Source organism: Cyclopterus lumpus, chromosome 25 (assembly GCF_009769545.1).
Source record: "Cyclopterus lumpus isolate fCycLum1 chromosome 25, fCycLum1.pri, whole genome shotgun sequence".
Taxonomy (NCBI): domain Eukaryota; kingdom Metazoa; phylum Chordata; class Actinopteri; order Perciformes; family Cyclopteridae; genus Cyclopterus; species Cyclopterus lumpus.
The window spans coordinates 4544124-4688302 of NC_046990.1; the positions used below are offsets into that span (position 1 = coordinate 4544124).

Below are 144179 nucleotides of genomic sequence, written 5' to 3' on the forward strand. Positions count from 1 at the left end.
AACATTTATTTTCCATTTAAACTGCTTTTTTCCATCAAAACTTAATATCTCAATATATTTCACCCCACTTGAGTGTGTCTTGGACACGTTTTTGACAATTATTGTTTCTTTTTGAAGATTTTAAGGTGCCATTTGTAGTCTTATCAACAAAGTTGTGGTCACGTTTAGTGATTCTCTTCAGGCCTGCCAGTGAAATAATGGATGCATTTATTTCCTTATAAGATTTAAAAAATATATTTTGTAACAGCATGCAATGCATTCTTATTACTATTTTATTATTTTTACCCTTTGGCAGTCTGAATCTAAAAAGACAATATCTCTAGTTGTTAACTTTCCATCTTCAGTGCAACCATGTTAAGAGTACTCTTTTAATGTGAAATATGTTTTGGGACATTCACAGTCTAGGTTTCCACTCTTTAGACCAGATTAGGATGCTGTGGCACTGGTGGTTAACCCATAGCCAGGGGACTATATCTACTGACTGTTACTTGCCATGTGATACATTTGTTTTAGTACATAAATATGTTGTAGTAGTTTCTTATTTTTCTGTTTTCTTCTCTTTTCTTTGAACCTTCGAGAGCACTTTATCTCCAAGTGTCTTGGGTTTAAAGCTCAAATAATAAACTGAACTTGACTTAAACATCCGACAGACAGGCAGGCAGACTGGTGCTGGAGGGATTGAATGTCACTGGCTCCAGGGCTGCCTTCCTGTCTCTTTTTCTATCGTGATATCTCCAAGACGCCTGTCAAACTTTAGAGGAAAGCAGCACAAAGGAAAGAAAGAGAGGGGGGAAAAAAATCTTGTGAGCGATACTTCTGGCTGCCTTTGTGCCCCCTTTCTGAGTGAAACACAAAGAGAGTCGCTAATCCAGAGCTCAAAGAGAGCTGGCCTTCCTGTGTAATTACAGACGCAATACAACACTCTGTCTTCTGGGCTATTACTGCCACCACATGAGACGCAGGCAAAGGGGAGTCAGAAGTGGGGTGGGCAGGCACAGTGAAACAGACTGAGATGGTATCAAATTCGGTTAAATTGCTGTCAATGGAATGCCTTGGCAGCGAGCACCCAAACACCCAAACACACACTATATGCGGTTAGACTGTAGAATGTCCTTTCTGTCAGTAGCCTAGCCTCTCTGCTGAAGAGGGAGCCAGTGCATTGCTGGCTGCTGATGTCACAGTTTGAGTACCTCTCTGATTTTGTGTTATTGTGTGCCGCCAGCTGCAGCTGAGTAACCAAAATCTCCACATCGCTTTTCTCCCCAGAGACAGCACACCCTTTCACCCTGAAAATCTGCGCCGTCCTCGGCTACAGATTTGAACCGCATGCTGCATGGCTGAGGACAGGAGCCTTTCCCCCGGCTGTGTGCAACATTCAGCAGGACTTTATCCATGCCTACTAATTATTTATACATTTCTGTCATATTCATTGAATGTGTTTATGTAACTCTGTAACGCTGTTCATCTGTACACATGACATCTATTGCTTCTGTCCATCCAGGGAGAGGGATTCTCCTCTGTTGCTGCCCTGAAAGTTTCTTCACTTTTTTCCAGTGAAAGGTTTTTTTCTATTTTTTTCGGGAGTTTTTCCTGATTCAATGTGAGGTCAAAGGACAGGGATGTTGTATGTGTACAGATTGTAAAGCCCTCTGAGGCAAAATTTGTGATTTTGGGCTATACAAAATAAACTGAATTGAATTGAGTTGAATCTCCTTCTCGGTCCACACTGTGGTGGTTATATGTGCAAGACAGACACTGAATCAATGTTTCACCAGACTCAGGAATCTGATTTGATTCAATATTCAAGCCAAAGACAACCGGTTAGGCTCAATGATTAGTTCCAGTCTCAATTTGAATGTTTTTGAACACAGCTGAATTTGAATTCACCAGGAATTCGTTTTTGCATAGGTGGGAGTGTATCTTTCCCCAGTGTTAGACATGCTACAAACAACCCTATATTTTTGTGGAACAGCTATGCTACAAGCTGCTCAGAAAAAGCAGATTTGGACACTGAGGATATAAAAATGAAACGTCACAGGAACCAATTATTTATCCTCCCTCCTGCTGCATGGATATTTTACCAACACACCTTTTCAAATATATTTCAAATAATATATTTTTCAAATGACCACTGATCTTTTACAAATTGTAAACACATCTCAGGTGTCTTCCCACATGCCCTAAAAACTGCAAGTTATTACACCACTCCTAAAGAAGGTTAGTTTAGACCCCGAAATAATGAAAAATTATAGGCCAATATAAACCTCCCATTTAAAAAAAAAATTGGAAAAAGTGGTCTTTCAACAGCTGAACACTTCTTGGCTGAAAATAACTGTTTTGATGTCTTCCAGTCCAGGCACTGCTATTGTTAAGGTTTTTCAACGACATCCACTTAAACACAGACAGTGGCAGAACTTCAGTCTTAGTATTACTAGATCTCAGTGCTGCATTCGACACGGTCTACCATGACATACTAAAAGACAGACTAAAAGTCTGGGTAGGACTCTCTGGCGCAGCACTTAACTGGTTTGAATCCTACTTGAAGGACGACAATACTTTGTGTCTGTAGCTAATTACACATCAGAGCTGACTAGGATGACATGTGGTGTTCCCCAAGGTTCAATATTGGGGCCTCTTCTGTTCAACATCTACATGCTTCCACTGGCTTGGATTATGAAAAACAACAAAGTGTGTTATCATAATTATGCAGACGATTCGAAGGGGTTTGGTGCCGAGACCCTATGGGGGTTGTAGTTCCCCTTCTGGGTTCATTCTTGGTCGGTTCGTTCTTTTATGTGTGCAGCTCGAAACACTGGACCCAAACGCCGTCAACGTGGGAAAAGCAACTTTATTGCTCAACAGGATTCAAAAACAGGATACAAAACAGTCTCACACACAAGATCTTCCACGATCTAGACAAGACGAACCGACAAAGGGGAATGACATGAACAGGACTTAAATACAGAGCGCTGGTGCAGGTGATTGGACACAGGAGGAAACAATCAGGGACAGGGCAGACAATCACAAGGACAGGAAGTACAGAGAAACAGAGGACACAAGAGACAAGGACTTCAAAATAAAACAGGAAACACGACAACACTACAGATCCTGACAATAATTCCATACAAGGGTTGGCTAAATGCATTGAAGAAATCAACAACTGGATGTGCCAGAATTTTCTTCAATTAAATAAAGAAGTAATTGTTTTTGGTCCCAAGGACGAATGATCGAAAGTCAGCGCTCAGCTTCACTGATGTTAAAAACCACAAACCAAGCCAGAAATCTCGGTGTTATGAATTCAGACCTTAACCTGAATGGCCATATCAAAAAAATTACAAAATCAGCCTATTACCTGAAGAATATATCAAGGATTAGAGGATTTATGTGTCAACAGGATTTGGAGAAACTTGTCCATGCATATTTATCTTCAGTAGACTTGACTAGTGTAATGGTATGTTCACAGGCCTCTGTACAAAGTCAGTCAGAAAGCTGCAGCTGATTCAGAACACTGCAGCTCGAGTCCTCAATAAAACCAGGAAAGTGGATCACATCACTCCAGTTCTGAGGTCTTTGCACTGGCTTCCTGTCCAAGAAAGAATTCTACTTTCTACTTTTCTGTTCCAAGAGTCAGAACTAAACATAGAGAAGCAGCGTTCAGTTCTTCTGCTCCACATATCTGGAACAAGGTCCCTCAAAGCTGCAGGACTGCCAAGACCCTCAGCTCCTTTAAATCCAGATTGAAGAATTTTCTGTTTAATTTAACCAGATTCAAGAAGGATATCAATACATTTCTGCATCTCACTACTGCTTATTTCTTTAACTGCACTGCAACTTTTTCTATTCTATTGTTTTTAAGGTTTTATGTTTTTATATCTTTTCTTTTGCTTCAAGACGGCTATACTCTAGCTAGAGTACGGGTCAGCGAGATTATGAATCTCAGAAACACAGAAATTAGAGAATTCATAACTTGGGTATGAATCTAAAATGCCAAACTGAAAGAAGCGATATCTCTCAAATGAACGTCAATGATACATCTTATTACTGGTAATATTTGCATATATATTGCAACGTCTTCCGGCAGTAACACTGCAAAATGTTCTAGTTGTATGTTCATTAATAGAAGCAAAAATCACCGAACCATACACCCAAGTTATTCAAACATCTGCTTATGTTGACTGAATAGTAAAAGACTGAGGTCTAACCCAGATCAGAAGTTGTGTGTGTGTGTGTGTGTGTGTGTGTGTGTGTGTGTGTGCATGTGCGTGAGTGCGTGTGGGATTATGCAGTTCTGCTCTGCTCAACATGATCACCAATGACCCAGATGATGACACAGTGCAATAGTTTCCATCTGATATAAAATTGGTGGAGGTCCAGGTTACGACTTGGAGCCAGTGCCAGGCTCTCCTCAGAGCCTTTATTTATCACTGGTCCACCATGCAGACCTAATCCCTCTTACAGAGCCTCATTCCAGCGCTAACACAAACCTCCCACACTCCGCTAATGCTGCTCTCACTCCATTTCTCTTCACTCCACCCAGCCCTCTTTTTTACTGTCAGCATCTTGGATTAATGAGAACAATTGAGCTTCCCTTTGTGTATGTTATATATAATATATATATATATATATATATATATATATATATATATATATATATATATATATATGAAACATGCGGTTAGGCTCAGTAAAAGTGTTATTGTCACTGGTAACTAAAGACTAAAGTCATTTGGGTAATTAACTCCAATCACCAGTAAGAAAGTCAGACATGCTGCACGCCCACCAACCACCTGGACCTCCACACCCTAACTTTCCACCTACTTCCTGCAGTGGCACTAAAGGTTGGCGTTTGTGGTGGCATGGGACGTGGTTATGCTCAGCTGCAGGGGGAGAGCGGGGGAGTGGCTCAGGGAACAGGTGCCGGGAAGAGGCTTAATTAGCCTCAGCTGCATTAGATCAGGGGTAATGTGTCTTTACCCTATATCAGGTGTGTTGCAGATGGAGCAGGGGACCGGCAGAGCACGATCACAATAAAGAATATTGCCAAATGTTACACGACGTGTGCTCATTCCTTGGTGCTGGGGGGGGAAACCCGGGGATTGTGACATGAACGTGTTACAGCGTTGAACCTACATCTTGAGGTTCAAACTCATACTAGCTGTACTTCAGTCTCAAGACAGGAACATGCAAGTCCTTTCTGATGAGGAAACAGCAGGTCATATGTACGTCCTTTTGTTCATGCTGATTGTTCAATAGTGGTTTAACGGACCAATATTGATTTGTGAACTGTGCATATCCCTCCTCGCCGTTTGGCACGCATGCTAACTGCGGACCAATTATACAGTTTATCGTGAAATAAATACTCAATCAGGACTTCAACAATAATGCTTTCTAGTTGCCGAGCTCTGATAATTTATATTGTAAACAACCAATCCATATTTAGATTGACAGGAGAAGAGTTAGCAGTGCTGCTAACGGCCGCTAATGAAGATTCCGTTCAGTTACATTATGATGCTTTCAGGCTCTGTTCAGTGAAAGTGAGTATTGGGCGAAGGTAAATTATGTTATCATAATGTGTAATCTCGTAAAATATAGATGAATCCAATAGTTTGACAGAGAGGTGTTCGCAACAACATAAATAGATATTAGGATGAATTATGCGTTCAATTATGAGTTGTAATGTTTACAATCGCTCTAAGCGGCTTAAAACTATTGACAAGTGTTGTGTTAATTCATAAAAATGTAATGTTTTATTTCCTTATTTGAATTGAGTTTTTAATGAATAAACAAATATTCATGAATTGAAAACATCGCCATAAAATACTAAAACAAAGTAAAACATTTTGTTTTGTTGATGGTTTACTGACTTCAGGGCAGTTGAAATGATTTGGGATGGTGACTAAAATAGTCTTATAGACCATCTGCTATAATCAAAAACAAAAGGGATCTGTATCCGTCAATATGGATCATCAATGATCATCAATTTCAAAATAATAATAATAATGTACCCTTTGTTGGGGCCTTTATTGGGGACATTCTTCTCTGCATTTGACCCATCCTTAGTTATTAAGGAGCAGTGGGCTGCAGTCAAGCACCCAGGGAGCAACTGTGACTCAAAAAGTTCAAACCAAAGTCGAAGCATTTGAAACAATTTAATAGCAGCTCACGTGCTTGTTTAAGATGTCATGACTCGTCGGTGAGCTGATATTAACAGGAAATAACCTTCTGCATGTGCTTCAACTTTGTCAATGTGCTCCTGAAGGATCAGGCTGCAATGAACACAAAGGACACTTCAACATGAACTATGGGGAGAGCGGGGATCAAACCGGGTACCTTGTGGTTACAAGACGACCACTACACTGAGCTACAGCCACCCAATTAGTATCAGCAGCAAAAAAAAACTGATATGGGTATATTTGCTCCCTTTTTTTTTCTTTTATGCTGATCCGAACCGAAAATTTTTTGATCCGTTGCACCACTATTGTTGACAATGTGTATAGGCCATACCAACATTATAAATGACAGTTTGCATTAGCACATGTTGTATCAAGAGCTGCGGAATCCTTTTTGTTTTGTCGATAACAAGAGTATCATCCTTTTATCAAATATCATATTTTGAGCTAAATTACATAACAAAAATTATGGAAACGTGAGCGTCTTCTTAGCAGGTGTAAGAGGGGTTCAAGTTCCCAGAGGACAGGAGGACATTGCAGCAGATTAAATATCAGAAATAACACACATAACACTGAATTCCCTTGAAACTTAAATAATTTATTTACCACCACAACAACAATGTTAGCAAAGTGGGTCACAATAACATCATTCATCATCAAACAACAAATACACATACAAACTAACAGCTCTATTGTGACAAAGTTGATGCTTAGCTCTCTTTTAGCTGCTACTCAACAAGTCCACTGGCACTAAGCGGCCGAAGGGGCTGGGGTCAGGTGACCAACATCGAGACTATTGGATAACAGGGGGATTTCTGACTAACAAGAAACAAGGTACATTAAAATAGTACAAAAAAAACAGTGCAGTTGCTTTGTATTTAAGAATAATGAATGACAGACATTTTCATTCAAGTGAGATAACAATATTATTTTGGTAGAAAGATGGCACACTGATGGACACTACAAAACGCTTACTAGAGTGGTGGCTGCTGATGGTTGGATACATTTTGTAATAATGTTGGGTTTATGAGTCGTATCCTACTAATACGTCCTATAATCTCCAACACATCTCCAGCGCCATCATCACTTAGCAGAAGTCTGAATCCAGACCAATCTGTGGCTGTGCTGAGTATGACGACTTTGTGTTCAGCCAGTAAACATACAGACAATGGAACATGAAGGACAGCCTCTGTTTATGGACTTAACATCAATTACTCTAGACTAAACAGCAACAATCTGTGCGTTATTAAGATTAAATGGATAATTCTGGTTTATTACAATTTGGGTCGATAATTTGCAATTATCTTTTGGTTCCCACCTGGCGTAGAGTTTGCATGTTCTCCCTCAGCCAGCCATGTGTTTTCACCCACAGACAAAATACATGCAGGTCAGGTTAAGTTATAATATGAGCATGAACAGTTGTCTATGTGTCTATTACTCAAAAGTTTGAATGTGGGGAACATTTTAATATTTCTTTTGTAATGATCTGTTCAAATTCAAAATTCACAGTAACTAAGCGCGACGGGTTGTACTGAGTAATTTGTGCGTGAGCAGAGTGGAGCGGTGGGGTCAAACAAATACAGGACTTACAGGACACAGATGGTCCCATGTCAAACTGACTAATCTGGCTGTTAAAGAACACTGTACAACACACCACTGTGGGATCAGGGGGCTTGCTTGTTAGTTCTAATTCAATAAGACTTGAATTGTTGTCTTTGTTTCGGGATGAACAGACAGGTTGGAAACAAACCAACACTTTATCAAAGCTATTCAAAACACTTTTTTTGGAGGTCAAACTTAAAGTGCGCACACCTAATCACTAATCATTAATATTCCCTCATTGCACAGGAAAACTGTGTACACTACAGTAAGTACAGCAGGTCAAAGCTGAACTGTGTAAACATCATACAATGTAATACTACATCAAAAAAGAAACTGATGATGTCACTTCTTATAGCCACTGGTTCACAAACCTCTGTAAGGCAATGTCATCTCTAGAATGATTCTTTAAATCTTTCCCAGTTACAAAACCAAACATAAATGAGGATCTACCACTCGAAACCTTGCTAGTATAACACTTTATTATTTTAGCAAAGCTAACCAATGATGTATCTGTCAAAGTACAACTACAGCTCCTGAAAAAGACATTTAACTAGCATGGCATAACTGAGTAACAACCACCTGGGTGTGTTTATCAGGGACGGAGTTAGTAATTTGGAGGCCTAAGGCAAACAATGTCCTGCTTTACTTCTCACCGTTCTCTAACTGGGAATGTTGGTATTGGCAGTGATAGAAGAATGCTGGGACAAGTAAACCTTCTGACAATTAAAGGTAAAACAATTAATACTGCACAGGAAAGCCCTGCATTCAAATGTTTACTTCAGGTGTGTGACAGAGAGGTATTATCAGCACAATGGACTCAAATTTACTTCATTTCAGTTCAAGGTTGCTGTCAACTCTACTGTGTCTGGTACATGTAGTACCACAATGTTTTCTTCTGAAGTAGAAGTACACAGTCAGTTGTACACAGCTGAGTTGCATATGTTTTAAGTGCTTTGGGGGTTATTTCAGGTACAATGAGTGAGTAATAGGAACATAATTAAATATTATCTACAGTATGTCATGGCAGTTGTGTTGCTAAGGACCAAAAGAAGCTCAGTGTGAAGTTGTTTGTTTAAGCGGTTCTCAAAAACAACACAAACATTAGGCCAATTCTGAACCGCATGTTTGTTTTTTTACATCCACTGCACCAGTTAATTGTCTTGAATAATTAAATCATTGGCTTGACTAGACATTGTGATTCAAAATGATCTTCTTTTTTTTAAACACTGCAAATAAATAAAGAAAATAAAGAAACTCAGGTTACTGCTTTGTAATATTGAATGGAGATGATGGCCAACTACAAAAATATGGCAATTGTTGTAATAAACTGAAATGATCCTTTAAGGAGCTCCCATGTGATGTTTTTCTGTTGTGGTGGCTTATGTATTCATCATTGTATCTTTTCAAACATTTGTAATAAAAAATGTAACTAAACTAAAAAGGTACCCAACAAAGACAAACACAGAAATGAGGACATGGTTTCCCTGTGGTGAGGTTGGAGGTGCAGTAAAGTAGGTGTCAGGGTTGGGGCTGTGTTATTTTCAGGACTTATTTCATATATAGACAATTATCACTTATACTTCCAGTGTTTGCCTTACTCTTGTGACTCGTGTGATAATCATGTGAGGTGATTCGTGTTGACAGGGCCTTCAAAATGCAAAAAAGGGTTTGTACCTGTACAAAAAACATGTCTGTCACTGTACGCCTATAGTACGTTTGTATATATTTTGTATTTGTGTCCATATATATGTATGTATGTATGTATGTCGCATATATGTGTCCCGTGCAGTGGAATCACAATAATAAAATTGGCATGACTTTGATACCACTGCTAAGGATTATAAATCCATGTTTTCATTCAATGTGTTCTGCTTGTCAAAGTAATCTCTAGGCAGTGCAGATGTGTGCACTGGAATAACAAACAATAACCACGGGGGTGTTTTCAAAGCACTGGCACTGAAATCTTATAGATTATAACATTCAATTTAATAAGTTACTAAGCAAATACACGTTTATGACAAAAACTGGTTCTTAATGACCGTAAACATATTTTTGACTATGCTGTTATGGATAAGTCCGCAATAGCTAGTACTGTCAGGATTTATCAATTGGGATCTCCTTTTAGAGTACATTTCAATACAGTCAGATTGTTTAAACCATGACCTTCCCTGGATTCATTCACATAGTTGCTGCTTGGTATCAACTAGTTTCTCATGAACAAGACCCCATTCCCATTTAACCTGGTTTATCAACTTTTGCCTGGAGCCGAACATGGAACAATTTCACTGAGAGACAGCAGTGATGAACACCTCAAAACTTCTACTGCATGATTTCATGGTTTTCAGCTGCATATAATTACGTGTGTGGACGTTTTGCTGTCTTTGGTTTGGTTTGCATGGCCACATAAGAACAATGTAATGTTCATTAACACTGGGCAGGCACTCCAGGAGAGAAGGTTTAATGGTTATAAAGGCTGCATGTTGACATTGGATAACTCCCGGTGCTTGGAAAGCCAGACATTACACACCAACCACACCATGCACACAAATGAGGCAGTGAGAACCTGTGTCAACCAACCAAATACTGCAATGCAACACCGTACTTATGGTACTCAGCATTGGTATCAAAGTCAAGTTCCTGGTATGACCACACTGTCCCTGTATGTTGTGTATGCATTGAATTGCTCTGCACACACACTGCTGTGAGTATACCAGTACATGTACAACAAAGTACAAGTTTGACTGTATGTATGCACAAATCCACTATGAGTGTGTGTTGTGTGTGTGTGTGAGAAGGAGGAAGAGAGGGAGAGTGTGTTTGTGCTGGCTTGTAAGGGAGTCTAGCTACACTTGCAGGACTTGACCTTCATGTTGGAGAGCTGCTCTATTTTGGGGGTCTTGCCGATGTAGTAGAGGATGGTGAGGGGCTCCAAGTCCTGGGAGACACAGCATGGCGATGCCGATGCTTCAGGGTTGATGGTGTTGTACAGGCCTAACACCTAAAACACAAGCATTATAGCTATTCCATGAAGAAATTAGGACTTTAAAAAAATATAACTCTGTCCCTCATATAGTACCTTGGAATGCTGGGTGTCTGCACTCCACAGATAGGGACAGGCTCCGGCACAGAAGTTAGCCTCGTAGCCCTTTGGCTCGTGGATCCACCTCCAGCCCAGGTCCTTCTTAAAATCTATGTAGAGTGACCGTAAGCAGCAGTTGTCCTGAACGTTTCTACAAAAAGATGCAGGGAAGAGGTGAATCGTAGTGTAGTAGGAACTAGAGTTTCAGCTCCTGTCTGACTTTGGTGGATACAGTTAATTATAGATTGAGGGTCGCTCCAGGATGAGACACCTGAAGAGTCCACCAAAGCAGAAAAGGCTGAAGCTCGTAGCGAGACAGGTCATCTTATTATTAAATTACCAGTATTCATTTATTTTCCATTGTTGTTGTCCAGCACTGTGTTCACTTGGAGCCTATATGTGTTGGCTATTTGTTCTGTCAAGACAATTTACTTCAATTCAATGCAAATACCAATGTCAATTACATTTGAACTGTTGCCAATGAAGTAAAAGCTCATAATTACTGTCGCTGGACTCTTTTGTCTGATTATCTAAAATAAAACATCTACTGACAGCGAAGAATACTTTGGATTCCTGACACCTGAAGCAGGACTTCGGATCAACATGGAAAACTTAAAGAGGAGAGAATCTCTTCTGATGTGCAAGTGTAATTCCAGATCAGTACCTGGAGCAGTAGGCGGCATCCAGCGCTCTCTTGGATCGATGGCCTGTGTGCTGGGACTGAGACTGGGACCTCCAGCCGGTATGAAGGCAGCAGCATGAGGAGAAGGTGTGGAGCCCGAGTGCTGTGCCGCCGCTTCTTAAACACCTTCAGGTCAACGCCATGGATGAAGCTGTCATCAATACCTGGAAACACATTAAAAGCTGTATTTACTGTATGCCAGTACTAAGTCAAATATGTGAAACTATGCTTGCAACCCCCTCCCCCACACCACACCACACATTATGGCAGGCTCTTCGCCCCACCAGCATGTTTGGAAGGGGACATGAAGGCCGATCCCAAAAATGTTGATACTTAAAATCCTAAAACCAAGAAATGATTTAGCATTCCTACATTTGCGGTTCCTTCTTCTTGAAGTCAATGTGTTTTTGGTTCGATGTTTGAAATAAGGTTTTTGGTTAACACAATCTGAAGAGATGTTAAGGTTTTGTTCTACAATATAAAATACAATATATATATATATATATATAAATATAAATATACAGTAAAAACTATTATATGTGGAGGGCCAGTTCCCATGCCAAAGAACGTGGCATCTTCTTAAGAGATACAGCCGTTTATGAGCTTTCCTCACCAGGATGGAGATGTGTGATGACCATGTCAGGTTGTTGTGATGTTGATTCCCAGAGACTTAAAACTGCTAACTTGTTCCACTTCAGCTCCATTAATGTAGACAGGGGTGTGTGTCTTCGCCTCCTTTTTTCTGAAATCAACTATCGGCTCCTTGGTTTTACTGACGTTGAGCAGTAGGTTGTTTTCTGAGCACCACTGCAAGATTGTTGATTTTCTTTTTATATGAAGTCTCATTGTTGTTTATAATCTGTCTGTTGACGGTCCACAAGCTCTTATAAGGATGCCAAGAGATTCACACATGACTGTGTCAGATACGATAGGGTTTCTGATGTTCATGCATCTTATACAGTCATGTATCTTGAGCAATACAGGTGAAATTAAATATGGCATGCTGGCTGTTAAGTGTCTTGAAGTGGAATGAATGTGAAGCATGGAGCTTTGAGGTGGCCTGCGGCGATGAGAGACGATGATGAGAAAAGGGCTTTTCTGAGACTGGAGGTGTGCATGGAAGGCTTGGTTGGATTTATCTGGAACAATCTATCTTTAACAATCTCGCTACATCCACAGAAACTCTGTAACATTGATATCAGATTCAGATTCAACTTTATTGTCAGGTACTGAGGCAAAGAAATGTTGGTTAGCATCTGACCAGCAGTGCAAAGAGCAGTATATATATATATATATATATATATATATATATATATATATATATATATATATATATATATATATATATAAATAAAAAAGTGCAATGCAGATATATGTATATGTCTTTTCTAACCTGCTGCCCGCTGCGCTGCAAGTCTCTAAAAAGTGTTAGGTAAGTATTGCATTGAATATTGGTTGGGATTGTCGAATTATGGCTCGTTTCGTAATATCTCTGTCTGAATACATCTAATATATTATTGGTATCTGTAGTAGCGTTAGCTGGATGCACCATATTTCCCTCATTTTTTCCCTAACATTGACTTGTGGAGTTTGAAGTAATTATATGTTTGGTTGTTGAACCCGCTATGAGTTATTGGCATGTATTGAATTCTCTAAAAGTAATGTCACCGTTAGTTAGTTAGTTAATTTGTTAGTCTGCTAGTTGGACGAAGCTAACTAGCAGACGTTAGCTTAGGGCTTTAGGCCAACATTAGCCTTGAATGCGCAGCGAAAAGCTAAGCTGCTCTGTTCCTGCCTGTGAAATGCAGTTAAAATGTCAATAGCTGATTAACTAACAGGGTTTATTTGTACTTTATGTTTAGTAGTTAGATTATTATTAATAACAATGTTTTGCTATTTTTATCCATTGCTACCGGGCTTAACCTCAACTAACACAATGTTACGGAGTATTGCTGACTCTTGCTTCGGACTCAGATGCATGTTTGACTGACAGCTGCCGGCAGCTGAGCTGTGTGGTGTTGTATGACAGTAAATAACGTGTGTGGTAACTTAGCTTGTAAGTTAAGGACAAAAAAGCTGTCTGGGCAGTTTTTCCGGCTAACGCTGTGTTCAGGGTTTTGACTTTTTCGCGCTACTTTACTACCGTGATTTGTGATTTGTGGTTATTGTAGACACTCCAGAGAGGGGCGGGGTTAATGGTTCATTTATGGCATGAAATATCCACCATGGAATAAATTACCACTATTTCTGTTGTGGAAGTCCCACAAACGTCAACATATCAAACACCCTAGTGTCTGGGTTCATAAATCCATAGCCCACACAGCCTCGAGCTGCGTCTGGATGAAGCTGCTAGATTAAGCACTATTATATGGTCAAAATAATGTATGCATTGATTTTAAAGACAATTCTTTTAAGACATGCATTGCCAATACAATGTATATTTTCTGTATAGCAGAATTACTTGACAATTTGCAATGTCATCCTCAGATTTTTACGGCTGTGACACACAAACTGACCCCCGTCGAATTTTAGGTAAGAAATGTTAATTGGAACATTTTAGGAGGGAAACGTTTCACAGCAACTCAGACTCATTTGAGAGGGAATTGTATACCTGTTTAAACTTTCTAAAACTAGTAACTTTAATGATATGGTTCTATAATGACCAGATTTGTTTTAATCCATTAAAACACTATCTTAGTGTATGGAACAACTAGCTTTTAGACTGCATGTTTGCTGTATGTTGCACTGAGGAATAATGAGATTTGTATCTGCTTGTGTGATTACAGATGCTGTCAAAGAATCAGGTCACACGTGCTGGCCACAGACGACGAGATCCTGAAAACATGCCATTAGATGGTTCAACCTGGCAGCAGACCGGGTAGCTCCAGGAGGCGTGCTGTAAATACCCCCCCCAATGAACAAACCTAATGTGTATGAAATATAATCTGTACACATCTAAAAATAATTGTCCTTTATAAACTGTTTTTGATATCATTTATAGTTGCATTTCTTTTTTCCATTGATGCTTTTTAAATATGTTTGTCAGCTCTGAGATTTTTCTGTAGTTATTTTGAGTAATGGATGATCTGGGCCAAATGAGCCGCTTTATGAACGGGTCCAAATTGAATATGGGCGGATACGGGCCGTATCTGGTCTGGATCTTTGACCTTTAGCCGTTCCGGATACGAGCCGGAACGGTGTGTATCTAGACTCAGATCCGGACCCGTTTTGCAGATCCGTTTCTGGAGCTTATGATATCTCCCGGGCGGATCCGGAACGGAGTCAGTTTGCTATCTGGGGTGGATCTTCTTCAGTCTCCTCAGGAAGAAGAGACGCTGGTGTGCCTTCTTGACCAGGGTTGAGGTGTTGAGGGTCCAAGAGAGGTCCTCGGAGATGTGGACACCCAGAAACCTAAAGCTGGAGACACGCTCGACCTCCGTTCCGTTGATGTGGAAGGGGGCGTGTGTGCAGCGTTTGGTCTTTCTGAAGTCCACAATAATCTCCTTGGTCTTTCCGGTGTGTTGAAGGCCAGGTTTGTTGTTGGCGCACCACAGTGCCAGTTGCCAGACCTCCTCCCTGTAGGCCGACTCATCGTTGTTATGGATGAGGCCCACCACCGTTGTGTCGTCTGCGAACTTGATGAAGGTGTTGGAACCATGTACAGGTGCGCAGTCGTGGGTGAACAGGGAGTAGAGGAGAGGACTCAGCACACAGCCCTGTGGAACGCCAGTGGCTCAGGGTAAGGGTAGAGGAGGTGTGAATCGGCGAATTGAAGGGGGTCCAGAGTGGGTGGTAAGTAGGTTTTGAGATGAGCCAAGACCAGCCTCTCGAAGCACTTCATTATGATGGGTGTAAGTGCAACAGGCCGAAAGTCATTAAGGCTTGCTGCAGTGGAGTGTTTTGGCACTGGCACGATTGAGGTGGTTTTAAAGCACGTTGACACAACTGCTTGGGCCAGTGACAGGTTGAAGATGTCAGTCAGGACCCCCAGTCAGCTGCCCAGCACAGGCCTTGAGCACACGTCCACTGATGCCATCAGGGCCCACAGCCTTACGTGTGTTGATCCTGCTCAGCGCAATCCACACATCCGTGTGGGAGAGGGGCTGGTGGTCTGCAGGGGGCACAGTTATGATGGCAGCTTCCTGGTTATTCCTGTCGAAGCGAGCATAGAAGTTTGTTCAGCTCATCAGGAATGGATGTGTCACCGGTTCGGTTGGTGGTGTTGGAGGGTTTGTAGTCCGTAATGGGCCTGGATGCATTGCCACATGCGTCGAGGGTCGGAGTTGTTGTAGAAGTACTCCTCAATCCTTAGCTTGTGGCTGCACATGGCCCCTCTTGATGCCCCTCTTCAGGTTGGCTCTGGATGAGCTGTAGGCTTGCAGATCACCTGATCTGAAGGCCGGTGTCGCAGGCCTTCAGTAGGAGGCAGACCTCACTGCTCATCCATGGCTTCCGATTCAGGAACGTTTTGATGTGTCTGACAGAGGTGACGCTATCAATTTTGGTACTGATTTAGTCAAGAAACGGAGGAGGCAAAAGAGTCGATGTCCGTGTGGTAGTCTAAGGAATAATTCTACATTGGAAAACTCAATATTGTCTCTGTGGTCTCTCCTTATGTTCTCATTACATCATCACAACAAACAAAAAACCTCATGAACGCAAGCCCATCTGCGCCCCCTCACAAGGTCATTTCAACCAATCAGATTGTGACACCGCATAAAACTTGCTCTGTTCCACAGCCAATCATATAACAATAAAAGTCTCTTCATACATGACTTTATCATGGACAATATGCTTGATCTTCTCTGCGTGATTATTTTCTACTGAACAAACCATACCTGATGGCCATCCATACATGGACAAACCTTGCTTTGAGGGCTCTGGGGGTGGAACTGTAGTTATACAATGTAAGGACATCAAAACCATTCAAATCTCAATCCTAACTCCATCATCTTTTGAATATCTGGCCTTTATATTCTCTGGACCCAAATGTATGGTCACTGACATCCACCGCTACCCTCTCTTAACTATCTGAACTACTCACCGAGCTCAACACAATTTTACCATTGTCCTTCTTCTCTGTGATTTCAACATTCACATAGGCAATCTCACCTCCAATTCAGCATATAATTTATGGACCGTCTCAATTGTTTTAACCTCAACCAGTATGTTAAATTCTCCACCCACAATCATAGACATACCATGGACCTTGTCTGCTCAACTGGCAACCTATCTATCCATAATCCTGGACTTTCATATTCCCACCACGGTATCTAAACAACAGCATACAATCACCTTCCAAAATCCCAAGTATATTTCTCCTAAACTCACCCCAACCTGAACAATCCCTCCAAGTGCAGCTTTATTTATTATCAAACAGACACTCCCCCTCCAGTGGTGTTCTTGACCTTGATGCTAGTGACCGTGGCTCATTTGTTTGTATTAGAAATGCAAAACAGAGGAAAACCAATTCACACCCACTTGGTCAGAAAAAACCTTAAAAATATGTAATGACCATTTATTACCTTTGCATACGCACAAAACGGGGCCTGAAAGAGTCGTACGCCACTTTGAGGTTGTCTGAGGCAAATTTGTGATTTTGGGCTATACAAAATAAACTGAATTGAATTGAAACTTGACCGGAGAAAGTGCGCACCCATATGGAAACTCTGACCCATGCATACAGACATTTTGGAGATGCAAAAAGTGAGTTGGTGAACTGAAGCCAGACTGTGGAAATGTAATGTTAGAGGCATCATTACAGGTATATTGATTGTTGACAATATTACAATAAAGAATATCACCAGCATTATCTTGAACATGCCGTAACAATTTTCTTAATCAAATAACCTGCAAACCGTGCCTCCAGCTCCTCACTCTTGTTGGGAATAATGTAGTTATTTGATGGTACAAACGTGCAGCACGGGCAATGCAGGCTGATCTTGAATCCACTGTTTCTGTCTGTGGAGAAACAAAGGTCACAACGAGGGGATGCAAACATGTAGCATTTGCAATACATTATGAGAAATGTGCTGCAGTGATGGGAGGACACTCACCTCTGTGGTTTAGCCATTCATTCACTGCCTCTGTCACGTCAAAAGATAGCCACTCTCCCTCCGTTTGTGTTCGTACCACCTTGCTGTCTATATATCGCTGTGTTGGAGATGTCAAGTCCTTGTGTCCTAAAATCTATGTACAAAACAGATGCATGAAAGGTCAAAATTGTAGTAGTAGAGTAGAAATTATATTTTAGACATTTTTATATATATATATATATATATATATATATATATATATATATATATATATATATATATATATATATAATTGATTAGTTTGAGCAGTTGAGCATGCTGCTGAACCATTACTGGCCATAATTTGCAATTATTACTGTGAATTTAAGTTATTACTAATCCATATAATTTGTATATCATTTTTCTATTGTTATTTTTGTCAATATCATCTATCCATCCATCCATTTTCAATACCGCTTATCCTCATTAGGGTCGCGGGGGCGCTGGAGCCAATGTATATAATTAGTTTCCCACTCCCACTGGTATTAGCGTGCTGTGGTTAGGGTTTGATTAGGGTTAGGCAACTTAACTACTTAAATCTGTTTAGGTTTGTTGTCATGGTTAAAAGACACATATTGGGACTGATGGTAGGACAAGGTGTTCAGCGTAAGTAACCATGGCGATCTATCCCGGTAAGAAGTGAACCTCTGTCGTAGGTTGTCTGAAAACCCAGAGTTAACCCTGAAGTTACCTTGGTAACCCTAATCAAATCCTACTTTGTAGTACAGGCCTCCGGTTTGGATACAGGCAGCAGTAGATGCACATATCCAATTAAATGGAGATGTCACAGTCCGAATGCAAGCAGATAATGATGGAAGGCTCTCTTTTGATCAACTTAATGCTAGTGCAATGTTTCACATCCAAATATCGACTGCTGAGTGAAGTCTGGATAATAGTATATTGTTTAGCAAGTGCATCCACAGCAGTTATAACATAATACATCAACATAGAAGACACACACGCAGCCATAGCTTTGGAGGACAGTTGGTTGAGGTCAATCAGCCTGCTCTTTTCTCTGATTGATTGGCCAGGTCTGGGAGAGGAGCAGTGAGAGTGTAACCAGATGCTGGACAGACCTCTGTTATTCTGTCCTTCAGAACCATGTGTTTATGTTGGCTCATCTCTGCTTAATGTGTAAAACACAATCCCTGCTGCTTTTATTGAGATCTCCTGTTAAGACTGGTGTGGGAAACCTGACAGGACAGACACTGAAGCTCAGACACACAGTATATAGTGAAAATAATCAGATTTCTGGATGATTGTACTGTTTGACCCCTTTAGATGACTCACTTTGTAACCCACATTGTCTTTTAAAGACCTTTGTGCTTCTTCACCACTGTATGTTTTCGATTCTCACTTTTATTTGCATGCGTTTTCTTTTTACACATATTTGTATGAGCATATTAAAAGACATTTAAAAAAATATATATATATATATATATATATATCAACAACATACTGTTAAACCAGTTGAGTGAGAGTTCCAGAGGGAGGAGCAGCAATAAGGAAGGCCCTCACCCCCCCAGGCCCGGTGCTTGGACAGAGTAGGGGGGGTAAGGCGGTTGGCGTCAACAGATCTGAGGTTGCGGGTGGGAGTGGGGGGAATCTTGAACTGGATGATTTGCTGTATGGGAACCAGTGGAGGTTTTGAAAGAGTCATGATGTTACCAAGGGGGGAGCATGTAGAGGATGAAGAGGAGAGTACAGAGTACCAAACCTTGGGGGACACCTTGAAAGACTGGTGGAGTTTAATTATTTGCTCGAAGTGGACAGTTGGTTGTTGATGGTCTCAATTTTGATTTGTAGAATGACAGGAAGGAGTTACATTTCTCAACTGTTAAGGAGTGGTAACCTATTGTCCATAGGTTGAAGGGAGGTTTTTTTTTATGTGGAGAAAAGGACCTTAGGATCACTCTGGTTGAGGGATTTAATGTAAAGAGCGGTATAGAGCAGCAAACCCTGGTACAAGAGAAGGGCTTGGGAACGGCTGGCTGATGGATTGTAGATTTTACTGTAGCCTGGCAAATGGGACGCTGGCGAAAACTTAACGCCGCTCCATCTATGACTGTTTTTATTTAAGGTTTTTCTACCTTTTTACAATTTAACATTGATTTTAATTATTTTTAATTTTATTTAACAGTGTAGCCATTCTTCTGACTTAATTATTCTGCAAATCTTGGATTATTTTTTATTTTGTGATTGCCGTTCTCCTGCTCCTGCTCTCCACCGCTGCGATCTGGTCAACTGGCGTTGGCTGGCTAGCCAACAGTCTCTTGTTGGCTAGCCGACGGTCTCTTGCTGGCCGGCGGCTACCAACGAGCCAGCCGACTCCCTGCTCCATGCTGTTGCTCTGAGGCTGGTCGCCTCTCAGCGGTCCTGATGCTCCGGTGATCCGGTCCGTGGTTGGCGATTGCATCCTCCCCGGCGGCATGGTTCTGCAGTATTCCACCCAGCGTCGGAAATACACGAGGGCAAAGGGCAAAATTGCCCCTAAGAAATATCATTTTGCCCATGATATCACTAGGAGAGGGGCAAAAAATGCCCCCATAATTTCCTCTAATAATTATGATAATTTAATGAACTTGTCAAAAGCACATTGTTTTTCTACCTTTTTACAATTTAACATTAATTATTTTGAATTTTATTTAACAGTGTAGCCATTCTTCTGACTTAATTATTCTGCAAATCTTGGATTATTTTTTATTTTGTGATTGCCGTTGGCTCCTGCTCTCCACCGCTGCGATCTGGTCAACTGGCGTTGGCTGGCTAGCCAACAGTCTCTTGTTGGCTAGCCGACGGTCTCTTGCTGGCCGGCAGCTACCAATGAGCCAGCCGACTCCCTGCTGGATGCTCTCCACCGCTGCCGCCTGGACAATCCTGGACAACTGCCGTTGGCTGGCTAGCCGACAGTCTCTTGCTGGCTGGCCACCGGTCTCTTACCGGCCGAAGGCTGCCAACGAGCCAGCCGACTCCCTGCTCCATGCTGTTGCTCTGAGGCTGGTCGCCTCTCAGCGGTCCTGATGCTCCGGTGATCCGGTCCGTGGTTGGCGATTGCATCCTCCCCGGCTGGCATGGTTCTGCAGTATTCCACCCAGCGTCGGAAATACACAAGGGCAAAGGGCAAAACTGCCCCTAAGAAATATAATTTTGCCCCTGATATCACTAGGAGGGGCAAAAAATGCCCCCATAATTTCCTCTAATAATTATGATAATTTAATGAACTTGTCAAAAACACATCGTAGCCCTGACCCGGTCCAGTTGCCATATCATGTTTTGGATTTTCGCCTCGATGTTGCGTGTGAGTGATGAACCGAATGGAGCGCTTCTTGATCTCCTGTGAGTGTGAGGAGAAATGTTCATCGTCAACCCAGCACAGGTTGAATTCTTCTGCGGACTTCATCAAGAAGAGCGACAACGTCAAAAAATACGTAGCCATCGCCTACGGTGAGTGATAACTAGTAGTAATTATTTTGAACTTATTTAGTTTGCTTTAGCTCTGATGGTGCGTTAGCTCCAAAGGCTCGCTTGCTAGCTAGCGAACGTTAGCTAGAGTGTAGCCACATCCTCATAAGTTACGGCCATCTTGTGGTTCACAACAATCCTCTATTTGGGGATAAATACAATTAGTTGAGACTGCAGTTGACTGGGGTTTCAAGGGTTACATGTTTAGATTAAGTCCCTTATCATATGTAACATACTATTGTTGTTTTTGTGTGTTCAATCTCAACACAGTGGAAGACCTCATGATGATCTCACTGGAGGGACCAGAAGAAGAAGATACAGCATGTGTAGAATCTGCTGTGAGAAGAAAGCCAGGCGGCCTCACATAAAACCCTCTGAGCAAGGCAGCAGGTCATACCAGCAACTTTTCCAATGGCTGACAGTGACACAGATGACGATGATGAACTGGTGCTCTTTTACAAATAAGCCACTCATATGTACATATTTATTATTTGTCTACACTGTACATATAATTTAATATTTGTTTTCATTTTCTGAAAAATTGGTTGTGAATTGAATTGAATTAATCTATGTATAGCCCTTTTATTACGTTTATAAAAAATTGTTATGTATGTTATAATATATAAAAAAATAATAATTTGTTAATAGTTGTTTAAAAATTGTTATAACAATAAATAACCACAAAGAACTAAGAATAACATTTAATATGATTGTCTGATTTCTGTGTTAAAAACAATCTAAGAAAACACTTTAAATCTGTAGACTACTGCCTAATAGTCTTCTTATTGTCATTTGATGACAGTTGCTCATATACTGTAAGCCTAAATAAGGATATTTATTATTTTGAACAAAGCTTAAATGTTATTTCAGAAGTTTCAAAAAGTGCCCCCAATTTTTTTATAAATGCCCCTGGATTTCAAAATTGCCCCCACTGACTGAAATTTATTTTAAAATTTCCTACCCTGATTCCACGTCGCAGCTCCTCGGGCTCAACAACTTCTCTGCTACTCCGTTCATCTCAGCCATCAAGGCACTCTAACTCCTTCGTCGACCCCATCCACAGAGCCTCCCGCAGAAAGTTTGTTTACTCCTGGCCTGATCGCTCCACGCTTTCCATCCCCTCCCTCTGGTCGGCCGAGCGCATCGCTGCAGCTCGTCATCACAACAACAGTCTCCAAGAGCGAGATGGTGGCACAAAATTAGGAACTGTTACAGTTACCCCACCACCCTCTACTCTTCTTGCTGACTACACTCCCCAAACCCGGACTGATACACCTTTTATTACCTCCATTAGTTCCTACCACATACCCACTGCAACACGCTCAGTGGCATATCCCGCTGCTGCTAACCATAATAATTTGATTAGAGTTCCCCTGCAACATCCCTCACTACCTCCAATTAATATGAATCTGGCAAAAGTTTGTCTTTTAAATATCAGATCACTAAATAATAAGTCTTTTTTATGCCACAATTTTATTACTGATAACAAACTGGACTTTTTTTGTCATCACAGAAACTTGGTTATCTGAGGGAGATTGTAGTCCTCTTATAGAGGCAACCCCCCCTGATTTTACCCACCTTCATCAACCCCGGCTGTCAGGCAGGGGAGGGGGGGTTGCTATTATTCACAGAAAAGGTTTCAAATGCTCTCCCATTTCACATGGTAACTATACATTACTAGAAATTTCAGTCAGGTTTTAGAGCACTTCATAGCACAGAAACTGCCCTCCTCAAGGTAACTAATGACCTCCTTTTAGCAGCAGACAGGGGGGAGAGCGCCGGTTTAATTCTTTTAGACCTTAGTGCAGCTTTTGATACTGTAGATCACGCCATTTTAATCGATCGCCTCAAAACCTGGGTTGGCATCAAGGACACTGCACTTGGCTGGTTTTATTCTTACCTTTTAGAAAGATCATACTCGGTCACCATAGGGTAATCACTCGTCTTCTACGACTCACATTACCTGTGGTGTACCACAAGGTTCAATTTTAGGTCCACTTTTATTTTCTATCTACATGCTTCCACTCAGCCAAATCCTCCAACGACACAACATATCTTTTCATTGCTATGCAGACGACACACAGATATACCTTCCGCTGAGACCTGGTGACCCAGAGAGCCTGGCTGCTGTCTTAGATTGCCTCTCTGACGTTAACTGCTGGATGGCTCAACATTTTCTTCAGCTCAATAACTCAAAATCAGAAGTCATATTATTCAGTTCCCCAAACAATAACACCAGTCTCATCAAGAGTCAACTTGGTCCCCTGGCTGCTTATTTAAAACCTGTTGCCAGAAATGTGGGTGTAATGTTTGACTCTCAATTAAATTTTGAATCACAGATCAAAAAAATTGTCCAGTCCTGCTTCTTTCAATTAAGAATAATCTCAAAAATCAAACCCATATTGTCACGCTCAGATCTGGAAAAAGTCATTCATGCACTCATTTTCTCTCGACTACTGCAACTCCCTCCTTTCCGGCATAAATCAAAAATCCATTTCCCGCCTCCAACTAGTCCAGAATGCCGCAGCTCGGCTTCTGACTGGTTCTAACAGACGGCATCACATTGCTCCAGTCCTGGACTCTCTCCACTGGCTCCCTGTTTTAGAATTGATTTTAAGATTTTGCTGATCACTTTTAAAGGGCACCTGGTACTGGCCCCAAGCTATATCATTGAAATGTTAGCCCCATATGAGCCAGCTCGCAGCCTTAGATCCTCCGGTGGGGTCCTTCTGGCCGTTCCAAAGTCAAGTCTTAAATCAAAGGGTGACCGGGCTTTTGCCATCAGAGCCCCTCGACTTTGGACCGACCTACCTGAGGGGATAAGGCTAGCAGAATCAGTAGCTTCTTTTAAATCACTTCTTAAAACCCTTTTTTATAGAACTGCTTTTAAGTGATGTCATCCTTTTATGCAGTTTACCCTTGTTTCCCCTATTTTAGTTTGTCTGTTCTGCTTTATTTTGCATTTGTAATTTTCTATTCCTCTATTGTGTTCATTGCCTATATGGCATTGTCTCCTTTGCCTCGTGTATTTTCTGAAATGTTTACTTGTATTGATGTTATGTTTTTACCTTGCTTCTATGTAGAGCACTTTGTAAACTCTGTTTTTAAAAGGTGCTATATAAATAAACGTATTATTATTAAATGTATTATTGTAGGGGACCGAGGGCTGTCGGACCCACTGGGCGGTAGGTGAGATTGTGGGGAAGGCTGGGAATCTGTTGCCAGAGAAGGGAAACCATGGAGAGCAAGGATATTGTATTTATTTTCCAGCTGGACATTCACGTTTTGATGGGTAGGAGAGTGATGCCTCCCAATCCAGCTGCTGCAAGCACCAACCAGGGACCATGGCCTGTGATAGGATGGAGTGGAGATGATTGGGCTTTAACCTTTGCCCCAAGCCGTAGCCAGGAATCCCTATTGGACTGTGAATGGAAGAGTGGCATCAGCAGCAGGAAAGGGAGCGGTGGCATCATGCACTCAGGCACTGGTGTGAAGATGACTATGTCTATTAGCTTCTCAGCATCCTGGATCTGGTAAAGTGTGGATATTCTTCCTTCCAGCTTTGTGATTTGATCTGGGTTTAGCTAAATTGACAGTTGTTACACAGAAAGGACTTTAAAAAGCACAACTTACCAGCACAGGCCCAACAAGTGGACACCCTTTAGGCTTCAGTTTTCAGTTTGCCAATTGTAGACACCGGTAGACCCCGTAGCATTAGTTAGCTCCCATAAGTTAAGCTTAAAATATCGTCAGGCTGTCCGGTATGTTAGATGTTAGGGAACGTTCAACTTATTGACATTAGCAATTAGCCTCACTTCGTAAAGGTCTTCTATTTAAAAGCCTGCACAAAACAAAAAAAAAAATCAGACTTGTTCTTTTACAGAAGACAGCATGATATTCTACTTAAAGTGAACCAAAACCGATCTGGCCAGGTCACATCCATCTTTTACTTCAAAATACAGTAATCGAGACTCTTGCCAACTACTTGCAGTTCTGCAAATCCCAAAGCTTACTACCAACATATTCCACTCTTCATCTCAGGCTCCAGAGTAGCTACTAGATTCTGGCTCCATCGGCACTTCTATCACGTTCTCTCCTTGTCTGGCATTTCTCCCGCCCTTTACTCTGGACACTCCTTTAGGATTGGAGCTGCTACCTCTACCCTGTTTTGTTGCTGTCTCTGAGCCAGGCTGTGACAGCTCAGGCTGAACACAGCACATTCTGCACAACCCAAATGCTCAAACACTTCTGTCTTATTTGTCAGTCGAGCTGCAATCAGCCCAGTAAGCGTCAGAACTACGTTATTTGACCCCTGACCCCTTTTTTCCTTGTTTTCCAGTTCTTAAGTGAAATTCATCAATGCATGAACAGGAATTGCGTCCTAGCAGAGTAGTGTGGATCATAAAGAAAAATATATAAATTATCTCCTAAGCCCTGAAACCATGACTGCAGCTGCCTGAAAACTCTACCAAGACTGGAACATTGATTTCAGATGGTGCATTGTTTCATATTCATCATCCGATTGGTCAGATACAGTATGGTCTTCAGCAAACACTCTGAAGACTTCTGGCACAGACTTCCTTTACCAGCCTGGTCCGCAGACTGGTATATTATGTGGAGCAGTTCAGCTCGAGGAGTGACAGAAGTCATCATGAGATGCCCCAGCTTAACTGCGTGAAGGCTGTGATACGTGCTGCAATATTTACCAGGCCCTATCCTCCCTCCAGTACCCTCTTACTGATCTCTGCTAGTGGTGCCCTGACCAGAAGAAATCCACAACTGCCCTCTGAATTCCTTGAACCAGGCCTCTTGGTGGATGTAAGTCTGTGCCAAAGGATCGAGGCAACCAATAGCAAAGCGGAGGCAGCAGCTATTTCCATTAGGACAGTTTGGCAAACACTTGCTCCATGACACCCTTCCAGTTCTTACACTGAAACTCCAAAAACCCAAGATCTTTATGTCCTGGCTACCTTTGGCTTTTCCTTGTCTGCCCATTGCTCAACCTGCAAAGCACCACTCTTTACCAAGTTAATTCTTGCTGATTTCTTTTTCATAAAATCCAGACTACTACCCAGGACCATTCATCTGGTCTCTGACAAACACATTAATGTCATCAGTATCAGCTGAAACCAGAGATAGGACAATGCCCCTCTGAACATGTACTGGATCACTCAGCCCACCACCCACTTTTACCAAACAAAAAAACTTCCTTATACAACAAACCCAAAGCCGACACAAAGCCTTCTTCAAAAAGTAGGAAAAAAAACAAAACATGGTCAACCCTATCAAACGCATTCTCCTGAACTCATGATAGAATTCCAACATCAATGTTGTACAGCTTACAACTTATCAAACAAGTCTGTGGATAATTCATTCCAGAAAGTTTTGTTGGCTAGTACTTTTGAAAGAAGTGTATTGTCTGTACATTACAAGGCCACTGATTTGGAAGCATAGGACAAGTTGGTCACCGTCTCTCGCAGCCAGAAAAAAAGCCTCAAGGGTCAGATAGGTCGGGCTCAAAACAAAGACCTACAAAACACACACACACACACACGGACAGAGAGAGAGAGAGAGAGAGAGAGAGACACACACACACACACACACACACACACACACACACACAAGAAGAGACAGTAGCTACTAACTGGAGAAGCCAACCATAACCACAAAGAGGCAATGCTCTAGTCAAATACACAATAACAGTTTGCTGAGTACCCATTATACAACGACAATAGAAATAAAAAACAGTATCCTCTTTCATACGGACAATATCAGCACATTAGAGTGCTATTCAGGGAAATTAGACAAGCCTCAACAGCTTTGAGGAAGGCTGAGGCTGAGAAAGAACCATCCAGTATCAGCAGAAGCACCTTAGAGGGAGACACAACATCAGATCAGGAAGAGGAGGATCACACAGTGGTCCCAGAAGTTATAGAGCCAGACCTGAAGCCAACAACCAGTCCATCAGGCCCTGTCCTTCCAACAACCCGCAAGCTCCTCCAACAAGTAAGAAAGAGCCTGTCCCTCCTGGAGCTGGACTTCACTGAGTTCAAAGAACTTACTTTGGCCATACTATCTAAGTCTGATCCATCAGCTGAGCTCCAACCACTCAAGCAGGACAGCCATTAGGCCATCGCAGAGCTGAGAATAAAGGAGGATGCAACCAACAGGTAACTGAGCTCCAGCAGAGAGCTAGAAGAAATAAGGGAGCGACTCCAGGAGGAGAGCTATAATGTATCTCCACAAAGTTTCCACACAGGCAGCTGTCCCAATACCTACCCTCTCCCCTGATGCCAAAGACCAACTCACTCCGACAATGGCACCTCTGCCCATCCACAGCCCTTACCTTCCTCTCTTTTCTAACCCTGACACCCACAGACTTAAGCCCTATTCATTTATTGAATATACAGAAAATGACAATTACATTTTGGACACATCTAAATACAGACCCAAAAGACACACTCATTTAAAGCAGTAAAAGCCCAAGAACTGAACCCTGACAACAATCCCCTCCCGTCTGCTGATGTGTAAGGTAACCCACCAGGCTCCGATTGGCAGTGGATTCAGAACAACACAACAGAATAAAAGAAATGATGAATCAAACAAAAGATCTATATTTAGAACATTGAGAAATAAAACAAAAATCCAACGTATACTAAACTGTTATTTGACCTAAAACAGAGAATATAAATTGGCTAAATGTCTGCACTGTGTCTGAGATAGAAAACAGAGCCTGATCCTGACCAAACACAGGCTCAGTGACCACCAACTGGTGGTAGAGACAAAGATGCACTTCCTCCTCCTTCACTGTCCTTCTAGGTGAAGAACCAGCACCTATTCTGGCAGCTAAATATGTATCTGCCTGCCATAGCCTGAGGGACGCACTGTCACTAATAGATTCACAACATGAAGTAACTGTAATAAACTCTATACAATTGTAGTGTGCTGTATTGTATGGCATCTGTATAACCTGCCTATGAGACTTGTTTATTTAATATGTAATATGTGTATTCTGAAAATCTTATATTAAATCTGATATTTCTCAATTTTTTATCATTTTGGAACTTTAACTATTAATGTTCGAATCGTACAACAAAGAACAAGTGCCATTTGTTGTTTGAGCTGTGTAAGCAGGTCCGTAATAGCCAGATAATAACAATGGCGGACAGCAGTGGATTCTGCAGTACCTCCGGTAAACATATAATGCATCACTCTTCACAACCAGACACATTCTGAGGTGGATGAGTATCTGTAATGCATATGTGGATGATCTGATTGCGTAGGCTAGTGGGCTCCAACCACCGGGTCGCGGACCTATTTTAATGTCTAACAATACGAAGAGGAACCCCAGCAAATGACGTAAACATGGCCCGCGATGTTAATTTATATTATATTATTGTTCAGTGGTCCAGCACTGCATTTTTGTAACTTGCTGTGTGTGACCCCTGCAATAAGAGTCCCAAATAGTTTACTGATTAAAGTACTATCAAATTATGCAGAAGCCCAATTTGTTTTGAGAAACAGGAGGTCTTAAAAATCTACATTTGATAACATATCCATTGCAGCCACAAATTGTTCAGGATATAAAACATTTTTGTTTAAATATAATGCATTTAATACTTTACTTCTTTCTTTACAGAGCTTGTATACAAGCAATAAAGTAGGCCATGTATATGAGATATGTGTCTACAGTTAATTATGAACCCTCCTCGGGATTGTGAACGTTTAATCATGGCGTTTTGCCGGTTACACTTTTGTCTTCTTGCTTCCTCATAGTACATTTTGTTTGTACACCCTCTTGTGATTCCGAGAATAATGCAACCAACAGCGAGTTGAGCAATGTTTACTCTGAGCTGGTCGCCATCTGTGAAAGCTGGCGCTACTGTACAAAGCGCCGGGCTTCATTCTGCTTTGAACAGGGAATCATGTGGTGGCTTGGCTGTGGTAGGATAATGGAGCCCCAGCAGACCTTGGATCTACTAGAAAATGTGTACAAGCTTCAATGTTCATAAAACACAGTATATTTCTCATACTCTCATTGCTGCAGCACCTGGATTTACCCTGTCTGAAATGCTCCATTTAAGCGGCTGTTTCTTTCAAAGTTCTTCCGAAAAGCCCTGGCTCTGATAGGTCAGTGTTTTCTGATATTCAGCCAGGAAAACACTGTTAACAAGTTCAGCTCTACTACTACTGAGAATATTGCTTCTAAACCCACTGGATAACTTTAGACAAAGATTTTGCTTTTTGTTGGTTTGTATATTTGCTCATTTTGAAACAATCCGTTTGTAGACGTCATCCCTCCAATCTCACATCTGAACATTCGGAACCATCAACATTTTCAGTTGATACATTTTTTCCTTGTCACAAAAAGATAATTTGTATGTTGCTCCTTCTAAAATACTGAAAGTATGGGCTATGACCTCAATAAGTTAAAGAATGTCTTATTGTTGCTTAACAGTCTGCCACAATATGTCCCTGATAAAAAAGTAGAAAAAACAATGGGCAAATGCTATCTATTTAGTTCTGACATTTAAGAAAAACCTCATTCCCAGCCTGAATAAATCCCAAAAGTATCTCTTGAATCATTGTTAGTGATCCCTGGGAGCTCCTTATATCAGACCAGTGGAACGTGTGTGTACCTGGTAGAGTTCGATGCGCTGCTCAGACACTCGGGCCCCATGGTTTTGAAGACGGAAGATCCGAAGTTCAGCCTTCACCAGGTTGGAGGCGTTCTTTTCCATGGAAGACACATCAAATGTCAGCCGCCTGAAGTATGGGTTGAAATGTGTTGGAGAAATGACATCTACAAAAAAGGAGAGAATGGCTGATTTAGGATATTTGTGTGGATTTATCTATTGGTACCAACCATGTTTGCTTGTCGTGAAGGAGACCAAATAACGCTCAAAATGTAGGCGAGGGAATGACTGGTATACGGCCATATTCACATGGTGTCTTGACCTCAAGATATTTGAATTAAAATGGGTTCAATGAGTACGCACACATTTCCTCTTTACAGGCAGGCCCACTTTATGCTAATTCCATGCAGTTTGTGATAAAAAAAACATGCAGTTTTTATGTTTATGTGTACATTTTTCCTATTCTAAAAATGGATTCCCAGTATACAGAAATGTGACTCTTGTAGTTTAAACGAGTCCAATAATATTCAAGCTCTAACTCACACAGGCTCTGCCCTCTACTGCTCTTTACGGGTAATAAAGTGTCCTCCACTCAACGAGCATGCATTCACCAACTAGAAATTGCTAAAAACTCTGCATGATACAGCTACATGTTTCTTTGTGCTCCTTGATGAACACTGTGGTGTGCAGGGTGTCTACAGCTTGTCTTGTGACCTTTTGATCTGGGCTAGGCCATGGCTCTACCCAGTTCAGTTGCGTAATAACTGGGTTGGCTGTGGCATCCTGCAAATAACTAATTAGCAGGTCAGGATCAGTGGGGTCGGGTCAATGTTATCGCAGCAGGCCGTGCATTTGTCGGACTCCACACACTAAAGTCCAGTAAAGGGTGGGGCCTGTGTCAGTTGGAATACAGTTTACAGTATTGTAACCATGGACGATAAGACCAGACAGAGCAATCTACCAACAATGTACCAATGTTATGGTCCCCGGACAGTGGATGTGTACATATTGTAAAACCCTCTGAGGCAAATTTGTGATTTTGGGCTATACAAAATTAATTGAAGGGGGCCCTGTTGCCACTATGCTGCTTGCTGAAGAGATGGCCGATAGCGATGTGTGCTGTCTTATATACTGTGGGGTCCACACGTATTCAGGTAGGCATGTCCTGAATGAACGGCATATGCAAATTCTCAGTGGGTGATTACGTGCGCATGACTAGAGTAGTAAAGGGCTGCGCTTGTGGATATAAAACTATCGTAACCTTAGTTGTTGACGATTTCATTGTAGGACATGTTTTTAAAAACCTAATGTATAGAATGACCTGAAGAATGATCACAGCAAATGACAGCAAAATGCACTTTTGTAGTTTTTTTTTCTGGTCATGGTTAATGGACTGTACTTGTATAGCGCTTTTCTAGTCTTTCCGACCACTCAAAGTGCTTTAACACTACATTACATCATTCACCCATTCACATCCATTCATACACTGATGGTAGTCTAAGGTGCCACCTGTCCATCAGGAGTAACTAACATTCATACCCACATTTATACATCTTAGGCACAGTTACAGAAGCAATTTGGGGTGAAGTGTCTTGCCCGAGGACATATCGACATGTGCTAGCGTAGCCGTGGATCAAACCGCCGATCCTCTGATTGAAGAACGACCCTGCTCATCACTGAGCCAGTCGGCCCCATTGTATCCCAAACTTTATTAGCATAAAGTGGGCCTTCCTGTAAAGAGGAAATGTGTGCATACTCATAGAACTCATTTTCATTTAAATATCTTGAGGTCAAGGCACCCATGTGAATATGGTCGTACCAGTCATTCCCTCGTCATTTTGGCTTCTGCACACAAGTGTAATAATGGTTGGGGAAATCCTGGGCTAAAATGTTGGAGAAGTTATGTAAACAAACCCATATGTAAACACAACAGGCAATATAGTGGTCAGCAAAAATAAATGAGAATCCATATTTCCTACAAAAAGTCTAAAACTGAAACCTTTACCCCTAAATAGAATTCATACTTAGCTGAAAGGTTCTTTGTATAACTGCCAACCCAGTGGTTAAAGGGACAATACTTTACCCACTAAGCTAATGTCGATGATAAAGGCCATTTCGATAAGTTATTAATGTAAAAATGATCAAAGTAATGTTTATACAATGTGCGATAACTCAATGACTTAAAATGATCAAAGTCCTGTCTATATAACGTGCGATAAGTCCATCAGGGTAAAAATGATCAAAGTTCTGTCTATATAACATGCAATTTACAAGTATATTATTTATTTCCATAGATTAAAGACTCACTGTTATTAAACATTTAAATATCATCACTACAATTATAAATATAAGCGCCGTATACACTGTAGAAACTGTTATCTTCATGATAGAGCGCAACATGCTACATTAATCATGTATTGCATCACCTTTTGCACTCTGCACCATTGCACAATGTCAGATTTGACAATGATCCTCCTGAGCCACATTACACAATTGTTTTCATAGAAAAAGAACTCCTGAGAGTGTTCCTTTAAAGATCAGTTTGGTATTCCTACAGGCATCAGACTTTTAAAAGCCAGGTCAGTTGAACCCTGACACCCACATCTACACACACTCCTACAGTACGACAGCAGCCATTCACGGTAGCAGCAACACAATCCCCCTTAAATACTGTACTTCTGAAACCATGTGTGAAAGTGTTTGACATACGCTTCCATAGGGCCAGGGTCACACGCGCAGCATTGACAGGCACACGTGTTGCCATGTCTGACAGATGCTGCTGAACACACACAAATGTACAGCACAATACTGAAAACATGTGTGCGGTGGAGTGTTTGACAGCGTCCCACAGCACGATGAATTAGGAGGCCCGGAGGTCATACATTGATGGCTGTAACGTAAGGCAGAAGCCCAGGATTAGCAAGACACTGTGGTTTGTTTAGGGAGAGTATACAACCACAGCAACCAGCTAGACACATGGACTGGGACCAGATGACAATGGCCAACACAGAGAAAGAGAAGAGTCTTTTTGCACATTCTTTAAATATGGTTGTCTATCCATCCATCCATCCATCCATCATCACCCGCTTATCCGGGGTCGGGTCGCCGTGGCAGCAGGTTCAGCAGGCCGACCCAGGCCTCCCTCTCACCCGCAACACTTTCCAGCTCATTCTGGGGGATCCCGAGGCGTTCCAAGGCCAGCCGGGAGATATAATCCCTCCAGCGTGTCCTCGGTCTTCCCCGGGGCCTCCTACCAGTTGGACGTGCCTGGAAAACCTCTAATGGGAGGCGTCCAGGAGGCATCCTGACTAGATGCCCGAACCACCTAAGCTGACTCCTTTCGACACGAAGGAGCAGCGACTCGACTCCAAGCTCCCCCCTGATGTCCGAGCTCCTTACCCTATCTCTAAACCCTACCTGGTTTTGTCTATTGCTTTGATAATACTGTCTATGATTAACAACCGTAATGGCGATATAAATAAGTATTAAGAGACAGAGACAGTAGCCAATGGACAGAGTAAATGAGAGACATTGCTTTCAGACTGGCACAGTCACACGTTTAAAACTGCAGGTAGCATTTTCCCCATAGAATAATGAGAGATGTAAAGCCTTCCATCTTCAAAACATTCACAGAGAAAAAAAGTTGACTAGCTTAGAATATTCCTAGGTACATGAAGTTGTCTCATATTAAGGCTGTAACTCATACTGCTATCTGAACCTCTTTATTTAACAAAAATATATATACTCAGAACATGTAAGTTGTTAGAAGTCATGCATTTTCTGTATTCCCTATAGTGCAAAAAATAACTGAGGACGTTTAATAAAAATATAAGGCACAAATGCATACTGCATTATTTTTCTTGTTTGTCTGAGAGAAGGCACTCTGTTGTTCAACCAAACTACTTATACCACTGTTTTTTGTTGTATAAATATAGCTATATATGTCAAGCTGCCATGGATGAGCAGAAAGTAATCAACACAATGTCTGTTGATTATGATGATTATGAGATACGATCTGACGTTTTTAATGTGGAAACCAGTCAACCAGTTAGAGTTCCAGTCTGCTGCTTGTTGGACCAGTGGAAACCAGTCAACCAGTTAGAGCTTGAGTCTGCTTCAGTGGATTAATGACCATTTCTCCTTGATGGATGTTAGAAAGAGTAAGTTATGATGCTTCCAGCAGTGTATGCTGTATGTGTGTCAGCTAGGTAACAGGTTGACTTCGGGGGGCATGGACATGCAGCTCTCCTACATGTAATACATTCATGCTGCCAAATAAAGGCCTAAAGTGAGCAGACTTGAATCACCCTGGCAACTGGGAAGGCCATAGCATATGATTCATTTCTTTTGTCACCGTGTGTCATTTATGTCCGGGCGAGGAATTATTTTTCTTTGCTTGGTGAGAAAAAATGACATCCTCAGAGGATTTGAAGTATCTATGCAAGTGACTACACAGAAACACACTGCAGCAGAAGAATGAAGCCTCACTGTCTGCTTCAACTTCTGACTGTTTGTCCAGCCAGCTCTCAAGATTATCACAGCCACCTGTGAAATACCTCGTCTGCTGTCGTCTTTCAACATGTCTGTCTCTGGAGTCTCTGTCCCTCCATATATATCCTAATGGGGTTTGCATTTATCATCAGGCACTACGGTTTCCACCAAGAGATTTGTCCAACATTGCCCAACAACTCCTGCAGCATCTGTGTCTACGTCGTATCTGGTTTGTTAGGGCGTGTCACCACCACATTCATGAATCTCCTGGTGTTCTGTTCAGAGTAACAACAATGTACAAACCTGGCAACTCCACTATGAGGACAGTTTCATTTGTTGAGATGCTCAACCACCTTTGTCCCACCCAAGAGTTATTAGAGTTGGAGGAATCCCAAATCTTCCAAAGACCAAGAAGTATTTCTCTAGCCAATTTCCATGAGCTAACTCTGTTCAGACTCATGGGAGACTGGAGCCTATCACAACACACATTTAGCCAAAGGGCCCACCCTGAACAGGTCCCGTTCTATCCCAGAAGAAGGTGGATGGTGGACTTTACATGCAAGGTAGTGTTGGGCGGTTTGACCAAAAATCACTTTCGGCAGTTTGACCAAAAATCAGGTTCTTCTAGAGCATCTCCGGTTTCTCTTTCTTCATCCTCCATCTCTGTTTTTCTTTTCTTGAATGTGTGTAGTGACGGAGCCTCTCCCAGCTGCTATTAGACTGTAATTCTGCCAGCTCTATAATAGGTTTACATTTACAAATGTTTTGTTGTAAATGTAAACTTGTGATAAAATGTTGTCTTTAAAAGATCCAAGTGAGAAGGGTGTGCAGTTAATACGGTCCCCTCTCAACGGTCCCCCTCTTCAGCCGGCCATTTTGCAGTATGTTAGTATATGAAAATGTATATTGTCAGGCAAACATAACCTGCATACCATAGGAAACAGTGTACTGTCCAATACTAAAGCAAAGCTTCTGTAAGTTTTGAACAATAATAATTTGAATGCCAACGTTATGTATGAAGCTTCAAACATTTAGATACAGGACAACCTGTATTATGTTTGTCCTGTGTTATGTTTCTCCCTGACTGCCAACATTACCGCAATAACACGCTCCTGTAGGTACATGCTGTACAATATCAGGAGAATACGACCCCTTCTCACTCAGAGGGCGGCACAGTTTCTGGTCCAGGCTCTGATCATCTCGCGTCTAGACTATTGCAACTCCCTCCTGGCAGGTCTACCTGCTAATGCCATTGGACCTCTGCAGCTCATCCAGAATGCAGCTGCTTGACTGGTCTTTAACCTCCCGAAATTTTACCCACACTACTCCGCTCCTTCGCGTCCTTCACTGGTTACCGGTGGCCGCCCGCATCCGCTTCAAAACATTGGTACTTGCGCACCGTGCTGCAAACAGATCGGGTCCAGTCTACATCCAGGACATGGTCAAACCGTACACACCAGCTCGTTTACATCGCTCGGCTTCTGCCAATCGTCTCGTAGCTCCGTCACTGCGAGCTAAACACTCAAAGTCACGACTGTTTGCTGTCCTGGCTCCTCAATGGTGGAATGAGCTCCCCATTGACATCAGGACAGCAGAAAATCTCTACACCTTCCGTCACAAACTAAAAACATATTTTTCGACTATACCTTGAATAGGGAAGGTAGCGCCGTAGTAGCACTTTAGCAGCACTTAAATGGCTCTTACTAATAGCACATTGTAGTTTAACTTTATTGAAGAAATTGTACTTTCTCGATTCTTGAAGTTCTGAGTTTGTACTCATGGTTGAATGCACTTATTCTAAGTCGCTTTGGATAAAAGCGTAAGCTAAATGACATGTAATGTAATGTTTGCTGGACCAGAAATTTGAAGAGGTTTACTCATTTCCTACAAACCATCTTTTCACAGCAAAAGGACAAATCTTGATGAGATGAAAAGTTCAGAGCCTCCTGCTTTGTGGTATATGGTCCTGTACTAGGATATTTGTCACTTTCTGCTTTCCATACAGAACAATGGTGAAATTCCCACCCAGTAAAGGCATGTTTTTCACTCAGCCGGGCCACACGGCCTACATTCAATTTCAATTCAGTTTATTTTGTATAGCCCAATATCACAAATTTGCCTCAGAGGGCTTTACAATCTGTACACATACGACATCCCTGTCCCAGGACCTCACATTGGATCAGGAAAAACTCCCTAAAAATAACCTTTGACAGGGAAAAAAGGGAAGAAACCTTCAGGAGAGCAACAGAGGAGGATCCCTCTCCCCGGATGGACAGGAGCAATAGATGTCATGTGTACAGAATGAACAGCATTTACAAAGTTGCATAAACACATTACATGAATATGACAATGTGTACATCTACCTGACAGCACTGCTCGCAGTGTGGTGTGGCCGTTCCATGTAATCCGTTACTCCCCAGGCCTACTAGTTCATCAACACTTTCACAAGCAATTTGAAATGTCGCTAAAAGTGAAATGAAAACATCAGTGATGCAATCCACCTTAAACTACTGTTAACACGACCGGTTGTATGAATGCTATTTCCACAAGCAGATCAACAAGAACCAAAGCACATGGAGAAGCATCACAAACTATATGCGCAGCTCTATGATAGGCTTGTGAACCAAATGAACTCTAAAGCAATTCTTTAATCAAACAAGCACACATCAACATGTTGTTGGCTGTAGCTCATTAGCCAACGTTGAACAGTATGCAGTGTGAGTAGCTGAGGCAGATGAGCCAAGACCAACAATGCTCTGTCCTGTTTCGGAGAAAGTCACACTTCCAGCTCTGGAGGACCAGCTGAAGGCGAACTGTTTACACAAACTGCTCGGAGCCTCATGAATGAGTCCACTGTGCTTGAACGCAACACTGGCTGCATTGAGCAGAGACCACGCTGACACACAATCGACATCCACAAGCCCTGATGGACATTCACTAATAGAGCTCAGTACTCAGGCTGGACTGATACCTACTTTTTGAAGGCTGAACCCAATATTTTCTACTCAATAGAAAAATGCTCACTCTGCACTGAAAGACAGATTGAATGTAATTAGTTAGCAGCTCCTTTAGGTAGAATGAGACAGATACTCTGTGTAGTATGACACGTACACAATATAAATATATTAACTAGGTCTACTGACTGATGAGGGAGGAACCTCCACCACATTGGAGCTGCCCGACACTGATCTAAAAGCAAGGCCTTGACAGCCTCAGTAAGCTTCAGGCAAAAAGTGTCGCCGTTCAACGCGTTGTCCACCCATGACTAACGGCTCAAGGTGATAAGCCTGCCATCATAGCCTCCACCCAAAGCATCACAGTGCCTCTCCAAGAACTCTGTCGTTGTGATCTTCATGTAATTAATTGCACACATGGGGATAACAAAGCACACTTTCAGGCAGTCGGCCGGAAAGGCATTCATGGAGTTGCCCTAGATTGTTCACACAAAAAGCAACCGAAGTAGCCGAGAGTACGCTTGTGAGAAGTTCAAACCCTGCTCACTTTCACACCTCCACACACCCGACCACTCACTGTGTTAGGTGGGTGTAATTGTCAGAGATCGTCTGCTTTAGAAAGGTAAAGAAATTGGAATTGCAATTCTACATTTTCCTTTTTTTCCAAGGGTGGGTTCAGATGGATATCAGTCTTGTGGTGTGTATTAAGTATGGAACAGACTGTGGAAACAGTTTGTGGTTTCAGGGGGAGTTCTTGGTGTATTTTATTATTTTTTTCTTTGGACAGAGCCAGGCTAGTTGTCTCCACCTGCTTCCAGTCTTCATGCTAAGCTAGGCTAACCTTGTGGCTCTGTACTAAACACATAGACATGAGATTGATACCCATCTTTTCATCCCGATGTTGTAAAGAACATGTTGAAGTATAATTTGTAGATGCTTTACTGTTCATCGACATATTAACAGTCATATGATACGATAGGTATAGCTAGGATCGCTGAATGAGAACAGCCTACATATCTACAAATAATGCTCAGTAAACACATTTAAATCCTCACAGACAGTGCAGTAAGTAGGCTGCCAGTTGAAATACAGTTATTATTCTAGTAAAAGGAGATCTGCAGGAAAATTCCAGAGGTTGGTTGACAGTGTGGGCCATAAGCAACTGACTGCTTGACTGCCTGCAGGCAGCAGTATACAGCAGAGTCAGCCCACATTACCACTGATTTCTCCAAAGTTGACATGAAAAGGATCCACCACAACTGGCGCCGCTGTGGTCTGGCTGTGAGTGTGTTTGTGTGTGCGCATTGCTCCAGCACATTGACGGGACTAAGACAGAAGTGAAGCGAGTGATGTCATATCACCACACAAGTGTGTATATACACACAGTGGCATGGATGCTGCTCTTTCATGCAGTTCCTCCCAGAGACAAAAGTTGATGTCACATGAGAGCTGTCACACACAGCCAACACAGGGCCCCTGATTCCTGCAATCAGTCACTTCATTACTCTTTACTCCCATTAACTTAAATACCAACAGCAAAGCTCGAAAACATGTGCTATGTTAACAGTTAAAGAAGTACACAGTCTATGAGTGATTGTCCTCTGTTGGTTATCGACTGATTCAAAAGAAAGGAAGCAATGGTTAACAAATTGTTGTTGTTTTCCATTATGTCTACAGTCCTACTGTTAATATTCTTGTGTCTCCTCGTTTGAGGAGATAGAGTGTTGATTAGTGTCCTACATTTGTATTTACAGCCACCTAGTTTGTTTGGGACCTGTCATAGTAACATGTGTTGCTATGAATACCATTCAATGCGATCGCCATTGCCAGTTACTTACTGTCAACACTGTGGGTAACTGTGAAACACAAGGAGCATATGAGAATCCTGTAAACAAAGTCACAAAGCTGTGCTAAGCTTGGACCGCACATTCACATGGTTTGGCAAATGAGCTAGATTTAGCAAATAAAATTGTAAATGAAATAAAAAATAGGGAACATTGGTATATGGTTGGGATAGCTGTGTGAAGTTCTATTGGACAGAATCCTCCAGTGGGGTTTCATGTTCTAATGTGTCTAATGCAGGACTCTTTCACAGGACATTGACAGTACAATAGACAGAAATCCCTCAAGTGCAGTTTAAATAGTGCGCCGGAAGCAAACGGGGGCCCATCTGTCAGTGACCAATCTATTTCAAATAATAAAACCTAAAAGATCTTCCTGGCTGCAGCTCGCAGTAGGGAAAGCACAGTGAGGACATTTTCCTACTGAATAAGAAACTGGTGCCAATTACTTGAAGTATAAATCACTAAAATGAGACTAGCTGGTCCACCTGAAAGGTCACTTTCAGTGAGCTTGAGTCGGAGTTGTTGCAAGCTTCAGGGTTCCAAGATTACATTTGGGCTGATGCGTTCCGCTTTTTTTACTCTCCACCCGGACAGTTTACCAGCATGCAACCAAAGCCTGCTCCGACATGATCAGTTAATACAACTCAGACTACAAATCCTCTGACATTGTATTATCGTCACTTGATAAGTGAGAACTGAGTCCTGCTACTCTGTGCGGCTGCTCTGCTGCTGCTATTGTATGAAGCAGACACATTCTGTTTATACTAACAAACATTTTAGGGTGGTGGGTAATGAATGTAATCGGTGTAAGTCCGAACACCGTGTAACACTGACTACCGTGAAAAGACTTCCTCGGAATTTATAGGAAACCTGTGTGAGGATCCATCAAACACAGGCTTCCTTCCTGGGGGGAGAGGGCTGAGAGTGCTGTACTTGGCAGCTCTCCTCCTCCTCCTCCTCCCCTGGCTCTATGACTGGTGGCGTTGTCAGCAGAAACCACTGGCTTCACGGTTCTCTTCCGCTCTGCAATGACAGAGTTAGTACCACTCTGAGTGCCGGACCTCTGCCTAATCTGTCATGACGACATCTTTTCCATATGAAATGCAATGTAAAAACAGCATTAGGCTGCACAAAACCCATTCTTAAATATTCGCTAACTTGGGTCATTTCTAAAAAATAGAATTACATTACATTAAACTATTCATCCTTCCGGATATGTTCTGGGAAGACATCATAGGACTGGAGCAGCTCAGTATAACTAGGTTTGGACCCAGAAGCACGACTCACAGATCCGGTTTAGTTCAAAGTTCAGTTGAACTGGTGGTCTGAACAGATAAGAGAAGGAACACTCATCCAGTTAGGTATCAGGCAAAGGGTCAGAGGTCAGGCAGACAGATGTGAAGGCTGGAACGCTACGTAGCAAGCACATTCCAAGAACTGGCAGAGAATGAATGAAATGGGCTTATATAGAGATATATTCTTCCAAGAACTGGCAGAGAATGATCTATATCAGCCCATTTCATTCATTCTCTGCCAGTTCTTGGAATGTGTGTGTGTGTGTGATGATGTGGTTAAGTGGTTATTTAATTACGTCAACTTAGTGGTTTAACTAGTGTACTGCTTGTAGTTCAAAGCAGTATAACTTTTTTAATCGGAATGCGTCTATAACTTTAATTTTGCTACACTTGATGACCGTTTCATAAACACTCACTTCAGCTTAAATGTACAGATTTCCCCCGAAAGATCTCTAAGGTTTCTTAAGAAAATTACAACAGGGTCTGTGTCACATCCCGTATTATTGTTGCTGGTTAAAGCAAAATGCATGCTGGGATACTACCCCAAGTTCACAAACACAAGTCTGTTCGCAAAGGATCCTGGTTAAAATGGGCAGAGCAAGAACACTTCCAGCTATTTGGTTTTATATTTTAAATACCTTCCCAAAGCCTGGAAAAGGCCTGTCATGTCAATGTAATCTGAGCCTAGTGGGAGAAACTCCGTGAGCATGTGCAGAGGGTCCTATAATGCGAAAACATTTCCGGAAGCTCGGAAACGTTTGTGTGCTCTCATTGGAGATGAGATGAAGTGTGATAAGGTTTTACTTTCAAAGTATATTGTTGAAACATCTCGCCCTCTAAATTTGATCTGAATGCATTATTTCAGCTAGTTGTGGTTATGCACGGAATGTCTCAAGGTCATTGTTGATTCAGCAGGTTTGAGGCACCGGGGTCAGCCCTCCCCACCAGCAGTCCCCTGACCTCAGCTACAGGCTGCAGCTGATCAAACTGTTTTTTCCACACCGAGCTCAATGGTTTCTCAAGCTTCAGCTGCAGCTGGACTAGACTTAACAGGCAAACTTCACACACTGTCAGGGAGTAGGAGGTTGCAACATGAAAGGGTCATTATAGGCTTGGCTGGAGCGGAGCAGGACACCTGCAGTAGTTAAACATCTGACCTGGAGCACAGGAAAAAACAGTTTGAGCTAAAACCGTTTATTTTGAAGTCGGCTTGTGAGGATTCAGGCAGCCTCGATACTCCATTTCAGCTCAGGCTTATTACCATTTGCAATTTCAGTTTCCAACCTTCTGTTCTCTCTCATGACCTGAACAGGTGGCAGCCATATTATTCAGCTCTATCCATGAGAGGAACAATAACAGATTCAAAGTGTGGGAATACATAAATGAAAACATTTGCTGTGAAATAATTACGCTGTGATCCCAAGCTGTTAGGAATTCAGCTGTGACTGCATTTCCAGATGTACTGGCATGAAGTAATCCACATGCGTCTCTTCAGCACTGGCACCCACATAATCATCATCATCTCTTTCTCCACACACACACACACACACACACGGTGATATTATTAGGTCTTTTGTGTCATACTTTTTAAATTTCAGTTACCATAGAGATCTTTACTGCAAACATGTAGATTTAATAAAACATAACATTACGTTAACATTAGAGTTTATGAGGAAATATTTCTGTTTGTGTAAATTCCCCAGAAGTCAGATTTATTACCGGATGCAACTGTTTAGTACCTCAGAATCACTTTTACCATTTGAGAATGGAAACAGGGACTAAATATTGGTCTGCAGGATTGCAATGCTGGGACTGACTTAAGGGAAAACTATTTGACCTACTTCTGAGTATTTCTCACTTCTGTAAGGCATGCACAGGGGAAGAGCAGGATAGAAGAGAGTAATAAGTTAATTTATAGTGAAAAATCACAAATATGAAAGAAGATAATTATAAAATCAGACGTCCTGTAATCTGGAGGTCCATGTGTGCGATAAGGATGTGCTGCTTCATGGGGAGATTTGGAGGCAGTAGCAGTTTGGAGTCAGACCTGGACAGAATCAACCTTGGAACCATGTGTTGTTGGTTGTTGTTGCTCAGGTGTGGCCTATTACAGTGATTCAAACAATAAATAGCTATGAATTCCAACTCAGAGCTTCAGCTTTTCGTCTGTATGTAACCGATGTGAAGACCAGAGAGCTGTCTATGGGAGAAAAGCAAACCATTCTGAAGCTGAGAAAAGATGGAAAATCAATTAGAGCCATTGCAAAACATTAGTTATAGCCAGTACAATCATTTGGAATGTCCTGAAGAAGAAAGAAACCACTGGAGTACCGAGCAACAGACGTCGAACCATTGGACCAAGGAAAACATCAGTGGCTGATGACAGAAACATTGTGAGGCTTGTAAAGAAAAGCCCTTGAACAACAACCTGAAGGTATCCCAAAATATTTTGTGAGCGAGAAGATGCAAACCACTCAGTGAACAAAGCTAAAAGGAATCGCAGATGTGCCAAAACGCTTCTGCTCAACAGTTCTGGGACAAAGTTTGATGGACGTAGGGCAAAGATTAGCGTCGACCAAGTGATGGAAAGGCTCATTTGTTTTTTGTTTGTTTAAACCAGACTAGTGTGAGAGTTTTTAAGCAGATCTTTTATATAGTTTTGCTGTTTTTCATTTACAAGTATTCAACAGGGATTCACTCCATTTCAGGATTCTCAGTTCAACATGGAGGCATGCGAGAAAAAAAAGTATCTTCAAGAATGCAGGTGCGTTCAAGTGAGTATCATGGCAGCGTGACTATCACAAGAACCGAGCAACGGTGATTGAACATGGCGGCTCCCTATCTCCAGCTGTAGGAAGCCAGATCAGCCCAGAGGAAATCATATTAAAACAAAAACAAAACCACAGGACATCTTTTCCCTTCTTTCTTTTTCTCTCTCCATCACATCTTACGCAGAACAGAATATCCTCGCAGGGAAGAACTTGGAAGCCTTCATGGATCACTACTACTCCTAACAGGACACTATAGACTAAAAGCAGCAGTTCATTCATCAACTCCGCCAAAAGAAAGAAACCGGACTCATCCACGGACAGAGGATTTATAAACAACCAATATGTAACCAATAGTTTACTCTCCAGCATGAATAAAAAACTTGACATCCTCCTTTTACTTTGTGAAGGAATAAAAGACCTTACGTTTTGCCTGTAATTCCCCACAACCGCATCATATCCATCGAAAAAAGTAAACTCGCTACGGTTATCCGTAACAAATGGAAACCTTCACCAGAGAAAACAAAGTCACAAAGAAAACTATTTTGGACCTGCAGACTAGAAGCATGCAAGATCTCATATTTTCTGGCATTCCTGAAACTTCTCCGGATAACCCCGTCAAAGATCAAAGAATGAAACTCCCAGCGGACACAGAAAAAACAACATAACCTTCCATCACATCGGTACACCGTCAACCGCAGGACCCCGACCGATCGTTGCAAAGTTAGAACATGTTCAAAGAAATAACTAATCAAAAGCAAAGAAGAGGAACTAAAAGGAACTCATTTCGGCCAGAACGACTAATTTCCACACAAAATAATTGAGTGCTGCTAAGTAGCGGAAGCTGAACGACATTAGGAAAAACAACAAGCAAGCTTACCTGGTGGTGGAAAAACTTTACATTGATAGACAACTCCTCTGAAACGCAATCTAAGCAAATGGCAAATTTAGCCAATTATTAAAACAGGAACGATGTTGGTCTTGGCGACAGTTAGAGAATGATCATCCCCCCACTCTGCCAATGATTCTCACAATTAAACTGATCAGTAATAAATTCAAACCAAGGAATCTAATAACACCATACATCCAGTCATTATTAGTGACCATGCACCAGTGTCCAACACCAACTTACTTCCAAACACTCATCCAACTTGCGCTTCAATACCTTTGTATTGCTTTTATGCAGAGGCATCCTTAATGGAATTGAACATATGGGAAACAGGTAAAGCAGTAAATAGAGGACAAATAAACAAACACTCAACAAACAAGGGAAAAAAACGGAACAGGAGCAAGAGAAAGTGGCATTTCAACTTAGCATTTACACCACAATTTCTTCACAAATGGCCTGCTTTACTTTGTGTACTCTCCTTCAGTGTCTTTTTAGAAGACAGTACCTGTAACTGAAAAATGTATTTTCAATTTTTAATGCAAGGGATATGAAAGTACTTTTTCTGCCCCAAATAGTGTCTGCAGGTATTCCCTTCCAGCCATCCACTGTCAATAACTTTGGCCTGTATGTTGCCGTGGAGGAGAGAGAAAAAAAAGCACCGACAGCATTCGCCAGCCGGACTCCCTCCTCAGCCCGGTCACACAGTGACACCCGGTACCTCAGAGTGCGCTGCCAGGGAGCTACGTGCTTGGAGGCGGGGACAAGCCGGGTGCACTCCAACTCACACCTGAAGCCACTCAGCTCGTCCCACAGCTGCAGCTCGTCAGCTCGTTGTCTACGGGGGCTAAAGAGCAGGACTGTCTGTGCTGACGTTGCGAGTTCGTGCCATGATGTCCGTGGACTTGCCTCCTCGTGTCTTAGCTGAACTTTCCCTGTCTTTTTGTGTGGAGTATTTTCTTGAATTTTTTGTGTGGATTATTTTCTGTTCGACCTTCAAGTGGATTACCTGGTGAGAGCCTTTTTTCCCCTTCCCCTGGTGAAGAAGAGTTTTTGGTTTTGTTGGGTTTGATGTTCGATCACCTGTGGACTAAGGGGACACTGAGTTTTTTTGTGTTTCTATTTCCCAGCGACTTGTTGTGCTCTAATAAACTACACCGTGTGTTCGGCTAAGACTAAACGTTCCTGTTGTCGTGCGCTTGGGGTCAGAGACAAACCATAACAGCAACACCACTTTTCAATTCAGTGTATTTTGTATAGCAATAGAGGATCCCTCTCCCCGGATGGACAGAAGCAATAGATGTCATGTGTACAGACGAACAACACATTCAACACCAATGAGGGCAGGCCCTTGAGGCAGGAGGCACAAACAAGGAGGCCAGGTCCAGGCCAGGGGCTGGATGCAGGAAGCAGGGGCAAGGAGTCAGGACCAGCTTCAGCTTCACTTGCAGCTGCTTCTAAAGTGCAAAATAAAATTTGAAAGCAACTCTCATGAGCTGATGATCAATTAAGATATTCTCTGATCTGGATGTTGGCAGTAAGAGTGTTTGGTGAGATGTTTTGTTCGACTTATGGAGATGATTTATGGAAAACTGAGAGCAATTGCGACAAAGCAGAGGAAAATAAAGTATGATAAAGAGTGCAGCAGATAGGAGCAGACAGCTACACACACACAGCAGCCAAGAGGAAATGAAGGACACAGCAAGAAGACGGGGGACAGGAGGAGTCGGCATAGAGAGAAAAAAGAAGAGCCTGAGAACAAGAGAGGCTGAGCGCGAGAGAGGAAAAGAAAAAGATCTCCACAGAGGGAATGTGAGCAGACTCCTCCACCCAGACTCTCACCTGCCAACAGTCAATTGAAAACAACTCTGCACATAATCCCTGGGAACTAAAAATACCCAGCGCTTTGAAGGCCTCTCAGCCTCCACAGCAGATCCATGCTCCTTCTGCTCTATGAGGGGATTCTTTAGGCATGGGTTGAACAGAGGCAAGGGTAGATATACACATTTACCTTGTGCACATATGGATGGAAGATAAAAAAAGATACTAGAAACACAACTAAGATACTAATGAACTGTGCGTTCAAAGCTTATTTCAATATTACACACACACACACATGATAAGATTACTGTGCATCTCATGTGACATGTATTTATAATAGCTAACGCATTCTTGAGCAACAACAACGAAGCAAGTTCTCGTTAACTACATTTCATTCACAATTGGAACATGAACTTGCAGAATAGGGTTAAAAAGGACACAAGTATTTTCAATGGATGTCCAGAGACCAGCACCTGGACCAAATGATGAAAGACAGCTACTAGTGACAAGGCCAGTGTTCAGGAGTTTCCTGAAGAAGTCTGACACGCGCACTCCAGGCTGAAGCCTGTTCAGACTCTCATCTTACACAGGACTTGTGTCGTTGTTGTAAACAATAGAGAAAGAGCTGGAGGAGAACTCTCTTTCTCTCCCTTCTGTTACACAATGCTGCTGGCCACAGCGACTGAGCGCTGCAGCGGCGTCCAGCTCTTGCGTAAGTGAACAGAGAGCGGGCTCTCAACAACAACCTGCGGTGAGGTCCGTCTCTCAGCTGAGTGACACTTCAGTCATCACAGCTGAACGCTGGCACTTCAGAGATGAAACATGTTAGTGACCGTGCATTCTGGTACAGCAACGCAGCAATAACAGCAAGACCGCCTGAAAACCACCATCCATTACGGTGACAATCAGTCCCACTCTGAGAATAGTAGTGGTGAAAGTGTCTCATTCTGCTGATCTCACACCTTATCCTTTAAGTCCAAAACACTGTTTGTTTGTATGCATACATATTTTTATATGTAAATATATGTCTTGTTATGTAAAGCACTCTGAACTACTTTGGTATGATATGGTGCCAGTTGAGTGAATGAAAGACCTTCCTTCCATTCATCTAACACCTTTCTAGTTCTTCCTTCCATCCATCCATCCAACACCTTTCTAGTCCTTCATTCCATTAATCCAACACCTTACTAGTCATTCTTTTCATCCAGTACCTTTCTAGTTCTTCCTTCCATCCACCCAACACCTTTCTAGTCCTTCCTTCCATTCACCCACCAAGCACCTCTCTAGCCCTTCCATCAATCCATCCAGCAACTTTCTAGTCCTTCCTTCCATCCATCCAGCACCTTTCTAGTCCTTCAATCCATCCACACAGCACCTTTCTAAACCATCCATCCATCCACCCACCCAGCACCTTTCTAGTCCTTCCATCCATCCAGCACCTTTCTAGTCATTCCATCCATCCACCAAGCAGCTTTCTAGTCCTTCCATCGAGCACATTTCTAATCTTCCGACCTACATTTAATTCCATTTTGACCTCACCATCACATTGACTACCTCACCATGCGTTTCCTCACCCGGTAGCCTGTCAATACAAGCTCTCCCCTCCCCCCAGAACAACAACAATAGGTCCCACTGGTGGACTGGTGGGTCTCCTACTCCTATCCCTCTATTATCCACCTAAACTTCCGCTCCCCGACCCATTTACATTCCGGTCAGAATCACCGGCTCCGCCTCGCACCCAACTTTTGGTCGTGTTCACCATGTTGCGTCCAATCACACTTACCCCTAAAACTTCCTGTGCTGATGACGACAGTGTTTTCCCCCATAGAAATGTGTCAGATTAATGCACGTTCTGTAGCCAACAAGGCTCACATCTTAAATGACTTAATTCACAAGTCATAATTTGGATTTTCTATTTCTGACTGAAACCTGGCAACGGGAAATGGAATGCATCCATCTAAATGAACATTGCTTTGTGAACTGTTCTTTTATTGGGACTCCGCGCTTGACAAGACGCGGTGGAGGTCTTGCCGTGGTCTGGAAGAATCTGTTTTCCTGCCAAATGGGGAGCACAGAACCTTTTACTACTTTTGAACTCCAGCTGACTAAAGTTGGTCGGCTAAAACCGTTTCCTTGTGTTTTAATTTATCGACCAGTAGGTCTGTTTTTATCAGAGTTCACAGACTTCCTGACCTCTTATCAAGCTAGATAAAGTGGTACTGGTTGGTGATTTTGATGCCACAAACTGTGTAGCCACTGAGTTCCTGAACATTACTGAATCTTTTAATTTCACACAACATGTTTCTGGCTCCACTCACAGGGGTGGTCATACCCTGGACCTTGTGTTCTCTCTGGGTCTAGATATTGATCATATCCGCTGTAAGGACCTACTGATCACAAATGTATTTTCTTTGATCTCTCTGTAAATGCTGACTCTGTATGTCCTAATTGTACAGCTGATCACTTTGCAAAGCACTTCAGCTATGTTTTTAACACACATTTCAATGATGTTGAATTTTATGTGGCACCTTTTAAGAAAAGGACTAGGAGTGCAAACAACACTTCTCCATGGATGACAGACACTGTCTACTCCTTAAGATGGAAGTGTTGCAGGACAGAACGGCTATGGAAAGCCAGAAGTGCATTGACACCGTAGACCATAACATCATGATTGAGAGGCTACGTGATTGGGTGGGCATATCAGGCATAGCGTTGAAGTGGTTATCATACCTCGCAAACAGAAGTTTTACTGTCTCGGTGGGAGAATTTGTGTCAGACATCTCTCCACTGTCCTATGGGGTACCGCAGGGCTCGGTCCTGGGGCCTCTTATTTTCTTTATACTTATTACTCCTGGGACAGATCATTAAAACCTATAATGTTGCTTATCATCTATATGCAGATGATATCCAACTCCATGTCTCCTTTAAACCCAGTGAGGCCTTCAGGTTAACCAGCCTCCTTGATTGTGTCAATGCTATTAAGGACTTGACAGCAGTAAATTGCTTACAACTGAATGATAATAAGACAGAGGTTCTATTTATTGCACCCGATGATGCTGTCCCTATGATCAAGCAGAGCATTGGTCCGCTCTCCTCTCCACCTAAACCTGCGTAATCTCGGGGTAATTATTGATAAATCCTTATTGTTTGACCACCATGTCAAGCAGCTGTCTAGATCATGTTTCTTCAACCTAAGAAACATCAGCAAATATCTATTTGATCTAAAATCCAAAATGCTGCTGCCAGAATACTGACACGGACAAATAGACGGTCTCACATCACCCCGATACTGAGGTCTCTTTACTGGTTCCCTGTAGAGTATAGGATCCACGTTTTCTTACTGCACAATCTTTTACTGTGTATTGTACTCTGCTCTTTAACTGTTGGAATGTTTTTGGCCTCCATTATTAATTGTCAATTTGTTTTAATTGACTACTGTACTGCACTTTGACCCTTTGTGATAAGTGCAATATAAATAAACCTTACTTACACTACATGTCATCATTCACCCATTTATACACGTCATGGACTAGTGGAGCCAGGGATCAAACCGCTGATTCTTAGTTTGAAGGATGAACCGTTCTACCACTTAGCTGTCCATCCTTTCATCCATCTACTGCCAGCAAACTGTATTTCAGAGAAAAATGGTATTTTAATTGTGTGAATAAACAGTTAAGCTTAATAATAAAGAACACATTTCCAAAGAGCAAACAGTACACCAACTCAGTGTCACAGAAGCATTTTGCTTCCACAGACCAATTTACCTTCACAATAGTAGTGGACCCCTCAAACTGCCACTCATTCACATTCTGATGTGGAGCTTCAAAATTAAAGCCCGCTGAAATGTCCCATACCGGTTGCGTTTCCTCTCAAATCAGATGAGCGTACTAGAATGATCACGATGGTATGAGCATATGATTCAAGCCGTTGAATCAAACAATTATCTATTTTAGTGACAATATTAAAATATCTAGAAATATCATATATCACGTTATAGCCCAAAAATGTTAAGATCCAATACTTAGTTTGCCAATGCAGTACAGACTTTCAGGCACATGCCATTAACTCTCTCTCCGCATGAACGGAGCCACTCCTTTCAGTCGTTCTGCTTCCTATTACAAAAGTGACACATCCTTCCTGCACTCTTTAAAGGCCTGATTAGAGGCAGATCTGAAACTTGTGCCAAACAACACTTTTTGTCCTGCACCCCTCGGCAATTTATACACCACAGGAATGTCTCTCCATACTGCTGGTACCTGAAAGACAACAGCTCTCTCCGCTTCCAGATGATCAGCTCTTTTCAATGCTCAAGTAAATCTATTGTTTTAGTTCCCCTCATTGGCTTTATTTCATGATATAAATAGTTCATCCCTAGTTCATGCTGCAAACTGAAGTGTTAGAAATCCCTTTTACAGTTTTTTTTGCCAACACAAACACTGTAAAAAGCAGGTTCAAAGTGTCTTGTGTGGTGAATTGTTACCTGATGGGGAGCTAATTACTGCCTTTGAATTCAGCTCACTAAATAAAAGCAGTGAGCAACATGTGGTTTGTAAATAAGCAGTAAAGCTTTGGCTCACCATGTTTACTCCCTGTAACTTTCTTTAAATGCTGTTTGAAACAGGATATTTACGGCCATGGGCCCTCTGTGACTTGATGCTGTGATGTACGCTTGTGTCTGTGTGTATCAAGGGCACTTCCAAAGAAAACAGCAGCGCAAATCAAATGCCAGCTATCATTACAGACAAACATTGGCTGAGAAAAAGCTGTTTTTTGCGGGGAAGTGGGAGTGTGTTCATCCCTTCTGAGCAGCATGTCAGTCTTCATCAGGACGTTTCACACTGTTACACTCTGTTCTCTGCACTCCACAGGAACAACACAACTCTGCTCCGACATCAACCTCTCAGAGAGCATGTGTGTGTGCGTGCGTGTGAAAAGTTAATATCTGCTGTAGTATGAAACACTTTGAGCAAAACATGCTGCCCAACACACTCTGCACAAACCAAAGATTTTATGTGACTGTTAATGTGCAGAAACAATGAGAAGTATTCAATCATATTTTCCTATGATTCCGTCAATATGCAGCTAATGCTATCTAGAAGGTTAATGAACAAACAGTATGTGAGAGATGTTTGCTCCCAATGTGTTGAGGCCATCTACACCACTTAATCGACGGCTGAACACAGTGCAGAGGCAACAGGTTGTAGACATTTCTGTCGACATCATGCAACAGGTAGCAAAAAATAAACTCATAAGAAGCTTTGCAAAGACCGTTGGTGCATTTCAGTGTGAGAAAGGAAGACTGGTATTTATTTTGCTTTGAAGAGCAATACAGGAAAGGAGCTAATAATCAAGAAGGGGTTAGGTATATGAAACTGCTTTCTTGATTCCAAGAGATTAAACTAGAATTACGGCATGGTGGTTGTAAAGCCTCTGACAACTAGTCAAGATACAGTTTACATCACGTCGGTCCAAAATGTCATTACTTAATCCTTCGTATTCTGACAGACATTTGTGAGAAATTGTCATAATTAGCATCTGCATTTTTGAGTAATGGCCAAAGTGGACGTATGTGTTGAATTTGATCTCTCCACCTGACGCCCTGCATTTATCAGATGGCTCTGTGTTCACAGACATTTTCAACACCTCACTGGGAGACATGCCAGGCACCAGACTGCTTTAAGGCATTCCCCATCCACACCATCATCCCTGTCCCCCAAAAAACAAGACTCACAAGCCTGTGGCCCTGACCAACATGGCCCTCCAGGATCTAGACTCCTCAGGAACCTACGCCAGGATCCTGGCTCTGCTTTCAACACCATTATCCCGTCTTTGATGCAAGACAAGCTTTCTCACATGCCCGACTACACTTGCAAGTGGATCACAGACGAAGCAGCACGTGAAGTTGGGGAAATATGTCTCTCAATCTCGGACCACAGCACCGGGGACACACCTTTTGAGTCACTTGCCTCTGACAGGAGGCTGCGGCCAATCAGGACCAAAACCTAAAAAGAAAACACTTATCAACAAGGCCCCGGGCCCCCACTGACTTAGATCCCTTGGACAAATATGTACACATGCCTCCACAACTGTATTCATTAAAACAAGATATTTTTAAGTACTCATATTCTATTGTAAAATGTGTATATTTTATTATGTTCATTATTATGTACTCATTTTCAAATGTCCTGTATATGCAAACATACTTGACAATAAACCATTTCTGACCCTCTTGAGATCACTTTCACGAGAATTGACTGGACAGACGGACGTCACGAAATTTAAATAAAAAGGTTGTTTCAGCAGTTATCCACATCACCTGCACAATGGTGCTTGAATCAGTTTGTGATCAGTGGATTCCAAGGATTGGTTAAATAACATTTCAATAAAGTTAGTGAAAGTTGATGGTCATGCTTCAATAATACAATTGGTATGAGACGGAATGTGATGAATTGAGTTGTACTTCTATAGAGCGTTTCTAGTCTTCCGACCACTCAAAGCGCTTAAACACTATGTCATCATTCACACTCATTCATACAATGATGGCAGGAGCTACCATGCGAGGTATCCATCAGGACTGACATTCATACAACAGTCACCACTACAGGATTTTGGAGTTAAGGGTCTGGCCCAAGGACACATCAACATGGACTAGCGAAGCCGGGGATCGAACCGCCGATCCTCTGATGTCCGATTGAAGGACGACCCTGCTCTACCACTGATCCACAGTCGCCCCAATTTAATTATTCAATAATCCCCACATGATATATTGCGGATTGCAATAGTTATAAACTACATAAACTTTGTTATGGGAGAGATTGGCTTACAAACTATGAACACAAAACGTCAGCCGTCTCAGTCAGACTCCTCGGTACAACACACAACATGGTTGTTGTCTCTATTATACAAAAATACACAGTGAAATCCTTCCATCCTTATGAAATGTAAATTTAAATAGGAAAGTAGTCACTTGTGGAGACATCCAGTCAGATGCAGCAATGGGGGGTCTGCTGTGGAGAAACTGGAACTCTATAGCACTCCGGAGACATACGGGGAGCTGGAGGGCACACGGGCATCCTGTCCACTCAAACAGAGAGGCACTGTGTCAACCAGCCCACACTTAAGAGTCTTTATAGTTGAGGCTCACAGCTATGCTATTACATACATATACAAGGGGCAGTTCAAGTGATGCACTAGTAAACACTAGCATTACTACTTTCTGTCTAAGAACACCACATGTTAAAGTCAAATTGAAGTTTGAAGGGTAAATATCTGAAACATTTAAATGTTTTCAAACAGTAAGATTAGTGTTCAAACTTTGTGGCCATGGCAGATTTTAACTTTGAGCAACCCCAGAAGGAAAAACACCAAAAGTGAAAAGCTGATAGTAAAACTAACCAATTCAGTGTGATGAAAACAAGATGTGGGGCGAAAACACATTAGGACTTAATTAATTAAGCACATGATCCACAAAACATTAAGCACATGATCCACAATAACAAAACAGACAGGAGGGGAAAAAACAGTGATTTCCCCCCCCCCCCCCCCCCCCAGTTCCTCAACGGGAGCCTCTTGGTGAACCACCGGGTCTGACGGGGTTCCGCCAGTGGTAATCAGTTATGAGCGTTGGATCGCAGATCCGGGAACAAAGCACCCAGCACCGCTCCTCTGGTCCATAACCCTCCCAGTCCACCAGGTACTGATACCCCCTACCTCAATGGTAGACATCCAGGAGGGGATTGACCGTGTAGATGGGCACCCCCTCGATGAGACAACAGGGTTTGAGGAGGGAGACATGAAATACTGGGTGAATCTTCATGGAACGAGGCAACTGTAGTTTGACCGAGACGGGGTTGATGATGGAGATGATGGGAAAAGGGCCGATATATCTGGGGGAGAGCTTCCTACACTGTGCAGAGAGGGATGTCTCTGGCCGAAAGCCTAACAGACTGTCCAATACGGTAGGCCTGCGCTGGAACACAACGTCGATCCGCCACTCTTGTTCTGTGCGAAGCAGAGCGGCCCGAGTCCCTTTCCAGACGCGCCTACAACGATGGGCATTTCTCTGGACCGAAGGGACAGCAACCTCGACCTCCTGGCTAGGGAACAGGGGAGGCTGATAGCCCATGGAGGCCTCAAATGGGGATAGCCCGGTGGCAGTAGATGTGTGGGAATTGTGGGCATACTCGACCCACGGGAGGTGACGGCTCCATGAGGGATTGGTGGCGGTCACACACCTGAGGATGGCCTCAAGCTCCTAGTTCATTCTCTCAGTCAGTTTGTGGGAGGCTGGCCGTGGCACCGAGGTTGTGACAGAATGCCTTCCACAACTGGGATGAGAACTGCAGCCCACGGTCCGAAACTATGTCCGCAGGGATGCCATGAAGCCTAACATGTTGAATAAGCAAATCGGCGGTTTCACGGGCTGATGGAAGCTTGAGCAGGGGTATGAAATGAGCGGCCTTTTAAAACCGGTCCACCACAGTCCTGTCTGATGGGGGGAAGCCAGTGACGAAATCCACCTCGATATGGGACCACGGGCGTTGGGGCACAGGGAGTGGTCGTAGTAACCCCACGGGTGGTCGCTGCGAAGTCTTGTTGTGGGCGCACGTAGAGCAAGCCAGCACAAACGACCGGCGACCAAAAGGTGCGGCGGAGCCAGTTTATAGTCTGGCGGATGCCGGGGTGGCCTTCACCTTCTCGGGGTCCTTTCTCACCTGGCCCTCCTCAATGAAGACGCCCAGGAACTGCACAGTGGTAACGTTGAACTCGCATTTCTCCGCCTTAATGAAGAGCTGACTCTCCAACAATCATTGCAGGACCTGGCGGACATGGTTAGTGTGCTCCTGGGGATTCAGGGAGAAGATGAGAATGTCATCAATATAAACAAACACGAAATGGTTTAGGAAATCGCGGAGGACGGCATTCACCAGGGCCTGAAAAACAGCAGGGGCATTGGTTAATCCAAACGGCATCACCAGATATTCAAAGTGTCCCAGGGGTGTGTTAAAGGCCGTCTTCCATTCGTCCCCCTTTTTTGGACCAGGTGATATGCGTAACAGAGGTCCAGTTTCGTGAATATCTTGGCTCCAGCTAAGGACTCAAAAACAGAAGAGATAAGCGGTAAAGGGTACTTATTCTTAATGGTAATTTTATTCAAACCTCTGTAAGCAATGCAGGGACGGAGGCGCTTGTCCTTCTTGGAGACAAAGACGAAACCCGCTCCTACACGTGAAGATGAGATGCGTATGATTCCTGCAGCGACTGAGTCGGTTATGTACTTCTCCATGGACTCTCGTTCTGGCCGGGAGAGATTATATAACCGGCTGGTGGGAAGTGGGGTGCCCGGGAACAGGTCAATGGCACAATCGTAGGGACGATGAGGAGGAAGTGAAGGGGGCCCGCTCCTTACTGAATGCCTCTCCCAAGTCGATATATTCCAGGGGCACTGCGGCGAGGCTAGGACCAGTGTCAGATCTGCTTGAAGGACGAGGCTGACGAGGCACAGCAGATCTGAGGCAGCGGGAGTGACAGGCGGAATTCATCTGAGGATTGTGTTCCTTGAGCCAGGGAAGTCCTAGGACCATGGGTGTCTGCGGGGAAGGAAACTCGTAAAACCGGGTCCTCTGACTGATTGCCGGACACAAGCAGGGAAATAGTCTGAGTGTAGTATGTTATCTCTGCCAGTGAACTGCCATCTAGTGCGAATACCAGCAGAGCGCACTCTAATGCCTCCACAGGAATTCCATGACTCCATAACTCTGTGTCCAAAAAGTTCTGTTGAGCCCCTGAATCAATGAGCGCTGACAGGTGCACCGGCCCAGATGACAAACCCAGGGTGACAGGAAACAGTGATCGAGACTTGGAATGGGAAATTGTCCTTGAATCGCCCGCCAGCATCCCCACTCTTACCAGCGAGTTCTCTCTTTTGGCCAAACAGAGCAAACGGCCATGCGGTGTCCCGACTCACCACAGTACAAACGGGGCCAGTCTGAACGGGCTTGGAGGCTGAGAGCTGGTAGCGGGAGCAAACTGACGGACAGGATTGGAAGGCCTGTAGTTCCTCACCCGACAGCGTTCTGGAATACGGTTATCCATATTGATTGAGAGAGTGATGACCTCAGCCAATGACTCCGGCTCCTCCCTGCTCGTCCTTCAGAAAATCCGAAAGACTGCTGCGATATATTCCTTTCAGCGCCTCCTTGTCCCAACTAGACTCCGTGGCCAGAATCTGGAAATCCACAGAGTACTCTGCTGCGCCCTGACGAAGACTGAGCAGGCGCTGAACAACGTCCTGGGTGTACACCGGGTGGTCGAATACTCTCTTGAATTCCCCCAGGAAGCGCTCGTAGGAAACCAGGGCAGGGGAGCATCTGATGAGCCAAGCTTCAGCCCAGACCAGTGCCTTGCTGCGCAGCAACCCCACCATATAAGCCACCCTTGCATTGTCCAAGGCGAATGTGCGGGGCTCTTGGTCAAAAACAAAATTACACTGGAGCATGAACCCTCTGCACTCCCCGGACGCTCTACCATAGGGCACAGGTGACGGAACAAAAGACTCATGGGTGCCAGATGAGTCCTGCGGGACCGGCTCCGGAGATGGAGAACGGCGCAGCGTGAGGTCCTGTATCAATTCAATTCAGTTTATTTTGTATAGCCCAATATCACAAATTACAAATTTGCCTCAGAGGGCTTTACACATACCGTATCAGGCCTCTTATCTCCGCCACCTGGGACCCGATGGAACGCTGGGAGTCGAGTAGGTCCTGCAGAACTTGGTGTTGGCCGAGGAGATTGCCTTGAGAGGAAATCCCCCTCTGCAGAATATCTGCAGGAAGCGATGCTGCGGCGGCGGCTGGGTCCGTCATGTTGGTCAGTTCGTTCTGTTATGATGTGTGGTGTGGAGGACCCAAACGCATGCTCACGCAGCAGTTTTCAAAATCAAAGTGAGGACTTTATTCTCCTACTATGCCAGGGGAAACCAAAGAATAAAACAAACAACAACGACCAGAATTGTCCAGCGAATCCAGAACCCTCCTTTCCTTCGCTGGAGTCGGGAGGGCAACTCGACCGAACTCTCTTCCTGGGCACAAACAGGATCAACATAAACTAGGCGTTCCAACACACGGGAAGGAATCAGACTGGTGACCAGAACGAACTGACAACGTGCCAGGGAATGCCGTGGTCCTTAAATCAGCTGGCAGTACTCAATGGAACGAGCCCCAGCTGAGCCAAAGGAGAGGGCGTGGTAGTGGGCGGAAACCGGGGGTGGAAACTGTAGGCTGACAAAAGCAAAACATTAAGCACATGGTCCACAATAACAAAACAGACAGGAGGGGAGAAACAGGGGAGCTCACACTAAGAGCAGACAGGGATCCTAACATCTGCTTTCTCAACTGGCAGGTTTTAGTGAATTGTGGTTGTGCCTTCAAATAGAATCAAACCGTTTGTATTTATTACTCTATTGTTAATATGCATTACTCTATTGTTTTGTATCTGTGTATATTTATTACTCGATTGTATTTTTTTTATCTGGCACAAGAATTTCCTTTACGATTAATAAAGTTCCATTTTGTCTTATAAAAATTTCTGGTAACTTTTGTAGAGTGATGCGTCTCATGATGTCGAACTGATGATGGACAATGCGCTGTGATTCTAGAGGGAAAACAATGATCAAAATGTTGATTTAGTACTTAAAGTTGTGGACTTACAAGCATTTGATTAAAATAACTTATAGTCTTCTTCGCAGGTTCCTATATTTCACATGATGCAATCGCTCTCTCTCTTCCGGTAAGCGTATTGCATCACTTCCGGTTGCCAGCTTAGCAGCTCGCGATGTCTTCCTCTCCCCTCTTGCTCAGAGTGTCTCATGTATAGCTATTCCTCTGCCTCCCTTAATGATAACGGTACATGCAACAAGTGTAGTTCATTTGCTAGGTTGGAGGTAGTTCTAAGTGGGTTAGATGCACGGCTCCGCACCATCGAAGCTCAGACAGTTACGCTAGTTAGCCCGCCTCCCCCCATAGCCGGTGCGAAGCCTTTTGCATTAGCCTCTGTTAGCTGTCCCCCGGCAGCCACCGAGCAGCCGGATGGCTGGGTGACTGTTTGAAGGGGTTTTAAGTCTAAATAGAAGCCCACTGAGCACCACCAACCTCTTCACGTTTCAAACCAGTTTTCCCCACTCAGCGACGCACCCGCTGAGAAACCCACTCTGGTTATAGGTAGCTCCATAGTCAGAAACGTGAAGATAGTGAAGCCAGGGACCAAAGTCATATGCATCCCGGGGGCCGGAGCGGGCGACATTGAATCTTGTTTAAAACTGCTGGCTAAAGATGAGCATAGTTACAGTAAGATTATAATACACGCCGGCGGTAATGACTCCCGACTGCGGCGGTCGGAGGTCACTAAAAATGTATGTGGAATCGGTGTGTGCTTATGCCAAGACAATGTCGGACACCATAGTTTTCTCTGGTCCTCTCCCCAATCTGATCAATGATGACATGTATAGCCGCATGTCGTCATTCAACCGCTGGTTGTCCAGGTGGTGCCCAGCAAACAATGTGGGCTATGTAGATAACTGGCAGACTTTCTGGGGAAAGCCTGATCTGATGAGTCGAGACGGCATTCATCCCACTTGGGATGGAGCGCGTCTTATTTCTGCGAACATGGCCAAGTTGATTAACGGACTTAATCCATGACCCAGAGTTCAGATCAGGAAGCAGAAGCAGAGTTGTAGTCTTCCACCCTTCTCTGCACTTCCACTCGAGCAGTTACCCAGCCTTAACCTTAATTCTATAGAGACTGTGTCTGTCCCGCGGCCACTTAAATTAATTAAATCAAAAGTAACCAGAAGAGGAGTCATACAAAATAACCTCATACAGGTTAACATCACTATTGCAACAGTGCAACAAAAAAGGATAATTAAATGTGGACTCCTAAATATTAGATCTAAAGCTGTATTAGTAAATGATTTAATATCAGACAATCACATTTATTTATTGTGTCTTACTGAAACCTGGCTGAGCCATGAAGAATATGTCAGCCTAAATGAATCAACTCCTCCAAGTCATATTAATACTCACATTACTCGAGGCACCGGCCGAGGAGGTGGAGTAGCAGCCATCTTTGACTCAAGCCTATTAATGAATCCTAAACCTAAACTAAACTACAACTCATTTGAAAGCCTTGTTCTTAGTCTTTCACATCCAACCTGGAAAACATTACAGCCAATCCTATTTGTTATACTGTACCGGCCACCAGGTCCATATTCAGAATTTATATCTGAATTTTCAGAGTTTTTTATCAAGTTTAGTCCTTAAAACTGATAAGGTTATTATTGTAGGATATTTTAATATTCATGTGGATATTGATAATGATTGCCTTAGTACTGCATTTATCTCATTGTTGATGTCGATTGGCTTCTGTCAGAGAGTACAGAAACCCACTCGCTGCTTTGGCCACACCCTCGACCTTGTTCTTGCATATGGCATTGACATTGAGCATTTGGAGGTCTTTCCACAGAACACTCTTCTGTCAGACCATTACCTCATAACTTTTGAGTTTATACTCCCGGTGTATACACCGTTAGTCAAAAGTTTCTACACCAGATGTCTAACTAACAGTGCTGTAGCTAAATTTAAAGAAGCGATTCCTTCTGCATTTGATTCAATACCACGTCTCAATGTGACGGAGGACTCCTGTGCTAACTTTAGTCCGTCCCAGATTGATCATATTGTCGATAGTGCTACAGGCTCACTGAGAATGACACTAGACTCGATAGCCCCACTGAAGAAAAAGACAGTGAGGCAAAGGAGGTTTGCTCCCTGGTATAACCCTCAGACCCACGACCTAAAGCAAACTTCACGAAAGCTCGAAAGCATATGGCGTTCCACCAATCTGGAAGAATCACGCTTAGTTTGGCGAGACAGCCTGAAAACATATTAAAAAGGCTCTCCACAATGCCAGAGCAGCCTATTACTCCTCAGTATTAGAGAAAAATAAGAACAACCCCAGGGTTCTCTTTAGCACTGTAGCCAGGCTGACAGAGAGTCACAGCTCTGTGGAGCCGTGTATTCCTATAGACCTCAGTAGTAATGACTTCATGAACTTCTTCAATGAAAAGATTTGAACTATTAGAGGCAAGATTGATGATCTCTTGCCCTCAACTACTGCCGATCTGTCATCAAGAGGAGTGGCCTTGGAAACGGCTGTATGCCCTGGTGTATATTTGGATGGCCTTTCTCCCATTAACCTAGACCAATTGTCCTCAACGGTTTCTACTTCTAAACCGTCTACCTGTCTCTTAGACCCCATCCCAACGAGGCTGCTTAAAGACGTGTTGCCTTTAATTGGCACCTCTCTGTTGGATATTGTTAATGTGTCTTTGCTAACAGGCCATGTACCACATTCCTTCAAAGTAGCTGTAATTAAACCTCTCCTAAAAAAGCCCACTCTTAATCCAGAGGTGTTGGCTAACTACAGACCGATCTCTAACCTTCCCTTCCTCTCTAAGATCCTTGAGAAAGTAGTCGCAAATCAGTTGTGCGACTTTCTACATCAGAATAGTTTATTTGTGGAGTTTCAGTCAGGATTTAGAAAACACCACAGCACAGAGACAGCACTGGTGAAAATTACAAATGACCTCCTAATTGCATCAGATAAAGGACTCATCTCCGTACTGGTATTATTAGACCTTAGTGCTGCGTTTGACACCATTGAACGATGAAGCCTCAATGACCACCAACGTTAATCACGGACTTCCACAAGGTTTTGTGCTTGGACCAATTTTATTTACCTTATATATGCTTCCTTTGGGCAATATTATCAGGAAACACTGCATAAACTTTCATTGCTATGCAGACGATACTCAATTATATCTATCGATCAAACCAGAGGAGACCAACCAGCTCGCTAAAATTCAAGAATGTCTTAAAGACATAAAAACATGGATGACCTGCAACTTCCTGATGTTAAACTCAGACAAAACTGAAGTTATTTTACTGGGCCCTGAACACCTCAGAGATCAATTATCTGGTGATGTGGTTTCTGTAGATGGCATTTCCCTGGCATCCAACACCACTGTAAAGAATCTCGGCGTTATCTTTGACAGAGACTTCTCCTTTAACTCCCACGTTAAGCAAATCTCAAGGATTGCATTTTTTCATCTACGTAACATTTCAAAAATCAGGCACATCTTGTCTCAAAAAGATGCAGAAAAGCTGGTTCACGCGTTTGTTACTTCCAGATTAGATTACTGCAACTCCTTATTATCAGGCTGCTCTAATAAGTCTCTTAAATCCCTCCTGTTGATCCAGAATGCTGCAGCTCGTGTACTCACAAAAACTAAGAAAAGAGATCACATTACTCCTGTATTAGCTGCTTTGCACTGTCTCCCTGTAAAATCAAGAATCACATTTAAAATTCTTCTCCTCACCTACAAAGCCTTGATTGGTGATGCACCATCATATCTTAAGGAGCTTGTAGTACCATATTGCCCCACTAGAGAGCTGCGCTCATTAAATGCGGGGCTACTTGTGGTTCCTAGAGTCCTAAAAAGTAGGATGGGAGCAAGAGCCTTCAGTTATCAAGCTCCTCTTTTATGGAACCAGCTTCCACTTTCAGTCCGGGAGGCAGACACAGTCACCTCATTCAAGGCTAGACTTAAGACTTTCCTGTTTGATAGTGCTTGTAGTCAGGGCTGAATCAGGTTTGCCCCGGTCGAGCCCCTTGATATGCTGCTATAGGCTTATAGGCTGCTGGGGGATGTTTTAAGATACACTGAGCACCTATCTCCTCTTCTCTCTCTCCTTATGGATGAATTTACATCTCTCCATTGCACCTTATTAACTCTGCTTCCTCCCCGGAGTCGTTGTGACTTCACGTCTCAGAGGGTTCATTGGACCTGGCGGTGTCTGATGCCTGATGAGCCGGCCTCCCGCGTTGGCCCTGATGATGCGCCCCGCCCCCCCTCCTCTCTACCTCCTTCTGTTTCATGGATTGGAGTTCCATTCATACATTGTCATATTCATGTAATGTGTTTATGTAACTTTGTAAATGCTGTTCATTCTGTACACATGACATCTATTGCATCTGTCCATCCGGGGAGAGGGATCCTCCTCTGTTGCTCTCCTGAAGGTTTCTTCCCTTTTTTCTCTGTGAAAGGTTATTTTTGGAGAGTTTTTCCTGATCCGATGGGAGATCCTGGGACAGGGATGTCGTATGTGTACAGATTGCAAAGCCCTCTGAGGCAAATTTGTAATTTGTGATATTGGGCTATACAAAATAAACTGAATTGAATTTATACCATTTGTCAACAAGCCTGGTACAGGGCCATGTTTTCCATGGCCCTGTACTTGACCTGTGGTTGTTCATAGAACCAGCTTCCACTTTCAGTCCGGGAGGCAGACACAGTCACTACATTTAAGAGTAGACTTAAGACTTTCCTCTTTAACAGTGCTTATAGTTAGGGCTGAATCAGGTTTGCCCTGGTTCTGTCATATTCATTGAATGTGTTGTAACTCTGTAACACTGTTCATCTGTACACCAGACATCTATTGTTTTTGTTGTCCTGGCAACGGGGACGCTAGCGAAATTGAACGCCGCTCCATCTAGAACTGTTATTTGTTTTTTTCCTACTTTTTTTACAATTTAACATTCATTTGAATTATTTTCAATTTTATTTAACAGTGTAGCCATTCTTCTGAGTTAATTATTCAGCAAATCATGGATTGTTTTTTGTTTGGTGATTGCCGTTGGCTCTTGCTCTCCACCACTGCGATCTGCCAAGGGGCCGGTCGACTCCCTGCTCCACCGCTGCCGCCTGGACAATCCCGGACAACTTTAATTAGGATTGTCTTGTGTGAATGTTGGACTTTAGATCCGTCTGCTGGATTTGGCTTGCTAGACCGGCACCGAAGCAGCAGTTGGACAGTCTCTCTTCGCCGGTGCAGGGCTCACCTGTGTGGGGCTCCTCTGGCTCATCTCCGCACTCTGTAGCTGGAAAGCCTGCTCTGGTGTGCCCCACGAGGCACACCCGTTCGGACCGGTCCGCTGTCGCCCTGCCAGTGCTCCTGGACGCTCGCCTGTGCCCGCGGACTGCTGTAGGCGCGGAGGATGCCGCCTCTCTGCTATGCCCATGCCCACCGATGTCCGGCTGCCGACTGGCTGGCCTGCTGCTGATATCAGACGCCATCCGGCTGGTTTCCCCGTCTCCAGCGAAGCTACTGCCGGCGCGCTCCGCTCCTCTGCCCCAACTGCGCTGGCTCTGTGGCTTCACCATTAATTGCATCCTCCCCAGCTGGCATGGTTCTGCAGTATTCCACCTCGCAGCTCCTCGGGCTCAACAACTTCTCTGCTCCTCCGTTCATCTCAGCCATCAAGGCACTCAGACTCCTTCGTCAGCCCCGTTACATCCACAGAGCCTCCCGCAGAAAGTTTGTTTACTCCTGGCCTGATCGCTCCACGCTTTCCATCCCCTCCCTCTGGTCGGCCGAGCGCATCGCTGCAGCTCGTCATCACAACAACAGTCCCCAAGAGCGAGATGGTGGCACGAAATTAGGAACTGTTACAGTTACCCCACCACCCTCTACTCTTCCTGCTGACTCCACTCCCCAAAACCGGACTGATACACCTTTTATTACCTCCATTAGTTCCTACCACATACCCACTGCAGCACGCTCAGTGGCATATCCCGCTGCTGCTAACCATAATAATTTGATTAGAGTTCCCCTGCAACATCCCTTACTACCTCCAATTAATAGGAATCTGGCAAAAGTTTGTCTTTTAAATATCAGATCACTAAATAATAAGTCTTTTTTATACCACAATTTTATTACTGATAACAAACTGGACTTTTTTTGTCATCACAGAAACTTGGTTATCTGAGGGAGATTGTAGTCCTCTTATAGAGGCAACCCCCCCTGATTTTACCCACCTTCATCAACCCCGGCTGTCAGGCAGGGGAGGGGGGGTTGCTATTATTCACAGAAAAGGTTTCAAATGCTCTCCCATTTCACATGGTAACTATACATTACTAGAAATTTCAGTCAGGTTTTAGAGCACTTCATAGCACAGAAACTGCCCTCCTCAAGGTAACTAATGACCTCCTTTTAGCAGCAGACAGGGGGGAGAGCGCCGTTTTAATTCTTTTAGACCTTAGTGCAGCTTTTGATACTGTAGATCACGCCATTTTAATCGATCGCCTCAAAACCTGGGTTGGCATCAAGGACACTGCACTTGGCTGGTTTTATTCTTACCTTTTAGAAAGATCATACTCGGTCACCATAGGTAATCACTCGTCTTTCACGACTCACATTACCTGTGGTGTACCACAAGGTTCAATTTTAGGTCCACTTTTATTTTCTATCTACATGCTTCCACTCGGCCAAATCCTCCAGCGACACAACGTATCTTTTCATTGCTATGCAGACGACACACATATATACCTACGGCTGCTGTCTTAGATTGTCTCTCTGACGTTAACTGCTGGATGGCTCAACATTTTCTTCAGCTCAATAACTCCAAATCAGAAGTCATATTATTCAGTTCCCCAAACAATAACACCAGTCTCATCAAGAGTCAACTTGGTCCCCTGGCTGCTTATTTAAAACCTGTTGCCAGAAATTTGGGTGTTATATTTGACTCTCAATTAAATGTTGAATCACAGATCAAAAAATTAAGAATAATCTCAAAAATCAAACCCATATTGTCACGCTCAGATCTGGAAAAAGTCATTCATGCACTCATTTTCTCTCGACTCGACTACTGCAACTCCCTCCTTTCCAACTAGTCCAGAATGCAGCAGCTCGGCTTCTGACTGGTTCTAACAGACGGCATCACATTACTCCAGTCCTGGCCTCTCTCCACTGGCTCCCTGTTAGTTTTAGAATTGATTTTAAGATTTTGCTGCTCACTTTTAAAGCAGGCCTGGGTCTGGCCCCAACCTACATCATTGAAATGTTAGCCCCATATGAGCCAGCTCGCAGCCTTAGATCCTCCGGTGGGGTCCTTCTGGCCGTTCCAAAGTCAAGGCTTAAATCAAAGGGTGGCCGTGCTTTTGCCATCAGAGCCCCTCGACTTTGGAACGACCTACCTGAGGGGATAAGACTAGCAGAATCAGTAGCTTCTTTTAAATCACTTCTTAAAACCCATTTTTATAGAACTGCTTTTAAGTGATATCGTCCTTTTATGCAGTTTCCCCTTGTTTCCCCTATTTTAGTTTGTCTGTTCTGCTTTATTTTGTATTTGTAATTTTCTATTCCTCTATTGTGTTCATTGCCTCATGTATTTTCTGAAATGTTTAGTTTTTACCTTGCTTATATGTAGAGCACTTTGTAAACTCTGTTTTTAAAGGTGCTATATAAATAAATGTATTATTATTATTATTATTATTATTGCTTCTGTCCGTCTGAGGAAAGGGATCCTCCTCTGTTGCTCTCCTGAAGGTTTCGTCCCTTTTTTCCCCGTGAAAGTTTTTTTCAGTATTTTTGGGGAGTTTTTCCTGATCTGATGTGAGGTCCTGGGACAGAGATGTCGTATGTGTACAGATTGTAAATTGTAATTTGCGATATTGGCTATACAAAATAAACCGAATTGAATTATAGCGCTTTTCAAGTATTCCAACCACTCAAAGCGCTTTAAAACTACATGACATCATTCACCCATTTATACATACACTGATGGGAGGGGCTAAGGTTCCACCTGCCCATCAGGACTAACCAATATTCACACACATTTGGTTAAGTGTCTTGCCCAAGGACACATCGGAGCCGGGGATCGAATCAACCGATTCTTTGATTGAAGGACGACCCTGCTCACCACTGAGCCACAGTCGCCCCCAAATGTATGTGATCGATTTTCCAAACATACCTAAAAAGTTATTAGCATCCAACTTAGCATCTCTCCTGCTGGAACTTTCCATGCAGTGAGTGGCAGGCGGGGTATACACAAAAAGCCCCATAGCTAACTGGGTTTAAATAAACCACTGTAAACCTTGGCACAGTGTCTCCCACCCCCTCACCCCTCGACTTCGTCATTCCGCTTCACCCTGTCTGTGAGGCTTTCAGGCCCATGTGCCACACATTGCTGCCTCTGAGGATTTCCTGGCACCCAACCAGACAAGGCTGATACTAAATAAATAGAGCCTATCAGCTGAGGGGCTCACTGCTTGATCTCCCTCCTGTCAGCATCGGCCTCCAGATGTGAGGACCTGGCCAGTGTCACCAGTTCACATGAATGGGAATCTTTCCTCCCTGCGTGTTGACTCAGTATTATTTATACCCTGTAAATGCTTTGCTGACTGCCCTTGGCATCAGGCCACATCTATTCATATTCAAGGTATTTACACAAGAGGTAGGGCCAAGGATAACATTTAATGCAAAATACACCTCAGGGCATACAAAATGTCCTGCTAATTTATTTTTGCTTCAGCTCATGTGCTCACATTTTTGATGGGAATGGGAAAGCCATATTGGGAATAATAGCCCTGCAGTTTGATTTAATATTTTTTTTTTTCTACAGACATGCTTCTGATGTTTTTTCTACAGACATCTTCTGATGTCTCTTTGATCCACTGAAGAAGAAATTCAACTTCTCCACATGGGAGGTCAAAGGTCAGGGTCAGCTACAGAACGGCAGAGAAGAGAACCCACGCTTTCTACTTGAAGGGTTATAACTCAAACTTGGCTTCCTCTGTAAATTGTATGTTTATTTCCAGGAGGCAACGTCTGGTTCTTAAACCTGCATTCTTTCTAATGTCCATCAGGGGGCAATTACTCTGTTTGTATAGAAGTTTGTGAGAGAATGACAACTTGAATGATACTTCTCTCATGATGTATTCCCTCAGTAAACATTGTAAACTGTTCATTTAGTAAATTATGGTCCATTTAGATTTAAAGAGACCATATGCTTTAGGGCGGCGCTACAAAGTGATCGACACGTCTCTACCACATATGTATACGGTGTCTCTACGTCACTCCTACTCAGTCCAATGGTGAAATATGAATGGGATAGCACTTTGCGGCAACATATTACGTTACCATGACTACATAAATATTGTGGGTATTTATTTTCTGAATTGATTTGAACGTCTTCCAGCTCTTTCCTCACGAGATGAGACGGCATTTCAAATAATCTATTTACTCGTTTTTGTCAAAAAAGATAATAATAATATATATATATATATAATTTCTGCTTGCATTCCTGTGTTTTTATGTTCCATCTTTAATCCTTATTGTTATTGTGTAAATGTAATTTATCGGGCTGAACACCCATGTGCCATCCTCTTTGTTTACCTTTTTTTACATCTCCATGCTTCCTATGGTGTTTAACGTCACATTGCAATGAATTGTGAGTAATTCCCTTAGGCAAAGTCGTCATCTAATGCATCCTTACAGAAAGGGTTCATAAAGGGCTCAACATGTCTGCCAGAGAGCCCTCAAACACTCGACGATGTGACAGTGGGACAGCCCTAAACCCTCAAGGACTTAGCAGGAGTGCGCCACAAAGTCTGTGAGGGTGGAGATTGTGATTGGGCCCAAATAATCACTTCTGCTCACTGGTTGCCAAAATCCAAGATGGCGATGGCCAAAATGCTGAACTCAAGGCTTCAAAACTGTGATCAACAAACCAATGGATGACGTCACAACAACTATGTCCACTTCTGTTATACAGTCTCTAGTTAACCCTTATTCAGACATGAAACTACTGATTTTAGCGGATCGATACACCGCCTGCCCATTATTTTTATCTCAACTTTTGAGGTGTCATCGTGCATTTTAGTTCAGTCAGTGAAATGTTGGAAATCAGTTAGCTGGGCATGGTTGTGAGCTCCTCTGTATGCTTGTGTCAATACATAAAGGGGTGCTCCACCAATTTTACAAGTAGAAATCTTTGCACAAGAACAAAAGACGAGTAACACAAAACACTGAATATCGACACATAATACAGACGGCTACCAAGGACATGTGGGGGTGGAATGTGTGTGTGGATTTAGGAAGATTTCCACGAAGAGGATTTAAATGAAGAAGGCCTGAAGTTACACTGAAAGAGTGAATCCTGAACAGCCACGCTACTCACACATGCTTGGTGAGTCAAACTCAAGCTGCATCCGACACAAGACAAGATGGGAGAATCGTGGACTGAAAAGAATTTAGCCGGGTAAGTGCGGACATATAACACCAAATGACCCCCATGACACAAGGGAGTCATTCTTCTTTGAGTCCAAGGTGTCGAACGGCTCCCAAAACTCTTTGCTAGTCAGGACACTGGCACCAGAACTGCATTTAGAGATGCAGCAGTATTTTCAGAACCAGTACTCTGGGTGATCCACAGACACCTTCACAGGGATTCTAATGTTAGTAGAAATTAGATCCAGTGAGTGGGTGGAGGCAGACTCCCACCTTGAGTGAACTAGTAGCGCAGACATAAATGAATGAGTGGTTGGGGTCCACTCCCACGCTACGCCCTGACCTCCTTGGTCCTCAGCTATCTGCATGCACACATTCTACTGGAGCAGTCACCAGCAGTGACGTCAGAGAGTTAGCGGAGGACAGGCTCCGCGCGCTCATCCACAAGAATGTTCCAAAACAATCGCAAAGACGTGACCACAACTGGAGGCGTTTAAACTTGTCATTATGTTAAAATCAATGGGATCACACTTACTCTCTGCCGGGTAGAAGGGCTGCATGTCGACCTTGTGCACCTCCTTGGCGTAGTACTCCTCCTCGCTCCGCTGCCGCTCGCACGTCGCCGCGCGCTCGTTCGCCTTCTCCTGCAGCAGGTCGCGGGTGCTGTTGTAGATGGCCACGATGTCCCGAGACACCTCCTCGGGCTCGGGGAAGTCCTCCGGGGGATTGGTGAGCTTCAGCTTGCTCAGGATCTGCCCTCGGATGGCCTCGATTCGCTTCTTCTTGAACTGGTCCATGTCCAGCGTGCTGCACGTGGACAAACTGAGCGCCACGGCGGCTAGATCCAGAGTGAGGAGAAGACTGACGACACACAGGTTCATCTTCTGCGGCTTCCAACACAAAATAAATTGATTACAAAAATGTTAAAAAACGATCGAGGATAATATTCACCGAAGCTATTTAAACCCCGCCAGGCAGACACATGTCTGAGTCCCAAATCATGTATGACCGCGAGCCGAGTGGCCCCGAACCGCTGTGTGTAAAAGCGAATGGTTCGAATTCCCCAGTTTCAGTAAAGTGTACCTGAAAACCCATTCAGCTGTGTGGACACAAGGAGAAGCCGTGACTAACGCCGAGAGAGTGTTGGCGGAGCGGGACGTGCGGCCATCAGGCGGCTGCAAGAGGTCTGGGGACCAGGGGAGCTGAAGACAGCGGGACCGAGCTCACCTCCATCGCGTTTACTCTCCACACAGTCGGTCAAAGATCGTCCGAAGTTCAGCGTGGACGCGCCGTGAGATCTTTTTTAAAAGTTTTTTCTGACGCGCTGAAATCACGAATCCACACAGTTGTGATTTCACGATGAGCGTCGTCCTTCAGAATGAGCTCACTAACAGCGACTGCATAGCGCCTTTACGCGTCTCTCTCAACCCATCTAGTTGGGGTACGACTCGTGCCAAGCGGACAGCAGCGGCCGCTTTAAAAAGAGATTAATACAGGACGAAAGTTCCACCTGCTCCTCTCTGGTCTGTGGTCTTCACTGTTGGAGAAAATCCCCGTTACGAGACGGTTTGTTAGGCGCGCTCACTGTGCCCATTGGGACAGCGCTGCAGCGGCTAATGGCCCGTCGGCCCCTGCTGCGTTATGACGCAAGGTCCTAAAGCCGGTCTATGTTTGTTCTCTCACGAGTTACTCTCTGCGTCATTAGACACAAGTTCCATTTTTCAACTGGTGTTCGAACTGTGCTGAGCTCTGCAGAATGTCACATGTGTTTGTTGTGTACAGACCGAGCTGCTGCCTGCATACAGACCATGGTTTCATCACGTGCATGCTGTTTGAATAGTGCACTTTAGGTATACTGCACTGTGTGCTAGTGAGTTCACTTTATTGCCATTACAACAAACATGACAGTGAAACCATGATCTAGATAGAGCGATGCAGAGGAGACCATGAGGCCAAACGGGTCTGCTGTGGGTTTCAATGCTGTCTGAACTTTGGATTCTGATGCATTAGTTTCAAAATACTGAACCAAACCAAACTGTGACACAAGAGAAGGTGTTGAAGGCCCCCAGTCACTCGGTCACCACCATAGACTGTTAAAGCATTACCTGGCCTCTGTGTCAATCAGTAGCTTCACTCAGACTGATCTTTCTCACAGTGACAGGATCCAACACGTCAGGTTGAATGCTGATTGGCTGTGGTGACAGGCGGACCTGATGTCGTCAATCTGAGACAACATGTCCAGGAGTCTTTACCACACATAGGACCATGTCTCCTGAGGAATACTAGCAGGCATTTATTTGACACTGATATACAAAGGTTGATGGCCACTGTCCTTTCTCAATCAAATGAAATGGAAGGCTGAGCTAGCTGTTTAGCTTTGATATTTCATGAGTCAGTTTGAAGCTACACTTTATGCTGGTGTGTCTGAGCAGACAGACATACAACAGAGCCCAGATAAAAGGCAGTATACCACGGTGTGTGGCCATGACAGACAATGGTCTAGTGTGGTGCAGAAGGCCTGGCGCGCCACTGTCCCCCCCTATGCAGATGTCCACAGCTTTTACAACCAGCGAGGGCCATAGGAAACCCTGCAGTCACACTATGAAGACGTCCCACCTGATACTAAACTCTAATGCTGCGTTCACACCAAACGCGTTGCAAATATTCATGTGTTCATTCGCAACCATTCGCAAAAAGGGAGCGTGGCTTGTCTCCGTAAAAACAAATTATTTATTAGTTATAATTTCCACCATCCACCACAGAAGAAATAACCACTAGTTCTGCTTTATACTTGTTGTGGACATCCCATAAACGTCGGAACGTCTAACGCCCGATAATTTATGCTTCCAGTGCTACTATAGCAGCAGCAACTCTGGCGAAAAAATAACGTGCCATTCGCGTCGCCCAGCGAAATTCGCAACCATGTGCATTGACTTTGCATGGGATCTACTTGCGTGAAAAATTCGCAACGCGTTTGGTCTGAACATAAGGGGACAGAAACACCAAAGACACAACAAAGCACTAACATCATTTCATCAATTGGTTATTTATTCAAAAATGACTATTTACAGAGTTTACAATGATACAATAGTATGATGGAGAAGCCCCTTCAAGTTCCCCCAGGTCCTACATCTGTCATCCTGCTTCCACATGGTTTGTCTCACAGAGTGGCAAAGGGGCGTGCTACCGGATTTAAGCAGTTCCACCCATCCTGAGGTTCAGCTGTTCTCTGCAGGTTAGGGTTTCTGTACACCAGAATGTCCCTGAAGGCGTCGCAGCCTGCTGTCCCTTCAGTCCTAATGGACGGTGTCATCCTCCTCTTTGTCCCAGTCTTTCATGGTGGCTCCCATCATGAAGTCATCTGAGAGGACCTTCCAGGAGGACGGTTCTTCTGCTGCAGCCGCCTACACACACACACACACACACACACACACACACGCACACTTTAGGGTTCAGCTTGGCTCATGTCTTAATGAGACAACAGTGACACCATGAGGTGACACTGGGAAATCACAGCATGTTAGACAGAGTAATATAGAGCATCGGACCATTCTGCAAAATCAGCAGTGGTTTTTTTTTTCTCTGACTGGTTCGGTGTACAACATGCATGATAAGCCAAAGGGCACAGTCGCACATCTATCTCTTTATTCTCTGCAGCAGCTGTGAAACGTGACCAACATCTGGCCTGAGTTATTATGACTTTTAGATGGATAGATGGTGTCCTCCTCCTGTAGAGAAGGAAGACATCAGCCTGTGAAAAGGACGTCATTGAACTTACAGCCGTGTCTTCAGTCCTGCTGCTGGCTCCGCTGCCTCCCTCCGTCCTTCTCAGCACATCGATGAAGTCTTTCTTAGAGACGGAGGAAAGAAACTTTGCCTTCTTCCTCTCTGAGCCACCAACTTCCTTGACCTTGATATCGATGGTTTTCTGGTGCTTCCTCACAGCGTTGAACAGCTGCACCACCCCTCTGAACAGAAACACGCACTGGGATCAGGAATGAAACTCATTGTTGAGAATGTTAAACCAAGCCTCACAGAAAAAAGTAGACACCTGGTAGCAATTCTCTGCAGAGCCTTTTCAGTGTCGCGGTCCTTCACTACGTCAGGTTTCTCTCTGGCCATCATCTCCCACACTCGCTTCTTGTCAACCTGATGCACACATGAAAAAAAACGTTTCATGCTGGACATCTCGCAAAAAAACACTGGTGTGTGTGTGTGTGTATATATATATATATGGCTTTTGGAGCATTGGAAGCAATGGGCTGCAGTGCAGTGTACAATATTTCCACATGTTAATTTTCAAATCTTCCCCCACAACTGTACCGTACGGCATAATTCAGACCCACGGCCACTGCATTGGGGGAACCAAAGCAGCAGGCAAAGATTTTGGGCTATACAAAATAATTTGAATTGAAATTGAGCTGCCGGCCAGATGCCAACAAACAGAAAGACACAACGGAACAGGGGGGCAAGGGCTTGGTTCTGGCGCGACAATTTGTTTACATGTAGGCAGGGTAACAAATATTCTCATTTTTATAGCTGAATAAACTAATTTGCATAAAGTTTAAGTCCGGTTGTGGTTATGCAAATGTAGTTACGGCGAATGGTCAGTGAACTGTCCGTGTTGAAACCACCATGCATCATTTATGGTTAGAACAGAACTAGTGTCCCTTTTTACAGTTATTTAATTTCCCGGGAAATTATTTGGAAGTGTTATCCTGTCAATAAAGCCTAATGAGTTGTAGATGGGATACACAGACAAGATGAGCCAATAAAGAATCTGACAGCGTCAGTAATTCCTCACTGTGCTCATTACCTGTTTCTTTCTCTCCAGCTGCTCCTTTCTGTCTTTCTCCTTCATCTTGTCCAGCTCTTTGCTCTTCACAAGGATGCTGGTTCTGCTCTCGAGGGTTTTCTTTCCCAGGATCTTGGCCATGGCGTCAGCCCACCCAGCATTAGCGTTACTGCCATCTCCCTCCACAGCCTCCTCAGCCTCCTCCCCATTACTCCCTCCTTCACCATCTCCGTCACTGTCTCCTTCGTCATTCTCTCCATCGTCTGACCTTTCATCGTCGCTCCCTCCTTCAGAATTGCTCTGGTCATCGTGGTCCTCACACTGAGGCTGTGCATCGTCTCCTAAATCACAAAAACAAATACAAATATGTTCGACTGCTGCAACCCGCTCTCACGCCAGTGAACTTACATTACTCATGGTCCACCACAGTTATGAGATCAGGAATGGGTGAAAAACAATACTTTGGAAACCCAATATTCTTATCTCATTAAGAAACTCATTGTCTAAATGTTTCTGTGGATAATCTGCTTTTGAATGAAAAATGTTTAATATAATTTAGTTATCTTTTAGTTTATGGCTGTGAGCAACAGCCCTGGACTGCTCTTTTCCATTTCCACCATATCAGCTGTCTCTGCCACATTACTAACATTTATGTTACTGCAGAGAGATGTTTTGTCATGTAGTCTTTCTAATTTCATTGTGCTGCAAACCCCGCCCCTTTTCTGTGAACTTCTCACAAACCAGCTTCGGACCGCTCAGCGTGCTCAGTGATGGGGCGAGCTCATGCGGAAACCCGAGAGGTACTGTGGGTAAGTTCAAAAAAATAGGTCCCGAAAGACAACTCCCACGAGACATCATCAGTCAATTCTCCACACCAGCGTTCTCGCACTGGGGAAAGCATTTCTTAAGTGGACTACATTCAACATATAAGGCGGCGAAGTTTCCCTTGAACTAACCTGACAGGTTAGTGCCCCCCCTACAGTGCTGCACTTATTTAAAGCCCGTTAAAGCTGGGTAACGTGAGCTGGCTAACAGGAACAGGGCTAGTACTAAGCTAGCTACGGAGCACATTAACGTCTACCATCAAATGAAGTTGCGTCATCTAGCGAGGACACGTATCGGGGACATTACAAATAGGTTTTTCAACACGTTTGCCGCGTTTTAGAGAGGCAACAATAGTGGATTGTGGATTTAAAAACTCACCAGAAGAGTGCACATGTGTTTTCATCAGAGCTGCCATCATGGAGTTACATATAAACCTCTCCGTAGAGTCCGACCACAATTGGTTCCGTCCCTACTTCTTCTTCGCTATTATGGCGGGTGGCGGCAACCAGCGTTAAGGCGCATTACCGCCGCTACTCTGTTAGAGTGTGGAACACCCTGAACCCACAGGCTGCTTGAGTGTGAGAGACTGTGAGCGCTTGACATGGTGTCAATTCGAAAACCACAATGTGTACAATTGTTGGTATTTGTTCGAACTTTTTAGTCCCAGATTGTACATGTCTTCCAGGCTCTTTCATCATAAGCGGAGAAGTCATTTTTTTAATGATCTGTTTACTTGTTTTCGTCCAAACCGATTCAATGACAAAATAAAATGTTTGATGAATATGTGTAATATAGTCTCTGCTCTGATTTCATGTGTTTGTAAGATGTTTCCAGAGATGTTCTTCCCTTTCCATTCCATCATTATTACATCAAGTATGTAGTTGTTGCCTTACGTAGTTCCCTAACGACCATATTTGTCAGACCCTTAAAGTTAAAGAGATCCCCCTTGATCTGGTTGGGCGGTGACTTTTTAAGTGCAAGATCTCCTTTGTTCATTTACTGTCGGGTATATCATTATTCAGCCAGGGTAAAGCCTCTCGTATATATATATATATATATATATATATTGTTATTAATTCTCAGATTGATGCAGTACTTGTTAAAATCAATGGTTTGTCAAAAATAATTCTGGACAATATTACTTATTTTTCTGACAATCAGTGTTATGTTATGTTCAGGAAGGCCTATTAATAAATGATAAATCCTTTTCGAATCAATCAACGAATCAATTTGTTGGACCCTTTACACCCTCTGTTGAAAATAATTTTTTGACAATAAAATATATTTATATTTTATGACATTCATATAAAATAGTATTCCTACCACTCAAAGCGCTTTAACAATATATATATATATATATATATATATATATATATATATATATATATATATCAATGCAGATATACATTATACATTATGGCAATATCAGAGCAACAACCTGTTGATAGAAGATGAACATTTTGCTGGACGTTTCCAGACTGGTCAGAGATCCAGCAGCAAGGACGACAGTGCCAAGGTGAAGACAAAAGAGGGTTTGTTGACCTGGGGGTATCATGGATCAGGTGACAATAACCATTAGTTACTGTACACGTTGAGTCCGTGGGCGGATTTCAGGGCTCAAGGATCCTGCGAAGCTGAGTTTTGAGTGAGGAGTCCCGACATAACAGATGGAAATAAAAAGAGCCGTGAAATAAATGTGGCAATAGGAAATACAACATATACAATACTACATTCTGCTGAAAAAAAGGTGAAATAATCAAAACATTTGTCCCGTGAAATATGTCCTTTTTAAAATGAAAACATGTATTTATATATTTATTGACCTATATTGACTTATTTAAACATTTACCCATTTATTTATATACATTTTATTAATTCTGTGAGGCATATGTATTTATTTATTCGCGTATGTATTTATATATTAAATATGAAATGAAATGACATTCCATATAAACACAGCTACATACGCAGAGAGGAATCTCAAACATATTGTTATGTCATTTACATTTCATATTTACATTTACTTATGTAACCTCATGCTATTGCCTCGTTCATAGCCATGCTCATTTTCCTTTACGGAAGGATACCAGTGCTAACGTGATTGTCACCTCATTAACATGTGGGTGAAGAAATACAGAGATAGATAAAAGTTCTTAAAATGTATACATAAGTAATTCATTTCTAAAGAAACAAAAACACATATTGATTATTTATTTGTTTTTATTTCTGTGTATATTTATTTATATTCAAATGAACCTGCTCATTTATTGGATAATTGAGGCTTTTTAATTTTTACATTTCTTTTCTACTATTTCATTGATTCTGATGGTAGCTTTAGTCCTCCTTACAGGAGGATCACCTGGAGGAAGAATACAGAAAGGACACACCAATTGTGGGTGTGTCCTGTATGGGCTGCTGTCATACAAACAGGGGGAAGAAGCACTTTCAGCCATATCTTTTGACTCAGGGTTCTGTCGACTCACTTAGGAAACAGGTCTGGAGAGAGCCTGACAAACCTCCAGGGGAAGAGGATTTGTCAGTCTACTGCCCATCTCAGGACAACATGTCACGGACTAAACTGGGTAAATACATGTCCATTGTCATTCATATCTGTGTTAATGACTGAACTCTGCATGCTTCTCTAAACTGTGCTTAACAAAACACAATTAGTAGTGTACCCCGTGCGTCTCTTGGGATAATGCTTCGAGTGCTTTTATTTTCTACATGTATAGACAAATCATCATTTTCAATGACTTTTTCACACTGTCAACTAATACCAAGGACTTCCTTCAAGAGTACTGGACACTCAATGTATTTTATGCGTAACTTGACTACTTTCCCGATCCTTGAAAGGAACCACGTCCCTTGACCCAGTGCAGCGCTCCCTGAGTGTGAACTGATAGGAATCGTGGCAGCATGGTGTCTCTGCTGGCTAAACCTGACTAACCAGAATATGGAGAGTCTCTGCAGGCGTGTCATGCATTACACATGGGGACTTTACTATGTCACACATCTCATTAGAATGCCATTTTTGTCACATTTGAATTAAAAAAAATAGGAATTCTATTATTCAAATGAAACCTTTGTTCTGTCATTGAAAGGTTTAACATTTCATGTATAATCATACAGTCCTGAAGGGCAACTGTTCAAAAGGAAATGTCCTTCACCTTATTAAGAAAAATAGTAAAAAAAACAGTAAATATTAATATTAAATAATACACCCTGCTACAAGTTATCAAAAATACCCATCGACCTTGGCAAGAAAAACCAAGTAACCAAAGCTCTATCTAACTATTGCAACATCACATGAAATAACTTCCCTAGTGCTGAATAGTTTTGTTCTTATCATGTTTCAGGAGCTAGGAGCCCTTTACTGGAGGCAGCTGTGGGGTTTGCACTGGGCGCAGTGGGAGGCTGCATACTGGGAGCCACAGAGGACCCAGTGGAGAAGACCCTATTAGTGATGACTGCAGCCGGTCCACTGAAACCAGTGGTGGATGAAGTCAGGACAGTGGGTGCTCTGGGGCTGGGGACCCTTATTGGAGCCACAGCACTGACCACGGCCATGACTTCAGTAGTAGCTGGTGTGATTCTGGCAGCAGCTGTAGCTTCAGTGCATGCTGGTACCTCCCACACAGACTCTGTTAGCTTCTGGGCATCAACAGGACTCGCCGGGGCCTTCGTGACCACTCTCAGTGGAGCCACGCTCGGGGTCTCTATCGAATGGATTGTGAAGAATTATGGGATGGTGGGCCTTCTGTGGGCACTGAGCATGTTCACTGTGCTCAAACCACCCCTGCACTTTGTATTTAAGCTCATGTGGAAGCAGGGAGAGGCCTGTTGCACTCTGGGATCTAAAGACTGGGACAGTCAGAGGAAACACACAGAGATTACAGAGTTGCAGCACAGGCAGAGAGTGGCTCTGCACATAGAGCAGAGAATCCTGACACTGGAGAAGGGCGGCAGCGCTAGCGGGATGGAGAGCATGACCACATGGGTCACTGAGCAAAGGCAGAGAGAGGAGATAGAGAGCAGGAAAATGGAGAATGAAGAGGCAGAGATGACGCAAAGAACTATGCAAGACTGGATCAACACAGTGGTGGTTAAATATGTGGACTTTCTGGCTTTCTCAGGGATACCAATGACAGTGGTTGCCATAGTAACATCAGGGTTTGGGGTGTTTGGTTACGGAGGCCATCAGTCTGTGTTGATAGTTCTTCTGGCTTTGGTTGCAGTGATAGCCTATTTGCTCCTGCAATCTTCAGACTTTAAGTTCTGGATGTTGATAGGATGCATGGGAATGCTGGCAACTTTCGTCATCGCCATGCTAACCCTACACGCGGGTCAGGTGGTCCTAACAACTGCCATGAAGATGCGAGCAGCAGGGCAGAGTCAGTCCAGAGAAAACATCAGTGCTCGAATTAACCACCAATCCTCTCTGGAAGCTTTGAAAGCAGCTTTTTTTGCGGCAAAATTATGCGAGTTGGGTTTGGGGGCTGCAGTGGGGGGACCGCTGGTGAGGCGAGGAGCTGGAGAAGTGAAAGTCATAGTGGGGGCAGCTTTGGTTGCGGGAGGTTTACTGGCCGGGGTGGAGTTTTTAGCCCCAGTGCTAGGAGATGGGGGGACAGCGGGGGCGTTGCTGGGGGTGGTGGGGGCAGCAGGGGTGTCTGTGGGTGCAGCGGCAGCTATGGCTGGAAGGTGGTCCTCATGGCCAGGGACTTTGGGAACAGTAGCAGGGTTGGTTATTGGAGCATTAGTGATGGGAAAATGGCATATTGTCAACATCGGCCTGCAAGTGCCTGTGGCCTATGTCTTTGCTATGACCAATTCATTTTAACACAACACATATTAAGATCTTATCGGCCTGTGAAAAATGTTGTCAATGCAGTATGAGTTGCTCATGTGTCATTTGTACTTGTTGCCTGTGTGACAAAGAGCTCCATTGTTGTCTCTAAAACAATCAGTGAGCCACATTGTTGTACATGTTCCTTCACTCGTTTATTTGAACTCAATCTCACATACCTGCTGCACAAATACTCACTAAAGCACCAAATGTGGATTAAACAGAAAATAATGACCAATAAACCGTTTCTTCCTTTTTGAGTAACATTACAAACCTCAGTGACCAGCTGCTTAAGGAAACGACTGAACATTATTTTCATAATGAAACGTTTACAGATTTACATATGTAGTGGCAACCAATAAACTTGAGGCTGAGAGCCATCGAAGTTGGAATGCATTGAGAGACACATAAACACATTATAGGTTTTGAGATTTGTTGAAAATGACAAAAATAAAGAATAACATCAAGCTGAAGTTTTAACCTGATTCATATTTTTGTTCAAAACATTGTAAAATCCTTCACATTACATTAAATATATTTTTTGCCAGATGTGGTTCTAAAGCCAACAAAAAATTCACAGTTAAATTCCAGGGTTTTAGCCCATTCTGAGAGCAGTACATATTGTAGGATGACACCGGTCTGGAGATCAGGTCTGTCATGTAGAAATGCATGTACATGGTTTTCTCCGGGTCCCCCAAAGAAAGTGCTATCCATGGTATGCATTTAGTCAGGAGGATGTTTCTGTTGAAAAACAGCCATTTGAGTTCACAGTCCCTCTCAAACCTTCAGGGAACATGGTTGGGAATTCTTTGAAATTAATGGAAGTTTATGACTTGACATCCGGCCTAAGAGGGATATATTTAAAACACATCATCCAAAGTCCTATATAAACTCTAAAGCTCTGCTCCACTCTTTCCTGTTACCATGATCAGACCACCCCTGTTGTCCAGAACCTTCACTGGCACAATGGATCATGTCCCACAATGGATCCAATTCAAAGTCCTCCTCACTCACATCACCCTCCTTAACCAGAGTCCCTCCTTAACAAGAGCCCCTCCTTAACCAGAGTCCCTCCTTAACCAGAGCCCCTCCTAGTGCACCGACCTGCTTCACCTCCACACTTCACATTACACTTCCCTTAACCTCTGCTCCACTAATGCCCACCTCCGGTCTCCACGACTCAGGACCTGGGACGACAGAGCCTTCTCCATATGTCTCTCTCTCCCAAAACCCATCAGAGACCGCACCAATCTGTTCATGTAGATTTTGTATTGTGTTGTTTTGTATGATCATATTAACTTGTGGTAAGTGTTTTTGAGTATTGATAAAGTTTATACATTTCCATTCATTTATGGTAACTGTGTGTTATTTTCTTATATGATTAGTCACTAACAAACCACTGATATTAATGCAACACCATCATCATACTCACTGCAAAAACATGAGTAAAAATAATGTCTAATAAAAAAAGAAAATACAAATGTACATAGACAATCTGCAACACCAAAAGACCACATTTCTGCCTCTTCAACCTGTTTCCTGTTTTATCATGTGACACAGAGCAGCCAGTCATGTGACCTCAGTTTACCTGAACAGGAAGAGGTAGTAGACTTTGCAGCTCAGGGGAAAGTCAGCCGTGTGCCTCCACTAACAGAACTGACACTGACTGTTAACATCAGCCGAGAAGTTTGGGGTAAACAGGTAAGAAACATTTCATAGAGACATTTTACAGTTGAAATAATGGCTTTACAGAAATGTACAACTCTTGAAAAGACCTTCACGGTCACAGTGTTACTGGTATGTGTTTAGTCAGATATCAGCTGCTTGAGTGTTCTCTGTCTCACAGAGCTGCTTCGGTAGCATTCCTTCTCTGGCCAAGATATCATATAGTCTGTTGTAATAAGCAAACTAAACATGGATTGTTTTCAAATCAATCACTCAACTATAACACTGTTACACTGTTGTTTGTTTGGGTACATCTTGGCACTACTGTTTAGTTTGTTTTGTTAGTAAATTTATTTTAATATGATTATTCTTTTTTTTGGTATATATTGTGCATTTTACCTGTATGTATAAATGCTGCTGCTATCTATCTGTTTTAAGAGCACTAAAATCTCATATTAATCCCAAATTAACTCATATGATCTTAGTTTTTACTTATGGTAAATGAACTGTACTTGTATAGCGTTTCTAGTCTTCCGGCCACTCAAAGTGCTTTAACACTACCTGACATTCACCCATTCACACACTGATGGGAGGAGCTACCATGCAAGGTACTACCTGCCCATCAGGACTAACATTCATACACTGATGGGAGGAGCTAGCATGCAAGGTACCACCTGTCCATCAGGACTAACATTCATACACTGATGGGAGGAGCTACCATGCAAGGTACCACCTGCCCATCAGGACTAACATTCATACACCGTAGGCACAGCTACAGGAGACATTTGGGATTATGTGTCTTGCCCAAGGACACATCGACATGGGCTAGCGGAGCCGGGGATCAAACCACCGATCCTCTGATTGAAGGATGACCCTGCTCTACCACTGAGCCAGTTTATTAGCACATTCATAAGTTTTCAAGATAAATCAACGTAACAATTTTTTATACAACATTCAGAGCATTAATATCTCCTCAAATAATTATTATCTATGTAAAGATAGTGGAGTAATGTCTTCCTCAGCAGGGTGTTACGTTTCTTTCCCTCTGTGTGTTGTTATCAGAGCTTCTCCGTGATTTGCTGACATTGGCTGCGTTTCCTTTAGTGCATATTAGTACCACCGTTCTGCCCTGCTCTCATAAGACGTTACCGCTGATAACTGACAGCGTGCTGGTAGAAGCGTAGAACCCAGCCCCCAGCCCCCAGTTCCCCGCCAGATGAACATGGTTGGCTCTGTCAGCACCGTTGCCAGGCTTGTCCAGGGAATGTGATCTCCCAAAGCTTTAATGAGGCCCTGTGTGTGGAGCTTCCTTGTAAACAGAGTGAACTGATTTCCAAGTGGCTGCTAACAGTGCTGTAGTGATGAAGCCGGACAAATAATAAATTGTAGAAAGACAATAGTATGTCATAACTATACATGTGGGACACAAGAAAACACTTCATATAGCTAGTCTACCATCTCTTGTGGCATATTGTACTTAAGAAGTTCCCAATATATTTTTGGGGGTTTTACACAGTAATACACAGATATGTTGAAATCAGAAGTGTTTTAAAAAATAATAAAACTGCCATTTAAAAAAAACTGTAACAGAGTAACACATTGTATGTCTGCTTGTTCATGTGAGCAAATATTTTGTAAATGCTTTATTTACACATTTCTTTTTAGAAATGGGGCCCTTAGCAGTAACTCAGCTTCTTGCCCTGATCTCACTGACTGTTGCCATGGACAACGGATTGCTGAAGACTCCTCCTATGGGATGGATGGCCTGGGAACGCTTTCGCTGTGATATTGACTGTAAAGATGACCCGGAGAACTGCATCAGGTATAATCAGTTTGGGCACTTCAGTGATTTTGATTACTTTGGATATTCTAAGCAAATGTATTGAAGCTTTAAGATAAGAGACTGAGTTATAGCCTAAACCAATCTACTCAGAAAATACACTCAGTTGCTGGTGGAGAGAAAAAGAGGAGACTGTGTCAGATTAGGAAACCACATGATGAGGTAGTTCTGCTGTTTTTATGGGAGCTGTGGATGTTTGCTGTAGAAAGGGGGTGGAACGATGGCTCCTGCCTCCAGCCAAACCTCATGCTTCAGAGCTTGAGGAGTGTGAACATGATGGTCATGCCAGGCTACATTGCAGCGACGGATGATGACCAACGTTTTGTAAGATAGGTGGAGACCGTTTTCAAAATGAACATAGTCAATCATTTGGCGGTTGATGCTGTTTTAAGTGAAAGTGTGAGACCGCGGTAGTTACTTCCACACTACTAAGTTGAAGCTGAATATTTATAGACATTGTATATACAGGGTTTAGCGTCAGAATAATAGGCTCATAGCCAATACACAACCCCCTAAATATGATTTATTATGAATTCATGCATGGTTGACAAACTCTGTGTTCCTTTCGACTGTCCATCGGGTCCACAGGGAGGACCTGTTCAGAGACATGGCTGACCGACTGGTTGAAGATGGCTGGAAGGAGCTGGGCTATGAGTATGTGATCATAGATGACTGCTGGATGTCCATGCTGAGAGATGAACACGGGAGGTTGCAACCTGACCCCTTCAGGTTGGTGTACTTGTCTCACTTTATGTACCATTAGCATTCATTTATTTAATTAACACATTCTCATAGCAATGCGTCATATAACGCCGCCTGGTCAGTGGAAATAAGCGTCAGACTATGAGCTCTTTGTAACCCTCTTGTGTCGCATTGACAGCGTGTCTTTTCAAAATAAACGTCTGTCTTCACAGGAAGTTTAGGAATAGAGCATGATTGTGGGGAGGGGGGAAGGGATCGAGAACCAAAAAAAGGGACAAGTTACGAAATAAAGACAACTTTGTCTCCTCTAGTCCGGTAGAACCAATCTGCCGATTTTCAATCTTATCTCGCACTATCTAAGTTTGGTATATAACGTGAACATCTTGTGTGGCCCCCTACTTGACATCAACGTTTAGTGTTAGTGCGGCCCTCGCGTTTTTCTCACACGCACGATTTTCGGACACTTTCAATTGATTGAAGTCCGCGAAACCCCCTCCGGAGAACGGCCGGTGTTACGGTTAAACAGTCGACCCTGTTAACTTTCGACTTTTCACGTATAGCGGTCCTCGTGAATGCCTCTTGGTTTAATTTTGTAATGGAGTGTCAACCCCTCTCATATACATAATAATATATACTATACAAATTAAACAAAGCGGCATTCATGAGGGCAGCTACGTGTTCTTCTCCTATTTTCAACAGCTGCCTAACTACGACAACAACGGACGCGTTTGTTCAAAGTCGCCAGTTAACACGGTCGCTTCTTAAACCGTAACACCGGTCAACGCGGAAATACCGCATCCAAAAGTAGTTTACGGTTACGGTTTCTTCAGCCGAAGTACGTGCCATCCAGCCCCCCATAATTCGGTGTGTACGGCTTAAGTGCAGCGTTCGATTTTCAAACACTTAAATTAGGTTGAAATCCGTGAAATGTCACCGGAGAACGGCCGCTCAACGCGGAAGTACCGCATCGAAATGTCGAACGCGTTTGAGTACTTTCTCCATAGTTATTAAGGAGCAGTGGGCTGCAGTGAAGCGCCCCGGGAGCAACTGGGGGTTCAGTGTCTTGCTCAAGGACACTTCAACATGAAACTATGGGGAACGAACAAGAGACCTTGTGGTTACGGGACTCTCCCCACTGAGCTACAGCCGACTAATGTATGCACACCATTCAGTGGTGAGAAGTATGCTGATGCCATTGTGCAAGATGCCCTCCTGTGCTTCAAACGGCACTCATGGACCTGCAGTGCAACTCTGAACTCAAAGCCAAGTTCAAGGAGGTGAGTAGCCGAGCAGACAAGCCCCCACCTTCCCTGAGCTTTCCAGGATGTTCAAGTGGACCATGTGCCTTTTTGGGAGCACATATCTGTGTGAAAAGCTCTTCTCCACCATGAATAAGTCAAAGTACAGGTCCAAACTCACTGATGAGCATCTTCAAACCAGACTGAGGGTCTCCACTGCTTCCTCCCTCAAGCCAAATGTGGCTCAGCTGTGTGAGAGGAAACACTGCCAGGTCTGTGGCAGCAAGGAGTAGACAAGAGAAGCCCATGTTCTGAAGAACCGTTAATGTTCTGAAGAACCCGTTCAACCGTTCATGTCCTGAAGAACCGTTCATGTTCTGAAGAACCTGTCCAACCGTTCATGTTCTGAAGAACCGTTCATGTTCTGAAGAACCTGTCCAACCGTTCATGTTCTGAAGAACCCGTCCAACCGTTCATATTCTGAAGAACCGTTCATGTTCGTTCATGTTCTGAGGAACTGTTCATGTTCTAAAGAAACATTCATAATTGTTATTAATGAAGATTGAGAAGATTGGATCAGTTGTACTTTTTTTTTTGAATACTTGATGCGGCCCAGCCTCACCCAGACTCTACTTCCAGTGGCCCCCAGGTAAATTGAGTTTGAGACCCATGTTCTAGTCTCACCCCAGTTTTAATGGATCAAATTGAACAGATAAAACTGTTCAAATGTTTGCGGGTTCAATTCAATTCAGTTTATTTTGTATAGCCCAATATCACAAATTACAAATTTTCCTCAGAGGGCTTTACAATCTGTACACATACGACATCCCTGTCCCAGGATCTCCCATCGGATCAGGAAAAACTCTCCAAAAATAACCTTTCACAGGGAAAAAAGGGAAGAAACCTTCAGGAGAGCAACAGAGGAGGATCCCTCTCCCCAGATGGACAGAAGCAATATATGTCATGTGTACAGAATGAACAGCATTACAGAGTTACATAAACACATTCAATGAATATGACAATGTATGAATGGACCTCCAAAATCCATGAAACAGAAGGAGGTAGAGAGGGGGGGGCGCATCAGCAGGGCCAAGGCAGGAGGCATCAAACACAGCATATGAGACGTGAAGTCACAAAGACTCCGGGGAGGAAGCAGAGTTAGTAAGGTGCAATGGAGAGATGTAAAGTCATCCATAAGTAAAGAGAGAAGAGGAGATAGGTGCTCAGTGTATCCTAAAACATCCCCCAGCAGCCTATAAGCCTTTAGCAGCATATCTAGGAGCTCGACCAGGGCAAACCTGATTCAGCCCTAACTATAAGCACTATCAAACAGGAAAGTCTTAAGTCTATTCTTAAATGAGGTGACTGTGTCTGCCTCCCGGACTGAAAGTGGAAGCTGGTTCCATAAAAGAGGAGCTTGATAACTGAAGGCTCTGGCTCCCATCCTACTTTTTAAGACTCTAGGAACCACGAGTAGCCCTGCATTTAGTGAGCGCAGCTCTCTAGTGGGGCAATATGGTACTACAAGCTCCTTAAGATATGATGGTGCATCACCAATCAAGGCTTTGTAGGTCAGAAAAATATTTTTTTCTAAATTAAATGCTCTATTAGTCATTTTGAAGGAAACAGAAAGAGATGCAGCAGACACACATTTCCTTGTGTACTCTTGTTTGTTTTTAGTTTTACACAACCAACTGTATGTCATTTGTTGACCAACGTTAGCAGATGAGTTTTCTTGACGGAAATGCATTTGTGACAACAATGACAACCAAGAGAGAGAGGGCCGTGTATGCGTTACCATGCGTTCCTCCTTATTCAGGATGCCAAGATAAACTGGAAAAGACCACCAGGTCCAATTCTGGGCAATTTTTATCATTGTATTTTTCAAACTCCATTGTTTGCCTCCTGAAGGAGTGCTAGCCACTGACAAGCTTACAGACGAGAGACAGCAGGGAAAACAGTGTGTAGAGCCGGTCAAATTTAACTTAGTGAAATAAAGATTTGTTGAGACCAAACCAGAGTTCCCGATTATTGGAACAGTAACCAATATGTTTTTGAGTCTTATTTTGTTTCCGTCCAGTTTAAATAAAGTGTGTTATATGATAAGTTCACGAGGCAGTTAAGCCTGTTTTAGTTCAGTGATAAAGAGACACTTCAGAAGGGGTACAGTTTTTTATTTTTCGGTTAAGAATATTTCCTTGGACTGATGTTTTTGTGAGTTTATTTTGTATATTTGTCAGACATAGCAAAGTCGCTGCTCGCAGGCAATGCATCTTGGTATGTGTAGGCACCGACGGTACTGCTCTCAGCAGGAGTGATCAGCTTTCTCTGTCAATACAAAGCGCAAGGACGGAATTTATTTCTTCAGTGGTATACACTGATTGGACATCCACATAAAAGATGGCAAGTTTTCCCTTTAAAAATTAGGTTTGACTAATGTAATTACATCTCATCTCGGGGGTCCTGTTTGTTTTTCTCTAGGTTTCCAGGGGGCATTGCAAAACTGGCAAGGTATATCCATGACCGTGGATTGAAGCTGGGCATCTATGCAGACATGGGCACTCACACATGTATGGGATTCCCTGGCACCACACTGGATACAATCAACATTGATGCCCAGACCTTTGCCAGCTGGGGGGTAGACTATCTGAAGTTTGATGGCTGTAGCTCAAATCCCATAGAACAAATGCTGGGTAAGAGCATACTAACCAACTGGCAATAGAATGAAGTCATTGTAAACCTAAACTTCTTAAGTACAATATGTCACAAGAGATGGTGGACTAGCTATTTGAAGTGATTTATTGTGTCCCACAGGTTACCCTCTGATGTCCAAGGCTTTGAATGCTACAGGCAGACCGATGGCCTACTCCTGTAGTTGGCCTGTCTATGTTGGAGGCCTTCCCCCAAAGGTGAGTATCATCCCCACACCAGCTGATGAGTCACTGGGACTTGGATGTTCAATGACGATATTCTTATTTCTTTTATATTCTTAATTGTTGTTCACTTAAAGTTAGTGCAATTCTATCCTCTCTAATGGAAAGGTAGAATGACAAGACAGTCAGCGCATATAGGTCACTGACTCGTTGTCAGTGTCAGGGCTAGAAGGAGTGTTGTCTTGAGAGACAGCACTTTGAGAGAGATTTGTGCTCAAAAGGCGGACCCCCAAGTGTGTGCAGCACAGCAGTAAATCCCACTGTGTTGACAACCTACTCCACTAGACGCAGTGGTTACCAACCTTTTTAAGCCCATGATCCATGACCTCTGCTTGGTGACAGGCAAGATCTACCTATTGAGGCGTTGAGAGAACTTTACAACTTGAGGCTTTTTATTTTGCCTAATTGTAATTGAATTAAATTAAACACTTTGGTCCAGCTTTCAAATTGATGTGACCAAGAACACACTAAATGACTTAATTTCAGTGCAACATAAAAAGTACATTGTTTGTTAACCGCACACAATATGAAGAAGAAAAAACACATTTGCAACGAGCAGGCTGGATGAACTACCAATATTAACTGTTGTATTTATAAACTGAAGCTACAACACAACACTGACAACATTCTCAGTCAGTAAGTTCAGTTCAGCTCTGTGTCCAATCACAAGGCCATCAGAAGTCATGTGACTCCAGTCAGTGTGATGTCTGTGACTGAACACTGTCTGTGAGTGGCTTGTAGTTGGGTTCATAAGCACAGACAGCCATTCTGAGCCCTTATAACAGTGGTTCTAAAACTGTTCCTGTCACGCCCCACTTTGGAGGAAGAAAAATGTTCACGCCCCACAAAAATAATTTTATTATCACTATTTGTGCTTTTTCAAATAATAGAATAAATAAAATTGCAATCACTTTCAAGTAAACCAGATTGCTCCATCAGACAAGAAAAAAAATAATTTGCAATCACTTTGTTAGAACAATGCAAACTATCTGTGCTAATATTTGCCAAAGAATAGCTTATTGTGGCTGCAATAACCTGTTTTGCACTGAATATCCCTTCAAGATAATAACAATAAAGTGCAACCTGTGAAAAAGTAAACTAAACAAGTTAAAATATTTGGCAATAAAGAGTTTTACTGAGTTTTACACTGAATCTAAAAACAACAATATCATGCAACCTGTGCAAAACAAAATGAGTACAGATATCTGTGAGCCATCATGTTTTATCAGCATTCGTGGCAATGAGCCTGCTTTCCACTACAACTTCTTTTTAAAACGGGGTTCGAGGCTTGATACGGCCACTCTCAATTCATGCTCAATGTTGAGCTTTTGTTTTGAAGGGCAACAGCAGAAAAACCGATCTCACGGAGGTAGGACCTGGCGAGTCGCCAAGAATCTTGGCCGTCGCGCATGCGCAGGTATAACCCGTTAACGCTGTAACGTAAACATTTACGCGACGGTACAGGCATTTCGCCATGTATTTATTAATGACTTTTATGTCTGTGTGCTTTGAACGTGTGTAATATGTGAAGTTCTCAATAAAAGTCTTTCTGCATGTCCCCCTGCGCCCCACATGTAGCACCACGGCGGACTACGTCCCCCTCACTTGCTGTGTAAGAACACATTTTCAGGCGTTCATGAATCAGGCGATCAGAGATCTTTTCTGACGTAGATCTTCAAGTCCGTAAGAAAATATTTCAAAAGACACTTCAGAAAATGTTCGAGAATGAGGAACAATGTGTTTCTGAATTTATTTTCATTTTATTTTCGAGAGTGACATTGAACGTCTCCGAGATCGACCAGTCGATCACGATCGACGGGTCGGCGATCACTGCGCTAGAGGAACCTACCACTATCAGTTATGGGCAGATAAACAACTGTAAAAATTACAATACTTCGTAAAATATTTGTACCAATCTTTTCACAATGATTCAAACTCAACACACCCTCACATGGTTCAAGATTAAAACTGGCCACTCTGCAAAAAACAGAAACACGAGGAGGATTCAAAGCAGCACATTCTTCCCATTACTCTCTGGCAAATCAACATTTTCAAATGGGTCCACCCCAATCAATCAAATAACATAAGGTTCGATGTTAAAGGAAGAGTTTGTAATGAAATTCAGATTTCACATTCATCATTATCTATGAAACACCATCCTTGTTTCAAAACATTTACAATAGCAAAACGTAAACCATCTGGAAGAATACTGATTTTCTGAGCAAAAAGAAACCACTTAATTTCCACACGTAAGCCAATAAAGCCAAAGCACATATTCCATAATTCACTGTTTTAATTCCCCAACCTGTCTAGTTAACCAGCTCTCCTTTCAATGGGTCGAGTTCTTTGAGCTGTTTGGAGATCTGTTTAAACTGGTGTTCGAGGAAACTCGCCTGGCTTGTTCACTGCTGTCCCTCTGACGTCTACTCTGCTCCCACTCACAACTCCACTCAACCAGTTAATGGCAGCTGTCCTTGAATAAATCAATGCTCTTGGTAAGGTGCCAGGTCGGTTTTACAAGTTAGCAATAAGCCCTACGGGAATAACCTTTCAGAAATGTATTGTTGTTTGGCACACAATAGTACTTAGCTTTTTACAACCATGAATACACTTCACTATTTTCCTTTGATAAACTCTCACGACAACTGGCTTTAAATGCAGATTAAATATGCATCTCAGGATTATTAGCAGGGGCAAAGCAACAGCTCAAATACTTCCTATACTTCAATTCATTACAGTCTGTCATAACATACATTTCTTACTCAGCCGAGACTGGGTGAAAGTCCTTTTTGTAAAATAAATCCTTTGAGGGGTAGGAGAGATGTCTTTGCCTGGCCTAGCGTAGACACCTGCTGAGGGAAAAGAAGTCTTTCAGACTTTTTTCTTTCAGAAAAACAGTGTCCTGCTTAACCCTGTTTAGGCAGGGGGGAATAAGAATCTCCGTCTGCCAATTCCTGCCCACGATCGGGGTCCTCTGAATCGTGAGCAACGACGAAGTTCTCAGATACTTGACCTGGACGATGTCCTATTGTCCTCAGCCGAGTACCAGATGATGTCCCTGAGTCTTCTCTTTTTATTGTCTAGTTGTGCCATTCCCCCCTCCTTCACATCCTCACACCCAGTGGCTCATGATTTCATTCATTGCTTTAGATTCACACACACATTATGGCCTCAACAGGAGACACTTTCTTATAGTCAAAAGAAACTTAATTACGTCACGACTGAGCGGGCATATGAGGAAACATTTCAACAGTTTCCAACCTTTTAGTGCAATATTACAAATAACCTTTTGGTTATTAAATCACTTTGTATTAAGTCACAATACATACATGCTAAATCAACTTTTAGTTTATACTTATTTTTGATATGATATAAGCTCTGTGTTCTGTGATCTTTTTAGTCCAGTCTTTATGCTTTTTACTTAGTGCAGTGCAAACATACATACATGCAAACACATACACACACACACACACACACACACTTACATACAAACTCCCAGACACACACACATGCATGCTTACATAAGAAAACACACACGCACACACACTTACATACAAGCTTCCAGACACACACACACAAGCATGCTTACATAAAACACACACACAGATGCATACTTAAATAAAAACACACACACACACACAGACGCATACTTACATAAAAACACACACACACATACAGATGCATACTTACATACAAACACACACACACAGACGCATACTTGCATACAAACACACAAACACATACATATTTCCATAATATTTTTGTTCGCTGCCCTAAAGTCTATCTCCCTGGTCCAACCAGGTGAACTATTCCCTTCTGGGTGATATCTGTCACCTGTGGAGGAATTACGTCGATATCCAGGACTCATGGGACAGTGTGCAAGGCATCGTTGAGTGGTTCTCCAACAACCAGGATGATCTGCAGCCGGCAGCGGGGCCTGGACGATGGAATGACCCTGACATGGTATGATGGTCTTTATTATTGATCCTGTACAATAAGACATTACACAACTGGCCATAGAGGCAATCAGAACCTTAACTTTAGTCTCTTAAGACACGTTCACATCTAAGATTACGGTATTTCAAACCATAGTAAATACATTTTCTTTTCTTTTTTTGTATTTGGTTTGTTTGTGTTCACACTGTCTGATTGCATGACTTGTATACAGAGGTTGTAACAATTCTCCCTCCTAATAAAACCTAAGGGGAAAAGTACAATGCTATTTTAAGGGAATGGGCAGATCTGATATTGAGTGTTGTGTCCCTGCTTAATATGATTGACAACCACCACGAACAGCGAATGTGAAATAGTCATAAAAGAAACCAAACAGTCAATTGCAGACACCAAATGTTATTATTAAAGTAAAATCAATGCGGCATACACTGCAACACACAAAACGAACACGCATCACAAACAATTAACCGCTCCCAAAGCATAATTCCATCCCCGGATCCCGACAGTCCCGAAGTCTTTTAATGTCCCTAAAAGAAAGTCAATGACAAATTAACCCCCCCCAAGCCAGCAAACAAAGTTCAAGACAGGCAGAAATGAATGAACTACTAGCTATCTATCTGAACTCCCCAAAAGGAATACCATTGCCATCTGAAAGGAAAAATACTACTTTAAGGATCATACTACTGTTCAAATGGTAGTTTATGGACAAGAGTATTTTGAACAGGCTGCTCTCGGGTATGTTGTGGAAACGCTGTGAACACACCTCCAAGTCACTTCACATAGTATGGAGGTAACTGAATACTCTAAGACTAAGTTATATTATTCTAACTTACATATGTAGTTATGGGAAATATAATACATTTGCAAAGATTTGGAGCTCATTTATGCAGTTTCTGGAGGGGGAAGATTTTGTTGTAACCCTATAGTCTATCGTTTTTTACATCAGGGAATGTGGGAGCATTCTATTTTTACATTACATTACATTACATGTCATTTAGCTGACGCTTTTATCCAAAGCGACTTACAATAAGTGCATTAAACCATGAGTCCAAACCTAGAACAACAAGAATCAAGCAAGTACAATTTCTTCAATAACGTTAAACTACAGAGTACTATCCGTAAGTGCCATTTAAGTGCTACTAAAGTGCTAAACAACAAAGTGCTATCGGTAAGGGACATTTAAGTGCTACTAGAGTGCTACTACGGCTCTACCTTCCCTATTCAAGGTATAGTCGAAAAAGATGTGTTTTTAGTTTGCGACGGAAGATGTAGAGACTTTCTGCTGTCCTGATGTCAATGGGAAGCTCGTTCCACCAATGAGGAGCCAGCACAGCAAACAGTCGTGATTTTGTTGAGTGTTTAGCTCGAAGTGAAGGAGCTACAAGCCGATTGGCAGAAGCCAAGCCAAGCGAACGGGCTGGGGTGTACGGTTTGACCATGTCCTGGATGTAGACCGGACCCGATCTGTTCGCAGTACGGTACGCAAGTACCAATGTTTTGAAGCGGATGCGGGCGGGCACCGGTAACCAGTGAAGGTCGCGGAGTAGTGTGGGTAAATTTCGGTTGGTTGAAGACCAGTCGAGCAGCTGCATTCTGGATGAGCTGTAGAGGTCGAATGGCATTAGCAGGTAGACCTGCCAGGAGGGAGTTGCAATAGTCTAGCCGTGAGATGACCAGAGCCTGGACCAGGACCTGTGCCGCCTTCTGAGTGAGAAGGGGTCGTATTCTCCTGATGTTGTACAGCATGTACCTACAGGAGCGTGTTATTGCGGTAATGTTGGCAGTCAGGGAGAGTTGACTGTCGAGTGTCACACCGAGGTTCCTGGCAGTCAGAGTCGGAGCCAGCACTGAGTTGTTGTGCTATTTGTGGTAGTCTAAGATGTATCTATCTGTGAATGTACATATCTGTCACTCTCTATTGTTATCTTTTATTTAGTCTCTGCTGAGAAACAGTCAGTAATGCCGAATAACAAATCATGCCACTGATATCGCTATTTGAAATATCTTCTATATGTACTTTTTGCTGTGACTTGTCCTGTCTTGTCTTTGTGTAATGTGAAAAAGACATTAAAAAACATGTGTCGCTGCTAGCTGTTGTAGTTCTTATTATATTACTTTATGATCAATTTGTCATAATTTCTAAGCATGTAAGCAATTATTTAAGTTATACCTATAAACGGCATGCTACTTAAATCAAACTTCAACACAGAGGAACATATTAGTGTATGGCTGCACCCCTGTCTGTCTTACCAGCTAGATCATCGCTGAAAAAGTCCTGGAAAATGATGCCTAGAATAGAGTGGGAGTCTTACTGAATATGCCCCCAAACTTGTGATATCTCTCCTCAGCTCATCATTGGAAACTTTGGTCTTAGTGTGGACCAGGCTCGCGCTCAGATGGCTCTGTGGGCTATAATGGCTGCGCCTCTCATCATGTCTAATGACCTCCGAAACCTGGACAACAGTGCAAGGTTCATCCTGCAAAACAAAGTGGCAGTTGCCATAAACCAGGACTCCATGGGAATCCAGGGAAGACGCCTTTTGCAGGTCATTATCATTATTGAGACATAAGTTTAGTTACAGTGAACCAAACAGGCTGGGAAATACTACACAATAATACACTAATGTGATTGTCAACAGTGAATCAAAGGTAAGCACTGTGTGTGTAACCGTGTGTGTTGTTTCTCAGGAGAAGAATCATATTGAGGTTTACTGGAGGCCTCTGTCTCATTCAGCCAGTGCCCTTGTGTTCCTGAGTCGACGGACAGACATGCCCTCCCTCTACCACACCTCTCTGGCTAAACTCAAATACGATACTGGCAACTATGAGGTTTGTTCACCCTTTTTGTCTTACCTTGTGTATCTTTTTTGTACTGATATGGTTAGTTGATTAGTGAAATGTTAGATTATTTTGTGGGACAACTAATCCATTAATCAATTACAGTGATCAGAAGATTAGCAAAGGGCTATACTAGTATGTTCCATTTACCATTCATCAAGAAGTGTCATATTATCTGGTTCCAGCTATCTGGTCCAGGGTGTTGGAATGTAAAAAAAGAAAAGAAAAACGTCACCTTGATCTCTTGAACATTTCTATGGAAATTTGTTTACTATTTTCTGATATTTTATACACTAGCCAATGACTGCATTCAATTTAAAGAAGACAACATAAATATATTATTATATCTAGCATTAAAGCAGCACAAGAAACAGACCAGAGTGATAACTCATACATCTAATTAACCGTAAACTAGTGCTACTGTTGATCAGTGGTAGAGCAGGGTCGACGGTTTGATCCCCGGCTCCACTAGTCCATGTCAATCTGTCCTTGGGCAAGACACTAAAACCCAGATTTTCACCTGCTGTTCCTGCGGTATGACTGGTGAGAAAGTCCTGATGGATAGGTGCACCTTGCATGGTGTAAAAGTGCTTTGAATGATTAGAAAAGCTCTATACAAGTACTGTCCATTTACCATTTACTAGTTTGCATGAATGTAAGACAAACCCAGTGGGAAATGTCTTACAACTTGAATACAAAAATAGATTACCAAACAAATTACTTCTTACTGAAATGTGTCTTGACTGAACATTAATTCAAACATGGCAAACATGAAGAGACAAAACGCTGGCAAGATTAGCAACTACTGTCATGTACGTACAGTAAAAATTCAGTAAAATGTTATTGTTAAAAGTACTTTATACTTTTATCTTTGTCTTTTTTACTCCAAGCATCCCTAACAGTTAAATTCCACATGAATAAGAAAGTACTCTTGCTTTTTATATATCTATAGTAGTTTAAAATTAGGCTAAAATCATTAAATGTGAATGACCTTGCCTTTTTCCATCTTCAATATGTCCTTTTCTTGCTTTTAGGCCTATGATGTGTTTACTGGCTCAACAGTGACAGGGTTGAACGCCACCACACAGTTTACATTATCCATCAATCCCTCGGGTGTTGTCATGTGGTATGTCTACCCAGAACAAACCTCCAAAGAGACGGAAACGCTCCACTACCAGCACAACAAAGCCTCACAATTCACCTTCCACAAAGCTGAACCTGGGCATCTTACAGTGTTATAAATTAACTGTTGTGGAGAAAATAATGCTACGTTGGAATTTTATAGAATCATTTACATGCTCAATCAAAGTCATGTCACCTCTACTTTGACTTATCATTGAACATATGCTCTTTAGCTCTAATTTTTGTAAATGTTTTTTTATGTTCTCTTCTCTTTTTAATTGTTTAGAGGTGCCTTTACCTTCAATTAAAAGAAAAATGTACTAACTGTGGTCCTTGTTTGTGATGTTTTTGCCCAGAAGTAACTACAAGTCATTTTGTCCGAATCTAGTTCAAATGAGGACACAATTAATGCATACAATCAGTGGTGGAAGTAACTAGATTAATTTACGCATGACTGCAACAAAGTCCTATTTTTGTACTCTGTGGCGTATACTGTAAAAAACAATCATTTAATTGGACTATATTTGAAGTCACATCTGTTACAGAGTAAGAAACAAAACTCACATGAACTTTATGAAAAAGGAGAACAGACAGGAGCCACATCAGCTGTCCAGAGACGTAACAGTCTGCACTCTGTGTTACCAGCAACCTTGGCAAAATAGTCTAGTATCTTAAATTCCAGGATAATAGCATTTATTCAAGAAAAAAAACATACTTAGTAAATGTCAAATGTATTGCAGTTTCTGGATGTTTTTGCCAGTGATCCCAGTGAAGAGTGAATTACAGTAGTCCAGTCTAGAGGAGATAAAGGTGGGTGTCCTGTTTGTTTTTCTCTAGGTTTCCAGGGGGCATTACAAAACTGGCAAGGTATATCCATGACCGTGGATTGCAGCTGGGCATCTATGCAGACATGGGCACTCACACATGTATGGGATTCCCTGGCACAACACTGGACAAAATCGACATGCCCAGACCTTTGCCAGCTGGGGGGTAGACTATCTGAAGTTTGATGGCTGTAGCTCAAATCTCATAGAACAAATGCTGGGTAAGAGCTAACCAACTGGCAAGGAATGAAGTGATTGTAAACCTAAACTTCTTAAGTACAATATGTCACAAGAGATGGTGGACTAGCTATTTGAAGTGTTTTCTTGTGTCCCACAGGTTACCCTCTGATGTCCAAGGCTTTGAATGCTTCTTTGCATCTGAAAGGGTTAAAGTGGGCGGAGTTTGGAGATGTTTTTGAGATGATAAAAGGAACCTGGTGTGGGGTGCCAACAAGGAGGGCTTATGTTTTGCTAATGTTTAAATGGAGAAAGTTGTTGCTCATCCACGCCTTTATCTCTCCAAGACAGGCGGTGAGACATGACATGGCTGCAGAGGGGCTTGTGGCAGTTTTGATGTAAAGCTGTGTATCGTCAGCATAACAGTGGAAGGACATCCTATGTTGGCTGATGACACGACTGAGGGGGAGCATGTAATGAAGAGGATGGGGCCCCAGGACAGACCCTTGCGGGAGACCACAGGAGACAGGGAGCATTCTGGACTGTCATCTTCCCAGTGAGACATATTCACTTTAGCACTGAAGCCAGGCTGACAGAGAGTCACAGCTCTGTGGAGCCGTGTATTCCAATAGACCTCAGTAGTAATGACTTCATAAATTTAACTATTAGAGGCAAGATTGATGATCTCTTGCCCTCATCCAGTGCCAATCTGTCATCAAGTGGCGTTGCCTTGGAAACGGCTGTATGCCCTGGTGTATATTTGGATGGCTTTTCTCCCATTAACCTAGACCAATTGTCCTCAACGGTTTCTACTTCTAAACCGTCTACCTGTCTCTTAGACCCCATCCCAACGAGGCTGCTTAAAGACGTGTTGCCTTTAATTGGCACCTCTCTGTTGGATATTGTTAATGTGTCTTTGCTAACAGGCCATGTACCACATTCCTTCAAAGTAGCTGTAATTAAACCTCTCCTGAAAAAGCCCACTCTTAATCCAGAGGTGTTGGCTAACTACAGACCGATCTCTAACCTTCCCTTCCTCTCTAAGATCCTTGAGAAAGTAGTCGCAAATCAGTTGTGTGACTTTCTACATCAGAATAGTTTATTTGAGGGTTTTGCAGTCAGGATTTAGAAAACACCACAGCACAGAGACAGCACTGATGAAAATGACAAATGACCTCCTAATTGCATCAGATAAAGGACTCATCTCCGTACTGGTATTATTAGACCTTAGTGCTGCGTTCGACAAAATTGATCATGACATCCTATTACAGAGATTGGATCAGTTGATTGGCATTTCAGGTACCGCACTAAGTTGGTTTAAATCCTATTTATCAGGTCAATCTCAATTTGTATTTGTAAACGATGAAGCCTCAATGACCACCAACGTTAATCACGGAGTTCCACAAGGTTCTGTGCTTGGACCAATTTTATTTACCTTTATATATGCTTCCTTTGGGCAACATTATCAGAAAAAACACTCCATAAACTTTCATTGCTATGCAGATGATACTCGATTATATCTATCGATCAAACCAGAGGAGACCAACCAGCTCGCTAAAATTCAAGAATGTCTTAAAGACATAAAAACATGGATGACCTCCAATTTCCTGATGTTAAACTCAGAAAAAACTGAAGTTATTTTACTCAGCCCTGAACACCTCAGAGATCAATTATCTGGTGATGTGGTTTCTGTAGATGGCATTGCCCTGGCATCCAACACCACTGTAAAGAATCTCGGCGTTATCTTTGACCGGGACTTGTCCTTTAGTTCCCAAGTTAAGCAAATCTCAATGACTGCATTTTTTCATCTACGTAAGATTTCAAAAATCAGGCACATCTTGTCCCAAAAAGATGCAGAAAAGCTGGTTCACGCGTTTGTTACTTACAGACTAGATTACTAAAACTCCTTATTATCAGGCTGCTCTAATAAGTCTCCTAAGTCCCTCCAGTTGATCCAGAATGCTGCAGCTTGTGTACTCACAAAAACTAAGAAAAGAGATCACATTACTCCTGTATTAGCTGCTCTGCACTGGCTCCCTGTAAAATCAAGAATCACATTTAAAATTCTTCTCCTCACCTACAAAGCCTTGATTGGTGATGCACCATCATATCTTAAGGAGCTTGTAGTACCATATTGCCCCACTAGAGAGCTGCACTCACTAAATGCGGGGCTACTCGTGGTTCCTAGAGTCCTAAAAAGTAGGATGTGAGCCAGAGCCTTCAGTTCTCAAGCTCCTCTTTTATGGAACCAGCTTCCACTTTCAGTCCGGGAGCCAGACACAGTCACCTCATTTAAGAACAGACTTAAGACTTTCCTCTTTAATAGTGCTTATAGTTAGTTAACTTTGTAATGCTGTTCATTCTGTACACATGACATCTATTGCATCTGTCCATCCGGGGAGATGGATCCTCCTCTGTTGCTCTCCTGAAGGGTTCTTCCCCTTTTTCCCTGTGAAAGGTTATTTTTGGGGAGTTTTTCCTGATCCGATGTGAGGTCCTGGGACAGGGATGTCGTAGGTGTACAGATTGTAAAGCCCTCTGAGGCAAATTTGTAATTTATGATATTGGGCCACCCATATCCCTCGCAGAGGTCGCTAAGGTAGTTAAAAAGCTCCTTGGTGGCAAGGCGCCATGGGTGGATGAGATCCGCCCTGAGATGCTGAAAGCGCTGGATATTGTTGGGCTGTCTTGGTTGACACGCCTTTTCAGTGTCGCATGGGGGTCGGGAACAGTGCCCATGGACTGGCAGACCGGGGTGGTGGTTCCCATCTTCAAGAAGGGGGACCGGAGAGTGTGCTCGAACTATCGTGGTATCGCACTGCTCAGCCTCCCGGGAAAAGCTTATGCCAGGGTGTTGGAGAGGAGGCTCCGACCGCTTGTCGAACCTCAGATTCAAGACGAACAGTGCGGATTCTGTCCCGGTCGTGGAACAGTGGACCAGCTCTTTACCCTCGCAAGATTACTGGAGGGGTCCTGGGAGTTTGCCCAACCAGTTTACATGTGCTTTGTAGACCTGGAGAAGGCTTTCGACCGGGTCCCTCTGGGGTTTTTGTGGGGGGTGCTGCGGGAGTATGGGGTGCCGGACCCGTTGGCACGGGCCATCCGGTCTCTGTACGCCTGCAGTAGGAGCTGTGTTTGTCTCCTCGGTAGTAAGTCAGACACGTTCCCGGTGGGTATTGGCCTCCGCCAGGGCTGCCCTTTATCACCGGTCCTGTTCGTGACCTTCATGGACAGGATATCTAGGCGCAGCCAGGGGGCCGAGAGGATCCGGTTCGGGAGTCTCGGGATCGCCTCTCTGCTGTTTGCGGATGATGTGGTCCTGTTTGCCTCCTCGGACCGTGACCTCCAGCATTCACTGGGGCGTTTTGCAGCCGAGTGCGAAGCGGCAGGGATGAGAGTTAGCACCTCCAAATCTGAGGCCATGGTGCTCTGCCGGAAACCGGCGGATTGCTCCCTCCAGGTGGGGGCAAACTGCCTACCCCAAGCGAAGGAGTTCAAGTATCTCGGGGTCTTGTTCAGGAGTGAGGGTAAGGTGGAGCGGGAGATCGATAGGCGGATCGGTGCGGCTGCAGCAGTAAAACAGGGCACTGTACCGGTCCGTCTTGGTGAAGAGGGAGCTGAGCCGGAAGGCAAAGCTCTCCATTTACTGGTCGGTCTACTTTCCAACCCTCACCTATGGTCACGAACTCTGGGTCGTGACCGAAAGAACGAGATCTCGGATACAAGCGGCCAAAATGAGCTTCCTCCGTAGGGTGGCCAGGCTCAGCCTTAGAGATAGGGTAAGGAGCTCGGACATCAGGGGGGAGCTGGAGTCGAGTCGCTGCTCCTTCGTGTGGAAAGGAGTCAGCTGAGGTGGTTCGGGCATCTAGTCAGGATGCCTCCTGGACGCCTCCCATTAGAGGTTTTCCGGGCACGTCCAACTGGTAGGAGGCCCCGGGGAAGACCGAGGACACGCTGGAGGGATTATATCTCCCGGCTGGCCTTGAACGCCTCGGGATCCCCCAGAAACGAGCTGGAAAGTGCTGCGGGTGAGAGGGAAGCCTGGGTCGGCCTGCTGAACCTGCTGCCACTGCGACCCGACCCCGGAAAGCGGGTGATAATGGATGGATGGATGGATGGATGGATATTGGGCTATACAAAATAAACTGAATTGAATTGAATTGAAAATTCAGTTCTGCCAGAAAAGTAGGACTGAAACCACTTGAGTGCAGAGTCTGACAGTCCAATGGTGGTGTGGAGGCGCTCTAGGAGGAGAGTGTGATCCACTGTGTCAAATGCAGCAGTCAGGTCCGATAAGTCAGGTCCGATAACCTCACAAGATTGAGGCAGCCGCCCCTGCTGCTTCTGCCTGCTCTCGTCTGTTTTTTAGGAGAGGCGCAGTTCATCTCGGATGGATTTCTACTACAACACCCACACTGCATCGCGCGCGAACGTCATCACAACAGGAAGTATGTGAGGCTGTCGGTGTGAGCAGTGTGGCAGGAAAAAGTGAGTGTAACGCTACTGTAGCTACGTGTGTCTCGAAGGAAGCGGTTTCCCCTTCTGCCAGCGCCATGGACGACGCCCAGGATCAATACACCCCTATTAGGAAGAAATAAATCCGACGGGCGAGGCTTTGTTCCCTCGGTTCTCATTTGGTGGACACCCTAGAATGGAACGGGCGATGGAGCAGCTCAACGTACAGCTCAGTAGGCTGACCCGTTCCCTCCGCCGGGCCAGGACCGTGGAACTTCCGGAAGGTAACCGCAATGGGACTCATCCAAAAGTGTCACAGCACCTGCCTCGGCCCCATGACTGTCAGCCACACTTTGATTTGATTCCGTAGGCTGGAGGTACAGTCACGGAGCAGCAGCCATAATGGCACCTTGTGCCCTACAGCCCGTGTACGTTAGCTCTGACAGCCGAGTAGATAGCACGGGGGAATTGTGCTGATTAACTTATAGTCTCCCATGCACATGCACATGCCATGTCAATGGTGTGATATTGTATCTGATGTAATCCTAGGAGCTAGGAATACCCATTGTTAGTTTGTGTAACATTAATGTGTGGGAATGTTATTGCATCTTACATATGGCTATGTTTATTCCTCTATTGCTTTTGTGAATACAACATCATACATAATGGCAACGTTCCATGTATGAATTACTCCATTTGATCTATTTTTGTTAGTGCTCTGTAACTTTAGAAAGCATAGCTTTTGACTTAACAGCAGAATCCCTGGAAAAGTATCCTTGGCCCCCACCTCCTGTTGTTGCTTTACAAAAGCATACCTCAACCCATACTACTGTGATTCCCCTCATCCACACGTGTTGCCTACAAAGTTCTATTAGCCCCGCCCCTTATGTTCACACGTTGTTGACTGTAGAGTTGCCAATGAAGCCACCTGGTACAGAAAAGACCAGACGACGCCCGTGGTGTCTCTTTCTGTTCCATTTTGTACGTTTTATATTGAGTTATATTTGTTTTATGGATGGTTTTGTAAGGAGTTATCCTTAGGTTTGTATTTTGCATCAAAGCAAATGTGTTTTTATTAATTCCTATCAAGAAGTCGTGGGGGGGAGAGACATTTTTAGATCAGTGTTCCAGCTAGTTGCTATAACTGTAACAGAATTATTGAATGCAAGTTTTTAGAGTTTTGAGATTAGTTTGTTTATATTTGTAAATTGAAGTATTTTAATAATTATGCACGTTCAAGTGGGTTATGTTATTTATGTTAATCATTGTTTTAATTATGGTTTTAAGTGTAGGTTTTCTAGAAACTTGTCTCCTAACAATTGTATAAGGTCTTTGAAGTCCAGGTACTGGTGAAAAAGATGGTGACTGTTATACCTTTTTTTGTGCCCATGTGTTTTGTTCAGTTCAAGTCTAATAGATTTATAATATATCCTATTTCTCGTTCCACAGACAATGAGACTGCAGTGTACACACTTATGCCAATGGTCATGGCTGACCAGCACAGGTAAGCATCGAACCAGACAGGAAAGCATGAGTAGTGTGTCAGGGCTCGTTTAAGAATGCATGTTTTGTGCCACACTTTGATTTTGTCTAGTCTTTCTTCTTACATCTGTTACAACCGAGGTATCAGGAATTTGTGTTGTTGTCTACAGAGACCAAGGATTTACTCTTTCCATCCTGTCTCTAAAAGGTCAGTGTCAGAGTTACTGCTCAACTCCAAGTTTGATGTGAACTACGCCTTTGGACGAGTGAAGAGAAGTCTACTACACATCGCTGCCAAGTAAGATATTGTTCACTCCATTCTCATGCATCCCCTTGAATTCTGCCAGGACCCTTTTTCCTGTCTGGAATCAAAATGTCAACAAAGATGGCGGTGTAGGAGGAAAATGTTGGTTTGAGGTGTGGCCTTGTGCATTTGTAGTGTGTGACGACACAGGGGTTCATATCGGCGCTAGACCAGACAATATTAGCTTATTGTAGATATATCGATAAAGGTGTATATGACAGCCGAGGTAATTTAGAAACAGTGTCTTCCTTCATAGTTTGTCCATCAAAGACCTTTTGCAGTTGACTTTTCAAATGGAAAATGTCACGCACAGAGTTTTTACAAAATAATTAATACCAAGTGTCCAATGCTTCACTTGCAACACAACACACATGCACACTACTTTGTCTTTGCCGATGGCATCACACCTCTCGCTGCACAGTGACTGCTGCCATGACTGCAGTATGGATGATCGCAATGCTCACCAGCCTCCTCCCTTGCTGAATTTGACTGGTGCAACAAGGAGTTCTGCACCGCGTGACATGACAGCTCGAAATGATGGAGTTTCATTTCTCATGCTTCCACATCACCAGCATTAATACATAGTACTGATGATGTTACTGATGATTACAGCGGCGCATGTACATGCTGCGACCAATATTTGTTTGTTATTTTGTGTTTATCATTAATGACATATGACAGAATACATTCATCAACATCTGAAAAGGAAGTGTGGGGATTGGATTTAGGTGCAGCGGACTTTGAGACTAACCAGTCACACCTGCTGGACCAAACGCCTCCAAACTGGCCCAGGGAGGAGAGGGAGCTAAGCTCTTGGGTGCTCAACCAGTCAAAGTTGATGGGCAATGTTTTCCTCATGTTTAATGTGAATATGAGAAGATATTGGCCATATTATCTGCCCATATAATTGTTTTTAATGCTGCTGTTTACTTTCCTTATGATGCTAATTCAATAAATGCACTAGAGGTTTGTTGAAAATGGGCTACAATTGAATTTTCTTGTGCATTCCTGTGTTGCATAATGACAATAAATTATCCTTAAACCATGAATGTCTGGATACTCCGATATCATCCCAGTCTCTCTTAAATAGCGTATTTGAGAAGCTGATGGGATTTGCCTGCAGTCTGAATGTAACCTATATTGCTCTGTTTTCTTTCTGTACAGCTGTGGGTCAGTGGAGTGTCTGGTTCTGCTGCTGAAGAGAGGAGCCAACCCAAACTACCAGGACATCTCTGGCTGTACCCCTCTGCACCTTGCCGCTAGGAACGGGTATGAGCCATAACTCTGTTTACATGTTTGTGTTGTACAGTTTTTATTCTAGGTCTTGTGTCACTTGGTCCAGTGAGTTCACTGTTACACACTTTTTAAAAATTTGATTTGAACACATTTTGTAAATCCTTGAGGTTCAGCAAACATGTTGAATGCATTTGCTTCCTCATTAATAATTTGTTAAGCCAACGTGGACCCAATAAAAAAAAAAAACGTCTCCATAGCGCTACTAAAGGTAGAAGGAAAAATACTTTGAACTCTCCTCTAGAAATGCTGCCAGTGGGTGACAAAATCCTTTCTTTGTCCTACATTTGGACTCTCACTTATAATTCCAGTAATATATACTATCCGAGACAACCCCCAGCCGGTAAGGTATTGATGTGTAGACATTAGCTGACCAACATGCTCTGTAACCGTATACCAGCCACCCAGCCATCCAGCGGCTGGCCACACGCAAATAACCATTCACATCTTTCCTGGATTTCTGCTGCTTGAGTCTACTGTTTTCCATAGAAATGAATGGACCTTAATGGATTCATTTCTCAGATTCTTTTTATTCTGCTTATTTGACTTCTATTAGACGAGTCACCGCTAGTCAATGGACCTTGAAGAAAGTCGTGGCTGTTAAATGTGTGTGTGAGTGAGAGAGTGTGTGTGTGTGTGTGATAACTCTGCTACTTAACACTTGCCTTCACTGTTGCTTCAGACAGAAGAAGTGTATGGGCAAACTACTGGAATATAATGCTGATGTCAACATCTGCAACAATGAGGGACTGACTGCTGTGAGTTGATTTGAACCCTCTGGCTGTTTGTGTTGTATTGAATGTCTTAAAAACATTGTAATCCTCATTGTTAATAAACATATTGGAGGCTATTTAAGTCCTGAAGTCTGGATAGTGATGGTGCATGTGAACCTGTAATGCAGATCCACTGGTTGGCAGTGAATGGGCGGACTGAGCTCCTCCATGATCTGGTCCAGCATGTGTCCAATGTGGATGTGGAGGATGCCATGGGGCAGACAGCTCTACATGTGGCCTGTCAGAACGGACACAAAACTGTGAGCCAATTTGAAGTATCTCTTTCATTGAAATTATCTGTATTTGATGCCTGAGTTAGTATAGCACGCAAAGTTTGCGAAGATGTTGTTCTTTGGAGTGATCAGTCAGCCAGCCACTTTAGTCCACTTGGACTCAACACTGTATTATAACAGTGGTTACCAGGCTTTTTGCTGCCGAAACTGAAAATATAGTTGCCATTTATTTACCTTTTTATATTTTGAGTATTTAAGATACGTTTCAGTTATGCATAAGCTTAATGATGAAGCTATGACATCAAATAATACACATTTTATTACAGTAACAGAGCAACATTTTTGTAGTTTGTGTTTTATCTGATATAATTTAATTCTTGAGGTATTCTCTAGGTAATATGTCCACCCACATCAATAATGCAGCTGTCCTGTACACAGATCCCTTAAAAATGAATCCATCAAACATCTGGTTGCTTGTTCATTCAGTCTTTTGTTAACAGATTTTGCTTTTTTATAAATATTGTGAAATTGTTGTAAAGCCTGGCTTTGGTTGGATGTGAACCCGATAGTATTATATAGGACAGATGTGTGTGTTCAGGAATAGCTTCCACACCATGCTTAGCCAATGGAGCGATTATCCAGGTCTGGGCCTCCTCCAGAAGTTTCAAAAGTATAGAGATAGCCTTGTTTACTTACCTTTTGTCCTATTGACTATATAGCAATTACATAATGAGACAGCAAATACATAATTTACAGTCATTTCAGTAAATCTTTAAATTGTTGTACATTAGTATTTATTTTCTTCTTTTTATCCCAGTGAAATATTTTCTGAGTGAACTTGTTGTGTCTGCTTAGACGGTGTTGTGTCTTCTGGACAGTGGAGCTGACATCAACCGGCCCAACGTCTCTGGAGCTACACCTCTGTACTTTGCCTGCAGGTGATCTCATTGTAACGTTTCATTGTGTGCTCTCAACCTCTCTTCAGGCACCGGGTGGTCATTTTCGTGTCATTGATTTGCATGTCAAAATGTTTTTATATGTTGGTTTTTCCATGTAAACATTCAAAGAGAAGGCTAGCTCAAGACGGATTTTTTTGGAGCTTTTGCACTCTTAATATATCCATTCACCAATTATATTGTGTGCAGTTTATATTCAAAATGTACAGTGTACAACAACACAGAGGCTACAAAGTCCCAACCAAAACAGCACATTTGATTATTAGATCCAGTCCTTTTGAATCTAATAATCCTATTTCACAATAGAAGCCCTAGATATTTGGCTAGCTAAAAGTCAACTCAATAAAAACATCACAAAGCTTAGACTATATCAGATTGCTCTGAGTCAATAGGATCCTGGAGTTGCACTGGGTGCACAAATCTATCTGAAACTTTGAATGAAAAATTGTTGCAACTGTTGCAAATGCACATCGTTGTTATCAATAGTTCAAATGTGGAATATTCGCAGGCAGTATAAAGGCCTTCACATTTACACTTCCTCTTAACTTTTCAGGAGTAGACATGCACTGACGCGTGTTCACTTGCATAAGAGTCAGACCCATTAATTGTCGTGCCAGGGTACTAAAGTAATCCAGAATATTAGGGATTCAAATGTTCTAAAATACCCAGTATATCACGGTCCATTACTGTGTTATTCTGTAGCCATGGCCAAAGAGACACTGCACAGATCCTGCTCTCTCGAGGTGCCAAATACACCCCTGACAAGAATGGAATCACTCCTCTGGATCTATGTGTGCAGGTGAGGTTGTTTTAACCACCTTTTCCACTTCACACCATTTCCTCTTAGTGTGGTTCAGTTCATGTGGTTACTGTCCCACCTTTGGTGTGTTCAGGGTGGATATGGGGAGACCTGCGAGATCCTCATCCAGCACAACAGCAGGCTTTTCCAGACCCTCATCCAGATGACACAAAATGATGATATGAAAGAGAACATGGTATGACCAGTTTGTGTCTGCATTCATTGATAAGCCCTGTGAATAGTCTTCTATTGACATGTATGTTTGTGCAGCTCAGGCAGGTTCTGGAGCATGTTTCTCAGCAGAGTGACAGTCATTACCAGAGGATCCTGACCAGTCTTGCTGAAGTGGCTACCACTAATGGACACAAGCTTCTCAGGTATAATTGTACATATTTTATTTATTTCATGTTGTGTACATATTGATCATTTTATACAGAAACTTTTTTTATTTTTTGTGGTGATTCCTAATTGTATATGTAGGAATCATTATGAAACATCTTTCGGAGTTCACTTTCTTTCTAAGTGAGACGTTCACATTAATGCAAACACAAAGACTGTGAGCAGGGGGAAACTCCCCTGACTCTATTACTGCAACTCATTTCTTAAATTCCAAACTGTAAAAGATACAATTTGTGGTTTCAATCATCCTATTACACCATGAACTGTATATAAGAAGTGGATGTAGTCATTGTGACGTCAACCCTGTTTGTGAACTGATGTTTTGAAGCTTTGAGTTTGGCATTTTGGCCGTTGCCTTCTCAATTTTTGTCCGTAGCCATCTTGGTCATTTGGAACCAGAGGTGACATGAGAGGGAAGAGCTAAGTTCAATTGAAGCCTGAATAAGACATTTTATATGGCCATACTGTTACAATGAACTTAAATAAACGGAAATTTGACCCTTTCCCGTGTGTTTTCAAAGTCGGAAACATCGACAACACCCAGACTTTACAACGCTGTCAACCACAAGGTAGCCCCGCCCTAATGCATATCCTGCTTTATGGTATATTTGACTCTAAATAGGACATCATTTACTCAAAGAACATAATGCTGTATTCAAGAAGACTTTAAACTAGAGATTGAGGCCATAAACCCATGTTTACTAATCAGTTGAGTTCATTTCTCAAAGACGTCCATACAATCAGGGGAGTTGTCCCTGATGGACATTAGGGAGGTTTAGAAGATCTGTATTTAAGATTCTGAACATTATCCCTTGTTTGTTATCCATTATCCATCCTCAGCCTGTCCAGCAGTTATGAAGCTCAAATGAAGAGTCTGCTGAGAATCGTTCGTATTTTCTGCCATGTGTTCCGCCTGGGGCCTTCATCACCCAACAATGGCAACGACATGGGCTACAATGGCAACAAGACGCCTCGGAGCCAGGTCTTTAAGGTAAGTAGGAGCTGTACATACAGTGCATTGTAATCTGCAGGTGCTGTAAGAACCCTCGGGGAGGCTACTGGAATGGAAGTATGCTCTATGTTATTTGCAGAAGTGAGATTAAACCAACCAAACATATTGTTTTCAATTTAAATGTATGTCAAAACTGATGATCACCCATTTCAAATTGTGATCTGGTCCAGTGGCTGGTAAATATCTTTGAGGCGACATGACTACATCACTTGGACCAATATAAATCAACCAATATTGGCTTATAATGAAGATCAGTATCAGCATGCAGTCTGTGTTGGCGATTAAGTAACAGGAAATGTCAGAAATCTCAAAGAAATTAGTTAATTTAGAAACAATGTCTCAATTACAAAGTTTGTCAGAACACTAACATGTTTACTTTTGCACTGTAGAATGTCCTGCTTAATACATATATTTGTCACTAATCTTTAAGAACCACATTTAAGGTACCAGAATTATTTTGTTAAATGAATTTCTTGTGGGTTTGTCACTTTCACATAACACATAGTCATTTGATCTTTGATCTGAAAACATTAATGACTGCAGTTTTAAAGCACAAACATGTCCGGCTTTGTTTAGTCCTAGTGGGAGTATCAAAACCAACACTGGAGCAATAGTGTAACTTTGTGTTAATTCCTTCTTTTATTGGAAGATAGTTGGTAACACATCATAACCCGGTATCTTGATCACACTGACTTGACTGTATGTCCTTTCAACTAAAACAGCCCCAATAAGAATTGACTCCATTGGTTGCAGATGTGTGCGAGACAGATGGAGGTGGAGACGATACAAAAAGATGAATGTTCCTGGACAGGTTCTGCTGTCTTTGATGTGAGCCATGGACATTTTTATCATTTGCAGTTGAAATTTGGGAAACATGATCTCTGGAACCCTGCAATCTCATAATCATACTTACTATTGTCAAGGTAGCTGGGTGTTTGCATTTATTCTCCCACTGAATGAAAATATGAAAGATGATTAACTCTGATATTTAATGTTCCAATTCTGTAAATCAAATGTAGTTATAATTCTTCTGCTCAATGGTTTTCAACACTGCCTGCACATCTAACACACCAACAAAAAAAGTTAAAGCAGCAGTGACTTGGCTAGAGATTGTATATAAATATCTCCTGTAAGTATAACATGTTTCATAGTACACTGATTATTTCAATATTGCCCAACCATAAATGGAGTCTTCAGGTTTTTATTTTACTGCTCATAGGGAACATCTCTAGAAAAAAAACTTTCTAAAAGGATTGTTGTGGGACTTAACAAGATTCTGCTGTGGCATAAACTCCAAATAACCTCTAAAAACCCTTAATGCATTACTTTTAAAAAAGAAAAGGGGTTTTCTCTCAAGTCACAGAAAAAAACACATACAACTGGTTTTGAGACGCCTACATCCTTTGTATTTACGTGGAGCCAAAAACAATCAGACAAAGACTATACTCAACTTTGTGTTGCGAGATAACACACAAGAAAAATAATATATTTGTAATTTAGATGAACCGACCCATTACATGCAAACATCACTGCTGGTGCAAATGACAGTGTCCTTACAATGGCCTTTAGTAGATTCAACATTGTCATGGCTTGTACTCACTTGGACGCATGTCATTAGTCTTAACTCGATCTCGGACAACATGAAACGTGTGCTAACGCCTGGAATAAAGCTTTGTGAAACCTGCAGATATCCTGAAAGCCAGTCACTCCTTGTAGTGTTTTCTGGATGACTCCTTTGGTTTTCTCTGTGATCCTATGTGGCTCTCACCTCCTGTCTGTGTCTCTGCAGCCTTTGGAGCTGCTGTGGCACTCCCTGGATGAGTGGTTGGTGCTCATCTCCACAGAGCTGGAGAGGAACAGAAAGAACCCGTCTTCCTCCTCTTCCAGCAGCGAGATAGCCTCTCTGCTTCTCAAACAACGGGAGGTCGACCACTCCACGCCAAAGCTGCCCTCCTTGCTGGATCCTGAAGCCATCATGGAAACAGAGGTGTACGCCGATGGGGAGGACGTCATCTCCATGACAGCCAGTCGGCTCAGTGCTGTGATTCAGGCCTTCTATATGTGCTGCTCCTGTCAGATGCCACAAGGGTCTGTGCTCAGCCTCCATCTGTCAATCATGATGTTGCTACTGCATATTGCTACAAAAATATTAGCTACAATTACTACTGCTGGTACTACTACTGCTACTACCTTTGACTTACTACTACTGTTATAGCCACAACTACTACTATTGGTACTACTACTATTGCTACTACTTCTGACTTACTACTACTGTTATAGCCGCAACTACTACTGCTGGTACTACTACTGCTACTACCTCTCACTTAATACTTCTGTTATAACCAGAGCTACTGCTGCTGGTACTTCTACTGCTACTACCTCTGACATACTACTACTGTTATAGTCAGCTACTGCTGCTGGTACTACTACTGCTACTACCTCTGACATACTACTACTGTTATAGCCAGAGCTACTGCTGCTGGTACTTCTACTGCTACTACCTCTGACATACTACTACTGTTATAGTCAGCTACTGCTGCTGGTACTACTACTGCTACTACCTCTGACATACTACTACTGTTATAGCCAGAGCTACTGCTGCTGGTACTTCTACTGCTACTACCTCTGACATACTACTACTGTTATAGTCAGAGCTACTGCTGCTGGTATTACTACTTCTACTACCTCTGACATACTGCTATAGCCACAACCCCGTATGCTGGTATTGCAACCAATTTTGAAATGCTTCTACTATAGCCAGAACTTCAACTCCTTATGCTGGTATTACCTTCACTACTACTTCTGACATACTACTACTACTACTACTACTACTACTACTACTACTACTGTTAAAGCAAAATACTATTGCTGGTTCTACTACGGCGTCTACTTTTGATGTACTGCTATAGATACACCTACAACTATGACTGCTGGTCCCACTACTAGTACTAATACTACTTCTGACATACTGTACTGCTATAGCTACCACTGCTCTTACAACTAATGCTGTTACTTTTAACATACTGCTTTTGCAACAGCCACAACTACAACTGCTGGTACTACTTCTTAATCTACTTTTGACATACTACTGCTATAGCCACAACTACAACTTCTACTGCTGATAATACTACCGCGATTACTTTTGAAATACAACTACTGGGATAGCCACAACTACTAATGCTGGTACTACTACTGCTTCTACCTCTGCTATACCTTTACAACTGCTTGTACTATTGCCACCACTTTTGCTTTACTAGTACTGCCACTAGTACCACAACCTTAATGTCTACTGCTGATAATATTACTTTGACCACAACTTCTGTTGCTGGTACTACTACTACACTGCCGATACTAGTATGAACATAGCATATAGGATAAGATTACTACTTTATAAGATATATATATATACTTTTCTTTTTTTACTGTGTGTCCTCCACTGTGTGTATTACTACCAGTAAAGTAGTTGTCTAGTTTAAATATATAGTATAAATATGTATGACATATAGCTAAATAGTATAATGAATATCCATAGACTTCTTTACATTGCAGTTTGCCATAACTTCCGATAACACCAAATACATAAGTGCTAAGGCATTTGCTAGTTTCTGACTCTGGGAAAAGTTGGAATAACAATACAATTCCCCACAATTACTGTATTGTTCACTATTTGATCTTAATATCTAATATTTGTTCACTTTCACTTGACTGAGCCTCTGCTGAAACTGTTCGAGAGGCCCGTTTCCCACTTTGAAAACCTCTGAGCTAGATGTAGGAGCACAAGCTCGAGACAAACTAATCCAAAGTATCCCTATTCATCTTTCAGTACTTAATTTACTGCTGCAAGTGATGTCTTCTATTATGATCTAACATCATTTTCAGTTGAGAAGATTTTGCCATTTCAGATAGAAATGAACAGAATTGTTAAAACACATGCTATTGACATGATTTTGCTGTCGGCCTCTTATCCTGTATCACTTCATCCTCACTCTTTTCTTTCCTCACCCAGAATGACATCCCCTCGCTTTATTGAGTTTGTCTGCAAGCATGATGAGGTGCTCAAGTGTTTTGTAACCAGGTGAGTCAATGAGGCCCTCGGCCATACTTCCTCCTCTCCGCAGAGCACCCGTACACTGGCTATTGATCCAACAACTACTTCCCTCTTCATTTATTTTTTACTTTAATTTCTTTGTTCTCTTGCTTCTCCCTGTCTTGTTTCTCACACTGTTCATCCTCTCTTTCAGAAATCCAAAGATTATCTTTAACCACTTCCATTTCCTTCTGGAGTGTCCAGAGTTGATGTCACGCTTCATGCACATTATCAAGGCCCAGGTAAGACATGATGAATTATTTCATGAAATGTTTCGAGGGACTGAATATGGAAGCACAACTTCTGCCAGGAAACATGGTCTGTTCTTTCTGAGTGAGAAGTAACATAATATTTTCTTCTTACAATTTGAATGGTTGGTTACTACATGGCAACATGTTTGACATATATAAGCCTTTTTAAACAACTAAACTATTTCAAGTGAACTAACATAAAAGGGACTTTGTTCTTTTTTCCGTTCAAATGTTCAGTTCATTTGAAAAAATATTTAGTTCTGTTTGTGGTCCACTTCACCGTCATCACTTTGCTGGTCGATGCTTTCCCCTTCAAAGACATTTTTACGTGTTTGCACAGGCGCAACCAGAACAAGTGTGTAAAGAGGCATGTGTCTTTTATTTTATTTCGCTTTTAAAAACCTCCCCTTTAATCAATTATATTTATTCATAAGTTTCTCGACAAAAACTGAATTTCTAGATTATATTTGAACGCATTATAATTTTCAGCAAATACTAAATCTTATTGAATAGAACATGAATGCATCATAATGTTTTTACTTACCATAACCTCCGTTAACATTAGCTGTTACCTCTGTTATTCCGCCAAGCAGGACTGTGCTGCCCATTTGCAGCTCCTGCCCATTGCAAAACGGATTTGTTGTTCATTGTGGTTATCAGGGATCGCTGACTAGAAAGCATGAATCCCGATTTCCAACTTTAACTTCGACCAATAAGGATTGGCGGCCGATCAAACGATCCCTCACGGCAAACCCAGAGGGCTAAAATATAATGGCATAAGGCCAAGAGAACCAGGAGCATGCTGAGTTCACAATGCAGAAGTAAAGCTTATGGCAGCGCAAACATGAAGCCAATCGTACTCCAACTTCCTTTGTGGTCACAGTATTGTTTGGTTTTAAATTCTTTCACATTTTGTACGTATAAAATAGTCCACATGCTTTCATGAGGCACAAGGTTACGTTTTCAATCGTTCCAATTAGTTGGAATTAGATGTGAAGATATTATTGGCTCTGGGAAACTCATAGACTTTTTCACAGTTTTCTGGCATTTTATAGACTAAACAACTACTCAATAATATAAATAATAATAGGCCGATCAATCATGCAAATGAAAGTAAGATGCGATATACATCATTGAATGTGAATCTGACAAGTTCATTGTTCAACTGTAAAATGTTCCACTCAACCTTCACAAAGTAATTTTAAGGTATATGAAAATGTGTTAAATTTATGCAATTTATGTAAAGAAATAGTGGAGTAATGTCTACCTGAGCAGAGAATGAAGTCCCCCTCCCTTTGTGTTATCAGAGCTTCTCCTTGCTTTGTTAGTGCATGTGACCGCGTCAAACTGCTTAGCTCACGCACGCCGGCCTGCACTGCAGGCATACAGCAACTGACAACTGATGAAACCATCCCAACTGACAGCGTCATTGTGTAAGTGTAGCGCCCACCCACCGGTTCCCCCTTAGGTAAACAATGTTAGCTCTGTCGGCACTTAAGTCATTATTAGCACAGATAGCTGTGAGCCATCAGGTCGGCTGACCAGTGGGCGATCGTGACCGTAACTGCTCAAGGTCAATGCCTAACCTGAAACAAAAAAGTCTCTGTCACCCCACCTCTGCTTAGTGGGGCGAGTCTTGCCAAGAGGAGTGGGATTAATAATTACTCTGACCTGCAGTCACCATGTTGAGAGCTGTATTGAAATCTGTATTGGCCTTAAGAATCCAGTTTCCTTTACTGCAATTCCTTGTTACTTATCGGCCCACATGCATGCTGATAATGATGCGTCTCTGATAAATTAACTTTAAATATAGACTGATTTATCAACGTTTCCAATTTGTCTGGCGCCTTATGTTCAGCTCTTTTCTTAGCAGGGAGAGGTAACCCCCATTTTTATTTAAGGTTGTTTTCACCGTGTATCCTGTCAAGGCCTTGTACCATCAGCCATCATTTATTAGCGCCCAAAAATACCCAACATTTTAACCTGAGACTTTATTCTCTACTTTGATGTCCCACTGTCTTTATGCTGTTCATTCCGTACAAATGACATCTATTGCGTCTGTCCATCCGGGGAGAGGGATCCTCCTCTGTTGCTCTCCTGAAGGTTTCTTCCCTTTTTTCCCTGTGAAAGTTTATTTTTGGGGAGTTTTTCCTGATCCGATGTGAGGTCCTGGAACAGGGATGTCGTATGTGTACAAATTGTAAAGCCCTCTGAGGCAAATTTGTGATATTGGGCTATACAAAATAAACTGAACTGAATTGAATTGAATGTTTGCGTCTTCAGGGACTTAATGGAAAGTGACTTTGAAAGTCCTGTCTTCACTTGAGATTCATGAGGATTTTCTCTCTCTTCCATGCGCATCCCTCATTCTCCCTCCAACACTTGGAGAACAAAGGCATATATTATGCAAATAGACCCCAGCCCCATCTGTATTACAGACGAGTATTTCAGAACTGAAGGCTTTCCGAGCCGTCGGTCGAGACTGAGAAATTCCCAGTCTGAGAGTAGAAAACACACCGAAGTGGTAATTAGTTTAGGAAAGTGCTGTGCAGTGGGGGATGAAGTTTTTATTTTCTCTCTCAGCCCTTCAAGGATCGCTGTGAGTGGTTCTATGAGCATCTGCTTGCCGGCCAGCCAGATTCAGACATGGTTCATCGTCCGGTCAACGAGAACGACATCCTGCTCATCCACAGAGGTACAAAGGCTCCTCTTTATACACAAACAGAAGTGTTGGGGGTGAGAAAATCACACCAAAATTCATTCAACGATGTCATTTACACTCCAGTGTCATGTTGCCTGGCTTATTAAATGCTCACAGAATGAGCAGACGTGGATATGTGCCGGTTGTTGGTGCCAACATTTAGACCACGTTGATGCTCAAACAGGCACCAGAATTCTTCACTGAAAGAAGCTTTATTATTTTGAATTGCAGCTGCATCACGAGGATAGAGGTGTGCTTTATTTTCGTCACCGCATTAAAAAGTTTTTGCAGGTACCAGTGAGATGATGAAAAGCTAAAAAGATAGGCCGTTTGATGAATACCATCATGAGTTTATAGTTTTATAATACTATGAGAAATCTGATAGAGTAGAGTACTCTACTATAAATACACACTTGCATGTTGGCAACTGATCATTTTCTTCACTCACTAACAGATACCATATTTCGAAGCAGCTGTGAGATGGTTTCCAAGTCCAGCAATGAGAAACTCAAACTGGGCATTGCTGTTCGCTTCCATGGAGAGGAGGGAATGGTGGGTTTCTAAATTCATAGGGCCCTTTGAGAGTTCTCAGTGATAAAACGTCTGTTTCAGTCGTTAGCTGATGGAGCAGCAGTATTTCAGTCCCATGTCTCATGTCACCCAGCAGTGAGCTGTGTTATATGTGTCTGTATGTTACAGGGCCAGGGTGTGGTCCGGGAGTGGTTTGACATCCTGTCCAATGAGATCATCAACCCAGACTATGCTCTGTTCACTCAGTCAGCTGATGGTACATGGCATTTTCCTTACTGTGATAATATATATATTCAGCATGACAAGCAGAACTTCCTCCTGTAGAATAACAGTGTGTGTTGTGTGTGTGTGTGTGTGTGTGCTCTACAGGTACAACCTTTCAGCCCAACAGTAACTCCTCGGTGAACCCAGACCATCTCAACTACTTCCAGTTCGCAGGTCACATCCTGGGTCTGGCTTTGTACCACCGACAGCTGGTCAACATCTACTTCACCCGCTCCTTCTACAAACACATTCTGGGTAAAAGAACACAGGCGCATGTGTGAATTTGAGTCAGACTAGTGTAATGGCTTATTATATATAATATATAATTGGAATGCACATCATGCACCACACTGCTGGAATCAGCATGACTTTCTCTTTCCGTTGATTGTGGAGAGTAGAAATTCTATAAAAAAGACACTCCTTTATAACTTCGGATACTGCTTCAAAATCACAAAAGAGACAAAGAAAGAGATGGGAGTGAACCAGGCAAGTGCAGTGTCCTTAATACCAACATCGACCATATCAAATGCGGAATCAAAATCAAACTTAATTAATTGAGAAGCATCAGACTTTTTTTTAGATGAGAAAGATAAAATTGGTCTAAAAATCTTGAATTGTAGGTTTCTTCAGGAGGGTCAGTCTATTGCATTTAAACTGGGTGGGACACAGCCAGTAGATAATGAGCAGTTGATAATAGAGAGAATTTGTGTCTGAAAACTGTGTGTCTGTTGGAGTAAAGTGGGAGATTAACTCTCACATTACAATTCTGTTGAGGTGAGCAAACTGCAAAGCTTTCTGGTCATAGGTGTGGTATAGAGCCTAGTCTCATCGGTTTCATGGTGAATCAGAAATGGTGGAAAAACTGCTCACGTCTCAGTGGAGGCCTGATGATATCCTGGCTAGGAGTAGGGTCAACCACGAATTGATTACAAGCTTATTTTAACTGTACCCAAATTTGGCCAAAATCCTTCTTTTCAAGGATACGAGATACCTTGAGTTTGTCTTTCTTCCATTTTCTTCTCAGCTCACCCACATTGACTCTTTAAATCCTGTCTATTGTCATTAAGCCAGAGGACGGCATTATGTTTTCCTTGATAGGGGAGATCTCAAAGAACTTACATTAATCAAAAGTGAAAACTAACTGGTCGTAAAATTGCGATTACCATATTGGATGTCAGTGTTACAGGTACCAGGGTTGGTACCGAGTAGCCAGATGATATGATTCTGCAAACAGGATACACAGATGACACCAAGCACATTCACGTCTGGTTATCGCGCCACGCTGCGCAGAATGCATTTATTTCCATATTCAAATACATAAGTACAAAACATATTAACAATCTTCCTCAATATAACAATATTACTCATTAAAAGTTTACTGAGCCAAAAATACAGTCAATGGGCGTGATGGTGTGGTGCCATTTTAGCTAGCGCTGCACACCGGCTAATCAAAACTATACATCCACACAAACTTATATTTATACATTTACAGACATCCATCTCCTAGCTGCTAAAACAGTAACTGCACCCAAACAAACTTATTCACTTCTCATTCTTTCCTCACCCACCTGCAAACAGGACACACAGATGACACCAAGCACATTCACATCTGGTCATCGCACCACGCTGCGCAGAATGAGGGGACGTCACTCGCAAGGTTCTGCTCGTAAACCATTCTACTGTCGTAAAGTCTGCTTAATGCAAAATAGAGCTCCACCCTGCCCCCTGCCTGCTGTAAGGTGGAATGTACAATCCATACAAAACTAAAGCATTTCAGTACTTTATAAACTTATAATCTTCCTAGCTAATATACTGTTCACTTTGAAACATATTGTTTGTCAATACAAACAAAACACATTAACACACATGTGCACACACATTGGTGGGAGTCACACCAGCAAAACATCTTCCTGTTGCCGACAGGTTCCACATGTGAGTTTATTTGTTACGTTCCCCGACTGAAGCATAGGGGAGGCGGGAAGTAACAATGAATGTAGCGTTACCCGAGGGAGAATAACTCGCAAGCAACGAATGGATAAACAAAAGGTGGTTTTATTAACCAAAGACAAAACAAGAACTACTTCCATAAAGTGAGGAAGCGCCGATAGTCACAGTATCAATGGATATGGCGGAAGCAATGTTACAATAAGGTGAACCGTACAACAAATAGCACACTAGCACACTATCGACCACACGTAACAGCAACAGCACCAACACACAGCTTGTACTCTTCTATGGGGCCCACAGGGTCATCTGGCTGGCTTCCCCAGCCTCTTATCCACCTGCAGCTCTAAATCAACCAATTGCCCTCAGCTGTAGGCTCATCTGCAGGCAGGGTCACAGGCGTCACCTGCATGGATCCCACAGGATAGAGCATCAGCCACCCCACTGTCCTCTGCTCCCCCTGGGCAACTTCTCCGCAAAGACATGGCCAACCCGGCAAAACCCTGTTTTCACTCCGTGCTCAGGGGTGCGGCTCACGTAGTTGGTGTCAGACCATTTCCTTTCTTCAGACTGTAGACTTGACTTCCCCCTCTTTGGACCTCTAGTTTGTTCTGCGCTCCAGTGTTTCCATTTGGGAATGACCTTATCCACTTGAGCTGACCTTCCCAAGTCGTCGTTACCAGTCGAGGGTTGGATGACCTGCAGAGTTTGCCTTGGGCATCCTATTGCTTTTTGAGATGGTGTAAAAAAGCTATTTAAATCCTCGTTAGACCTCTGCTGGCTCTGTCTTACCTTCCCACTGAAGGTCATTTTCTGTGTGAGCACCACACATCGACGTTGCGGCAACTCGAAGACTGCCTATCCTTTGTGCACTCACTAGTGCGTTCACCAATTCAATTCAGTTTATTTTGTATAGCCCAATATCACAAATTACAAAGTTGCCTCAGAGGGCTTTACAATCTGTACACATACGACATCCCTGTCCCAGGAACACACATTGGATCAGGAAAAACTCCCCTAACTATAAGCACTATTAAAGAGGAAAGTCTTAAGTCTATTCTTAAATGAGGTGACTGTGTCTGCCTCCCGCACTGAAAGTGGAAGCTGGTTCCATAAAAGAGGAGCTTGGTAACTGAAGGCTCTGGCTCCAATCCTACTTTTTAGGACTCTAGGAATCACGAGTAGCCCCGCATTTAGTGAGCGCAGCTCTCTAGTGGGGCAATATGGTACTACAAGCTCCTTAAGATATGATGGTGCTTCACCAATCAATGCTTTGTAGGTGAGGAGAAAAATTTTAAATGTGATTCTGGATTTTACAGGGAGCCAGTGCAGAGCAGCTAATTCAGGAGTAATGTGATCTCTTTTCTTAGTTTTTGTGAGTACACAAGCTGCAGCATTCAGGTTTAACTGAAAGGACTTAAGAGACTTATTACAGCACCCTGATAATAAGGAGTTGCAGTAATCTAGTCTGGAAGTAACAAACGCGTGAACCAGCTTTTCTGCATCTTTATGGGACAAGATGTGCCTGATTGTTGAAATGTTACGTGGATGAAAAAATGCAGTCATTGAGATTTGCTTAACATGGGAGTTAAAGGACAAGTCTCGGTCAAAGATAACGCTGAGATTCTTTACAGTGGTGTTGGATGCCAGGGCAATGCCATCTACAGAAACCACATCACCAGATAATTGATCTCTGAGGTGTTCAGGGCCGAGTAAAATAACTTCAGTTTTGTCTGAGTTTAACATCAGGAAGTTGCAGGTCATCCATGTTTTTATGTCTTTAAGACATTATTGAATTTTAGCGAGCTGGTTGGTCTCCTCTGGTTTGATCGATAGATATAATTGAGTATCATCTGCAAAGCAATGAAAGTTTATAGAGTGTTTCCTGATAATGTTGCCCAAAGGAAGCATATATAAGGTAAATAAAATTGGTCCAAGCACAGAACCATGTGGAACTCCGTGATTAACGTTGGTGGTCATTGAGGCTTCATCGTTTACAAATACAAATTGAGATCGATCTGATAAAACTTAGTGCGGTACCTGAAATGCCAATCGACTGATCCAATCTCTGTAATAGGATGTCATGATCAATGGTGTCGAACACAGCACTAAGGTCTAATAATACCAGTACAGAAATGAGTCCTTTATCTGATGCAATTAGAAGGTCATTTTTAACTTTCACCAGTGCTGTCTCTGTGCTGTGGTGTTTTCTAAATCCTGACTGAAACTCCTCAAATAAACTATTCTGATGTAAAAAGTCACACAACTGATTTGCGACTTTCTCAAGGATCTTAGAGAGGAAGGGAAGGTTAGAGATCGGTCTGTAGTTAGCCAACACCTCTGGATTAAGAGTGGGCTTTTTCAGGAGAGGTTTAATTACAGCTACTTTGAAGGAATGTGGTACATGGCCTGTTAGCAAAGACACATTAACAATATCCAACAGAGAGGTGCCAATTAAAGGCAACACGTCTTTAAGCAGCCTCGTTGGGATGGGGTCAAAGAGACAGGTAGACGGTTTAGAAGTAGAAACCGTTGAGGACAATTGGTCTAGGTTAATGGGAGAAAAGCCATCCAAATATACACCAGGGCATACAGCCGTTTCCAAGGCAACGCCACTTGATGACAGATTGGCACTGGATGAGGGCAAGAGATCATCAATCTTGCCTCTAATAGTTAAAATCTTTTTATTAAAGAAATTTATGAAGTCATTACTACTGAGGTCTATTGGAATACACGGCTCCACAGAGCTGTGACTCTCTGTCAGCCTGGCTTCAGTGCTAAAGTGAATATGTCTCACTGGGAAGATGACAGTCCAGAATGCTCCCTGTCTCCTGTGGTTTCCCGCAAGGGTCTGTCCTGGGGCCCCATCCTCTTCATTACATGCTCCCCCTCAGTCGTGTCATCAGCCAACATAGGATGTCCTTCCACTGTTATGCTGACGATACACAGCTTTACATCAAAACTGCCACAAGCCCCTCTGCAGCCATGTCATGTCTCACCTGTCTTGGAGAGATAAAGGTGTGGATGAGCAACAACTTTCTCCATTTAAACATTAGCAAAACATAAGCCCTCCTTGTTGGCACCCCACACCAGGTTCCTTTTATCATCTCAAAAACATCTCCAAACTCCGCCCACTTTAACCCTTTCAGATGCAAAGAAGCAGTTAGTAGCAGTAGTTAGCCAACACCTATGGATTAAGAGTGGGCTTTTTCAGGAGAGGTTTAATTACAGCTACTTTGAAGGAATGTGGTACATGGCCTGTTAGCAAAGACACATTAACAATATCCAACAGAGAGGTGCCAATTAAAGGCAACATGTCTTTAAGCAGCCTCGTTGGGATGGGGTCCAAGAGACAGGTAGACGGTTAGAAGTAGAAACCGTTGAGGTTAATTGGTCTAGGTTAATGGGAGAAAGGCCATCCAAATATACACCAGGGCATACAGCCGTTTCCAAGGCCATTCCTCTTGATGACAGATTGGCACTGAATGAGGGCAAGAGATCATCCATCCTGCCTCTAATATTTAAAATCTAATAGTAAAAATATTTAGGAGTCCACATTTAATTATCCTGTTTTGTTGCAGTAGTGTTGTTAACCTGTATGAGGTTATTTTGTATGACTCCTCTTCTGGTTACTTTTGATTTAATTAATTTAAGTGGCCGTGGTACAGACACAGTCTCTATAGAGTTAAGGGTGGGTAACTGCTGGAATGGAAGTGCAGAGAAGGGTGTAAGACTACAACTCTGCTTCTGCTTCCTGATCTGAACTCTGGGTCATGGATTAAGTCCGTTAATCAACTTGGCCATGTTTGCAGAAATGAGACGCGCTCCATCCCAACTGGGATGAATGCCGTCTCGACTCATCAGATCAGGCTTTCCCCAGGAAGTCTGCCAGTTATCTATGTAGCCCACGTTGTTTGCTAGGCACCACCTGGACAACCAGCGGTTGAATGATGACATACTATTATTGTCTTGGCATAAGTACACACCGATTCCACATTAATTTTAGTGACCTCCGACCGCCGCAGTCGGGAGTCATTACCACTGGCGTGTATTATAATCTTACTGTAACTACGCTCATCTTTAGCCAGCAGTTTTAAACAAGATTAAATGTTGCCCGCTCTGGCCCCCGTGATGCATATGACTTTGGTCCCTGGCTTCGCTATCTTCACGTTTATGACTATGGAGCTACCTATAACCAGAGTGGGTTTCTCAGCAGGTGTGTCGCTGAGTGGGGAAAACTGGTTTGAAACTGGTTCAACCGTGGCAGAACACTTTGCTAACGATGGATCATCTTGTTTGGCACCGATTAACTCCTCTCGGGTCAGTGGCAGGGATACTGCAATTACCCCCTTAGGGTCCTTGGAGGTGGAGTTCACCGACACACCAACAAGGGAGAACCTGTTCTTAGACAAAACAGAAGCAAACCGTGAATCAGACCAGTCAACATCGTAAGCCTTTATCTGGGCTTGGGCTCTAGTCGGCACACTATCCTTGAGCACATCTGGGTGTCTCTGAACCAGATCATCACACACACACACAGTGAGATTTAGGGCCATCAACAACTTCAGGAGTAAACTTTACCTCCCGCTATATCGTTTTTCCCATGACGAAATCCTCACCATCGACAGGAAAATATGAGCGGACAGTCACTGGGAAGAAACCAGTAACCAGCTTGGTCTGCAAACACGGTGGAGAGGTACAGGAACAAAACCCATTCCAATTCCCCTAACCACTGCACATCACAGACAGACTTGGCACTAAATTAAACCAGTGTTAGCTTTGGGTGGCCTATAGATTGAAACACTTTGATTGAAGCACTGGATCCAAAAGTCACCAGGTCGGCAACACTGACAGACCGTCTATTCAGGCCTCAATAAAAAACTACTCTCCATAATGATCATAAGGAATGTAAACCTATAAGGAATGTAAAAAAAACAACATGTATTACTACCAGCTTTAAGGTAGCAGCTTGTAGAATACTCCGGTGATGAGCAAGAATACGCACGGGCAGGCAGTTATCTCGTCCAATCATTAGATTTGGGATGAATAATTTGACGGGCATATCAGATTCTTTTTTTTTTTGTCAGAGCGTTTAATTAGGGCCCGAGACCTGACGAAGTCGATCGAGGACCTATTGTTTTTCGATTGTTTATTATTATTATTATCTTATGCTGGCACCTTTGCAAGGGTAAAAGAGGGTCATGGCCTAAAGTTGCATACTTCAAAATTTCCCACATATCAGAATCTGTGAAAATACTTGGGGTGTCGGGAAAAAGTCAAAAAAATTAGCTCGGTGGCGCCCCGCTTGTGTTGGAAAAGCTAATACTTTTTTTCAGCAATGGCCGATTTACTTGAAATTTGGTACACATGTCCACTTGGACCTGCTCTACAAATATGTTCAAGGGGACCATAAAATGCGCCACATTAGACTCCGCCATTTTGAAAAGTTATTTGGTTAATTATTGGTTCAATGTCATCAGAAAAGTTGTTTTAACTCGGCCATACATTATCTAATCTGCTCCATATTTCTCATAGGTCATGACATACTGACCCTGAAGACATCCATATGTTAATTTTGAATTTAAGTCATGTGGCACATTTTTAGCCTTTTCTTCACGTTTTGGGGAGTTGTAAAACAGCGAACTCCTCCTAGAGATTAAACCCGATTCATTCCAAAGTCGGGCAGTGTGATCTTGAAACCTTAGTAGTGAAAAGTTATCAAAGGATTTAAAAAATATAAAACTTTGTGCGTAGGCCACAACGGCAAAGAACACCATTCGCCATGAAAATGGAAGTTGTTTTAACTTGGCCATACATTATGAAATCTGCTCCATATTTCTCATATGTCATGACATACTTACCCTGAAGACATCCATATGTTAATTAGAATTCTAGTCATAGCGCCCCCTACAAATATTAATTTAAGCAGCCCCAGTGCTACGTTTGGCCTACATGTCTAAAAGTAGCCTACATGTCTTGGTAGGCATATGTAACACATGTAAAAGAAAAAGAAAGTCTCTTGGGACCATGCTCCAAACTGTACCGGAAGTCGGACATTTTGATTTCTGTGTGATTCTTTTCATAATTTAGCCCATTCCTCCTAGGCAAATCATCGGATAGGCTTCAAATGTGGTCAGTGGTCTAAAATCCTTGGTGATTAACATTTATGAATTGAAGATGCTTTTCCATCACACAAAAAAAACTCTAACTCGTGGACGCTTGGTCCAACGGTCGCAGACACTCGGCCGCGCGAACCGGCGTCCAGCAAGTACCCTCCACGTGCGTGAATTGTCGAGGGCCCAATCAATGCTGCTCGCAGCTTTAATTTTTATTGATTTCTGTGGGGATGTAAAGAGAATTTCAACAAAAATATCCAACATGTTTTTAAAGAAAATGCTACCATGCAACAGTAACTAACATTCACACACCCAAGGACACAAGGTCATGAACTCATTCAGACCACTGAGCCACAGCTCAGGACTCTGTGATAAATAAGAAATCTATATTGTAATATACTAAAATGTATCACCAGGTATCCCGGTGAGCTACCAGGACGTGTCGTCCATTGATCCAGAGTATGCGAAGAACCTGCAGTGGATCTTGGATAATGACATCAGTGATCTGGGTCTGGAGCTCACATTCTCTGTAGAGACGGACGTGTTTGGGGCGATGGAGGAAGTGCCGCTTAAACCCGGAGGGACCAGCATCCTGGTCACCCAGGACAACAAGGTCAGTCACTATAAACAGAGGCATAATATCTCCCAGTGTCAACATAACGCAACAACTTATTTCATTGGTGAAAGGGCAAGTTCAGTTATGGGTGTCCTGCTAATTCGAGATAAAACAATAAAACATTACAAGGATGGTTTCTCATCCTTTTTTTCTTCTTGTATTTGAAAATGAAAATTAGGTTGGCAACTGCTGCTCTCAAAGTCTAAATTAGTCTGTTTCTACTGAACATTTGACTATTAGTTAAATGTAGACACATTTGTTCTGTTTGAATGTGCTGTGATGATGCAGCATCAAGTATCACTACTCGAGTTCAAACAAGTCATTTGGTGGTAGGGGAGTCTAGAATACAGTGAACCTGTTAGCTGTCTTTTCTCTACGTTAACCTGCCGTCTTGTCTGCATACTGAGGATTTTATACAACTTTTTGGTGTCTCAATGACTTTTCAGAAATTGTAAATAAAGTTCCTTAATGTTATGGATGGCCTGAATGCAATTGCTAGAATTGGCTATGGATGTTATTTCTATTATTCATCTATAAAATCACATATTGTACAAAATAAGATACGTTACATTTCTCCACTGGTTTCCTTAAGTAAAACCACAAATTAAATTTTCACACTTCATTTTTTTGTATGGATTAAACTAATGACAGCAAACAAACTATTTTGTGAGCATCGGAGGTGGATTCCAGTATCTGTAGGTAGAGCCAGCCTGACTTCATATTGACCTAACATGCATGTCAATTTAATCTAAAAGCCCAAAATGTAAAAATTATCCATTTAAAAAGGCCAGTAGGGTTGAGTATTTCGCAGAAGGTCAATTGTAACCAGACCACGAAATATTTCCTAATATATCTTACTTACAATACTGGGCTCGGTCAAATTTGTATAAATCTGTTTTGATTGAAAATGTGTGGCAGCCAAGATTTGAAACCATTTATAAGATGTGACATACACAGAATATATTGGTTTCTACTTCTAGGTTTGAGTATTTGGACAGGTTTCTACATGTATGATGTTTATGACTTGGTCCCTTCTAGTATATTCATCCATACTTGGTCTCCTATTGATCTCTCTCTTCCAGCTAATTGCCAGGAAGAGTCCCAATTAGAGAGTGCAGTACTGCAGTATTCCTGCAGACGGCACTGTCTTGTAAAGCAGGTTACAGTCCAACAGGAGCCGATAGACAAGAGAAAGAGACAGAGCTCATATATATATATATATATATATATATATATATATATATATATATATATATATATATATATATATTTGTGTGTGTGTGTCCCTTCTCAGGCCGAGTATGTCCAGCTGGTGACGGAGCTGAGGATGACGCGAGCCATCCAGCCTCAGATTAATGCCTTCCTGCAAGGATTCCACACCTTCATCCTTCCCTCGCTCGTCCAGCTTTTTGACGAATATGAATTGGTTAGTCATCCTGCTCCAATCTTCCTGTCTTCTCCTGCGTTTCTTCCTCCTCCCTCTCTCATCCATCGTTTTCTCCGTTGCCATTCTCCTTGTTCCCCTGCCTGCCCGCTTGGCCCAGATGCAGGGATTGATTAGCCACGTCCGGACAGGCGTCTAGTTGGGGGAGTGGGAGTCACCTTGAAGTCCATCCCTCTCCTCCAACTGTATTAAAGGTTTTTCTTGTCTGCTAGTGTCAGCAATTTCAATTGTGCAAGGATCAATAGTGTAGCATGATGATTATCTCACCTTGGTTTTGTTGGACATGCTTCGGCCATTTCGTCATTGCAGGGCAGCCAACAAGTGAACAGCCTGCTTTGTTTTTTCACAGCATAGCTGTTTCACTCTAATCAGCTGCTGTCAGCACCGCCAAATTTAATATATACTTTTTAAAGGAGCTGAACAAATTCAGAGCCTATCAATGAGGAATTGCCTCCAAACGGCTATAAACATAACAAGAACTCTATCAGTGCAGAGTGGTGGCCATTAGCTAGCCAATGGGGCACACATTGGGACTCACATGCTATAATGTGCTCGGTAAGCAAATCACAGAGAAGCTCAAACTACAACGTAAGAGTAAGTGGAACATTACTCTGCGACGTCTTCATTTTAATGCTCTGAATTTCACATGTTGCACCTTTTTAAACTAAAGCGCTGGTTTCAATACTCCTTGTTGGCAGAAGCATTACAAAGTGGAGCTTTGGATATTGGAATGAGAGCAGAATCCCTAAGAATCAATGTAGCTCAAGGGCTATCTTAAGACCGTTGTTTCTGCCTCATATTCTTCATATCAGAGGTGTACAGAATTGGTTGATTAGCTACAAAACTGGGATTTATGCTCTGACTAATTTGAACGTGTTTATGTTCATGCTATGTTTGCAGGAGCTCTTGTTGTCAGGCATGCCAGAGATTGATGTGCAGGATTGGTGCAGGAACACTGAGTACACCAGTGGCTATGACCCTCGGGAGCCAGTCATCCAGGTGGGACTGACTCCATAACTACACATTTATGTCTCACTTGAATCATCTGGGTGCCGATGATGTTTACCAGTTATGGTATCCAAACCGTAGACGCAGATTGTTATCTTATTGCATTTATGGATTCCTTTGAAAAAAAATTCAAGGAAAATAACATTTCCAGAGCGATGAGTGGGTATCATAAACCTTTTAGATGTCAGAGCAGAAAGAACAGCGATCAGAATTTCTTATGCCAAAAGGGATGCAATATGTTTCAGAAAATTTTCCCAGAGTCTGACAGTAGGTAAAACATCAGGTCGCCTGCTCTCTCTCCTCTGCATATAATGCGTTCAATATTCACCACTATATATGACATTAGCATGACAGAGTTTACACAGCTTTATAGATCAAGCTTTGCATATTTAAAGGTCACCTATTATGCAAAATGCACTTTCTCATAAATGTGTCTACAGAGCCCCAGAGTGTCAGAAAAGATCTCCCTTCTTTCCTGCTACATCTTTCTGAAAACCTGTGAAAAAATGACCGAGCAAAAGGCTCATGAATTGTCAACTTTTGGTGCCGTATGCCATGTGGGTCCCTGGTGGAACAGTGGAACCATCCACCAGGAAAAACTATTTCAGTTACGTTACACAGCAGGATTCACCTCAAACTGAAGCTCTGGACGGATCTGGACCGGCTGTCTGTGACCCAACTTTAAACTTAGAGCTGTAAGTTTTTGTCATTTTCATGTTATTTTAGATACTGTGTATTTAGCAGAAAGTTACCATTAGCATGCCAATGCAGCTATCTTCCATTGTAGGTTCACAGGCTGGGGTAATATAGTAACCTTAGGTAATACAGAGAGAGACTGTGTGGCCATTAAGTCTCATATGAAGCCAGTTAAATAACGACAGCAGTAGATTGGATGTGGCTAACTGTTGTTTTCCTTGCTGCTTTTAGTGAAAGTGAGTACTGTAAAGCAGCTAAGCTAGCTTGGTTTATTGGAAGGCCCGGCTGCTACGTGAGCCACAGCGCTGTTTTCCTTTATCAAGCAACCCTGTTAACTGGCCACTTTGTCTGGTTGTCATAGTTACCACATCTGTTGAATACAGAATACAGCCGTCCTCGTGAATGCCTCCTTGTATACTTTTTCATCGCAATGACAAAACATCAGATTTGTCTTTGGGGGCTTGTTTGAAGACACCTGTCCACTCATTTTGAACAACAGTTGTTGATGTTGAAAACAGGAAGAGCAAACTTTCCTGCCTGTGAGAACTATTCAGCTCTTGTCAACGTTAAAGAAAACATGCAGGATTCAAACTCACACCACCATCGTGAGAGAATAAAAGATCAACTGGAGACTAATTCAGTGTGCCCTTATCACCGTATTATCATCATAAAACAACACATACAGCGAGTGATCTTTTAAAAACAGGAGGCAGCCAGATCACTTTGTGATCACACTGTCTGCGTCGACCTGAAGACCATTTGGGTATTTTATTGGTCTCAACTTAATTAAGCAGCAGTTTAATGGCAGATGCCTAAAATAGTCATTGTAGTGCTGAACTTCAGTGCTGCACTGTTTGTAGCTGTTGCCATAACTACCCATGTGAGATGATGATGTTGTAGTAAACTATAACTTTCCTGCTGTCATACACCATGATGTTATTGCACACCAGTATAATGTAACAGTGAATCTGCCATGTTTTACAGGTGATCTGAGTTACCTGATGCTCCTCTCTGAGAATGTGCTCGTGAAGCCAGAAGACTCTCCTCACAGTATAAGAAACCATCAGCGGAGAAGTTGAGCCAGGATGAACTCTGACCTGAGAGCTCCATCAGCATGCTACACAACTTCAGAAACCCTTTACTAATGGAGCTCATGATCTGGACAGTTTACATCCAAGTTATGGCGTATGTGTACAGATTGTAAAGCGCTCTACAAAATGAATTTAATTGAATGGCTTTGCAACTTTTAGCATTATGTATACCTAATGTATATTTCAGTGTCTATAAATAAAGAGCTTTATTTTTAAGGAGGGTTTTTGTCATTTTTAAATCCAGGTACTAAATACGCAAGTGTGTAAGCAACACAACATACTTGTCTGTACATAGTCTTTATTAGAGTGACCAGATGACAATATACTTTTTACATTATTCTCTCTCTCATTTTAAAAGTGTTTGATATACCGGTACCGGTTCAGGCGGTTTCATTTGCAAATCCGTCTTTACCCTGACAAAAGAACACCACATACTGTCTGAGATACAAGTACAAGTTTGTCAGTGTTCGGTTTCTTCAAAGATGTAAATTAATTTAAGTGTAATGTAATTCCCATTTTGTTACTGCTAACTGAATGAATCTCATTACACTTACAATATGGCGTAAGGCAATTTCTCTCAAAACACATGTAATTCTATAGTATACATGTTCCCTTACATTGCCAATAGTGTGAACATTGGTAGACTAATGTTTTGACTGGAATATGCCTTTCAACTTTGTAATACCATGATATAATACTGTAAAAAATTAACAAACATAATCTACATTTCATAGCATGAATATGGCATTACCTGTCTGAAACGTTTATTCATTCTAACATGTTAGCGCTGTATCTCAGGTGGTTGTAAAAAGATACAATATCTCCTCACATCAGATGCTTTCTTCTTCACTGGGCTCTAATTTCTCATAAAGGTATCTGGAAACAAAAAACATGAGGTGCATGTAATGTAGATACTCAGCTGAAGTGACAGATATAAAAAGCATTATTTACTGGAGAAAGAAAAGAGGCCAAAGAACGTGTAATCTTGGCGGCGGGTCACGTTCCTGCTGTAACGTGTTTTAGTTTTGGATTACAATCTTTGAATTCCTGGTAAAAGTGCTGCTAAACCTCCATGTAGGCACACAGCTGAGGTCCTATGTTTCTGTTTATCAAGTGACCCGATCAACAGGTGATCTTCAGCCAAATGCGACTGTGGTTGTTGTTGTTGTTGTTACTCTCCTCGGGAATGGCTTCGTTTTTCATTACAAAGTCTTATCATATCTGATTTGCATTACGTTTTGAACGGTGGTTGTTGATGTTGAAAACAGCCCTTTTTAAACGTAAAAACAGCCAGTCAGCTCTGAGAAACAGGAGGCGGCTGGGGACCATGTAGGTCTGCTTGAGACCATTCGGTCCTGTGTTCCGGTGGAGTTCTGCATTTTTGCTCTGGAACTCCACCGTGGCCTGATGTAGGATCTTTAAACTTATTATTCCTACGTGATCGCCTCAACATAAACATTTGCTTCATTAATTTGTAGCACCACAATTACATTTGTTAAACAGCAGCTTTGTTGTGTTGGAAACCAGTAAAATAACAAAATGGTCTGCAGGCCAAAACAGGATCTTGAATCCCATATGTATTTATTTCTAACAAATAGGCATATTTAGAAACTTTATTAAAGATAGATGAAATTGTTTCTCTCTGTTTTCAACATCAACAACCTCCATTCAGAATGCGGCTAAGTGGACTTGTGTCTCCAAACAAGCCTCCAGAGAACAATCAGATCTCTGGTTGTCAGCATTCGCCTGAAACAATTATCAGTGCAACCAGTGAAGGGGTTTAGTTGCTTTTTTGGGTGGGGGTGTGGGCAGTTCCTATACTGACGTGAGGTCCTGGGACAGGGTTGTCATATGTGTACAGATCGTAAAGCCCTCTGAGGCAAATTTGTGATTTTGGGCTATATTAAAATAAATTGAATTGAATTGAAGCTATGGAGATGGTGATTGAATGTGTTGTAACTGTTGTGCTGTTCATTTTTACACATAACATCTATTGCTTCTGTCCATCCGGGGAGAGGGATCCTCCTCTGTTGCTCTCCTGAAGGTTTCTTGCGTTTAAAAAAAAAAACTTTTATCCCTGTTAATGTTTTTTGGGGGGAGTTTGTCCCGTTCTGATGTGAGGTCCCGGGACAGAGGATGTCGTATGTGTACAGATTGTAAAGCCCTTTGTAATTTTGGGAATTGAACTGATTGGTCAGTGGCTGCCTGTTAATCAATCAGAGCAGACTTGGCTTTTGCAGCATGCAAACATAATAAATACATAATTGACAACATCAAAATACATGTTTAAACCCGAAGAAATTAGAATAATAACCGTGAATTCTGAATTGCACCGCAACAACTTCTTTGTAGACAAACCGAACCACCTCACCTAATTCTGTTAACCGCTCGACATTTGTTCTGCAGTGGTTCTGGAAGGTGGTGAACAGTCTGTCCCAGGAGGAACGTGTTCTTCTGCTTCAGTTTGTCACTGGAAGGTTTGTCTGTCTGGTTTCCACTAAAGCTTTTGAAATAGAAAAAAATTGTAAATGTCTATGAATTAGTAAAAAAGTTTCCTTCTTTATCAGTTCCAGGGTTCCGCATGGTGGCTTTGCCTTCCTGATGGGTGGCAGTGGTTTACAGAAGTTCACTGTTTCTGCTGTGCCATTCAGCTCTAACCTACTGCCTACCTCTAGTACCTGGTAATGACTTTTCCTCTCTGTCTCTTTCGATTGACATAATCATATTCAAGCATGTAGGATCTGCTCTTGGTCTTGAGTCCTTTTTAAAACATGTATTCTGTTATCCTTGCCTTGTCATGGTCTGTCATGGTGGGTGTTGTGACTCGTATGTCTCAGTCTCGGCCACAGGAACCACCTGTTGGCCTTTTTATTTTGCCTTTTCCTGACTACCATTGAAGTGAGCCATTGTTCCCCATAGATACCTTAGGTACTGCATATTTTACACATATTATTGGCATATTAGACAATTATTTCAAATAAGTTATTTAATTTCCCAAGAAGGTTCTTTACCATAACTGTTAAAATCTTGATGAAAAAACAAGATACATTTATTATTATTATTATTAAAGTATTTTTTTATATAAATATACTATATTATATATTGTTACATTTTCCCTTATATACAATTGTTTGCCAGCAAGAATCTTTCAACCGTTGAGTTTAAGAACAGGAAACAGCACTAGCTGTTTCCTGTTCTTAAATTCAAAGGACTGCAGTGATGCATTGTGATAATCAACTTAAAAAATGAATAAATACAGACCCTGTACAAGTCACTCTACACACCTTAAGCACTAGAGGGCAGTGTGTCTCTTTGGTTGTGGTGTTCTCTACACTGATGACTGTTTGAAAACAGGGAGAGGTCTCTTTATGGCAGAATGGGCAACAGGTAATTCATATTGCAGCAGGTCTTTCTCTTGGACAGGCGTGAGACATAAGAACTCCTCCGCCAGCTCGATGAGTCGTCATGACCACAGCGGATGATTCTTTTAGTTTTTTCCTCCACAGTATCAACATGCTGAAACTCCCAGAATACCCAAGCCAAGAGGTCCTGAGAGACCGGCTGCTGGTCGCGCTGCATTGTGGGAGCTATGGTTACACCATGGCGTAGCATCAGTCCCTGCTGCTGTGAGGGTTTGCAGACTCATGCAACACTCCCTCCTTCTCAGACACACTTTTTGTAGCCAGGCGCTGCTTTTGCTGGACAAAGAAAAGGGAAGTCCAGATTGTTATGAATGAGCTGCTGCAGAGCCTCAAAGGACTGAATGGAAACCACAGGTTCTGGATCTTCATACCGGTGACACAACTTCTCTTCTTTTCATTGAAGTTGGTATCTGGTAATTTATGCAAATAACAATTGAATATCTTCTAAATTTGAACATGTAAAACATAATTTAAAAACATAATTTATACCATGAATCCTCTACTTAAATACAATACTCACAATACGATATATTCATGCATGCTTACTGAATGTTAAATATGGATTTGGTTTAAGGACCTTCCCATATGGAACCAGTGTAGAATTGATTAGTTTCTAACATGGAATCAATCATTGCGATCATATCCAAATCACTGCTGTCTTTAATAGGCCATAATCAGGCCCACATACCAGCAAACTGGTATGATAGAACAAAAACATTTCATTTTTACTTGGTTTTGAGATTTTCTTTTGTCATCTCCATATAAAAAAAAAAGTCATTGTCTTTTGGGCTGCTATCTTATGTCTACTACTAAAAGCCCTTCCCATCAGGGCTGGCTATTATCAGAGGTTTAAGATGCCACGGTGCCAATATGATACCTTGATTTTTTTATCCCATATGGCAAGAAACCAACATCTCTTACTTTGTTTAAGAAAATGAGCCAAACTTACAAAATACAGTAAAATCAATATGTATGAAAGTGATGCGTGATAGTCATAGGCCTACATCCATCTGGTTTCAGGCTGCAGGGATGTGTAGCTGCCTTTATATATGCTGAAAGAAGAAACTGTTGTAGTATTCAAACCATCATTGGAACTATGGGGCCCTGACCCAGATCAAAAGTACACATGTTGACAAATAATTAACAATAATTATTCTCATTTTTATTATTAATTAGGTTGGTTTTAGTATTTCTACTCTGAATATATTCAAATGTAGCTACTTTTTTTTTTTAACCTAAAAATATACAGTATTTCACCACCTACTGAAGGGTTTAAATGACCAGTTAACTGTATAAATCAAATACTCGTTGTAGGAGTTGGGGTGGTGGTGATAATGGATTCATGACCTTAGTATTTCTGAAATATATATATATATTTGACCAATCTAATAGATAGAAAATAATGTTTAAAATAATACAAAATTATGAACACTGGCGTTCTACCAATATAGGGGGTGCTGTCATTGCAGGGAAAAGTGTTTCTTTCTTATTTTTTTAATAAGTGCACAAATTAGAATCCACAACAAGGATAATTTTTTCATGGATTTGTTTGCAAAAATTGTTTTCATTTCTTTTGGAGTTGAATGTACTGTACTGTATGTAAACTGGACTCATCCCACTATGATGGAACATGTTTGAGGAGGCAAAGCTGTATTATTGAACTTACTGTATCATCACGCCCCTCAAATGCTTGTGGTTTACGATGTAAAATTATTTTTTAACTTTGAACTGAGTATTTTGCTGTCATATCTATTTGTTCTAGTTTAGTAGACTTTCGTGAGGAACAATACAATATATCTACACGTTAAGTGTTGGCTTGCAGTGCCAAAAGACAAAACCTGAAATCCTTTTCAATACCTTCTTTAATTTGTATTTTTGCTGACAAAAATATGCTGAATATGCTGTGTTTTTATTCTTCTTAAGAGAAGGGCCATGACGTTTTCCTTCTTTCATTTGTAAAGGGAGTGTACATGTTGACTTAATATTTCATATTATCTATCAGTGTTGTTTTGAGGATTTTACCTGAAATGATTTTGTAAACGGCTGTTAATGTTTATTGAAAATGGATCCTTTATAGATATTTATGTAAATGTCTACATTATCAAATTATGCATATTCAAATATGTTGTGCTTTGAGATTTTATCCAATAAAAGTAATTTTGACAATCCTGGTGATGTTGCCAGCCGGCTGCAGAGGAAGACATGGCTCATGTGTGAGTGAAGAGAAGGTAGAAGGTGTGCAGCCCTCTGGTCGAGCGGCATGTGAGTGCTGTGCTGGGTCACCAGTTTAGAGCAGAAGGTCTACTGGTGCTAAATGGCCCTTAACCAGCATTTATTGAGTCCAGCATCTGCTGCAGCTCTGGCCTCACAGCGCATTAAACTGGCTGCAACCTCCGTTCTAGTGTCAGACCAGTATGGTCTCCAGAAAACCACATCAACCAAAAGCCTTATTAAAGCTTTGTTACATGACTGTAAATGCGGAGCAAGGCAAGAAAAACTACTAGTACTATCAAAAAGTTCTAAAAAGAGAATGCCTAAAATATATACTTAAAATAAAGTACTTATAAAAGATCATAATATGAAATATCTTAATAGCAACTAAATATTAAAATGTTTAAAAGCACTGCTGAATACTTAATGTACCACGACAAAGCATCTTGCCAAAGTCATGTTTTTTGATTTCCCCTCTTGGAAATAATTTGTGATACAAATTGAAATATTCAATACATACAAACCTATATTCAGATGAAAAGATGTTTGTCAAATCCTGGTTAGAAAAAAAGAAAACAAACTTTAATGTTCAGGTTTACAAGGATATGTGTTCCTTTTGTATTTTCATTAGAATAAACATTTGAATCACTGAATGACAATGTAAACTTTACTATTTTAGTAAATCCTATTTTTGTATCATATAGTACTACGTATTTAAGGGTTTTATCTATAGCTGTAGGGACTTTATTGATAATAAGAACTTCAGGGAAGAACACCGACTTTTATCTATCTTTCAACTATCATTTTTTTCCAGATAGGCCGCAATGCAACAGCTGTATGGTATACTCTTTCTTTAAGCCTGATAATATAGTTTGTATAGTTGTAATACTTTAAATATCATGGTGTCTTTCATAAAATAGTTTTCCCCATATTTAACATGATTTGGACCGAACGTCGTAAATTGAAACTATAATCTAATTTAAAGACTATTTGTAGCTGACCCCAGCCGGACAATGGTGAAGCATACTGATGTTTCAGAAATCTTTTATTCTTGAACTCAAATGTTCTTTTCTCCATAAAGATCCGTAAATCACCGTAAGAGCTATGCAGTAAATAACACAACAGAAATGAGCTCTTACTAGTGCACAAATTAATTAAAATAAAGTCACTAAACATGTAATTAAAGCCTAAATAAAACACAAAGTACCTTGTTCCCGTTCCAGCTAGGAGCTTAGCAGTCCGTAAAGTGGATTATGAGAGTAAACAAACATGAACTCCTTTTCCTTCAGTAAACCGTAAAACTCACGGACTTTTTGCAATGTCAAGTTGCGACAGGACCGGTGATAAAGGGCAGCCCTGGCGGAGGCCAACACCCACCGGGAACGTGTCTGACCGAGGAGACGAACACAGCTCCTACTGCAGGCATACAGAGACCGGATGGCCCGTGCCCCAGAGGGACCCGGTCGAAAGCCTTCTCCAGGTCTACAAAGCACATGTAAACTGGTTGGGCAAACTCCCAGGACCCCTCCAGTAATCTTGCGAGGGTAAAGAGCTGGTCCACTGTTCCACGACCGGGACGGAATCCGCACTGTTCATCCTGAATCTGAGGTTCGACAAGCGGTCGGAGTCTCCTCTCCAGCACCCTGGCATAAGCTTTTCCCGGGAGGCTGAGCAGTGTGATACCACGATAGTTCGAGCACACTCTCCGGTCCCCCTTCTTGAAGATGGGAACCACCACCCCGGTCTGCCAGGTCCATGGGCACTGTTCCCGACCCCCATGCGACACTGAAAAGGCGTGTCAACCAAGACAGCCCAACAATGTCCAGCGCTTTCAGCATCTCAGGGCGGATCTCATCCACCCCTGGCGCCTTGCCACCAAGGAGCTTTTTGACTACCTTAGCGACCTCTGCCAGGGGATATGGGTGAATCCACCCAAAGTCTTCCGGCGCTGCCCCTCTCCGGGGGACATGTTGGCCGGGTTTAGGAGTTCCTCAAAGTGCTCTTTCCACCGCCCGACGATGTCCCCAGTCCGGGTCAGCATGTTCCCCCCCCCTGCTGAGAACAGCCTGGGGTAGACCCTGCTTTCCCTTCCTGAGCCGTCGGATGGTTTGCCAGAACTTCCTTGAGGTCCAACCGAAAGTCCTTCTCCATGGCCTCCCCGAACTCCTCCCATGCCCGAGTTTTAGCCTCCGCGACCATCGTCGCTGCAGCCCTTTTGGCCCGCCGGTACCCGTCAGCTGCTTCAGGAGACCCCTGGGCCAGCCAGGCCCGAAAGGCCTCCTTCTTCAGTTTGACAGCTACCCTCACCCCCGGTGTCCACCACCGGGTTCTAGGGTTGCCGCCACGACAGGCACCGATGACCTTCCGGCCACAGCCCCGAGCAGCCTGCGTCCACAATAGAGGCTTTGAACAAGGGTCCACTCGGATTCCATGTCCCCAGGCCTCCCTCGGGATTTGTGAGAAGTTCTTCCGGAGATGGGAGTTGAAGACCTCCCGGACAGGATCCTCTGCCAGACGTTCCCAGTTCACCCTCACTACACGTTTGGGCTTGCCAGGTCCTCTCTAGCCGAGTCCCCCGCCATCTGATCCAACTCACCACCAGGTGGTGATCAGTTGACAGCTCTGCTCCTCTCTTCACCCGAGTGTCCAAGACATACGGCCGCAGATCAGATGATACGATTACAAAGTCGATCATTGATCTCCGGCCTAAGGTGTTCTGGTACCAGGTACACTTATGAGCCACCTTATGTTCGAACATGGTGTTCGTTATGGACAAACTGTGGCTAGCACAGAAGTCCAACAACAAAACACCATTCGGGTTCAGATCGGGCAAGCCGTTCCTCCCAATCACGCCCCGCCAGGTTTCTCTGTCATTGCCCACGTGAGCGGTTGAAGTCTCCCAGGAGAACTATGGAGTCGGCAGGCGGCGCCCTTTCCAGGACCCCTCCACCGACTCCAAGAAGGCCGGATACTCCGAAATGCTGTTCAGTGCATAAGCACAAACAACAGTCAGAGCCTTACTCCCCGCAACCCGTAGGCGCAGGGAGGCGACCCTCTCGTTCCCCGGGGAAAACTCCAACACAGCGGCGCTCAGCCGGGGGCTCGTGAGTATCCCCACTTCCGCCCGGCGCCTCTCACCCTGGGCAACTCCAGAAAAGGACAAAGTCCAACCCTTCTCCAGGAGCTTGGTTCCAGAGCCCATGCTGTGCGTGGAGGTGAGCCCAACTATATCTAGCTGGTACCGCTCCACCTCCTGCACCAGCTCCGGCTCATTCCCCGCTAGTGAGGAGACGTTCCACGTCCCTAGAGCTAGTCTATGCTGCCGGCGATCGGCCCGCCCAGGTCTCCCGCCTGGCCCGCCGCCCGGTCTACATAGCACCCGACCCCGATAATTCTCCCTGCGGGTGGTGGGTCCACAGGGTGACAGCTGCTCCATGTTGTTCTTTCGGGCTGAGCCCGACCGGGCCCCATGGGCGAAAGCCCGGCCACCAGACGCTCGCCGACGAGCTCCCCTCCTGGGTCTGGCTCCGGGAGGGTGCCCCGGTTTCCCTTGTCCGGGCAAGGTGGCTACAATCCGTGGGCTGCTTATCATCAGGGTTTGTTGAACCGCTCTTAGTCTGGGCTCTCCCCCGAGACCTGTTTGCCTTGGGAGACCCTACCAGGGGCTGACGCCCCGGACAACATAGCTCCTAGGATCACTGAGCCACTCAAACTCCTCCACCACGTTAAGGTGGCGATTCATAGGAGGAGCCCTTTATCACCGGTCCTGTTCGTGACCTTCATGGACAGGATATCTAGGCGCAGCCAGGGGGCGGAGAGGATCCGGTTCGGGAGTCTCGGGATCGCCTCTCTGCTGTTTGCGGATGATGTGGTCCTGTTTGCCTCCTCGGACCGTGACCTCCAGCATTCACTGGGGCGTTTTGCAGCCGAGTGCGAAGCGGCAGGGATGAGAGTTAGCACCTCCAAATCTGAGGCCATGGTGCTCTGCCGGAAACCGGCGGATTGCTCCCTCCAGGTGGGGGCAAACTGCCTACCCCAAGCGAAGGAGTTCAAGTATCTCGGGGTCTTGTTCACGAGTGAGGGTAAGGTGGAGCGGGAGATCGATAGGCGGATCGGTGCGGCTGCAGCAGTAAAACAGGCGCTGTACCGGTCCGTCTTAGTGAAGAGGGAGCTGAGCCGGAAGGCAAAGCTCTCCATTTACTGGTCGGTCTACGTTCCAACCCTCACCTATGGTCACGAACTCTGGGTCGTGACCGAAAGAACGAGATCTCGGATACAAGCGGCCAAAATGAGCTTCCTCCGTAGGGTGGCCGGGCTCAGCCTTAGAGATAGGGTAAGGAGCTCGGACATCAGGGGGGAGCTTGGAGTCGAGTCGCTGCTCCTTCGTGTCGAAAGGAGTCAGCTGAGGTGGTTCGGGCATCTAGTTAGGATGCCTCCTGGACGCCTCCCATTAGAGGTTTTCCGGGCACGTCCAACTGGTAGGAGTCCCCGGGGAAGACCGAGGACACGCTGGAGGGATTATATCTCCCGGCTGGCCTTGGAACGCCTCGGGATCCCCCAGAATGAGCTGGAAAGTGCTGCGGGTGAGAGGGAAGCCTGGGTCGGCCTGCTGAACCTGCTGCCACCGCGACCCGACCCCGGATAAGCGGGTGATAATGGATGGATGGATGGAAGTTGCGACAGGTACATCTATTTCCGGTCTCACCGGAAGAACTTCAAAATAAAAGGACCAACAAAATATGCAAAGGCACTTACAAAATAAATTATTGCAGGAACTAGTCAACATATTAATGGAACGATTTCAGAGTCATTTACACACATTTATATATATATAAATATTCTAATATATAATATATATATACATCATACACAATCCTCTCTGAAAAGCATATATAGCACATACACTGAGGAGTGGACAATTATTATTTTAATTATTTATTTTATTTGTATTATTTGTATTTAATTATCTTCTTTTCTTTCTTGGAAAGTACACTATACCTGAATATCATGTGTACCAAGACATACAACTGAAACATTTACAGAAAGCGACTGTATGAAAATACATATTGTTATGTATTTTGGGCCAGACGACTTTGGCCCAAGCTGAATCTATTTTAGGACGCTGATTGGCTAAATTGTGTATCACTCATTTATATCTTTAATCAGTAATAGGTGTAATCAGGATCAAAGTAGAAGAGTTGGTTTAAGTCTTGATTAATAAGTTAAAACCTATGTAATAAAAGACTGTTGATACAAAGGAATATAAGAGTGTTCTTTATTTCTGGCTTGCAAGCGGAGAGAAGTTTACACAGACACGTATCCCAGTGACAGTGGAAAGGACTCACACAGACTTGTGTCCGTCTTTCGTTTTTAAGTGCTCAAATCAAAAGGTTACTCCCTGTGAGTTGTTATCTGTGTTTACACAGTCTCGGATGGATCCACAGCAGAAAGGCTATAATTTAAAAGAAAATAATGAGGATGTTCCACAGTAAAGAATAAGATCAAGGTTTGCACTTTTTTCATATCACAATCAAAGCAGATAGGTCATAACTTTTCTAAGAAAATAATGAGGACTTTCCAGGCTAAAGACTATTCAAGGTTATTCTGCCATTAAAACCATTAAACTGCTTCTTAGACCTGTCTCTTCCTGGACAAAACGATTCGGCCCCAGGTGCAGCTGAGACACGCAGACAGGTGGAGAAGATGTGCAGGAAGTGCAGGAAAAGCATATATTTTGAGCAGATATCCTATTTTACAAATATTAATGGGTATATTCCATATTTCCAAAACACAAATATTGACAATTTGTATAATTTATAAATATATTTAAATATTATTATTCTAATATCCATCCATTTTCAATACCGCTTATCCTCATTAGGGTCGCGGGGGTGCTGGAGCCTATCCCAGCTGACATAGGGCGAAGGCAGGGGACACCCTGGACAGGCCGCCAGTCCATCGAGGGCACATGTAGGGACATACAACCATTCACTCTCACATTCACACCTATGGGCAATTTAGAGATCAATTAACCTGCAGCATGTCTTTGGACTGTGGGAGGAAGCCGGAGAGCCCGGAGAGAACCCACGCTGCCACGGGGAGAACATGCAAACTCCACACAGAAGGACCGCTCCGACCGGGAATTGAACCCGCGGCCCTCTTGCTGTGAGGCGACAGTGCTAGCCACTACACCACCGTGCAGCCCCTATTCTAATATCTTTTATTTAATTTAATTGTTGTGGTTCAAGGTGGGGCCAGGCCCCATGGCCCTCTATTGGCCAGCCGCCACTGGTTAGTAGTGATTGGTTGTCAAATATAATTTTACTTGGAATGAAGACTAGCTATGTCGTCATCCTCAGTTCTCTTTCATACCATGGCACAATCAAAGAATTCCCCCGAACCTGTTTGATGTATAATTCACATGAAAGTCTGTGTTTGCCAGAGTTGTTCCCTTTGCAAAATCGTAAATCAAATAACCAGACCGCTTGACAATTGTGCTGACCTGCTTCTAACTGTACTGATGCGGACCCTATGGGATGTGTAGCAAACCTGAAGCCCCTCATGGGCTTCAGGTTTGGCAACAAGGTACATGGCAACAAATCCCAAGGCCCACATAGACCTATCTAACGCTGTTCATTCTGTACACATGACATCGATTGCTTGTGTTCATCCGGGGAGAGGGATCCTCCTCTGTTGCTCTCCTGAAGGTTTCTTCTTTTTTTCCCCGTTAAAGGGTTTTTTCAATTTTTTAATAATGCATTCTATTTGTAAGGCACTCTTCATCCAAGAATCTCAGAGTGCCACAGGGGGAGTTTTTCCTGATCCGATGTGGGACAGGGATGTCGTACAAGGCAAATTTGTAATTTGTGATTTTGGACTATACAAAATATACTGAATTGAATTGAATATACCTATTTGTATACTGGCCCAGTGGGTCTGCTACTGGAGTTTTGGTGACCATACGCAGTAAAATATTGTGAGTGTGCTCCTAGTGCCCATGTGCCCCTCTCTGGCTGTAAATCCCACACGGGTGATCCACTCCCTGGGCTTGAATTCTAAACTCTCGTTACTTTATCTGCTGGCTCAGGATTTTCCTGATTGCTCCATGTCTTCATGACATAGATAGATTCACTTCTCCAGCTTTTCCCCTGTGGAGTTATTACCTCTGCATCCACAGACGCTGATTATATCTGTTCAACACAGAGCTCTCACACAGAAGAACACACACAGGCTGCTACTTTTGTTTACAACAACACCCTGCTTCATTCCACATAACACATTCCCTATCTTCTGACTTTCTCTTTCCTCCTTATTTTACAGCTCACACGTTCACATGCTCAATTTTCAGGACACATGGTCCAAGTCTCTTTCGCACCACATATTCATGGCACACATTCTGTTTTTCCACTTTGCTTTCAACAGTACAATGAGGCAAAACATGTGGTTGTGACAATGACTGAACTGTAGGAGAGTGAGACAAGTACACATATCCAGATCCTGGAGGACGTCAAGCAACTTCCAGGTTCGACATTTGTCTACACATTTACACAGGGAGAGAGACAAGGACACATTCACAAAGATGGAGAGCGACAAGGACACATTCACAAAGATGGAGCACAACAAGGACACATTCAATTCAGTTTATTTTGTTTCGCCCAATATCACAAATTACAAATTTGCCTCAGAGGGCTTTACAATCTGTACAACATACGACATCCCTGTCCCAGAGATGGAGAGACAACTACACATTCACAGAGATGGAGAGAGACAATGACACATTCACAGACAGAGAGAGAATAACAGCATTCACACAGGGAGAGGGAAAAGGCCACTTCCCCAAATTGTTGGAAAATTCAACGCTGTACACCGTTCACACAGAGGGAGGAAGACAACAACGTATTTCTCTAACTTTATCTTTACAGTATAGTTACAGTATTTTAAGCACAACATTCTTTGTGTTAATATCCATCCACCTTTATTCAACAAGGAAATATTATCTGGGGAAACAAAAAGGCCTAAAGACACTGTAATTATATATAATATATCCAGTTGACTTGATTAACTGACTCCTGAAGATTTTTATTAGTCCGATCTCCAGATACATTTTGGAATGTATTTTAGCATTGAACGAGGTGCATTTTGTCCCCCATCACTTACATTGAAAGTACAATATGAAAATAATAATAATAATAATAATGCATTTAATTTATATAGCGCTTTTCATAATACTCAAAGACACTTCACATAATTAAAACATCCTAAAAGCTAAAAATAAATAAATAAGAATTGCTAAAATACAGGTAAAACAAATAAAACAAATAAATAGGGACTTTTGAGTCGCTCGGACCCTGATAAGAAAGAAAACAAAAACAAACAATCACACATTAAAATCAGTTCTGAACAGGTGGGTTTTGATTTGCGATTTGAATAAGGAAAGATTAGTGCAGTCTCGGATGAGTTTGTGGAGAGAGTTCCAGAGGGAGGGAGCAGATATGGAGAAGGCTCTGTCACCCCACGTCCAGTGCTTGGTCCTATGTGGGATGGACAGGAGATCGGCATCAGAGGAGCGGAGCTGACGGGATGGAGTGTGGTGGTGGAGCAGGTCGGTGAGGTAGGAGGGGGCCTGATTATGGAGGGCTTTGTGAGTGAGGAGAAGGATTTTGTATTGGATCCGTTGTGGGACGGGGAGCCAGTGAAGGCTCTGGAGAACAGGGGTGATGTGATCACGGGAACGGGAGAGGGTGAGCAGGCGAGCAGCAGAGTTCTGGATGTATTGGAGTTTGTTTAGGATTTTGGAAGATGTGCCATAAAGAATACTATTGCAAGTCAATTCTGGAGGTGATGAAGACGTGGATTAAAGTTTCAGCAGCAGATGAGGAAAGTGATGGGCGGAGACGGGCAATGTTTTTTAGGTGGAAGAAGGAGGTTCTGGTGATTTGTTTGATGTGATGTTCAAATGAGAGGTTGCTGTCAAACATGACTCCGAGGTTGCGGATGTGAGGGGAGGGAGACAGAGTGGAGTTGTCAATGGTGGGGCAGAAGTTGTGACTGGTTTTGGTGAGAGATTTTGGGCCGATGATGATCATATCCGATTTATCACAGTTGAGTTTGAGAAAATTGGTTTGCATCCATGATTTAATGTCAGTGAGGCAGTTGATCAGAGTGGAGTGAGTATTAGTGGTAATGGCTTTTGTGGAGATGTAGAGCTGGACATCATCAGCGTAGCAGTGGAAGAGGAGACCGTGATGACGTATGATGTTTCCAAGAAGGAGCAGGTAGAGGATGAACAGAAGAGGACCAAGCACCGAACCCTGGGGGACGCCCTGAGACAGGAGAGAGCAGTTCCGGTGATGTTGAGGGACGATTCGAGGCGGGAGAGAAGGATGTTGTGGTTGATGGTGTCGAAGGCTGCAGTAAGATCCAGGAGAAGGAGAATGTTGAGGTGGCCAGAGTCTGAGGAGAGGAGGAGGTCATTGGTGACTTTGAGAAGGGCTGTTTCGGTGCTGTGCTTTGAGCAGAAACCAGATGGAGAAATGGAAAGGGCGGGTGAGGTCTTCAGGTTGCTGTAAATTATATAAATTTTTGTATTGAAAAATGAAAGGAAAGAGTTGCACTTGTCGACTGTAAAGGATTTGGAGGTGTTTTCCCTGGGTTTGAGAAGCTTGTTTATTGTTGAGAAGAGAGCCTTTGGGTTGGAGGAGCCAGTGTGTATGATGTGTGAGTAGTAGGTGGTCCGGGCTGAGATGAGAGCGTCTTTGTATTGTTGAAGGTAGTTAGAGTGGGCTTGGAGATGGACTGTTAACCCAGTTTTCCTGCAGAGTCTTTCAAGCTGGCGCTTACGGGATTTCATGTGGTGGAGATCAGGAGTATACCAGGGGAGTGAGTGAATGAGACCGTTTGGGTTTTAATAGGAGCCAGCTGATCAAGACAGGAGGAGAGTGTGTTATTGTAGTAATTTACGAGATCGGAGGGATTATCAGACAGTGGGAAAGGGGAGGCCGACATGGTACACTGTAAAAAAAAAAGTGTCAAATATACGGTAAAATACCGGCAGCTGAGTTGCCAGTACTTTACCGTAAAAAATAAAGTGACACGTATAATACATTACGTGTTTTTGTAAAAACAGCAGTTCTACCGTAAACTTAATTAAAGTATTTGTCAGTGAAAAATACAGTATAACTGTATAATATACTACGGTACTTTATTGAAAAGTTAACGGTGAATTACCGGCAGCTGAGTTGCCAGTACTTTACCGTTAAAAAAAAGTGACACGTATAATACATTACGGTATGTTTTTGTAAAAACAGCAGTTCTACCGTAAATCTATTAAAGTATTTGTCAGTGAAAAATACAGTATAACTGTATAATATATTACGGTACTTTATTGAAAAGTTAATGGTGAATTACCGGCAGCTGAGTTGCCAGTACTTTACCGTAAAAAAATAAAGTG

At 42.7% G+C, this 144179-nt stretch overlaps 5 protein-coding genes across 16 annotated transcripts; 3 read left to right on the plus strand and 2 right to left on the minus strand.

Moving 5' to 3' along the window:
• Positions 1-6755: 6755 nt before the first annotated feature.
• tgfb2 (transforming growth factor, beta 2) lies at positions 6756-69472 on the minus strand. The gene is given in 9 exon segments (XM_034529166.1): positions 6756-10770; positions 10849-11002; positions 11516-11571; positions 11573-11697; positions 17384-17494; positions 17590-17722; positions 29709-29872; positions 68421-68775; positions 68969-69472. Coding segments are annotated over 9 exon segments (1269 nt in total). The 5' UTR covers positions 68981-69472; the 3' UTR covers positions 6756-10611.
• A 1440-nt stretch (positions 69473-70912) lies between these two features.
• On the minus strand, positions 70913-74012 carry rrp15 (ribosomal RNA processing 15 homolog). Its single transcript, XM_034529183.1, has 5 exons — positions 73884-74012; positions 72702-73021; positions 71937-72034; positions 71664-71853; positions 70913-71289 (listed from the first exon to the last, which is right to left on the minus strand). Exons 1-5 carry the CDS (start codon positions 73921-73923, stop codon positions 71182-71184), a joined length of 756 nt encoding a protein of 251 aa, XP_034385074.1. The 5' UTR covers positions 73924-74012; the 3' UTR covers positions 70913-71181.
• Positions 73455-78772, plus strand: LOC117728322. Of its 2 annotated transcripts, none has more exons than XM_034529181.1 (3): positions 73455-73489; positions 75993-76087; positions 76862-78772. In XM_034529181.1, exons 1-3 carry the CDS (start codon positions 73464-73466, stop codon positions 78340-78342), a joined length of 1602 nt encoding a protein of 533 aa, XP_034385072.1. In that variant the 5' UTR covers positions 73455-73463; the 3' UTR covers positions 78343-78772. The 2 variants fall into 2 exon arrangements, with proteins under 2 accessions (XP_034385072.1, XP_034385073.1); XM_034529182.1 differs by lacking the exon at positions 73455-73489 and adding an exon at positions 73506-73643.
• A 1164-nt stretch (positions 78773-79936) lies between these two features.
• On the plus strand, positions 79937-94938 carry LOC117728260 (alpha-N-acetylgalactosaminidase-like). Of its 3 annotated transcripts, XM_034529068.1 has the most exons (9): positions 79937-80049; positions 81679-81835; positions 82442-82582; positions 86275-86486; positions 86608-86702; positions 90528-90689; positions 93029-93226; positions 93369-93509; positions 94553-94938. In XM_034529068.1, exons 2-9 carry the CDS (start codon positions 81681-81683, stop codon positions 94757-94759), a joined length of 1311 nt encoding a protein of 436 aa, XP_034384959.1. In that variant the 5' UTR covers positions 79937-80049; positions 81679-81680; the 3' UTR covers positions 94760-94938. The 3 variants fall into 3 exon arrangements, with proteins under 3 accessions (XP_034384959.1, XP_034384960.1, XP_034384961.1); XM_034529069.1 differs by lacking the exons at positions 79937-80049; positions 81679-81835; positions 82442-82582 and adding an exon at positions 82682-83832; XM_034529070.1 differs by lacking the exons at positions 79937-80049; positions 81679-81835; positions 82442-82582 and adding an exon at positions 84233-84442.
• Positions 94939-99756: 4818 nt separating this feature from the next.
• hace1 (HECT domain and ankyrin repeat containing E3 ubiquitin protein ligase 1) lies at positions 99757-133686 on the plus strand. Of its 9 annotated transcripts, XM_034528525.1 has the most exons (26): positions 99758-100380; positions 101546-101600; positions 101787-101876; positions 103047-103151; positions 103858-103933; positions 104077-104208; positions 105037-105119; positions 105840-105936; positions 106031-106132; positions 106207-106313; positions 106857-106904; positions 107176-107326; positions 108101-108175; positions 109137-109435; positions 111354-111422; positions 111589-111676; positions 114269-114380; positions 114841-114938; positions 115086-115173; positions 115287-115436; positions 123658-123854; positions 125152-125283; positions 126202-126300; positions 130503-130573; positions 130664-130777; positions 131603-133686. In XM_034528525.1, the coding sequence occupies exons 1-26, from the start codon at positions 100293-100295 to the stop codon at positions 131703-131705; spliced, it is 2829 nt and encodes a 942-aa protein (XP_034384416.1). In that variant the 5' UTR covers positions 99758-100292; the 3' UTR covers positions 131706-133686. The 9 variants fall into 9 exon arrangements, 8 of the variants coding, with proteins under 8 accessions (XP_034384420.1, XP_034384416.1, XP_034384418.1 ...); XR_004609077.1 differs by lacking the exons at positions 130503-130573; positions 130664-130777; positions 131603-133686 and adding exons at positions 126750-127004; positions 127990-128312 and having other exon boundaries at positions 99757-100380; XM_034528529.1 differs by lacking the exons at positions 130503-130573; positions 130664-130777; positions 131603-133686 and adding exons at positions 126887-127004; positions 127990-128312 and having other exon boundaries at positions 99757-100380.
• Positions 133687-144179: the final 10493 nt, after the last annotated feature.

Bases quoted from the DNA above. Each gene is read 5' to 3' on its own strand.
- LOC117728322 (XM_034529181.1), top strand. From the start codon at position 73,464: ATGCGGAAACCCGAGAGGTACTGTGG. The intron at 73,490-75,992 runs GTAAGTTCAAAA...CGACTCACTTAG, and splicing joins AAACCCGAGAGGTACTGTGG to GAAACAGGTCTGGAGAGAGC. The intron at 76,088-76,861 runs GTAAATACATGT...ATCATGTTTCAG, and splicing joins CATGTCACGGACTAAACTGG to GAGCTAGGAGCCCTTTACTG.
- rrp15 (XM_034529183.1), bottom strand. From the start codon at position 73,923: ATGATGGCAGCTCTGATGAAAACACATGTGCACTCTTCTG. The intron at 73,022-73,883 runs GTGAGTTTTTAA...TTTGTGATTTAG, and splicing joins AACACATGTGCACTCTTCTG to GAGACGATGCACAGCCTCAG. The intron at 71,854-71,936 runs GTGTCTACTTTT...GTTTCTGTTCAG, and splicing joins CTGCAGAGAATTGCTACCAG to AGGGGTGGTGCAGCTGTTCA.
- LOC117728260 (XM_034529068.1), top strand. From the start codon at position 81,681: ATGGGGCCCTTAGCAGTAACTCAGCTTCTTGCCCTGATCTCACTGACT. The intron at 82,583-86,274 runs GTTGGTGTACTT...GTTTTTCTCTAG, and splicing joins TTGCAACCTGACCCCTTCAG to GTTTCCAGGGGGCATTGCAA. The intron at 86,703-90,527 runs GTGAGTATCATC...TGGTCCAACCAG, and splicing joins TTGGAGGCCTTCCCCCAAAG to GTGAACTATTCCCTTCTGGG.
- hace1 (XM_034528525.1), top strand. From the start codon at position 100,293: ATGGAACGGGCGATGGAGCAGCTCAACGTACAGCTCAGTAGGCTGACC. The intron at 114,939-115,085 runs GTGGGTTTCTAA...TGTATGTTACAG, and splicing joins TCCATGGAGAGGAGGGAATG to GGCCAGGGTGTGGTCCGGGA. The intron at 125,284-126,201 runs GTTAGTCATCCT...CTATGTTTGCAG, and splicing joins TTTTTGACGAATATGAATTG to GAGCTCTTGTTGTCAGGCAT.